Raw genomic sequence first — 144,179 nt, 5'->3', positions numbered from 1 at the left:
CCTCGATCTCCTTGAAGATTAAGCTGAAGTCTCCCTCTGTCACCACGAGAGCCACCCTGCTGGAAGCCAAGGCAACGACCACCTCGGCTCTGACGGGGGATGCAGATGACAAGGTGGTGGGGGCGGCTCTCTCTGCCGGTCATATCAGAGTCCTCAGAAGTGGCAGAGGAAGTTATGCGCCAGGTAGCTCTATGCCAGACTACCTGCATTATAAAGGAGTCTCTGCAGGGTCTGGAGGCGGAAGCTGTGGACCTGGCTGTGGAGGCAGCACAGGCCCTGCCCCCCTTCCTCGAGGGGGAGACTCAGGATTCCTGGAGAGACCCAGTGCAATCCTGGCCACAAGAACTCCAGAACTGTCTTCTGGAGGTAAGCCAGGAACCTCGGGGTGTGACCAGGGTATTGAGCCAGTGCCAGAGCATGGACAGGACAAACTGGTTGAGCACCCATGTCCTCCACTGAAGGGAAAGGCACCAGAGCAGTCCTGTCCACTTCCGCAGCCACTCAGACACACTGCCCTCTAAATCATGTCAGTTCTCCGGTGAGGAGGGATGAGTGGCGGAAAGGTAAACGCCCAGATAGAGCAAAAAAAAATAACAAATGAGAGTTCTGTAGCACTTTAAAGACTAACAAATTTAATTTCTGCAGGCATAAGCTTTCATGGGCTGCAACCCACTTCATCAGATGCAAGAAATAGAAATCAGATAGGGGGTATATATACATCCATGCATAAGGAACAACAATGGGGAGCGTAGGTGTTAGCAAAGTCCATTCAGTTAGAGTAGATGAGGCCTATTCACAACCATTGATTAAAAGGTGAGAATGTGTGAACAGTAACAATGACTTTTTGTAATGAGAGAACATTCCAAGTCCCTATTCAGACCCAGTTTGATTGTGTCAAGTTTGCATACGAGTTCCAGCTCTGCAGTTTCTCGCTGAAGTCTGTTTTTGAAGGTTTTTTGTAGAAGTATGGCAACTTTCAAGTCAGCTACAGAGTGTCCTGGGAGATTGACATGCTCTCCGACTGGTTTATGGATGTTACCATTTTTTATGTCTGATTTGTGTCCATTTATTCTTTTGCATAGTGACAGCCTGGTTTGGCCAATGTACATGGCAGAGGGGCATTGCTGGCACATGATGGCATATATTACATTAGTAGATGGGCAGGTGAATGAGCTCCTTAGGGTGTGGCTGATGTGGTTGGGACTTGTGATAGTGTCACTAGAGTCAATGTGCAGGCAGAGCTGGCAATGGGGTTTGTTGCAGGGATAGGTTCCTGGGTTAGTGCTCTCATTGTATGGTGTACAGTTGCTGGTGAGTATTTCCTTCAGGTGGGGGGCTATATGTAAGCAAGGATAGGTCTTCCTCCCACGGCTTGAGCAAGGGAGAGATCATCTGCTGGATAGGTTGTAGATCCTTAATGATGTGTTGGAGAGATTTTAGCTGGGGGCTGTAGGTGATGGCCAGTGGTGTTCTTTTGTTTTCTTTGTTGGGTCTGTCCTGTAGTAGGTGACTTCTGGGTACCCGTCTGACTCTGTCAATTTGTTTCTTCAAAAAACTACAGAATTACCTGATCAGCGTTCTGTACAGCAAACAGGAGAAGATCAAGAAAGAACTTTCAGTGCTGGATAATCTCATGAACAGCCAAACTTCCACAGAAACTTCCACGTGGTTGATCTCTATAAAAAGAAGATGGGCCATTTACACCACTCACTTTGCCTCTCTACAGAGGAAAAAGGACTCTAAACTATCTAAACTCCTACATGCCACAAAAGACCACACCTGAGATACCCTTGACTCATCCAACAATATTGTAAATCTATCCAGCTATACACTTAACCCAGCAGAAGAGTCAGTCTTATCTCAGGGACTCTCTTTCTGCCCCACCACCCTCACACACGACCTGGGAATCCTACTTTCGCTGTCTCCGACTCAAGGAATATTTCCACCACACCACTGAACAACACATTATCCCACGGACACCGTCCTACCAACACTACAAGAAGAAGAATTCTGCATGGACTCCTCCTGACGGTCAAAACAACAGACTAGATTTTTACATAGAGCATTTCCGCTGACATGCATAAGCTGAGATTGTAGACAAGCAACATCGCTTGCCCCATCTGGACCATCAGCACGATGGGGGGGCTGCCTCCATGTCCCGAGTGGAGATGGAGACGGGCACAGGAGGAGGAGGGGCGGCCACAGGTGCCAGGCGGCTAGGGCTGCTGGCGGTGGCAGGGCCGACGCCCACCGGGACCTCGGGCGGCTCAGGCGCTCCTCCATGCCAGGCCAGGGGGCAGTCCCTCTAGATGTGTCCCGTTGCCCGGCAGAGGAAGCACCAGGCCTCCCCTGAGGAATAATGGATTCGGTACTGGGCCCCTTGATGGGGCACCAGTAAGGACCCCTCGTGGGCCTCCCCATCATGCGCCACCGCTGGTGGCAGCTGAAGCTGGACCTGCCACTGGAAAGACAAAATGTGACAGAGAACAGGGTCCTTGCAGCCCTTGGGAGAGGGCTGAGAACTGAAATAGGTTTCCCCAGGATGGAGAGGAAGGGAAGCAGGGCAGCATTAGGGAGGAAGGGTGGGATGGAGGTGAGCACCACCTGTATGCCCAGGTCCTCCAGGGGCTCTAGAGGGACGTAGATGCCCCCAACCGCTAGGCTCTTCTCTACCACTTCCTGGGCAGCAGCATCCGATTCTAGAAAGAAGATGACCTTGCTGTACATCTTGGAGGCCACTGTGATGGCCAAGGGCCCCACCACGCACACCAACCCCCACACATAGGTCTCCACGTGGAGCAAGGCGGCTGCCAGGAGGCAACAGATGCCATGCCTCCTGGTCAGGGGGGGGAAGGGGCTCCGGCCACTAGAGATGTTATTCGAGGAGGCAGTGGGGGCAGATGACAGGGGTAGTGGCTACCTGGGCGTACGCTCTGGGGGTTGAGGCAGGAGCACCCCCAGAGCTAGTGGAGGGGGCAGCACGGGAAGGGGGGGGCTGTGGCCAATGGCGGGGCCACAGCACAGACAGCGGCCCCCGCCCTGGGAGGCTTTGCCTTCCGGGCGGGGTTCTTGTCCTTTTTCCCCTAGCCCTTTCTGCCGGCCAAGGAAGTCATAGTAGCAGAGGTGGAGGTCCCTCCCATGTCTGCCACTGCCCCGGTGGAGACAGTGGTGGCATTAGATCCGGCAGCTGTGTCAGTCATAGTGGTAGCCACGGGAATGGGTGGAGGAACAGGCTGAGGGTGGGAGACGGGTCGATTGGCGGAGGAGCTCCCCCCCCCCCAGTCTCCCCATCCATTTGAGAAAGGGGACAGAAGCAAGCACTGCAGGGGGTGGGCAAAGGGGTGGGGAAGGGCTGACCGTTCCTCCCCACTGGGACGCAGGGAGGAGAGGAGGGTACTTACAGGGAGGGGTCAAAGGGGCAAGCACTGGGGGAAAAAAGGATGGGGGACAGGGAGGGAGGGGGACAAGAATGGCTGCCCTCTCCTCTCCGCTAGGCTGCAGGCAGGGGAGATAGGCACCGATGAGGAAGGGTCACAAGGGCCTTGTTTGGGGTGAGGGGGGTGCTGGCTCCTCCGGCTGCACTGAGTGGGAGGGGTTACAAAGGCATCAGGGGGTGTAGTGAGCAAGGGCACAACAAAAAAAAACCAAGGGGCTGCGGGGGCTCACGGGCACTTGGGGAGCATGGGTGCACAGAACAGGTAGGGTGGGACGGGGCAGGGATGAGCAGCAAAGTGGGGGTGGAGGGACGGGTTCACCACAAGCTGGGGATGGGATAGGAAAGGATAAGGGAATCACAAGGGCTAGGATGGGGCAGGGAAACAACAAAAGCTGAAGGGCTGGGAAGGGGCAGGGAAACCAAATAAACTCCAAGGGAAAAACAGTAGCAGGGAGAGGGGGACAAAGTGGGCAGCAAGGGGTGGGTGGGGCAGACTGCAAGAGGAAAGTGGGGCTAAACTGCCTCAGAGAGGCCAGAGGGCAAAGTGGAGGGTGGGGGAGGGCCCTCCAGCCCAACTTAGATGGGGAAGGGAAGGGGAGGGCAAGTCCAAGGGGAGGGAGGGGAAAGGAAGCAAGTGCACCCAGGTGCACCTGGGTAGTGGGGAAAAAAGCCCTTGCTGCGGCAACAGTGCCACATGGTCAAGAGGCAAACAGCTGAGTTGAGGGGGCGATACAGCTGGTGGAGGGGGCAACAGTGATGGTGGTGGGGTGGGGAGTAGATGGATTGGTGGGAGGGCTCCACACCACTCCCCCCTTTCCCCACAGCGACAACAGGAACTGTCCCCACCACCACAAAAGCAGAGATGGTAAAGTCACTCAGTCCAGGAACAAACAAACTCCCTCCAAGACATCTTCACCGTTCAGTGTTCTCCCCCAACGGGAGCGACAGTCTTCCTCCCTGCAGTAACAGCAGCAGCAGGTTCTAGCTGGCCAGGAAGGGCCCCCCACAAATGATACTAGCAGCAGTGGTGGGGCCACTCACTCCCCACAGGCCAGCAGAGCCCCTAAATGGCAGTGGCAGCAAGGGGTGCACAGGGGGCTGGCCCCCACAAGAGAGTGCTTGCTTGGGGCTAAGGGCTCAGCCCTAGCAGGCACAGCAAGTCCCTTTTCCTCTGGTAGTTGAGTAGGGGTTATGCCAGATTAATTAACACACATGCAGCCAATCAAGGCCTGCCTAGCACTTTTTAAAAGCTTCCCCTCCAGAGAAAAGGGGTGGCTGGAGTTGTGGGAGTGAGATGAACTACTGGAATGTGTGAGTAGGGAAGATGCTGTGAAAAGCCAGGAGGGTTTTGGAAAAGGAGCAGAATGCTGGCAGGTAAGAACCCTGTGGTACAATGACTGGGGAAGGGAAAACCATGCCTAAAGAGGGCAAAGGACCTTTCCCAGGCCTGGAGGGAAGAGACCCTAGCAGAAGGGAAGACTGAACTGGACATTTTGTTTGGACACTACCGCACCCAGTGGGGCTGTCAGAGGTCAAGAGCCTTCCCTGGCAAGGAGGCCAGGAAGGGCTCCTGTCTGAGCAGAGTATGGACATTAAGTCAAGGGGCACAGGGACGTAACCCAGGGAAGCTGGTAGCTTTCCTGAAATCACAGCATGAGGCTGATACTTGTAGGGTCCCTGAGTTGGGGCCTGGAGTCGAGGGTGGGATTGGGCCTCCTTCCCACTCCTTACCAGCCATTCACTGGAGGGGCAAGAGCCCCAGCAAAGAGGCAAGGGCCTTGGAGAACCAGAACCAGAGACAGGACTGGGACCCAGCAGGGAGCAGCCATCTTAGAGATGCTGTATTACCCTCCCCCACAACTAGAGGGTGGAAGAATGCTAAGGGGTGAAGCAATTCCCTGACTACTGCTGGAAGGAAGTGCTGGACCCACTGAGGTAGAGGAAGAGCTTTGTCACAGGCACCAAGAACTGGATACAACACTCCAATAGAGCAGAGCTGAGTAGAGCAGAAAAATTACTTATGTCTTGCTTACAATACTTCTGCTGATACATCCAAGAATGCTGTTAGCTTTTTTTGCAATGGTGTTACACTGTTGACTCACATTTAGCTTGTGATCCTCTATAACCCCTAGCTCCATTTCCGCAGTACTCCTTCCTAGGCAATCATTTCCCATTTTGTATGTGTGCAGTTAATTGTTCCTTCCTAAGTGGAGTACTTTGCATTTGTCCTTATTGAATTTCATCCTATTTACTTCAGACCATTTCTCTAGTTTGTCTAGTCATTTTGAATTTTAATCCTATTCTCCAAAGCCCTTACAATCCCGCCCAGCTTGGTATCGTCCACACACTTTATAAGTGTACTCTATGCCATTATCTAAATAACTGATGAAGATGCTGAACAGAACCGGACCCAGGACTAATCCTTGTGTGACCCCCCTCGCTGGGATGATTTAGTTGTGGCCTCCTGAAGTCCCTTCCAACCTTAATCTTCTATGATTCTATGACCCCATTCAATATGCCTTTTCAGCTTGACTGTGAACCACTGACAACTACTCTCTAAAAATGGTTTTCCAACCAGTTATGCACCCACCTTATAGTAGCTCTATCTAGGCTACTATAAGGTGGGTGCATAACTGGTTGGAAATGCCTGGGTGCACATAAGTATGGCTGTGGATCAGAAGTAGAAATCAAGGCCAGAGTGACAGGATGTTAGGATATGGTAGATGGGCCCTCAGATAGTGTGAAACTTGGGAACTCCACGTGGTTATCACCATTATTGCTAACATCACTGGAGACTTCCAATATTAATGGCATGATTATGCATTGTAATGCTCCACCCTAAACATAAAGAAAGTGCTTCTGTTATTGCTTTCACATCCATGTTCCCTAATACTTTCAATGAAGCTGTTCTGAAGAAATGTATGTTTTTCAGTATGTTACCAAGATAAAAAACAGAAGTCTTAATTCTCCCTTTCCTTGATGTGAGTGAAGCAAACTGGCATGGAAATAAGGCACGTAACACAAAAGTCAATAGAATAATTCTGTTACATGGTGTCCTGTACCTCCAGAATTCCTTTCGTGTCAACTCTGTGTTATTCAGATGATGGCAAGCTGGGATAGATGAGGGATGATACACAGTAAGTCAGGGTAGGGGGGGTCCTAAGTAATTTACACTGCTGTGAGAAGAGGCACTAGGAAGTAGTGCAGAACAGAAGGCCACCCCTGAGGATGCTTTGCCCTCCCCACACATTCTTTGTCAGTTGATTTCAATGGGGCTTCTCAGGTGAGCAAGGATTGCTCAGAGTGAATAAGGAGAGACAAAGCCTCTTGTTATCAGAAATGCATGATGGAAACAGCTCTTCAGAAGCAGACTTATAAAGTTAGGATCTCACAAAATCAATTGCCTACATTACTCTCATTTCTTCATTTAAGTAATTTCAATATTAGTTAATAAATCAAATAAATAAGGTTTTATAAGAAGTTGCATATTTATCAATATCACAATGGCGCACTTAAAGTATTGTTCTTCATCACCAGATCAGTTGTCATATTACCTCATTCATCATACTATAGGGACCCGAGCAGGGAAGCACTAGAGAATAATGACATTTAGTAAATGTTTTTTACCATATGTGCCTTTCCCTCTTCCATATCTTCTCCTAGCCTGTTTTCTTTACTCCTTTTTTTCAGATCTTTTGTAGTCAGGTGAATATAAATGCTGAAAAAATTGTAAAATATAGAACTATATTTACTTCAGACAGTATTGTATTAAACCTTTAAAATACATTAAGGAACACATCCATTACCTTTATAGTTTTATTTATTTTATTTTATTTTATTTGCTTTTTCTTGCTGCTGTTTGTCATGGCCTCCTCTGTCACTCCTCTTCCTCCCACCCAGATGTCCTGAGCAGGAGATCAGGCCCACTGAAATTAATTTGCATCATGCAGGTTTCCTTCTAGGAATTCCTTCTAATAGAAATTAATGATGAATACCAGCAGCAAGATACAATTAAATACATACCTGTAATTTGGGGGCTACATATTTACATAGAATAAAAGCAGTAGTCTGTCTAATATACCTGGATTGTTTTCTAACATCAGCCTCTGTGTACTGGTGTATTCAAAAGTGAATTTTATTCTTTTTCTTTACTTATCTAAATTCAATTTGCAACAAACTGCAGAATTCAGGTACAGCCATCAAATACATCCTACACTGCTATTAGTTTTGCAACAAAGAAATGCTTCTGTCAAGTGGTTCTTATCAACAAAATTAAACAGGAATGATAAATGGCTTGCTAATATTCTCCTGCGAGAGAGTTTTTAAATGGGTCACATTGTTCTTCTCTTTACTGGTAACCTAAAATAGAAGTTATTATATCAACAGTGGTTTGAGGTAATGGAACGTTATCTGGAATTGAGTTTGGGTTATGTGTTTCATTGAAAATTAAGGCTACACAGGTGCGGCAATTGAAAATTATTTAATTTTTGATTTTTCTATTTCTAGTCCACGTCCCCAATAGTAAAAATGCAGCCAGAACTTTGATTAAAGAAAAATGCTCCTAATCTTTAGAAAATGAATAAAATAAGTGTTCATTGTGAAGATACAGTATTACAGAGCTTTCTTCTCCCCTTTGTAGACCTATGGGCCAAATCCTTTGCTCCTCCTTTGCTGGTGTAAACTGGTGCAGCTCTGCTGATTTCAATGGTGACACAAATTTGCATCAGCAAAGAATGTGTCTTCATTAATTTGCAGCGAAAGTTGCCTCAAGCTCCAAGAAAAGGAGTGTAATATGAGTAAAAACACTATTTTCTGACAAATCTTAAATGAAATAAGAGATTGTGTTAAATTTGTATTAATAATCTCATTTTACACTGTACTACCTAGCAGATGCACAGCTGCATCTTAGCAGCAGCAAGGCAAACAGAAGCTGCCCACAAGCACCAAAAAATTATCATGAACATGTAGGCCATTCAGTAATTGCCAGCACCTCAGGGAGGGTTATTGACCTTCATCTTAGCATGCTTAGGAGAAATGGAAATGAAAGCTCTCTTACACATGAAATTCACTCCTTTGTTTAATTTTTCCCCTTTTCAGTGGGACTAAAAAGTCCCATTTAAGATTGTACTCAGGCAGTGCAAAGTGTCATGATTCTGGTCATAAGGGGTCAGCAGAAAATTGCCCTGGCCGAGGGGATCTGCCTTTTGGCATAGAACTGGATCCTGCTCCAGATGTGCCCCTATCTCCAGCATAGATGGCACGTCAGTGGAGGGAAAGTGTGTGTCAGGGGTGGAAAAAGCCTAGGAACCCTACGCCATTGGTAAGTTACAGTAGGTACTAGGTTGCTCAGAATCATACTGCAGCCAGCCAGTGAGAATCAAGGAGCCATAACCATCTCTTAGATTAGAAGGCCCCACCACCCACTGCTCTGAGCAGAGCTTGGCACAGGAGAGAACAAAATCATGTCCAAGGCTTTAATATAAGATTTAAGTGGAATTTAAGTAGCACACTAGCCTTATTTGGGACCTCTGCATAGAGTTGAGTGTGTGTGGTGTGTGTGTGTGTGTCCCCAATGTGTGCAACTGAGAAGTGTTTGAAAGTCACAGGAAAATGAATTGCTGAAAGACTAAGTATTTAAGGCTTCTTTTTCTTTTTATATGCATTTTATTCCCACAGATCTCAGCAGTCTGCAGCACAGGGACAGCCAGAGATTTTGGGCTCTACAAAATTAGTAGTTAGTGTAAGTCTCAAGGTAGATTAGCAGAGCTAAATTAATACAGGGCTCCTCAGGTGAGACCTAGAGAACATGAGTAGCAGAGATATTTAGAGATGATCTAATTGTGGTTGGAAATAAATGATGAAATGGACAGAGGTAAGATCCAGGAGTTAAAGGAGATTGTGCTGTAGAGAGAGCAACACAGGACTCGGTGTGATGAGGAACCAGCCCAGGGGGCAAAGCCCAGTAATACAACCAGTAGGCCAGGAGTAAAAAGTGTCTAGACAGCTTCAGGAACTAGTTATGGGAATGATAATGAGCAGGATTTCAATTGCTGTGTTGGAGGGGGTGATATTTAAAGAAAAATAGGGTATTTGGAGGATGGGAGAAGAGGAAAGGACTGTGCTGCTGATTACTCAGAATTCTATATGATGGGGTTGCTGTTTCTCTCTGATTTCTTGTATTCTTAAGTATGAGTCATAGGCACCTTGTTAATGTTGTTTTCTAAATCTAACACAGGTGCTATATTTAGTGATTCTTATCACCATAGTATGTGCAAGAATGTGTGTTGTTTCTTTAAAATTATATTCAGAAACCAGGCAGAAGGGGCCTGGACAAGGTTTTTTAAGCAGATGCTCTACAGTGAAGCAGAGAGAGAGAGAGAGTGAATAGTTTTATCAATATTGTTTTCTATATTCTAATAGTTCCTTGTTCAGTGTTAAAATAAAGCTACCCTTTATGATTCTCTACCATTATAAGTGCTTATATGGCTGTAATGGATATCTCTATTCTCATTCCTAAAGCTGAAACCACCAGATTGGATGCTAATTGTCATGGTGACTTGTGTAATATGGATATCTTTACACTAGGAGCTGGTCTCAGACTGAAACTATTAAATCCTGTTTGCAGACTCTCATAGAAAGTTCTAAAAGTTTTGAGAGAGCAATAGTGTGGAAGCTGGTCAAAAAATTAATAAAACACAGGAAAAAAAACAAATACCTTACTTGATGATTGATGGAAAATGAGTCAGAAATATTATTTGTTGCATACTATTTGATCATTTTATAACAGCAGGTCAAAAATGAAAAAAAATGTAATTTTGTGTTTAATTTACTTGTGGAAAAGCACCAAACATCCTCATATAAATTTTTCACAATGAATAATTCAAACAGCTCTGCTTCATACACAAACAAGGATGGCAGCTGAAAAAGCTATTTTAAATGAGCTGTTGGCAAATGTCAGATTTATTTTGTGTTAGCATAGTTTTAGTTTAGTGAATTCTGTTTATGCATTAAAATAGATTTTGTAATAAATCTTCTGGGATTATAGTTTGTTTTGAAATCGCCTCAGAAAGGGAAGACAAGAGCTTAAAAAAACCATGTTTAAGAACAAGAGTGAAATTAATAATCCTTTCACATGTTGTGGCCCCTTCCTGATGTGAGTGATAATCGTCCTACTGCAGTGGATCAATCTCTGCTATAGAAATGCTTCAGATAATCTTCAGTGGCATTTCCTAAGCCATTCATAACAATGTCTAAATCGAGATTTGGAGGGAATGGACAAGGCTTAGACAACAATATACTATTTCTTTTCCAAAAGCAGCTGACAGAAGGAAATTGATATAAAATGAATTAACTCATTAGAACAGTAGTTCACATTAGGAAATTCAAAACCAACTGCCTGGAATGGGTTAGGTCTAGCATGAGGCTAATGTCAATTCTTTGTTTAGGTGTGTCAGTGTTGTAATCTATTGCTCCAATTATAGTAACAATATAACGAGTATAATATACTGGGGTGTTCATGTTCAGGTGACCTTATAGTTTACTATCTACATGGGTAAAATACTATGTGCAGTTCACACACACACACACACACTCTCTTTGCAGTTTGGCATGATATATATGAAGGCTACTGTAATTGGTTTCATTAAGAGACTGGTTGGCAGAGGACGATGTGGTAAATATATTCTGTTTAGGAAGCTGTACTACAATCTAGTCCAGAAACTTAGTAATCACTTTAGTGAATCAAGGATTTTTCTCATGGCTGATTTATAGTCAATGGGGGATTTCTTAAAATTGGGCTTATATATACTCACCATCTGTCAACTTCTGGCAGTCAAACTAGGCTCCTTAATCTGCTTGTAAATTTGATCTCTGCTTCTCCAAAAATTACGGCATATGTATCCTTATAAAGTTGTGACTTCTTTTAAACTCAACATTCTAGAATCCGTTACAGTGCCTCCCAATGTAATATACATTTCTTTATCAACATACCCCTTTATTTAATAAGGCATTATTTTAATGCCTATGGAGAACATAAGGGTAATCAGCCATACTAAAAGGAGTTGGAGGCATTTTGGCAGATGCATTTTCCTCTACACCAAGTGTATCACAAAATGTATTCTTTATTTTGAGAAATGACAGGTGTCAGCCAAACTACTTGATGGAATTTCCTAGTTTATGATAAGGCTACTGTAGTATAATTTTGTAAAAAGAATTCTTACTAATATGAGACACGAGACTGTAATGAGGTTTCATATTTACTGACAAGTGCCTTTGTGTGCTAATGATAGAGGGCCAGGTTGTACCTTCAGAGACTTGCCCAAATTGACTTACCAGTGAAGAGTGTGTTTCATACACTCCACTCTGTCTGTCCAGTAGGCAAGAGTGGGAGCTGGTTCATTGCCATCCCTTTTGAGATGGTGAGTGGCCCTAGGGTGACAGCGGTCATTGCACACAGAAAAGCCCATTTGTTGCAGTTAGCCTCTTCCCTGTATTGGGGGGAATGAGGAAGGCTCTTTGCATCCTCTCCTCACCGCCAGGTGTCTTTAGCCAATGGCCAGCCACAGTTCATTCCAAATCATGCTGTTTATCAAGGATTATGGTGTGTGTGTGGGGGGGTTATATATGTTATGCGTTTCTATGTTGATGCTATGTTCTAATTGTGATAGCATACAAAATGGAGTTCAGTTAAAAATCATTTCGGGCAATCCCCCTTTTTGATCATGAAATTACATGATTAATACAAATGGTGAGCAGTAAAATCAAATTCCATGAAATGTAGGGGGGTTGTAATGTATCTAAAAAGGGTGTGCTATATGGACAGTGCTCTTCTTCCACGTATGGTATATTAAAAATGCTGAAAAGCTTTTTCTTACATTTGAATGGCTTCCCATTCAGAAATCATTTTTCCTACCTACTTAATTATGGTATGATATGCACCAAAATGTTTTTGGGGAGAGCTACCTCACTGGGTTCCCTAAACTAAATGTTTGTATTTGTGTTTCAAGAAGATATTGCATATATTCCAATTCTTACACAATAGGGGCATAATTTCAGCTTGAGGCAAGCTTCTTGCAAACTGCCAGACCAGTCCTCCTTATAAACTGAAAACCACGATCAGACACCATCATTTTTTAAAAAAGATTTGTTGACCTAAAGCAGCACACTAGGATCAAATTCAATCCCATACAACCCCTCTAAAGATGCTGAAGGCTAGATTTGGCATTTGGATATCAGATTTAGCTGATGGATATCATTATAGAACTCCCTAGTGACTACTGAGCAGCAGCTGCTGAAGAATGCAAATTTGCAGCTGAGTCCAGTATTCATTTGGGCTCCAAATTCCCTCCACCAGAGCTGCCGCTTTTTGTTTTCTGCTTCTGCCAACTTTAGGCCAAATTTTTCAAAACTGGGAGGCAGACTATGGCAATCGGTGAATGCACATATCAGTATGCATCTGCATTTTCTTGTGCAAATATCCATTTAAGTCAACTAATATTCTATATATGAGTAAAAACAAGAGTTCTGTAGCACCTTAAAGACTAACAAATTTCTGTGGGCATAAGTTTTCATGGGTGCAACCCACTTCATCAGATGCAGCCCACGAAAGCTTATGCCCTCAGAAATTTGTTAGTCTTTAAGGTGCTACAGGACTCTCGTTGTTTTTGCTGTATACAGACTAACACGGCTACCCCTCTGGAACTATGTATGAGTGTATATGAGAGTACAGGTCAGCTGCCAATGTTGAAATAGTGATGCTTTAATCTACTTCCCTCTTTGAGACTTTTTCAGGAAACTCTTTGAGGCAGAAACCATCTTTTTGTTCTATGTTTATACAGCACCTAGCTCAGTGGAGTTTTGGTCCATGACTGGGGCCTGCTAGCTGCTACAGTAACACAAATAATAATGAATACAAAAGACATGTAATCATGGAGGACTCTACAGCAACAGTTCCTCAATTAACTATGGGTTCTACTGCCAGCCATTCTACAGGCTCCTCATGGTTCTCATGTTCGGCTTTGAGATATGATCTTTACACACTGGTAAACTTTTGCCCAGCCCCATTCATAGGTCATCAGCTCCATGGCCTCTTAAACACAGTCAATGAGCGCCATTAAAAAGTATAAATTTACTATCTATAGTAGCTGAATTTACCACAGTGTTTGGAGCATTTTCCATTCTTAGTATAGGGAATACCTCAAATAGCAAGTAAAGGCAAATGCCACACTGAGCATCTATTTTAACGGCACTGAGCGTAAATGAAGCCAGATTTGACATGCACCTGTTGTGGGCCAAAATATGGAAATTAGATATTTTTTCTCATGCTAATAAGATTCATGTATGGCGCTCCATACATCTCATCTTCCCCCATATAAGTAATAATCTTAATCTTGAATTCACTAAGAGCTCTACCTTGTAAGTATTAATCAGAATCTTCCCAGAGAGCTGTACACCACCCCAGATTTTCAGCCATGTCTTTGATTTGTACTTTGATTTGTACTTTGTCCCAAGTCTACTGCTCTTCTGTACAAGTAATTCTCATTAGGGCACCAGGAGTTTGCAGGCATCAGAGTTACAGGTCCAGGCCCCCTATCTGAATCAGTAGTATCTTTCCTTAAAAAACAAACAACCCCAAAACAACCAACCAACAACAAAAAATCCTGGAAATTTGGCAACCAAAAGGAAATATCAGATTTTAAAGCAACTGCAGAATCTTTTTTGAGTGATAGGGAGGGTTCAGAAATTATTTCGGTATACAGGATTTTCAACCCTTCTAAGGGTGGTATTTTTCCAGCTTGGTGTGATTTTTCTGTTAATCTTGCTTGTAATGTTGTTTCTAAATGTTACAGTACCTGGACCAAATTCAATTGACCATAGTCAAGTGTGTAGCCAATAAATTTCAACCAAATTGCTCCTGTGGCTAAGACAAGCAGGATCTAGCTGCATATAAGAAACTTGAGTGGAATATTTGTATCAGCTAAACCAAATAGTTGATAGTTGTTGTGGCATGACAAAAATATGAATGATGTTGGATTAATATGATATTGGAGAGAGAAGCTGAATCCCTCAAATAGAACTTAAGAAATTTATAACCAAGATCTGCTCTTATATAATATTATTACATAACCTGATCTATAGGTATTCAAAATGTGCAAGGTACACAGAATGAAGGCCCATTTCTCTGCTTTCTCATATTTATCATGGGCCAGTCAACAAGAAAGGAGTTACTTGCAACAAAACATAAAATGTTTTGTCTTTTGTGAGGAGCTGAGGTGACTTTTGGGCATTGTAAAAATGACAATTAATAATATGCCAATTTAAATAGGTGGTCATTTAAGGTAAAATGCAAATGGCAAGGCCTGTTTTTATAGTAAGCACTAGCAGGGACTCTCCATCTATCAACTAGAAAGGAAGGAAAACATTTTAAACACCTTGTAAGGAATAATGCAACCTGACACAAATACTCTGTGACATTTTAAGATCAAATAGTTCAAGCAACAAGTACATGTACTTTATGGAAACATATATCTCAGGCAAAAGTGACAAGTTCTGCTTGATCTCTAAACAAACTGGCCAGCTCAACATGTGCTAGAGATTTACTCAGTTCCTGGCTCCAGAAATTCGTATCTGGGGATTTAACATATAGCCAAGGGCTGTATGTACTTGTATATCCGACCCCAAATCAGCTGACTGCTCTGTGATTGATTTCCTAATGCTGCAAAAACGAGAGTCCTGTAGCACTTTAAAGACTAACAAATTTAATTTCTGCAGACATAAGCTTTCGTGGGCTGTAACCCACTTTGTTAGTCTTTAAAGTGCTACAGGACTCTCGTTGTTTTTGCTGTATACAGACTAACACAGCTACCTCTCTGGAACATTTCCTAATGCTGTTTCTTAATACCATAATTAGAACTGCTTTTATAAGGTTCTTTTTTTCCCAATCAATCCCTGCTTACCCAGTGTCAGGGTAAGTTAATTATTTGCCAAGAAAAAATTAAATGTTTCTGCTTTTGAATACAAAAAAAAGACATGTCCAGAGATATAAAAGACCATTCTGATATGATATTTAAGAGAGATATCCCAAAGAACAAGAGAAATGTAAGATATTCAGCAAATGCTAACAAAAGAGGAAGCAGTGAGAAAGTCAGGGTAGATAGGGGGATTTTTAAATGCTCAAAACTGTCAAGAAATGCACTAAACCTCAGGCACAGCCTACAGTAACAGTGTGCTCAAGGTAAGGTCATAAGAGGTCAGCAAAGAACAAAATGAGAATTGTGCCCTGAAAGTAAAACAAAAGAGATGCATATGGAGGGAATTTCAAAAAGTGTTCACTGAAAGGAAGTCATGTGGGAAAGTTCAGAAGGCTATGGAAGGGCCTCAATTCCACAAAATGACTTTAACAATTTTCCTGCAAGGGGAAAAAAATGGTGTCACCTGAACAAATCATTGAAAGGCTATATTAAAAGTTCCTGTCTTTCAGAAGACATCCTTTCAGATGAAAGGTATAATGCAGTGTTCTTCACTGCAAGGCCCAGGAGCCATTGGTGGCTCCCATCGACCCCGAAGTGTGGCTCCCTGACTAATTGTTTATATTCCAATTTACTTTTAACATTAGAGTATGTACCAAGCCTATCAAAATCCTCCTTCTTTACACATTGACCACCTGGTACGATGTGTGCCAATAAGTACATCTAAGTATATCCGCTGTATAATAAGTGTAATATTACCATTGCAACCAACATAGAACTCGGAGTGTTCAACTGTTTGTGTCGTATATTATTTTTTGGCCCCACTGAGTTACTGGAAAGACTGGATAGATTCTTAATTCCATTGAAGAGAAAAATCAGAAAGTGAAACAGGCAAAAATGCAGATAAGAATGTAACAGTGGATATTAATTAAATGAACAAACAAAAGTTTTAGTTACATGAGTCACTCTGTAACATTACATCTATAGCTACACTATATGCCAGCAATAAATTCATTGATAGAACTTTATTCCAGGATCGATATTTCTTGCTTGGAAAATAGATTGCTCTACATTATTTCAACATATAATAGCCACAGGAGTCCATTCTGTAAAAACATTCCCTTCTAGTTACATTATCTCATGTATTTTATGAACATTTTCTTTTCTATCTTTGTGCAGTAAATCAAACAAATAGATGATAGTCGCTAGATGTAAAGTAGGCAACAATGTATATCATTTCTTCCATGATTTGGATCTTATTCTGAAGGTTTCATTTTAACTTTGTATAAATTTTACTATGCTGACACTATAACGATACCAACAATTATGTACATTCATATTTAATTGAAAAATGTTAGATCAGACCATTTCTCAATCTGCATATTACAAGTTTTTTGTGACAGGAAACATATCTTTTGGAAATCCTTATCTCCGAGATTTGTCCTTCCTAGTGCTTGTAAAGCCATTTAAAAATAATTTCCCCCCTCAGGCTGAAGTTATGATATTCTATCATATTCCCTCTGCCTCTAATGCCACATTTCAGCTACTTTAGAATTAGGTGCTGTTTTTAACTTACCTGAAAAAGATGGCAGAAGATTGTTTTAAGGGTTAAATGTAATTGTGTTTTGTCATGCCCTCCATCACTGATTTCATATGAGTATCTCCTTCAGCTCTTGGCCTTTCTTCTGTAAAATGTTGTTTATGTCCTAAAAGTAATTCTTTAAAAGTGATTGCTGTGTGGATCCATGTTTATTGTCATTCAATAACTTCTCCATCAAGAATGCTTAGTTAGCAAGTATAAAGATGGGACTGCTGGCAAAAAGTACTACTCATCATTAGTAAGTTGATCACAATCTGCTCCTCATCTTGGGCTCTGAAAGTCAAACTGGATTATCTTGTGCATAATCAGTAATGAAGGTTCTCTTGGCCAAGTCATGTTCTTATTTAAAAGTGCAATGCTACTGTCTTCACATGATACCTTCAATGACACCTGTGCAAATACATTGAAAATACTGGGTTTGCATAGTGTAACTCTGGTCCTAAAATTGAAACTGATAAAACATATGCAGATAATGCACAAAGATGAATGCAGCTCACTCTCCATCTGGCTTGGTTCTCTGGGCCTAATGAGCAGAACATCATTTATTTTATTGGTAAAAGCAGTATGAATAAATACATACAAGGAGCAAGTCTTTTGAGTAGGAAAATGCCAGATTTATTTAGTCATGTTTTCAAAGCAGAACAATACTTTAAGGACCTGATCATTCTCACATTGAAGTCAGGTCATATATAGGCCATTGCCACCCAGAGCCTACACTGGCATCTGGCAATGAAAAGAATGTCAGGAGCAGGTTAAATCAGCACTAAGAGGACACTACTTCCCTCTAAGTAGATGACATTCACATCTTGTTCCATACAGAGTACACCAAATGAATCCATGTTAAACTATACAGGATTTTTCTGTGCCTGACCATAGTTCCCCACTGCCTCAAAGAGGCACTTAAATCTTTTTATACTCCTGGCTTGGAACTAATAGGATCTGATATTAAAGTGACAGAGAATAAATAATTATTTGATGTCACTGTATCTCTAAACAGGATCCTAGACATGGCTATGGTGTTCTACCGAGAGAGGTGGGGCCAATACCACCCCACAAAAGTAGGCAGTATCTGCTGAATATCAGAGGAGGCAATGGCCCCAGGACACCTAGAGGATGCACTTTCTGATTGGCAGTGGCTTTTCAGGAGATGTACTCAATGTACTTCTTTTGAAGCATCCTGTCTCTGCATGCAGAAAATCAGTGGAGGGATGGATTGTGGTAACATCGCCTGCCTTCTTGTGGTGGGAATCCCAGCTAGGTGAGAGTCCAGACTGGTACAAGGAGGTATAACTTGAATTTTGGACCAGCCCAGTAACTTAAATAGCAGCAGGAGTAGGTCCTGAAATTTGTGTTGGAACAATTCAAACTAGATTATAAACTCTCTGGGGCATGGATCATCTTACTCTTCATATGTAAAGTACCATATACATGTAGGGTGCTAGATAAGTAAGAAATAACAATTAGTGTCCATATAATGTATTAGGGAAAACCAAAAAAAGAAACAAATAAAAACTTGTGATGGTCTGAAATGTCATGTAAGAAACCGATAAGTTTCTGCTTTATATTTTCTCAAAGGTTATTAGTAGTGAGATCTAGAACAAAATTATCAAGTAATCAGATCAGACATGCAAAATTATTCCTTCCTGATTATCTCTTAGTATTCAATAACCATGTCTCTTGAACCTGAGCTGCAGCTTATCAGAATGCCTTTGCAAGTATAGCGTCTTAAATGACCCTTTCATCTTGCTGAATATTTACTCCTTTGGGGACTATATTTTCCAAAGCGGGTAGTGATTTTGGGTGCCTCAGTTTTTGTGTGCCAAGTCTGACACTCCTTAAAGGAGATGCTCAATATCTTTTGAAACGAGAATTGGGCCCCTCTTAATGCAATGGGCACCCAAATTAAGGCATCCTAAATCACTAATCACTTTGAAAAATGTAGGCCAATGTCATTAAACCTTGCTGTTCACCTGTGTAGAGATCAATATCATCTTATTGCTTACAATTACGAGGGCATATATTAGTATCAAAAAATATTGCAGGAACTCCTTGAATCCGTCTCCAAACCAAGTCTAATTAGTATACATAAAACTTTGCTGTGAAACAGTAAAAGTAGCTACACTCAAAACATACTTGACACAAAACTTTAAAAGCAAGCAAATGAAAAGTTAAGCCATAATAGTATATGCCCTCTATTCTTTTCCATAGTCACCACCTTATCAAAACTGCCATAACATCACAGACCAGGTATCACAATCTGGACCCTTCCCTCTCAATCCATCCTCCCACATCCACCTCTTTATCAAACTATGTCCTCCCAACACCGTCCATTATGGAGGTTTGGCAACTTTACAAGAGCTAGTTTGGTAAAAGGGGTGATATAAGGCTGGCATTCTAGGGAGGCAGAGTTAAGATTTTGGTGTATGGTAATCTGGCAAAGTCTGGCCCATTAGCTAGAACTGTTGAAGTGGTAACTTCATGGTCTACATGTATAATTATTCCTAATATATATTTCTGGGAAAGATAAGTAATATCCAACAGTGTATTCTGCATTTGCACACTGAGAACATTTTAGCACTGTGATTGAGTCTGAGGCAGCTTCTCTGCAAGTGTAAATTGTCTTGTCACTAATTGAAAATTGTCACTGAAGTTCACTGAAGGCACCAGCTGGGGAATCTGCCCCTATTTCTCTCCATTTATAAATACGCATCTATTCCATCATGCTAAATGACCTTGTCAACTTTCAAATAAACAAATACTGTATATGCCTTCTTACATTCCCTTCATGACCCATCTAACCACTAGTGATTGAGCAAAAAACAAATGACCATCAAGGCCTACCTCACCTCCACATTTATAACTCTATTTCCTTCCCCTCAATTCCTTAGAAGCTTTGCAACATATTCTGACGGTCAAAGGATTTCAGCTTTTTTGGACCAAAGTGAGGTGCAAGTTCCAAAACTTAGAACCCTCACCGAGAAAATCCTGCCAGCAGCCCCCTCTTTTAAATCAGAGGGGTTCAAGTGCCTCCACAGACCAATGCTGTGGTACAATGGCAAAGAGAGAGAGGCTCATGGGGAAATACACATCAGCTTCTAACTCCCCTGGCCAAAGTCCTGACACTCAGGCAACTGAGATGGACAGGGATAGATGCACCCTTCACAAATACAGTGCATATATGTATAATGCAAATACTTACTGTTATTATGACAAGAAAAATGTTAATGTAAAATCCTATTACTAGCCAATAAGTGTGACTTTCCCTCTCATTCAGGAAGGAAACAAGGGATTTTTAAATCTGGATTTCCAATACACAGCCAAATGTACTGTTCTTTCTTGTGAAGAAAAGGATAGGAAAAGAATGTAAATATCCTTAAATTTCCAAGGCCTGCTTATATTATCTCCCTCTCACTCTCCTTACTGTATTCCTTCCCACACCACCTTCTCCCTGAGAGAATCAAAGCTCCAATCAATGATTTCTACAAGAACTCTACTTGTTTTGATAAAGGTTGGGTCATCCAGAAGAAGCACTCTGTGTGATTTAGGTGATAAAACACACAGGTTGAAAATAGGGAATTCTGATCACTGACTAATCTAATGAATGATTGCAGCAAATCCGAAACACCAGAGCATCAACTTTTTTCTTTGGCATTTCATTTCTGTTTCCACTTCTCACCAAACTAGGACATGCAGTATGTAGAAAAGGAGGGCTGGGGGTGGAATTTTTTAATGTTGTTGTTGTTATATGTAATGTATTGTTATATTTATTAATCTTATCTTCACTTAACACAAAAAGCCTGTTCCTGTTGGATCCCATGCAAGGCAAAATTTCTTTTGATTCCAATTAGTTTTGCTAGAGTAAAGAGTTGCAGCAGCAAACCCTGATACACTACACTGGAACTGCTCCATTTTTCTCACTGCTCCATGGCCCCCCTACATGCCAAAACAGAGAGAACTATAAAAGAGGAGAACAATTACTTGACTGCAGTAACTAGGTGGGGATATAAAGTGTTTTGTTGAGGTTGTTTAGATTTGATCCTTCCCCACAAAAGCAAAGTCATGTTTTTGTCACCTCAGCTGAACCATTGGGCAAGGCTACACTTCTAGTTCCTCACCCATAGAGTACCACAAAGAACTGCCAGTTAGCTTTGTAGGGAGCACAGTGACTGTCTTATGATTCTGAAACAAAAATTGTTGAAGATTATTCTGTGACTCCTTTTAGATATAAAGTTTAATAATCCTATAACCTTGGCAATAAATTTCTACTGCGTATTGGATAGCTTTGCAGCCAGGAGTGCACTAAACTCTGTTTAATGAGGCTACGTCTATACTACCCACCACTTTTGGCAGTGTGTTGGGTATGTATAACTTCACTCTGCACTGAAAAGCAGGCTGCGTCCACACTGTGGTGCATAGCTACACGTCAGTGAAACACTCTGACAGTGGGGAAAGGCTTCAGCAGTTCCCCTCTGCTAGAGCCTTTGACTGTGGTGAGGAAAGGCTCTGGTAGAGGCAAGACAGCAAGAGCCTTTCCAAACTGATGGAGTCTTACCTGTGGCAGGGAAGGACTTCTGCAGCAGGGAGTTGGTGGAGACTTTCCCTACTGCCAGAGTCTTTCCCTATTGCTAGAGTCCTTACGTGCAGGCAGAAGAGGTTCGAGTAACAGGGAGCTGCCAAAGTCTTTCGCTCCAGCTGGGAAAGGTTCTAGCAGCAGGAAGTTGGAAGAGTCTTTGCTTCTTGCAGGAGCTTTGCCAGCTGCCGGTGTCTTTTCCTGTGGTGAGGAAAGGCTCAAGCAGCTGGCAGGTAGTAGGATACTACATGGCTAAAAATAGCAATGTAGATGGGGAGGCATGGCTTGAGCAAGTAGAGAGCATGTCTCTATTCACCAAAACCATACATCACCATCTATAGTGCTACTTAACCCCATGCTAGGAGGACTGCCCAAGTTCATACTCTATGTGCACAGAAAAAGCATGCAGTGTAGACATAGCCTAACAGTAGGTCAGGCATCTCAAAACCAGGCTTAGACAAGAGAAAAGCATGACATTCAGAAGAGAATGAGTCTATGCAGTTCATTTTCTTCTGGGCTTTACTGCTGAATCCAAGCCACACCCCAGATTTTGAGAAAACAGAAGTAAGTGTTTTCATTGCATTTCATCACATTGTGACCCAACAGGCATCCAGTCTTAAATTAATGATCATTTAGACTCTATTTTTTAAGAATATACATGAATTTCATGGCGATACTATTAAAGATGGGTACACACATAACTGTGCACACCAAAGTTATGTGTGCAAACAGCCAGTGTGCACAAAGCAGAAGTGTTTATGTATCGATACATATGTCTATGGGACTTCTCACTGTAAGGAAAAAAAAGTAGCTCTATAGTCACAAAAGGGAAAAAAAAGGGGTTTCTCCAAAAATCCAGAATAGATGTGGCCTTGGCTCAGTATCCCTGACTGCTAGGACTTTTGAAGCCTTGTCTAATATAGTACTAACTGTGATAAAGTCAGACTAGAGGACTGCAAAAAGGCATACTAGGGCCAGAGTGTGAGCCCAAGAATGCCTAAAGTCCTGGTTCCTGCAAGCAAGGGAGAGATGATTGCAGGACAATTAGGGACACCTGGACCCAATGAAGGGCTAGTCCAGGTGTACTTAAACCCTGTCTTCGCTAGAGGGAGGAGGAGAAGCACAGGAGGAGGAAGCTGCCACAAGGCTGGTAGCAGGTGGAGCACATGCCCCTGCTGGCCAGGGGACAGTGCTTCTCTGCAGCTACAGAAGGAGAACCCCTGGCCCCAGTCAGCAGAAGGAAGCTGGAGCAAGGTATCTCCAAGGGGAGACAGGGTTACTGGGGACTCCCTGGCCCGCTACAAGGGGTTGAAGTGTGAGACCCACTAGGGAGGAGCTGGCTCTTTGCCACATAACCCATCAAACTTAATGAATTTTGGAATGACATTTAGAGCCCCTAAATTAGTGTAGTCCTAGCTCCCCAACCTTCCTGTAATCTGAATGAATGTGGGGTGATTTAAAGTATTCATTTACTTTGTGGCATAATGGCCCACTTCCTGGAGTATTCTGATTTTCTTTATAAAAATAAACTTCTTAGAGAATAAGGAGGCAGTTTTGTATTAATTAACAGCAAGGTTCCAGATGAGGATCAAAATAGGGTTCACTGTGCTGACTCTCTAAGCTATTAAAACAGAAAAACAAAATCTGCATTCATATCTTTCAAGCATGCCTGTGCCAAAACAACTGTAAATCACTGTTGCTATACATTATGCATGGAGTATGTAATGTTGCTCAAATTTGATTGATTGATGACAAATATGTACATATGGACAAAATTGCACATGAGATGCAATTTTAAATTCTGTCCTGATATTCTGTGCTAAATTTAGGGGGAGGGAGGGGTGTGTGTGAGTGAAAATCTTCCTTTACTATAGCTCTTTTCCTATTGGGTGCTGTAAGATGTTATGCAAAAAAGCATTACCCAAATATGTTCCAAACATGTATGAAAAATGTTTAAGGGACATTATGGAATACATATTGGTTATGAAAATGACAGCAGTAAACTATCAAAATAATCGTAGCTTCACAGCCAGGACTGGGTCATTTATCTGTCAAGCAGACGTTAACAGATAACAGAAAAGTAATAATTCAACATAGTTGGATGAAATATGCTTGAACAAGTCCAAACTATGATACAAAATAAACCTTGAGATTTGATGAATGGAAACGTTTAGCAACATAAGCAGGATGCCAGAATTTCTGTGCAACATCCTTAATTACAAAATTAACACTTCACTGCAAAAGATTTTAACAGTTCCTCGAGCCCATTTATGAAAATTGGGAGCACACATGTACATATAAATGTTGGGTCAAATTCTGCCCCTAGGCATAGAACACAAGATTCCAATCTGTGCATATCTGAGTAGAATTTGGCACTTAATACCTTGTAAATAAAGAGAAAAGAACTCCGTGCAGCCAATATCATTCTTAGACCTTCATGTTTTCGTCTTAGAGCTGTCCTGTATAACAACTGCAGGATATGACCTTCACAGAAATTCAGAGATACTCTGACACACCCTTTTCTTACCTCTGACCTCGGGAAAGTTCTGCTCAATGGTGCAGAGAGAATGAAATAACTACTGCTGAGGGAAAAAAAATCTCAGTTAAGATCCTCATGGTAATGGTTTCAAGAGAGCTTGGATCAGAGGTAAGAGAAGGTATTTTGCAATGGAAGAGGAATTTACTGTGTTTAATCATATTATAAGAAATAATTCCAAATAAATTAAACATTTTTAATAAATAGAATAATAGTAAGTGTGCATTAATGCATGGTTATACAATGGTTGGGGAAACACTCTATAATAAAACTAGAGCTGGTTGAAAACAGTTTTAAAAAAAAAAAAAGTGTGACAATTTCAAAAATTGCTAGTGATTTTTTTCAAAATTTCAGAAAAAGTTGATATTTCAAAATTTTGATGGAAATATTTTGATCATCAACAAAAGTTGACTAATTTTGCAGTTGGCCAAAAATATATTTTGTTGGGGCTATTTGTCAAAAAATTTTTAAACAGAATGCAGGTTTTCCACAATGAATGTAAACAAAATAAGCCATGTATATATTTGACTTCTGGTGCTGGACTTGATGCAGATATAAATGAATGGACCAAGTGCAGATACAGTTGGGTAGAAGTTTCTAAAGAATGTATTCTCCAACTTGAAAGGGGAAGAGGAACAAAACATATTCATGGATATGGTCACAGTGGGCACTCACTAGCAACGCCAGGCAACTGTAATAAAGGGCTAGAATTAGAGAATCATAAGGCTGGAATGGACCTTGCGAGATCGTCTGGTCCCCTGCACTTATGGTAGGCCCAAGAATTATCTAGACCACCCCTGACAGGTGTTTGTCTAACCTGCTCTTAAAAATCTCCAGTGATAAACATTTCACAATTTATTCCAGTGTTTAATTACCCTAACAGGAAGTTTTTCCTAATGTCCAACCTAAACCTCCCTTGCTGCAATTTAAGACCATTGCTGCTTAAACTAGTGCTATTCTGTCTGATCAGATGCAAATTTCAACTCATTACAGTTTTTTCAGTTAATTGATTGCCAATTGCCATCTTTGTAAAGACTAGTTTGGATGATGCCCAAACATTTGCTTTAGGCTACAAACATTTGCAGTTTACCCTAAGCTGATCCTAGGGTAACACAAACACAGATGTTTGTAGTTTGGAGTAAACATTTAGGCAGTATACAGACCAATTTTACAAAACCATACATTATATTTAGGTGTTATCATTTTTACTTGAATTTGAAATAAATGATTACATACACTCAGTTCTGACTTGCAGATCCAGTCTGGGGATGATGATAAACAAGGAGAAAACTAAACATAAAATACACACTAAGAACAACAACAATATATAAATGACAAACTCTTACACAATAGTGCACAAAAAGAATAAGCAGAATGCAGAGAATGTTAGACAATCGCAGTAGCAACAATACTTTATTTTAATTTACCTGAAGGAATGAGACCAAAAACCAAATATTGGCATAACCAATTTCACGTGAGGCAGCCAAATCTGAAGTCTTCGCTGTTTGTGGACAAAAGGAGGGAAATAATTGCCCACCCTGATTTTGTGTAAGCAAATAATATTCTTAGCCTGTAAAGAAGAGTCTGAAGTAAGCTTTTATTTGGAAAATGTTATCCTAAATAAATATTGATCTTGCCACCTAGCAATCTCTGGTAACAAGCGAGCAGTTAATTCATCAAAAACAGTAACCAACTGAGTTAATTCATTTGGAATTGGAGTTTAATTATTTCTGTATGGTTGTAATGAAACATTTTATATTGCTTGACTTGAGACATAACCATTTTTTACTGTATGCTGATTGTCTAGTGCTCTGCATATTTCCTAGCAGTTTGCTCGCAGTCAACTATCGTTATATATATTAGACAGCTTTCTTTTTACCATTGTCAAGGAAAGTCCTGTAGTCCAGTATATAAGGGAGAGAATCAACATTTTATTTATTTATTACCTTGTATGTTGTGACTCAGTGGGATTTTTGGCAATTCTTGCTTTCAACTTTCCTTGCTCCAGCAGCATCCTGGCACCCAAAGCATTGAGTGCAAGTATTGTGGGGGCAGCCCCGAGGTACTACTACTATTATTACCACACAGACCCTGCCCAAGAGCTGCACAAACAAACAGAGGCCAGGCCCACTCTCTGCCACAGGCAGCCCCCCATACAAAGGGGTGGAAGACACGAACATAGAAACATGGCTACTACACAAGGGTGTATCAGCTTCGCCTATCCCACGCCCTCACTACCTCCAGCCATCTCTTGACCCCCTGGGCAGGGGAAGCCAGGACAGTGCACACCCCTCCTCCTCCTGCCTAGGTCAGACACCCCCTATCAGGCCTGGGGGGTGGGGGGGAACGCTTTCCCCTGGAATCCTCTTTGCAAGACACAGCTGGGATGGGGGAGGGGAATGGGAATTTCCTGTTTCCCCAGCGGGGGCCTCACAGATGAAAGTTAAAGTCCGTGGGGGGGGGGGGAGGGGGACGGATTGCACCATAGGGTGCTGGGCTCCCCTGCCCCAGCAGTGCCCGGGAAGGGGCTGCTCAGTCACGGCCAGCCCCGAGGCTGGCCGGGGACCCGCTGCCTGCGCCAGGCCCACCTGCGCTCACCCGATCACGTAGGCCAGGATGGCCAGCCCCACTTTGCAGCTCCGGATCAGCACGATGCAGGGGGTGTCGTACTCGAAGAGGAAGCTGCGCAGGGCCCCGGAGGCTATGGCGGTGGCTGAGGCTGCAGCATCAGCGCGGCAGCAGCTGGGCTCAGCTGGGAGCAGCTCCGAGATGGGCAGCTGCTGCACGTGCCACCAGGGACAGGAACTCCCTCCATCTTCCACATAAGAGCCACATTTGTATAAGCAAAGAGCTGCATGAGGCTCGAGAGCCACGGGTTGACCACCCCGATCTAAATGATAAGCTCTAGCGCAATTTGAAGTTACAGGCTTGACCTGGCAAGGTGAAAATCTATTTCTTGTGTACTGCAGGTCAGACTAGATTGTCACAATGGTCCCTTCTAGTCTTAAAATATATGAATCAGTCAATGAGAGTTTTACTTTGAACTTCAATGGGGACAGGCTTTCATTCCAAACACAGAAAATCTTCAAAAAGGATGTTCTCTCTCCCTGAGCCTTTTTCCATAGATCACTGGTAAGAGATATGGCTGGTGGAGTTAGGTGCATAGAGGATAAAACTGTTTCATTTACTAGTATTTTAGCCCTAAACCACTAGCTTTACTGGTGAAGTAGTCCAAAGTAATTCTAATGTGAGAATACCAGATTTATTTTGCAGTGGTGACCCTGTTTATCTAGGATCACATTCTAAAGCAGTGAGCATTTAAAATATTTTCCATGGGAAATAATGTTTATGACCTCCAGAAAAGTTCTTCACTTACTGAAACAAGAAGCTGGTAAAATCTTTTTGACTAAAAATCAATATTTCCTGTACTCCAGTGTATCTTAGGTGCACACAACTGAATAGCTGATCAAGAATCTCTTAACAAAGCCTGGTATACAAAATAAGTAACTAATATCAGGGTTCTCAGGACTGTGGTTCAACTACCAAATTAAGGTAAGTCTCCTGCATTCATTGCTTTCAGCATTGTCAACAACACACTCTAAACACTCCATAATGGCTTTCATTTCTATTTCCAGCAGATACCAAAAAGGAATATGTACTTTAATTTCATCAAACTCGCATCCTAGGGCCTGGTCTACACTGGTGACGGAGGTTGATGTAACATCACTTACATCAATCTCCGAAAGCCTGCGTCTACACTGGCATGGTAGTTCCATCGACTTAAAGCACGAGAAAAGTCGACGGAATAAAACCTCCTCTGCAAGTGGCGTAGCACCTAATTTGATTTTATTGGATCGATTCTGCATCAGTGTAGATAGTGTAATGTAATTCAAAGTTAATGGCCTCCGGGAGGTATCCCACAATGCCCTGTTGTGACCGCTCTGGACATTTGTGCTCTGCTGTTATGTGGTCATGCCAACTAGACATGGCCCCTCCCCTCATGCCCTGGGAAAATTTGAATTTTCATTTCCTGTGCAGCCATCGTGGAGGGAGCTTGTAGCTGAACTCATCATGGCTACTGCAAAGCCCAAACGCGCTCCAGCATGGAGTCAACCAGAGGTCTTAGATCTCATCTGTCTTTGGGGCGAGGAGTCTGTTATGGCTCAGCTCAGAGCCAGCAAAAGAAATTTTGACATTTACAGGAAGATTTCGCAGGGCATGTTGGAGAAGGGGCACAACATGGATGTGTAGCAGTGCCGTGTGAAGATCAAGGAGCTACACCAGGCATATCAAAAAGCCAGGGAAGTTAACAGCCATTCTGGCTCCTCACCCAAAATGTGGCAATTCTATAAGGAGCTGCATGCAATTCTCGGCGGGGACCCCACCACGGTGCTGCCATGCAGCATCGATACCTCCGATGCATCCTAGTCCAGGGAGAATGATGAGGACTCCATGGATGAGGGGGAGAGCAGGGTGCAGAAGAGTGAAGTGTCCCTTCTCCCAGACAGTCAGGAGCTATTCCTGACCCCAGAGCAGTCCAGTAGTACACAGGACAGCAATAATCCCCGGGAAGGCACATCTGGTGAGCTTTATTTTTCTTCTTAGCAGTTATATCCTTTTAAAAGGGGAGGGGAAGGGGATTTCAGTGGTTTAGCAGACTTTACTGGGGGGTTACTCCCGGAACAGATTATTTTTGTGCAGAGGTATGCTCTGAGAATCATCAGTTGATATCTCAAGGAAACTTACATGTAGGTAACCGGTTATCCTTTGCACAAGGTTTCGGGGGAGGGCAGCCTTGTTCCTTCCTCCCTGGTAGGATACTTTGCCACACCACACTGCAATCAAGAGAGCTGGAATCACGGCGGAACACCACATAGCAGCATAAGGGCCAGGCCGGTACCCCGCTGCGTGCAGCAAATCTTCTTTCCTTGTGCATTACCCTCAGGAGACTGATATCGCTCATGGTCACCTAGGGAAGATGGCGCATGTTTAAAATACCCAAGATAGAAGCCGATACCCTATACCTCTCTATTCCCCATTGTATTGTTCTACGGAGTTACTTTAATTATTTTGCTTTGGTTTCTGATGAGACTCAGATCTCCTGTGGCCACCTCGGGACAAAATGGTCATCTTAATTTCACCATGGCGCCCAGGCACCCCTCTCACACAGGGCATTTGAAATTAGCTTTTTAGAGATCATTAATCCTCTTTGTAGCAGAGTAAAGTGCCCCTGGCTTACCATCTTTGTAACGGCACAGCGAGCCGACCCTTCTGAGATGTTTGGAATGGAATGAGGGTCTGGCTTAGCCTTCTGCACAGTAAGGGGAGTATTTTATACATTTTCCTGGGTCTGCTAACAATGGCAACATTGTGCATTTCTTTTCATTCTGTAGACACCTCGGCCTTGGCACCCCCTCTCGAAATGCTGCTGAAAGACTATTATAGATAGAAGGGGGGGGGGGGAAATCAAGAGATGACATGTTGGCGAGCTCATGAACGCCTCCACGGCCGCAGAGACAGACCTCCAAAGGTGGCGGCTGACCTTGTCCCAGAATATGGATGTGGACAGGGAGAGTCGAACAGCAATGCAGGAGCATGATCGCAGTACCTCGTAGGAGATGCTGCGAATCATGCACGACCAGGCAGACATGCTCCAGCGGCTTGTGGAGCTTCAAGAGGAGCGGCAGCCGGACAGAGTCCTGCTACAGCCCCTCCAGAATGCTCCTCCACCTATGGCTTTCCTGCCCCCTTCTCCCCCCACCCCAAGCGGTCTCAGAGGAGAATGTCCAGGCTGCAGCACATGGTGCACTCCACCACGGGTGGAGGCGAGCAGAAAGTAGCAGCAGCCCTGCTGACAGCTGGCCTGCAAGCAACCACACTACCCCTTGAGACTGAATGAACACTAGCCCCCTGTCCCCGCCTTCCCAACTTGAATGTTCATAAATAAAAGTTTGCATCATTTCAATACGTTTCTTTATTAAATCATATCTTGCTTGGGAGGGATTTGGAGGGTACTGGTATCGATGGTAGGGGGGATGTTAAGCAAAGGCACATAACATACAGGAACAGAAATCAACACTGCATCTCATCGCAGAACCTGGTTTTCAATACTTCCCTAATGCAAAGCACTCTACGGTTAGCTCTCAGCATATTGCTGGCATCTGGCTGCTCATAATTGGCGGCCAGTCTTTGCCTCCACAGCCCAACCCTGGGGGAACTTTTCCCCCTTCACTTCACACACATTATGAAGAACACAGCATGCAGATATAACTGATGAGATGTTTTTTCTCTCATGTCCAGCCTAATAAGGAGACTTCTCCATCTGTCCTTTAAACACCCAAACGCACATTCAACAACCATTCTTCAAGTGCTTAGCCTGTTGTTTAAAATGCTCCTTGTCGCTGTTAAGGTCCCTGGTGTATGGCTTCATTAGCCAAGGGAGCAAGGGGTAAGCAGGATCCCCCAAGATCACTATTGGCATTTCCACACCCCTGATGTGAATTTTTTGGTCTGGGAAGAAAGTGCCCACCTGCATGTTAGAGAACAGCCCCAAATTCCGAAATACGCATGCGTCATGCACCTTTCCAGACCACCCCACATAGATATCTGTAAAACAACCCCTGTGATCCACAAGGGCCTGCAGGACCATGGAAACGTACCCCATGCAGTTTATGTACTCGGTTGCTAGGTGGGCAGGTGCTAAGATAGGGATGTGCATGCCAGCGATGGCCCCCCTGCAGTTTGGGAACCCCATCGTGGCAAACCCATCCACTATGTCCTGCACGTTTCCCAAAGTCATTAGCCTTCATAGCAGAAGTCTATTGATGGCGCTACACACTTGAATCACGGCAGCTCCCACTATAGATTTACCGACTCCGAACTGATTCCCAACTGAGCAGTAACAGTGGGGGGTTGCCGTCTTCCACAGAATGATGGCCACTCTTCTCCACCATCAGAGCTTGTCTGAAGTGAGTATTCACACGCTTCAGGGATGGGGCCAGCTCTGAGCAAAGTTCAAGGAAAGTGGCCTTTCGCATATGAAAGTTTTGCAGCCACTAGTCATCATCCCACAGCTGCATAACGATGCAGTGCCACCAGTCTGTGCTTGTTTCCCAGGACCAGAACCAGTGCTTCACAGACTGCAGATGATGCATTACAGCCTGCAGCAATCAGGAATTGTTCCGCTCGATGGCTTGTAGCAGGGCAGCCTCGGTGGCACCACAGTTGCCTGTGCTTTGGTTTCTTGCTCTACTTCGAAAATAATCAATGATAAGCTGTGATGTGTTTGATGCTCACAATAATAGTGCAGAGTTGAGCTGGCTCCATGTCTCCGCAGCAATGGCAAGCACTCAGCATAAACAAACGGCGTGAAAATCTGTTTGCTGTTTGTTTGGGGAAAGAAGGGAGGGGGAAGGAGCATTGCATCAGGGAACGATGAAACTCATCCCAACAGCCACCGCGGCTAGTTGCACTGTGGGATAGCAACCCACAGTGCACTGCTTTGACTGCCAACACAAGCGTGGCGAGTGTGGACGCATGAGCCCGGCGCAAGGAGAATGGTGTGGACACGATCCAGCAACTGCTAAAAATCAGTGGGTGAAAGTCGACTTTAATTAAGTTGACTTCATTCTGCAGTGTGGCATACCCTAAGACAAAATCTTTACAGAGACCTCTTATATCAACAGATTAGCACATTCATACATTTGAGAGGGTTTTTTTTCCTTATTATTGCTGAAGTCACTTTAAGATACTGCTCTATGACAGTAAGGAGCCCCATAGTGAGTTTCTTCTTTGTCATACTTTATCAGCTCTAACACATTGGAACAAAAAAAATCTTCCCTTTCATTATAGCAAAGCTCTGTCTCTGACTTGGGCTATCTTGGCTCTTGAACTTGTGTTTCTAGCTTAACTGAATGGAAAGCAATTAGAGAGACAAGGTGGATGAGGTAATATCTTTTATTGGCCCAACTTCCACTGGTGAGAGAGACAAGCTTTTGAGCCACACAGATATTACCTCACCCACCTTGTCTCTCTAATATCTTCGGACCAACCTGCCTACAACTACACTGCATGGAAAGCAATTATTCAGAGTAGCCAGTTATCTAGACAGTTTCTATTCTTCAGCCTCGGCTTTCAGGTTTTGTTCTCACCTTGGGTTTCGCTTACTTAGTTTTAAAGGAGCAATTTACAGAACTTAGTTTCCATTCTCTGCCTGCCACATGATGCAAGAGCGTATGTCAGCTCTTTGTGATGCAATCTGTACTGGAGCACAGAAGCTAGTTCCTAGAGAGTTATACCAGCTAGCAAAGCAAAGTTCATGATACATGAATTCTCAAGAACTCTGTCATATACATGGAGGGACAGGACAGGGACAGGACAGAACAGAGAGAGAACTATTTCCAACACATTGCAGAGAAAAATTAACAGTCTGTTTACCTGAGGATCCTTAGGGATCCTTTTCCCCCTTGGCTAATTAACCTTTACCCAGATTATACCAACAGAGAAAAGCATTGCTTCAACTGTTGCCTCATCAGGCATTGAATATTGATTGAATGTGTCTTTGAAAGACTGATAGCAAGGTGGAGATGGCTTCTAAAGCGCAGTGATAATGGCACTAGGTCCTCCATTTAATTTCATCATGTCATGTTTCACACATTTGTGAAAGCAACGGAGGTTTTTTTTTTCACAAGGGGAGAAATAGAAAGGCCGGACTGCGTAAAGCCATCTATTGTACAGACTGACACATCTGATGTCAGGCTCAGGATGATGCTGTCTCAAGAATTCGGAGGAGAAGAGCATTCCATCCTCTTTCTCTGTAGAAAATTGTTCCCCTAGCAGTAGCAACTGGCCCTGGCAGTAAAAGGGTCGGTTGATGCCCTGCGATATTACTTATGGGGGCAGCCATTATGCCTAGTAACTGACCACACACCACTCTGATGACTGAACTCCATGAAAGACACAACCCACGCATCATGTGTTGGTACCTCTCACTGCAGTCATGTAGCTGCCGGGTGTCCCACTGCACGGAAATGGAAAATAAAAATGATTATTTCTTTTCATGGGATGGAGGAGACCTGGAGCAGTCCTCTGACACCACAATTCAAGGGCTGAGGGGAAGGTGGGATGATGGGGTATATGAACACCACACTGGGCCCAAAGAGGTTAAAAGGTAATACTGAACTCTGGTAGCTCCTCCCCCCCAGACCTGCTGAGCATGCTCCAACTGGAGGAGCAGGTTAAAAGAGGCTCAGAAGCCCAGGCAAAGGGTGGTGGAACAGTGCAGTGAAAAGGAATCCTTCTCCAGGAAGTCATCAGACAGAAGAGTGAGCCTAAACAGGGACCACAGAGCAGGAGAGGCCCACAGGCAGAGCCTTCTCTAACCACCACCCCCTTTGAAAACTCACAGGTCAGGCAGAGTCCTGCTCCTTTGGACTCTTTTGGCTGTAAGATGATTGACTTTTTGGACTATAGGGGCATGCCCCAACTGAAGGGATCTATTGGTAGGATGTAGCCCAGAGAAGCAACTTAGACTCATTGCAGGTTAAACCCTGCTGGTATTGCTTCTCACAGGACCTTGCGCTGGGACCAGGTGGAGATTGAGGACTGGATCCCCTACCACATCCCCTAAAGAGCCTAGACTCAGATATAGGTAGAAAGCTGAAGATGCCTAGCTTAAGGTCAGGAACAAGTTACGGTATCGCCCTCACAGAAGGACAAGGGGCTAGAAGTTGCGTGTGCTAACCACTAAGCTGCAAGCCCACTGAGCTCCCTATCCCACTTCCCTGCACTTCAGCTGCCACTAGAAAGTGATGAGCTGTTACAGTTGCAGCCAAAGGAGAGGACTCTGTGGATGCCTGACAGCAAGACAAGGTACCCCTCATGCAAGGGCTGACAGTTGAGGTCACAGAAAGAGGTCTGTGGCCCATGAAGGGGAAAGGCATTTTAGCGCTCCCTGATCCAAGGGGCAAAGGTGGTTTGCATTTGGACTTTCATTTACCTCAGAAAGTGAAAACTATTTTAGTTTGGTCAAAGGGATGTAATACTCTGTCAATAAGAGAGAAATTGAGGCACATCGACCAAATAAGCCATTATTGCATGCTAATATAAAACTTGCTGTCTCCTTTGAGTTGATTAAGGCTCATTTGTGTGTCCCTGCAAAGAGGGACTTAGAAGAAGAGCAGGCTGCCTTGATTTTCATGCTCTACCTCTGTTCCATCTCTTTCCTTTGTGAAATTTATCTTTTCCATTTCTCCTCTTCTCTTTCATCCAGTCTTGCCTTCCCTTTTGTCCTCTGAGGAAAAGGAACAAAAATTGTCCTTGGGGGGAAAAGGAACAAAAAAAGACAGAAGGGTAGCGGGAGGACTGAGGCTAGAACTTGATGCTTCTGAGAAGATAATTGAACTGGAGGAAAAGTAGACTGACTGGGGCTTATGTACAAGAATATGATCTCACCATTATTTTCTACCCTTACAGGGGGTGCCATAGTTTTAATTGATCTTACTGCCTCTTCTATAGAATGAGGAAAGTGTAATATATAATAAACAGAAGTTATGAAATAATAATACTTAGCTCTTAGATAGCACTTTTCATCAGTAGGTCTCAAACCATTTCCCAATCTTTAATGCATTTATCCTCACCTCACCTCCATGAGGAAGGGAAATATTAGTATCCCCATTTTACAGATGGGGAACTGAGGCTAAGTGATTTCTCAGCCATATTAAAGTTGCGTATTATAATGTTACTTAGAATGTACAGATTGTCTCTAACTCTGGGTTCTCTAAATTCCTTTTCTGAGGGGGGAAAAAGTGCCATGGTCATACACAATGTTCCTTTTCCTAACTGCCATTGCTTTTTAAAAGCAAATATTTCATTTTTGCCTGGCATACTTAGGAGGAAAGAACAGGGAAATGAGTACAAAACAATTATGATTAATAGTTTCTAAAAAATTCCGTATTTTCAGTTTGGACCCTTTAAAGGTTATCTTTGCTGAGTTAGCTGACCAAATAACACTGGCAAACATTGCCATGATGAATATTCTTCTGCATACTCCATGTTTCCAGTTTTGGTACAGTCAGAAGATGATCAGATAAATCTGGATTTTAACTCTTTCAAATATTTATCTTGACTTGTACTTTTGATGTGAACATGTTATTGTAATGGCTGACAGGGGATGAAAATTTACTGTGTACTCTGGTCACAAACTTGGAAGAATGGATAACTGAGAAACATACCATGCTGATAGCTGAATATTGGAGAAAGAGTAAACTTAAAGATAAGCTTTTTATGTGAGCTAAATAACCATTCTGATATCACCCTGTTAGGAGATGCTGGGCATTCTATACTTGTAATGGACTTCTAGTTATCACAGGCAGAGTTATCCCATAGGATACCTGACAGAGGGAGTGCTGGCAACACTTAAGTACGGGGCATTCACTGAAATTTGTGGCCCTGCACTGTGGGATGAAGCAAGGAGGTCTAGGTGAAAATAATTGTTCAAACTGGAATTTGACCAAGACTCTAGAGCAGTGGTTCTCAACCTATTTACCATGCTGGGCCGCATATGCAGCTCTCTAAGTATTATGTGGGCCACATCCACACACTATATATACTACCTGTATAGCCCTGAGATGTCACATGGGCTGCAGCTGTGTGCTGATCAGGCTGCAAGAGCCTGTGGGTTGAAAATCACTGCTCTGGAGTGTGATAGAACCTGCAATGACCTCAGGTACTTAGAACCTTGTTTTTATATTTCATGTGAAAAACAGCACCACCTCAGTACTGTGCCCCTTAATATCATGCTGGTGCATTAATTCTGTGCTAATTAAGACAAAAAATATTTACCTGCTGAATCACCACCACTTTCTGGAGCACCTGGGCTTTCCTCAGAAGTCTTGCATCCAAATCCTGACCAAGCCTGACCCTGCATATGATCTGACAAGATCATAGTCCAAGGTGGTATTGCTACAGGCCAAGAAAGCAATACTGAAACAAACTGAGCCAACCTTGTAAATTTTAGAGATCAGAAAATTAGTTCATATGGGAACTGGCAGACAAATTAATCTGAATCATTTAATTAAGCTACTACCTTGTCCTAATTTCCCTGTCCACTTTTGTCTATATGGAATCAACATTGTAAGTTTGTTAAAGATCGGTGTGTAACAGTAATACAGATACACACACACACACATCTAGACTGGTAGTTAGACTGCTCAAGCTATACCCTACTCAAGTGTTAGACTCCTCCCCATTTGCTGGATGCTTTATAACCTAGAAATATAAAGAATGTGGAGGCGGATTTTTAATTCGAGATATGAGCAAGCATTACACAAATGTACTGTGAAGCTGAAATTGGTTTATGAAGCTGAATTCCATGTGTGTTTAAACTAATGTCTTTCTTTACATCAGAACCTGTTGTGGGTCAGATTAACTGTGAGAAATGGGTATGTGGATATGAAAATAAGTACCAACCTGTTTTGTTGAAGGTTTCCATATCCTCCAGTACACAGGGGGAAATGAAACTTCTAATTACCAGGTTTCTGGCTGGCCACTTTTTAAAAAGTTCGTGCTGTGGGTGCCAAGCCCAGTGTCTATTGTATTCTATATAGCAGGGGTGGCTTACTGACCCCCCTGCACCCCTTGAGACCACCTTCCCCACTAGGCAGAATCCTCTAGCCTAGCACCACAGTCGGGTAGATGGAGAATGGGGGGAACATAAGGGACTCAGTGAGCTGCACTTTAATGGTAAAAGCGTCACATGTGGTTCACAAGCCACAGTTTGCCCACCTCTGCTATATAGGTTCTTATACCATGATCACTACCATAGTATCTGAGCACCTTCCAGTAGTGCATTAAGCAACATGACTAACTTCTGTCACATGTTATTTGTTCTCTCATCCACTTGCCAAGGGAAGAAGTAAGTGCAGTGAAGTGTCTAGTTTTTGTGTGGTTTTATTTATTTTTTGGAGGGTTTTTTCGTTTGTTTGGGGTTTTTTTAATATACTTCATGTGTTTATGTAAGGGAAGGTAATGTGAAAGGCCAAATGCATCTTGCACTTGGCATGGAAGGTGGTGGGGTTTTTAATGGTCCTTAGTTCCTGGGGAAGTTCTTTCCACGGTCTTGGACCAGCCTTCGAAGAAGTTGTCTCCTGCACAGGTGAGCTTTACTTTATTGTAGTGTCTAGTGAAGATCTTGTATATCAGGTGGCCAGATTTTCAGAGCCACGGAGAATAAACAAATATCACTATACTTGGATCTTCTGTTAACCTGAATTCAGTTATATGCCATTTTGCTGACAAATATTCCCCCTTGCCACACATTTTTCACTTACTTTGCCTTTGGACACTTTGCACTGTAAACAAGCTCATTAGAGTTAACTGGACAGCTAATAAAAATGTCTTGAGTGAACAAAATTTCACAGCAAGTTTGAAAATGATAAAAATCAACTTCTTTAACTATATATTTTTATCAGGGAATATAAGCTGACTGTTTTATTAACCTGAAAGTATTTATACATTATTTATGAATTAACATATATTTCCAAGAGCTCACTGAAATTTTATACAAGAAGTTAAAAATTGCCCTTGAGATCAGAACTGAAAAGAGACATTGACACAAAAATTATTCATTTACTAAAAATTTGATATGTGTAATGGTAACTATGATTTTCAGTAGTATTAAAATTTTAGTTATATACTTGATGCAAGTTCTCCACCTAGTGGACTAATTTTTAATTCCCTGTAATTGATTCATAATTCATTATATAGGATCACTTGTATTTTTGAGCAATGTAAGGCCCATAATAGTTATGTTCTTCATTCATATAATATTTTAAGTAGATATACAATATAGCTTTTATCGAAATGAATATGCATTTCTGTACATAATATTTATAACAGCAGAACTATATTTTTACTTCAAGAAACATAAAGCTAAGACAATTTTTAATAGACAATATACTTACTAAAAACTACAGCCTATCCACAGTACAACTTAAAGAAACACTGCTCCAAGATACTTTATCTGACCAGAGGTTAATTTTCTGGCAGGTCTTTAGTTAGGTTTTTTTTTTTTTCTTAGCATCTATTTAAAATGCCTAGGTGTTTCACAAATACTATAACCAAACATAAGTTATACAAAATTTTGGACTGTAAACATACTTGTACATTTGCTCATAACTCAATAATAAAACAAGCTCACCAGCCCATTACAGTAAGGAGTAACAAACAGAGCAATTTACCAAGGGATGTGGTGGATTCTCCATCACTTGAAGTCTTTAGATCAAAATTAGATGTGCTTTTAAAAGATATGCTCTCGTTCACCCACAAGTTATTGCACTTGATTCATGAATTCTTGGGGAAAATTCTACGGCCTCTTATGCAGAATGTCAGACTAGATAATCAGAGTGGTCCCTTCTGGCCTTCAAAGTATGGTTCATAATAATAATCCTTCCAAAAATCTGGAAAGAGAAGTGGTCTCTGGGAGAAATTATCAAATATAAGGAACCTTCATGGAGAACACCCTGCAAGCAGCCGCCGCCTCATTAAAATGGATGGGTTCCTGCTCAGATGCCTCTGTTGATCACAGTTGTGGCAGTATGGCACAGGGAGAGATGTGTTTCTTCAGGTAACTTAACCCCTCTAAATGTCTGGGGACCAAGTCAAAACCAATAACATGAAGAATTGCACCTAGATATTTATCCACATCCAACGCAGATCCCAGAACACCAGTGTAATGTGTTCTCATCCCAGCATGACACACCACTTAATAGTTGCGTGGTTGCATATTGAACTAGCTTTGGTTTTAGAGTGGTCTCTAGGTGCAGCCCTACACAAAGTTTATTACAGTCATCCAGTATTGAGGTCCCAAAGGTATGGATTACTGTGGCAAAGAGAAAAGGTCTCAATATTCTGAATAGGTTCAGACCAAAATTATACATTTGGGCTAACAGACTATCTGAGCCTCCTCATCCAGACTCTACTAATACTAAGCTGAGAACTTGTATTGCCAATGTTGGCCACACCCCCACAATTGAAGGAGGTCTCAATATAACCTTTATCAGCTGCTTCCACCAACCTACCAAGTCTTATCACAGTTTTATCTGGGTTTAGTCACACTCAGTTTGCTCCCATCCAGCACGCAGCCTCAGACAGACACTGGGCTATTTGTTCCCCTGCATCAGGCACATTGGTTATGATGAAGTTGTGGAGCTAGGTGTCAACCACACTGTATATACAGTATGGCATGTTTCTCACTAACCCTCCTGATGGCTTCATATACATATTCAACAGGAAATGTTAGACTATAGATCCGTCTGTACCCTGTCCTTGGGGCAGAGGAGCTACTGTAGCAAAGCAGAGCAAGCTAAAAACACTTTAAAGCCAATAGAAAAATAGCCAAGGAATTATTTGTAATCAATCTCACTTTTAGAATGTGATTGGAATATATTTCAAGTTCACATTTTTGTGAACAAAAATGATTCTCATCTCAGCTATAAAATTACTTTGTGTGTGGGGGGGGGGGGAGGACTCAAATAATACTTAGCACTTCTATAGAGCTTCATATATTTAAAGCATTATACAAATATTAGCTAATCTTCCACATATGCATGTAAGTCACTATCATTGTCCCTATTGCTCAAAAATGGAAATTGAGATTCTAGGAGGTTGAGATTTACCTGGGAAACACAACAAATCAGAGCCAGAGCAGGGAATAGAATTCAGGAGTTACTGGATTCTATTCCTGTATTCTAGTCACTTGATCTCATGCCCTTTCAAAAGATCAGAATTTTATTCCAAGCAGGAAAGAGGATAGTACCTGTAGCCATTGTCCAGCACACAAGTTATTCCTTTTAGGCCAGGTCATGCCAGACAGGCACAGGCCCCGATAGGGGTTGATATTGTTGCATGCTGCACCATTGAGAGCTCTGGCAGAAACCCAAGGTATTCATGGGAAATACACATTCTGCACCATCCCTTACTAGGGCTGAGTTGATATAGTGGGAGAAACTACTGGAATTCTGTGACTTCTGAGTGCTTGGTGTCTCAACCTCAATATTAAATTAACATTAGTTTATTGCATTTAATTTCCTTGAGTGTTTTTAAAGAAAAAAAGAAAAAGGAGATATGCAGAACTATTTAGCTTGCAACGTTTTGTAGCTGCTTTCTTTCAAAGTTGTTGAGTTCCCTTATCAACTAAGTTCTGTTGCACTGAATGAGGCAGCACTCACTACAAACTCAGCATACTTTTTACTAGGAGCCTAAATTAGCTGCATGACACATGCACAGTTCACTTCTCTTTTTTTTTTAATATAGTTGGCTCAAAGCTCTGGAGCTCTAGACAGGGAAGATAAGACTTAAATAGCAGGATCAGCCTGGAAAATCTAAGCCTTCTAGAGGAAGTACAAGCCTACGGCAGGGACTTTGGAGGTTGACTAAGCAGTCTATGGTGCCTGTGTAACACCAACAGACCCCCGTCAGTAGTAGGTAAGATTGACCCTAGGATGACTGAAGCTTAGTGTATGAGCTACTACTACATCAGCTAAATGCCTGCTGGCTCTTAGCAAAGGCTGTAGCAGACTCATCAATCTTTAGCTGGGCTAGGTTCCACTAGAGGGGAACAGAGCACCACATCAAGCAGGCAGGGGTTACACCTGAAGTAAGGAAGGTCTGGGCCTCATGAAGGAAACTTCACTGTACGCCCATCTTGGTAAATACTTGTGTGTGTATATACCTACCAAACTGAAGTTTCCACTTCATGCATCCGCTGAAGTGGGTTTCTGCCCACGAAAGCTTATGCCCAAATAATTTTGTTAGTCTTTAAGGTGCCACAGGACTCTTGCTGTTTTGGTAAAGACTGTAACTGATCCCTCTACTGGGTATTCCTGTGAGTGTTGGGGGACAGCGGTCCCAAAGGTTGTCTGGTAGTGGGCTCTGAGTGGCATGAGCTTTGATGTAAGCACTGGGTTGTACAAGCTCCAGCCCTTTGTGGGTTCCAGTAAGCACTCACGCACTTGAGGTAAAAGGATTCCCTTGCTAGGACTGCCAGACACTAATAGGTGCAAATAACCTAGGCACAATGGTTACAGAAGTAAAAATCAAACCAACACTTCCTAACCCAACCCTTGAGGGCAGTCTAAGACAGAGTTATAAGAGTAAAAACATCTCATAACACCTCCACACTGTCCACCTGTCAACAGGCTGCTGCCCTGTATCCTTCTATGCTGTGGCTATTGCTGTCCTCCTGTCAGCCATAGGCTCTGCTGCTGCCTAGCCCTGCCCCTGTAGCCATCTATTAGGCAACTCCCTCCTGCTTATATGTAGTCTTTTGCTCTCTCTTGAGCAAGTCTCCTCTGTTCTCAGGATATCACTTTCTTTTCCTACTCTGTGCTGGTGGGATGTTGGACTAGGAAAGGTATAATGCTCTCCACCGGCTTGATCCTTGCCCTCTGTCTCACTCAGGCTGGAGGGAAGGTACCCAGTAATAAGTCAGCTGATGCATTGCAATACTTTTCTATCCCATTATTTCTGAAAGAGGGTCCAGAAACTCTTTTTTATGCAGACTGCTAGAAAGCTGTTCAGTTCTTTCTCAAGGAGGAAAGGATTCAGTTATAGTCTGACTTAAAAGCTGAAGTTTACTCTGCTCAGTCTGAGACTACATTTTGTCCATATTCAAGTCAGTTTATGGAAGTTACCTGGGGCCCCATTCTTAATGGTCTGACACTCCAGTTGGTCAGAGGGAGGAAGTGGCCTTGGGAAGGTGGTAGAGGATTTTGAGAGGCATCCCCTATTCTAATTACTACCTTGCTTTGTTCAGGACTCAAGATTGAGCTCCCAGGTGCAGGGTGACTGAGAGCCTCTTGGCACTGGTGGTGGACAGCTTGATTTACAGGGAGGTAATTAAAAAGTACTGTTTTAGAAATAAAGACTCCTCTACGTGTGCAAACTCTAATTTTCAAATACTCCTAGGAAATAATACCAAATTTTCAACACTAACAACTCAAATTTGTTAAATCAAAATGATTTTCAGCAACACACTAAAGAGCTACTTTCCTGTCAAATTTCAGCTTCCTTACCGCCATATGTTTTGGCACTAGGACAGTTACACATTTTTTATTATGGGAAGAAAATATTTTTCCTCTTTCCTTGTTGTCAAAAAAGACTGAATTGTCTTTCTCAAGCTGTACAAAAAGCCCTGACCCTTGAGTAGAGAGTGAGTCTGGAAAATTTCAGTGCGGTAAGTGAAAGTTTCAGAAATCAATGAGCAACTGGAAATAGTGGGTTAGAATGGAAATGCTTAGACAATTTTAACCATGGTTGTTATGAATGCTTTAGTTATAATATGCACAATTGTTTAAAATAATCACTTACCTTGGAGTAAAGCTGTAGGGTAAACAATTATTAATGCTAGTGTACTTTCCTTTGCAATCATTTAAAACTGAACTGACATTTGGCTTTGACCTAGGACTACTCTGTTATCCTGTTGATAATGGGGGATTTCCCTTTTATTTGCTGCTGTCCTTAAAACCTCCTCCTCCCCACCAAAAAAAGTGCTATAGCAGGAGTAAAACTTGCAACTCGAAAACACTTATTTGTACATTTACAGCTGAAAGCAATTTTCAGCAGATTGCTACTGTACAGCTACAGGAAGAGAGAGAGCATTGCTTCATTATATTATCATTATAATTAAGGTCATAGTGGACATAATAGGGTACCTTGGAACTGGATTGTGATTCCAAATTCAGGTTATTTTCCTAAAAATGATAGACGATGGACACACACAGCACTTTAAATAGTTGTTGTTCCTTTTTTCATGTACAGTATGTTAAAAAAAAAAAAACAAACAAACATATTGTTCCTTTATGAGCAGACCACAGTAATTACAAAATTCTGAAAGATCTTTCACTATCTGAATTTGTTTGCTGGCAAGGATTATACTCTGTTAAAATGTCATAAATTGTGGGAGGCATATAGACTTATTATTTGTGTGTTTGACTTGGTGTTTTCATCTCATATGTACTCCTATCACATTGAAGATTTCCACAATAAGTTCTAGAAAGTGACACTTTCAGCTTTCATTCTACAACACTAGGGGTTCATCATTGGCTTATTAGAACAACGCCACTAGCAGCACTAAATTTCATGTTGAATGAACAGTAGAAGGCAAGCAATTCCTTACAGAACCTTTGCCATAAAGAGGGTGCAAAGATTAATGATAAAGTGCTATAAAATATTATGCTATCACTGCATCAGTTGACAATGAAACTCATAGGAAGCAGATTCTAGAAGCTTTCTTGGGGGAAGATTGTCAGTTAGCATAGACTCAGTTGCCCCAGGAAATGAATAATAGGTCTAGCTCTGAATTTGACTGTTGGCTGACAAAGGAAAAGCACTTTCACTTCTGCAGACTGAGGCCCAGATCACCTCTCCCACTGCGAAGGTGCATGGCATGTGCGTGAATGGGGGAGGAGGGCACATGGATCTCCCAGTGGAAATTCCTTGAGGTTGTTCTGTCAGGGTTGTTCCCCATTGGAATGGCTTGTAGTTGTGCACTCAGAACCTGCCCTTCACGTAGTCCCTGGGCTTCCATGCCACTCCAATATCCCCACAAATGTGGGGTAGTGGCAAGGACACTAGCTCAGAGGGGACTGTAGAAAAGAGAAAGGTACACTACTTTTGCCTGCTCTTCTTCAGCATTTGGAAGAAGCAAGTCACTTACTTACTCCTCTGTCCTGCACTTAACTAGCCACAGACTTTCCAGCCCTGAGGAATGGAGGACAGGAGGGCAAATCTGTGCAGACAACTGACCATCTTGTCCACACAAATAAAGGGGATTCATGTAGAGAAAAACTCTGTACCCTTAATACTGGCAAGAATACTGGCCTTGAGTTTGAGGGTAGGAGAACCCTAGTTTGGGAGCATAATTAGGGAAAAGGCTCTGATGAACACATGTTTATTAATCTGGTCACAATCCCCAGAACTCTTTTGGATCTCACCACATCTATCTGAGAGGTCTTACTAAATGTCAGGTTAATCACAGGGGCCAGAAGCATGGTGTAAGTTGGCTACATAATTAATTCAATGATGCTATTCTGATTTACAAGAGCTGAGGCTTTGGCCTTTCTTTTCTTTTCTTCTCTTTTTTTTTTTCTGTAATAAATTCAGAAGCATTAAATTCTCAACTAAAAATGACTTAATTCCAATCAATCTTTCCATTTTTATAGAATTTTACCCTCTTCAGGTCTCATTCTTCCATAGTTTAACCCTAAAATATTGGAAAACACCTCTGGCACCACATCCCAGATCCTCTTCTCTGTTTTCCCAGCAAACCTTTGCTTACCAATCCAGCACTAGGTTACCAAGTTGGAAAAATAATCAGTTACATATCACTAATCATTATTTCTCATTATTATTCCTTTTCTTGTTGTTATGGCTATATTAGATACCATGACATCACATTCTGGACTGGCATGACAAGATTGCCAAGAAACATAAATGAAAGTATTGTGTTCCCTTACATCTGAAGTAGTGATCAGATCTCTTCAGTATTTTATTTATTATTTTATATGTATATCTCCTCTTGTCCTAAAGAATTCCAAAACACACCATTTAGAAAAAGAATCTATATATGTAGATATTACTTTCTATAATCTGGTAATGTTTCTTGCTTCTGTTAAATTACTGTAGCAGCCTAGTCTACAGATAACCAAAGCTAGTATCTGATTTCTCAGTTCAATAAACAGTCTTCTCTTTGACCAACAGACTTGCAATTGTAGTACAGCATTTGTCAAAAGCTCTATTCTATCCTTAGCTGAATTAAGCTCATAAATGATGGCACAAACACATTTGTGTTGCTGATAGTGACAGTGCTAGCTCTCCAGATGTCAATGTTGCTGTCCCTTTGCCCCACATAACTCAGGCAATCTTGGATATTTTTCCAGAAACTTGGACAAAGACTGATTCAGTCCTTTGCATTTATTGAAACACACTTGGCCTGTATAGTACATGGAGTTATAACAACAAGAAAGACTTAGACTGCAATATCTAATTTATTAAAATGCTTGGTCTGAATTAGAGTTGCAGCAAGAAGTTTGCCAGAGATTTGATCTCTTGTGAATAAGTCCCTCTAGCTCATTTGGAAGAGCTGACCTTTTTGTTTATTAACCTATTAAGCTCAATGAGTGAAATACACACCTGCACAGAGTGACAGCACAAAGCTTATGCCAAAGTTCTGTTCCACTTGCCCTGAACTCTGTGGGTTCAGTGGTGCATAGGTCTTAGGCTTGCCAAAGGCCAATATTGCTTTTCAATGAAAAAACTATATTAATGTAAAATTATGCCCAAGACCTTGCACAAAGTAAAGAACTATGTAGTTCCCCCAACAGCCATAACTTTTGGCCCATGTGAACATATGAGGAGTCTGGGTATTTTTGCATATGAATTTTGGCATTATTTTACAACACCCAAAAGTATACTCAGTACCCCACAGTACAGAAAAATTTCACATATCCCTTGCCCTAGAGAGCTAACAATCTAATTTCACACTTGATGTGACAACACAGAAGAATAGATATGGGGGAAGAAAAGCAGGGATCACAGCAATAATATTTACACCGATAACCAAAAAAGAGGTGCACTCAACATGGTCAAATAATTTTTATATCGTACATATATATATGTACAGATATAGAAGCTCAGCACTTTCTGAAAAAACAGGCCTCTTTAAGGTGTCTCAGGTGAGGCACCCCAGCACTGAGATATCCCAAATCACTAGTCACTTCTGAAAAATCTTGGCATTAAGTGTGTAATAGATATGTAAAGAAAACAAAACTAACTAGGAAATAGTTAATGCCAAAGTGTCTTATCAGTGTATTTAACACATTTTCTGGTTATAATTGCCACATAATAATTCTCCTATCTCAAACAATACCCAGGGTGTACATCTGTAAATGAATAGTTAAAGGAGGCAGCCACTTCACTCATCCTACATTCATTCTTCATATATTATTGCAACAGGCAAGTTACACCTCCCTACCTAAACTTGAGTTGATGCCCATTATTCAATATAACAAAAAGTTTCTCCCTCAACAGAAGTTGGCACATAAAATCTCATTCAGAAAAACTCTCAAAGCTTTGTTCTTTCTTTTAAAAAAAATGGCCACTATTTCCCATTTCTCTCAATGGAACTGAGACCACAAATTGTGCTTAGCAAACATGGTTCTGCAGTGAAGCAAATCTGTCCTCAAGGAAGATAATGGCCCTATATACTTTCAAGGGGGAGAGAAGCACTCTCAAGAGCAGGTGAATGAAGGTGGTAGCCATTTATGCTAAAAACAGTTTGTAGCCTCAATCCCATTGACAACAATGAAGGTGGTGGCCAATTGAGATCATCTTAACTTAGCTTGTGACCTTAGTTCTATTAGGTTAGCTTAGTTCTATTGGGAGTCATGAGAGATGGTAACTATTTTGAAAGAATGAAATTCTCTGAGTTTCTCTGAAAAAGAATATTAGTCTTCTGCCATTGCTGAAGGAGAAACTTTCAAGTGTGAAGAATAAAGGAAAAACAGAACAACAGATCAACCCAAGAGTCACCTCTCTGCCAATTTTTCTGTAAATAGCCTCCACTTCCTTTGTTGTGTACAGTTTTGGAGACAGACAAAAATGACTGTGACAGTAGCAAATTTCTTTCCTGTTTATATACTTTTTGAGCAAGGAGAGGTGACAGAATGGAAGAAGTGACCTTGAGACTTCTATGTCTAATACAGATAAGTTTAGTACCACAACCCTCTTAATTAACATAAAATATTGCAATAAGCACAGTTCTCAGCATACCTAGGACTGAGAGAACCTTGTTACCCCCTGCTTCTATCATGAGGTAGCCTTGCCAGTGGTGACTCACTGTTAACTCCCTAACACCACCAGCCTGTTAGCTACTCTCCTCTGGTTATGCCAGCACTGTCTTTTCCTTGCGGGTTAACAATAGGTGCATCGCAGTCTCTGAGTCCCTTTGAATCATTCCCCTGACAGTGGTTACTCTCAGAAATCCCAGACCCTCAGCCCCCAAAGGAGCAGTATGCCCCAGTTTACTAGTTTTACCTTAAATCATCACTTCTGTCATACACACAACACTTATAATGAAAAAAAAGAAGGCTTAATTAAGAAAGAACAGACATTCAACTAAAAGCAAAAGAGTGATGAAAATAAAAGTTACAATATAAAATGCCAACTAGGGCTTAGACTTAATAGTTACCTTTCCTAGCTAATAAAGTAGATTTCCCCCACAAAGTTCAGTCTGTTGCAGGATCAGCTAGCTTCACAGGAACCAGGTTCCAAACTTTCATGAAACAACCTTCCCACACACAAAATGTTTTCTCACTGAATGGACACAGAGTGCCTCTACCCATCCTGTATTATACTGAAACAGTATTTTGTCTCTATTCATAGACAGGAGAAACCTCTATCTGTTGCAATGTTCATTTTTTTACCTCCAAGTGGTTTCAATTGTTTGCAGTTGTCTCTGATGGTTTTTGACTGATCATCTTAGGATGGAGCAAAGCTAGACAATTGAGCTTTGCATTACATCACTGGCTAACCATGGCAGGGTGACTTCTCCCTTCTACTCGAATGGGCCATCACTGAGATGTATTATCTCCTGGTGACTAATTCTTACTCCAAGTCCCTAAAGCATATGTTCAATATATATATTATTCCTTAAATATAAACCATACATACATATGATAATTATGAATCTTGACAAGTTACAAGCTTTCTGTAGATACATGTTACTCTTTATGGATAGATATCCTGCAAGATATGTTTGGTGTAGTGATTTTGTCAGATCTGAGATAAGAGATTTCTTCAAAGAAAGGGGACCGTTAACTAATGAGCCTCTGTGTCACAAGCACTGGCTTCAATAATCCATGCTAGTTTAATTTAAACACTTTTATTTTGACAGTCATTCAGTTAACTAATGTTTCAGCCATGACTGGTGACCTTTCTCAAGGCTTCTTTCAAATGAGTCAAATATTTGGAACAAATGCAATGTCAAAATATTGTTCTTTTGAATAACTGTCAACATGTAAGATTAAATCAAATCAATCTGAATTGAAGACTATATGCTGCTATTATCTTGAAATGCAAACCAAACTTTATACCCATTAAGGGAATTGTGGCTAGAATTAACCTTGATAATTTCACTTGATTTTGGGGGATACAAACATGAGACATCCCATATCATTAAATAAGTAATTACTAATTGTTTTTTAACATTGTTAGTGTGCTGGAACTACTTAATGGCTATGTTGTATTTTGCCCTTATGCAGTCATATATAGTATAACTGGACTGGAGCTTGTGTTCTGGATCAAACATTTGTAGAGTATCTTGCTACAACAGGAAAGTCGTGGGTAACTAGTGTGCTTATGCACAACCCTTGACTATGGGCAGCACGCAAACTGAATGATTGAACACTCAGTGTGATACCTATTTATATAATCTATGCAGAATTTGCTAGTTTCACATGTGGTGATGAGTGCTACTCAATACCTATTATCAAGGACCATAACTTCTCATGACTTACTGGACTAGAATCAGATCTGATGTAAATTGGAGCTGCTTCTGCTTATATAGGTCTGAATTTAGCCTGCCATCTGTGCTGCTATTTATAATATTGAAACTGGAAATAAACCAAAATAATGGATCCAAAGAGCAACCTAGGATGAATACATTTGAATGAGTCAAAATAATTTTTAAATGCTGGGTCTGAGGGTATCCAGAGTTTCTCCCTTTCTGGAAGCTTGACAAAGCATATTAGGGCTGCTTCCACCACAGATAGCTAATGGACATTTCCTTTAGCTTTAGTTGTTTAACACTATCATTCAATATCCAAAGGTTTCCTATGCAAATTTCATTGGGGAAGGATTTCTCACAGGTGTGGAAGTAATATAGATCAGATTCTAAGCACTTGATGCCTCTTTCACTCCAAGTTGTGCCACTGAGTAATTCCATTAAAATCAATTGAATTCTGTACAGAGCAAAACTCTTACTTCTTGGGAATAGGGTATCAGAATCTGGTCCTAATAATTCAAAATAATCCCTCATCCGACCTTTCCTAAATTGGGACCATACCATGCAGTCTTTATTCATGCTGGTGAACATGGATTTTCACAAGTAATCTCACTGAAGTGAGTAAGAATTGCACAATCTAGCCCTGGGTTAGTTTCCTAAATCTTGAACCACAACATCTCATCTATTTTAATGTAACCACTTTTATTCTTGGCACGATGCACTGGCGCATCTGGTATATTTTTAGTAATGATATATATAGTTAACTTGAATATTTCATGTATAAATATGCAGACACACTTGCAAGTGAAAAGATGAATAGCTAAAACAGATTGCTATTGCATGCAAAGAGTGATTAGTGCTTTTCACCATCAGCCCAACTAAGAAAAATATTTGTGGACTTCCAGGGCAGATCTGCTTGAACCATGGATGGTATCCACTGATGCTATTCTTGTCTTCTTTTATGACTTGTTCTATTACATTTCCAAACATTCTCATGATCATTTCTACTGACAGGGGCAGGGATCAGATGAACTTCCATTAATCAAAAATTATTACACCAGATTGACTTCATGATTCAGAAGAGCAGGCTGCAAATTGCCAAAAAGTGGGAGAAATCAGGCTCTGTGTTGCTTCTCCTTTTGGTCCTTTGCAGAAGTAAATATAGGCTGCTGGAGGTGTACTCAATCCACCCAACTATGGCAGGCAGACATGCTTCTCGTTAAATAAAAACATTATATTTTAACTAAAAGTTTCATTGCTGTCTAATATATTGGAGAGAGCATATGGGGCAAAATGCACCTTCAGTGATGTCCCATCAATCCATTATGAATGGGTGTCTGAACTGTACATACATAGAAGGGTCTGTGGGGCACACATCTGGATTTTAGCTAAGGAGGAATTCCATGTAACTGTGACCCTATGAAAGCAAATCAATCCAATTAAAAAAGGGGTTTCTGCTACTTCATCCCAAGTGGCTGCTCCCTCTGCTTCTCAAATCCTTCCTGGCGCCCACAAACATTCCTCTGGCTAATATAAACCTTCTTGGGATAGCTCCTAGTTCACAAAGGGTCCTTACTGGACCAGCAACTCTTAGGTATTTAAATGAGAATTAGTGAGATGCCTGTCCATACCTCAGATCTTGGCACGCCCCACACCCTTACACTCCAGGAAGATCCTACTTGAAAGGATCACCATGCTCTAGCTGCACTCCCCAGATCAAGTGGCTCCCTCTACCCATGGATGCTGCTACTCCTGACTGGATAGAAAAGGGCTTCTCTTCCCACTTGCTGCTTCTGATGGCATTAAAAGGCTCCAAAGCTCCCCTTCTCTCTGTCGCTCTTCTTGACTATGGAAAAAGCTGTTCCTGGACTACTCTTCCTCCCCACATCATTCTACTTCCGCCAGGGAAGGAAGTCAACGGCTCATGCTGGTAACTGCTCCTCCACTGGATGGTTGTTCTGTGGTGCCCATTTCTCACCCCTTCAAAGCGCCTCCTCTGGTGCAGCCCCTCCATTTGGGGTTCTCATTCTCCCCTGCTACTGGTACCCTATTCCTGACAATGGTTCCTTTAGTCAAAATAGATGTGAAGACAGTGTTTTGTGCAAATTGGAGTTTAAATTTATCATTTTCAACTTGAACCTAAAAGTGTGGTCTTGTCACTGTACTTAGGGGAATGATCCTATGGGAAGTGTCACCTATTCTTTCAGTTGCAGTTATTTATCAATATTCTGACTGTATTCATGGCAGGCTGCATCCATTCAGGCCAGTTCAACCACTGAGATTATAAAAGCATAAATTCCTGATCCAAATGCTTCTTGGCTACCTTTTCCAGATCCTTTCTAGAATTCATAAGCTGAATTTGTTCAATGCATTCTCCACCATGTTAAATTTATCTCCATTTTATCACCTGGAGCATTATGACTGCACCTACAGTGTGTGACTAATTTTAGAACAATACTGAAATATTTGTTTTCAAATATATTGAAAATCAGGAGCTGAATATACTGACATTTCAGATGTGATTTCACTGACTGTTCCTAAAGAGGAGGAATGAGGCACTGAAGAATTTATGTATTTTCTTACATAAGCAAAAATATTTTCTCATAATCCAGGATGGAAGCAACAGCACTTGACAAAAACATGTCCAAGTGCCCTTTGCTGGAATGGTGTACTGAGTATATTGTCAGAAGAGCATAGTGTTTGTGGTGTGTCATTTGAAATGGGTTGGGAAGGTGATAAAAAGACCTTGGTCATTTGTTTTTTCGATACCAGCCATGGTGAGCAATTTTATCTATTCAAAAAGCAAACTGTTTGCTTTTTCAGAGGTATTATTATGAGCCACAGAGATAAATTACTCCCAACATTTCACTCAGTTTTGTGGCAAAACTTTACTGGGAGAGATTTGCAGCATCCTTGATCACATCACAGTATGTTTCACACTTACCAGCTTATAAATCTCACATATATACAAGTGTCAAAACTTTGTTTCCCTGTTACAGCTTTTGTTTATTATATACTAATCACTGTCTCACTCTCAAAATATGGCGTTTTCTCCCAGAACTCCACTGCACTCACAGGAATTAAATTTGTACTCTCAGAGACAATCCTTCCACATACAGAAATAATTAGCCAGAACTTTGCTAGTGATCAAGTTAATTGTTCTTGCATAAGAATATGTATTCTATTTTTCCTCCACAAACTGTAGTTGGTTCCTGACTAGAAGTTTGCATTTACCTAAACCCTAGCTAGATCATAGATACTCATCAGCATAAATTAGACATTCTTTGATTCTTTTTTATGTAAAAACCAGAGACCAACTTACATGTACAAATATGTGAGGAATTTACTCACCCTAGGACATAAGGTCAAGCATCTGTTTAGTGCAAAATATGGCATTAAATCTATTTGATCCTTATCTGAGGGATAGGATAAACTGTTGCATGGAATCCTTATGTTTTCCCTTTAAAAGTCATTGATAAGTTTAATGCTCATAAAGTTGAGGAATTGGTAAGGTGCTCTGAAGAGCAGGGCAATCAGTCTCCAAAGTGACTTTTGTGGGACTGAATGAATAAACTCATTGAAATTATGATGAAAGCCTTTCTAGGAATATTTGAAGTATATGACATTTATTACATTTGTAGCAAAAATAAATGACAAAACAAGTAAACATACTAAACTGAAATGTAGAAGAGTGAGCAACAACAAAAATAAAAGAGGAGGATATTCATTAAACCCATTAACTTGGTGCCCCAAAAGATCTCAGTTACATTTTTTTCCTCCATTACAGGGCAGAAGAGAGACATGCTTAATTGTGACAAATTAAGGATGAATTCACTTGGATATGTTAACAAGCCTATGAATCTCTGTATAGCCTACTTGTTTGGGGTCATTCCATTTTTACAACTGGCATGTCACAATGAACTTATTTTGCTTTTGCTTTCTGCTTTTTTTTCCTCTCCAATTTATGCTGCAAAATGGTTGTTTTTATGGCATGCCTGACATTGTACTCCTTGTACTGAATATTATGAATTACATGCAAATACTGTATTTGCCATATGCCTATTCTTGTACTCTTCCTCTGCCTTTATGCATTTTACAAGATGCATTTCTTTCACTGCTTTCATTTGAAAGTCTTTTAAAATCTTTCTTTGAGTCATAATACCACAAATAACTAGTTTTCCAATTAGTCCAACTTTTAATTGTTCAAATTCACGACTCAGCTATTTTATGTAGGTTTCCAACATATAATGGTCATTGGTCTCACCTGACAGCTGACTTCCTATAGAAAGACTGTGCCTTTCCCAAATAACAATCTTGGGTACAAAAAAGTATTTTGGAAATTCATTAATAACTTTATTTAGTAATTTGCAGTCCCTTCTGTGCTCTGATTGGAATGCATTATAGATTTCCAGTGCTTCTGAACAAGTCACATGTACCAATGTAGGGGATTTATCTTCAATATCACTTCCTTCAAGGAAAACTTAGAAGAATTGCAATCACCTCCTCCAGTTCTGTCAGGTGTCCTTCCAGACCAAGAGAATCAGGTTATTTTCTTTGTTCTTCCCCCCCTTCCCCCCCCCCCCCCCCCAATATGTATTTTCATGTGACACAGGGGAGTTCTGGTTTTTATAAGAGACTGATTTTTATCATCTGGTCCCTGTCACTAGCAAGAAATATGGGCAGAAATAACACATAAGTGTAGCTGGTCAAAAGATGACTTTTTTTGCGAAAACCATATTTTTTCTAAATTTCTACAGAAACTCTTTTGCTGAAAGACAAACCTACCAAAATCCCATTTTTTTTTTTAAACCAAAAATGTTTACTGAAACTTTTGGTTTTCAGTTTTTCATTAAAAAAAATGGAAAACTTTGACCAAAATGAAAATTTTCTGTGGAAAAATTTTGTTTTGCCTGAAAAGTCATCTTTCACGTTCAAAAAGTTTTGCAATTCTAAAAATGAGATGCAACTTTAGAAAAGGAAAAATAATCCAAAGCAAGTACATGCAACGGAATGGAGAACCCTAAGAAGCTAAAGTGCTGAAAAGAGATTTAAGGATGAGGGTGGCCAGCAAATTAGACATGAGTTTACAATGCAATATGGTTGGAGGTGGATTGGCAGGGCAAACTTGGGCTGCAAACAAAAAGATATCCTCCTTCAGAGGACATTAGTAATGGTGCAATTGCATCTTGAATATTAAATTTAGGTCAGGGCACTACATTGCTAGAAAGATATTGACAAACTTGGAGTAATTCAGAGAGAGCAACAAATAATTGATAATATAAAAAATAGAGAGCTGGGAGGATTACTTTATAAGGAAATATTAAGCCTAGTGGTCACTCTCAATGTTTAAATAAGAACTATATATAGAACCTGATGTACTTGCTGCTTATGCAACCACAGGATGTGTCGTCATACTCATGCAGTGCTCTATAAACTTATGAGCATTTTTCCCTTTCACACTCTAAAGAAACAGTATGTGTACAGTTTGAAATGTTACAAGTTGCCACATTATAAATGCAGAGAGATGAATGAGGAAATACAGGTAATTCAAATTCTTAATATACACTAGCAAACTAAATTGTGCTTGGTGGCAGTGAAGGCTGAGGTAGGACACATTCCATCCACCCAACACTTAAAAGAATGGAAATAAGTTAGACATGTATTCCTTCCATCTTTGTATTGCCATCAATGCTATCAATAACTCAGTCGAACACTCCATATGGTTTTCACTTCCATCTCCAAGAGATATAAAAAAGTAACATACTCAGGGTCCTCAAACTTGTGCTTCATTGCAAAACCTTAATAGTGACCTTATATGCTTTGATATCAATTATTCCAACAGATCAGCATATCTTATTAAACACATTCTATGCATTTGAGAATATGTTCTGCCTTAACACTGCTAAAGTCACTGTTTGGGTATGTCTACACAGGGATTAAAGCCCCTTGGCACAGCCACAGCTGGCTCAGGTCAGTTGACTCAGGCTCAGAGAACTCGGGCAGTGGGCTAAAAATCATTGTGTAAAGGTTTGGGCTTGGGCTGCAGTCTGAGCTCTGGGACCCTCTGCCCGAACTCTGGGACTCTCCACCCTCGCAGATCCCAGAACTTGGGCTCCAGCCCAAGCCCAAATATCTACACAGCAGTTTTCAGCCCCAAAGCCCAAACCCCGCAAGCCTGAGTCAGCTGACCTGGGCTAGCCATGGGTTTTTTATTCCTGTGTAGACACAGAGTTTGCTGTAGAGTGAAAGTGCAACTCTGCAAGGAGTACCAGTACGGAAAAAAAAAAAAGGTTCCAGACTCTTACATTTCTCGCAGTAATACCAGATATATACCACTCTTTTTATCAGCAAATCTCAGTGGTTTACAAAGGAGGTCAATGTTATTATCCCCATTTTGCAGATGGGGAACTGTTTTGTACTCCTTTTGATTAATCCAGTGAAAAATTGCCATAAGTAGTAATGTTAAAACTTATTATTCTTTATCAATTTGTTTAAATTCAAATAGTGTTAAATGTAATTCTATGTTTTGGTTTTGGCCATTTCAATGAGAATTTTACAAAATAAAGGTTGAAAGCTACTGTCAAAACAGAACTCTGCAACACAATCTTAACTATGGTGCAACCATCATTTTACCATAGTTATCAGAAATATTTCCGATTTTACTTCACCATCCATCCACCAGATAGTTGCCTAATTTACCCACCTAGATCCTCTTGTAAGACTACAAAAACTTCACCTGTCACTTCCGTCCAATGTCACTTTCCCCATTCACATCCTAAAATTCTCCTGTCCCAAGTTTTCTAGCAATTCACCTGATTACCCAAATTCTAGTCTAGACAATTCCTTATTCGTTCTGCAGCAACCACATTCACTCACTCAATAGAGATGTGGAAAAATGCTGAAACTTCCGTTGTGCAAAACAGATCCATTTTGGAGGGTTTTTTCTATTTTTAAAAAAGTTTACTGTGATAAAAATAGGTGGGTTTTGTAAACAGAAAGCTTTGTTAGCTTTTTTGGTATGAGTAAAAAAATATTGAGAAAAACAAAGTTCATATCCAATTTCACAAAATATTTTTCTGAAAGCCAATTTTTAACCAAAAAGCCTTTGACCAACCTTCCACTCTCTTGCATCAAACCCTCAACCCCTTTGCTATTTTCAATTACCTTCATTCCAGTTTCTTCCCATTACTCCTACTCCCTTCTAATCCAATCAAACTCTCTCCAGACCCACAACCAATTTCCCCCTTCTCATTTAAATCTATTGCTATGAAATCTTACAGGCCTCTTGCTCCTTCCATGGCTGAATCACTAAGTTCTGTTCACTCTTTCCACTTTTTGCACAAAGTGGAAAAAGTGAACAGAACTTGTGCAAAATGTGTGTGTAACTTTTGGTTCTTTAGTTTGCCCTTCATCACCAAATTCCTTTGCATAGACTTGCCAGGACAATATTAAAAAGGAAATTAGAGATCTTGAGGTTTGAAAATAAAGTATTGAATGTCTGCCCTGACTAAATGTATAAGTAGACTCTTATATTGATCTCTGGTTCCTCTTGCATAACACTAATCCTGCATATTCTTGTAATATTTTTAAAGATGTGAGTACATATTATTTTCTTACACTATTGTGAGTAAAATATCTTAAGTTTCCAGGCCTTAGGCTATCCTTTCCTATTGGTGCTTGAGCCATCTCAAGATTATTCCAAGGACTCTCATGTTTTTCCACTGTTTGAGAGGGGAAAATATTAAAGTATATGTCTCCTTTGCTGTTTTATCACACTGTTTGTTTTTAGATCTCAAGGCAGCAAAGCACAAGGTTACTTGAAGGGATAAAGGGAATATACTGACTACATTCAAAGATCCATTAGTAAATAAGTAGGGTTAATGTTGCTCTTGACAGTTATTCTGCAGCTTCAAATGGCTAGGAAAGATAAAATTGTGTGGAAAAACTACTATCTGTACTGTGCTCTCACATTGCATTGGCTTGAGATTGTGGTCTTAAAATTATACTTTTAAATCAATGTATTTTAATAAAGTGACTTGCTTTCTAAACTATAATTTATTAACAGCAATGATTATACAAAACACAAAAGTCAGTAATTACACTGGTGCTAAAATATTTAAAGGCTATCTCAGAATGCATTACTCTTATTTTAGCAATTTAACACAAAGACAAATTATTCTGCATGGAAACTTTAAATACCAAAACTTAACTCAGGAGTATTTTTATCTCCAAAGTAAAACCAACAACATAATACAGTAGCTTGGACGTGTTCAAACAAGCTGAACCATGTATCTACTCAGGGTGCTACCAGTGCTCTTTATGAATCACCTGATCTTTCCATTCTAGTGGCAACATCAGGGATTGTCATGTCAACTACCCAATCTGCATTTCTGAATACTTTTTGACAAATACATTTTAGAAGTTGGCCTGGCACAGTATAAACTGTTAGGCTGGCAGACAGAAAAGTCAAGTTTAACTACAACTCAAACAGAGCTATTAAAAGAATTGAAGATGTCCCATAACTTAGGGCTTCAACTGAGTGAAAAGGCCCTGGAGAAGACTTGATTGAGAAGTCTATTGACTGAGCAATTTCTAGAAATAACAGGTTACTAAAAACATCTACATCATCCGTAAGTTCAAGAGAACTGAAGAGATTTTTTGTCCTATGAAATTTAGATAAATATATGCAAACAAATAATAATCTACGTTTTAATACATCTGTGGTTTTATATGTTCCCTTTTCTTTTAATGTTTGAAAGTGTTAATATAAACTAAAAGCTGCTGATAGAAGTTATACTAGGTGAAATTGAGCCTAATTTACAGACATGCTTCCAAACATTAAAGAAGCACAAGGAGGATAACCGAGGTGAGACTGCTCTGAGAGAATAATAAAACTAGGTGTTTGTAATATAACAAATTAACCCGCTACAAATCCAGTGGATAAGGACAGATCCAGTACTTGTGGGAAGACATCCATGACATGCTGTAGTTTTAAAAACAGCTGTGTGCTCTAAACATAGGCCACAGGCTATCCTGTTAAGATGCCCTCTTTCAAAAAGAACACCACGTCCCATTGTTCCAAATGGAACTGAATCCAAGCTGTTCATGTTAAAGATGGAAGCACTGTCAGGAAGTCAAAAAGAACACTACTAGGAGCAGGTGAATTGAGCCAGTGACCATTTTTCTAAAGGCAGCCTCTGGCCTCAGGCTCACTGAGACTGGAACAGGGCAGCCATTTCAAAGGAGGTCAATTCTTCATGGAATTCTCCAAATATTATTTTTCTGCCTCTGCTGGAGAAATGTTCAGTTTCTAAGAATTATGGCATAAAATGACCATGAATTCTAACCAAAACCAAAATCTTAAATGTAGATTATATCAGTGAATTGTAACTGTGGGAAGTTTGAAGAGCCAAAAAGGTCTAACACAGGGTACTAAATTTCTTTAAAATTCATTTAAAATGGTTCTTTAACATAAACTAATTAATGGGTTTACTTGTAAATTTGAAGATATTTGATAAGTACTGTAACTATGGCAAGGACACATTATTTTTACTACATAACAAAGTTGTTGAATTCCTGCTTTTAATACAGGATTCATTTCATCCTTAACTATAGAGCCACAACTGGCACCTCCATAATATGTAACAGTATCCCCCTGTTGATATCTTTGTTATCTCTCCCTTCCTCCCCTCACTCTTCCCCCATCTCCTCCCCCACCCCCGGGCTTCATACTCTGTTGCATCTTGTTCCCCTTTAGATTATGTGCAATTTGGAGCATGGACTATACAAATTTAAAATAAAGACACTACCAAGTACAGTAGGGTCCTGATTTTGACAGGGCCTATGGATGCTACTATGAAACAAATAATTATAACATACTTCTCCTTTGTGATGATCCTGTCAGGTCAGGGTATATCCTTACTAGGAGGGCAGTCTGTGGAATCTTGCAATCCTAGTGAACATCCTGCAACAGTCCTATGGATTAACAGTTATGCAATAGACCTGGGGCTTCTATTACAAGCACTTTTTAAATTGTTAGAGGAAAGTGTTATTAATTTATCATTTGGACATAGGTGAATGCCTTACCACAATGGCTCCAGTGATGCTATTACTAAATTGGAAGGGAATGGATGTTATGAATACTATACTCAGTTAAACATATCAAGTGATAGGATATTCATTCTTGAATGAACATACTTTTATTTAGAATTTTCCAAAAGGAAGAAAAAATATCATTAACTTCTCCGTAAATATGTATGACATCCTGCACTCCCATGTTCACCCTCACAGTATAATGGTGTATTGTTTAATGCAAAGTATGTCCTATAAGATGTCTTTGGAATGCTCATGATGTACTGATTATTACTGCTATAGTAATATGTTTTTTGCAATTTCATGTGTATGGTTATGAGGCTTCACTATGTAATATTCCCAAAGATGTGTCCTTATGGCTTGAAACATGTCCAGGCAAAACTCTCCAGAAGCAGAGGGGCTGTTCACATCTCATCAAGGTGTGTATAGGACAAATCCAGCTCAGCCTTCCAGGAACAAAGGACTGGCCTGGGCATCAACTGAGGATCAGTTGGACTCCTGAGTGAGTCACCTCCCTTCCCTCGGTCAGCATGGAACCCTGAGGCGGTAATGCTCACTGACTCAGGACATGGATGAGTCCAGATAAGGACATTGTTTATGATCTGACCGTGAGGGGGGGAGAGGCAAAGCCCCAGAGGGGAGAAGGAACATTATATAAAGGGGAGACATTTGTCATGCTCTCTTTCTTCCACCTTCATCTACAAACACCACCAACCTGAAAGTGTTAAGCTTAGTTTAGAATGTGTTTTGCTTTTGTTTCTCTTGGCCAAATCTGATTTGTTATGCTTTGACTTACAGTCACTTAAAATCCTTCTGTAGTTAATACATTTGTTTGTTTGTTTTACCTAAAGCAGTGCATGTGGTTTGAAGTGTGTTGGAGACTCTACTTGAAGTAACGAGGCAGGTGCATATCAATTCCTTTGTTAAATTGATTAATTTATATGAGTTTCAGAGGGCTTAATGAACATTGTAAAATGGAGGTTCCTAGGGTTGCATGTGGGACTGGGGGTAGTAGCTGGGGTCATTCTGTTGTATAATCCAAAGAGTGGCTGGCTAGAAGCACTCACTCACTTACTTGGGAGCAATTTACATGCTGGAGGTAGTGTGTGAACAGCCCAGGAGTGGGGGTTCGCACAGCAGAGCAGAGTAAAAAGACTCCAGGAGTGGGGGATTAGGGTGACACAGCAATTCACCAGTCCCAGTTGCACTAGAGGAACATCACAATATTTCAGAATTTTATATAGCTGACAGATCTGACCTAAACTAAACAAAAAGGAAATTAAGACTCTGAGGAAGGCAAGGGTAGTGAAAGAGAGAAATAACAGTATACTGAAAGCCTGCTACTTATTGATTTAACTTAACAAAACAACCACTGGACTAAGATAAAGAACACCGCACTTATCAAGACAACAGGGTCAATCCAAGTAAAACTAATTCAGAATATCTAAAAAATATATATTCTGAGCTGCCACCACACTGACCATGTTTTAGTAGTCTAAATTAAGGCAGGCCCCAGTACTGCTCTCACTGCAGTCAGTGGGAGTTTTACTAGAGACTTCAATGGGAGCAGGAGCAAGCTAATAAATTGTAGCAGGAATAATGGAATTTAAGTAGTTAAGGGATTTCTCAACCACAAAGAACTTGAATGAACCTATATTGATCTGAGTACATGTGAACTCACTGAAGACCTTGCAAGAGATCTAAGGTAGGATTAGACTATATGTGAACGGTATAAAATACTTCCTTCTGATTTCTTTGGTGTAAAGTCAATGATTATGTGCAGCAAATAAACTTTAAGAATAAACTACTGCCTTAGATATCCTTCTTTTTTTAATTTTATTTTTTAACATTACAATTGCAGGGTCAGCAGAAAAAAGTTCAGACACAAACTGAACTCCTTTTTATTGTTTAGCAACTTTCTGACTGTAGGAAGCCAACTTTCTAATGTACTTTTTTGACCAGTATCAAGCTGCTAAATTGACCTTTGGAAACGCTACCTATCACAAGGCAATGCTTCCTCGAGTATGTGATTATGGTCCTACCCTTTTCTACAGTTGTCTCCCTTCCCTCAGTGGCTACTGTATACTTTCCACCTGGGGCATAGTCTTACTCATTCAGTATTAAATTTCATGAAAAAGTCAGATTGCTGCCTTATTGCTCAGGCAGAACATGAACCTATTCTCATACATCTTTGTAAAATTTGTTTAATTATCATTACATGAACACATTATTAAAATGTAGAAATAGCTCATAGATGAATTAATCACTGCACAATAACACTTTGCAGTCAATCCCTGGTAAAACAGACTAATAGCATAAAGGGAATTATTTTGAAATGTTTAAACTAATTTGTAAAGCAGGTTTGGACTGACTTCTAACTGCTAGTGACACAGAAATTGCAGTTAATGTGGTTCAATTTTGAAGTGTCATAATCAGGTTCCACTTGTGTTTAAATTTCCATAACAAATGAGCTAAGTGTACAAATGTTTTCTTCTAAGGGCTTGCTCTACAAAATCAGCTTGAGCTTTGAAAGTTACATTAGGTTCTCTCTTGAGCATCACCACTAGCAAAGGTTCTGCAAGCCAAACTCAACCCTTACCTACACCAGTCCAGCCTCATCCTCTGAATAGGTTTTGCACACTTGTAAATGACTGGAATTTAGAAGATAATTATGTTGATACATATGGAAGAACATAATTTAGTTTTCCTCAGCAGTGTTGATTCTGCAACACTAACCCATAAAAATCTTATTTCTTCACTTAAGAAGAATATCTTCTCTTAAGAAATATAACTCTATACATACACAGGAACAGAGCACTTGAATAAGAGGGTAGCAGATTTTTTTTCCACAGTCACATTTCAGAGAACTGCACTTTCACTGGCCCACCTCTGAGTTTAGCCTGCACATGAAATCATGGTACACATGTGAAGAACTACTATCATGGACCTTACATTAAATATAGTTATGTGCACCCAGATCTGCAAGAAGACTTAAATGCCTAAATCCCACATTTAAGCACATAAGTACCAGTTTTAGACACCAATGCAATCCAAAAACACACCGTTTGGCTGCTGCTGAACCCTATATGTGCTCATACCCACTTGGTGCCTAAGTTTTTGCCTCTGGGTCTGCATGCTGCTTAACATGCTTTCTGGAGCAGACTCCATTTAAACTCTTAGCCCAGGTGTTAGAGCCTGGTTGCAGGAGCCCCAGGTTCAATCCTCTGCACTGCTTGATGAGGAGAAGGGATTTGAACAGGGGTTTCCCATCCCTCAGGAGAGTACCCAAGACATCTGGATATGGAATATTCTGTGAGGTTTCATCAATTTCTCCTGTTGTAGCTGTTCCACTTTGGATAAAATCACTGGAGCAGAAGGACTAAACCCTGAGTTTCCAACCTCTAAGGTAGGTGCCCTAACCACCAGGCTATAGCATCATTCTTGCTCTCAGACTCTCTGGTCCAATGACTGTTAAAGATTTTATTCAGAGTGAAGTCGCCTCACAAAGCTTGAAAACCAGTCTCTTTCACCAACAGAAATTGATTCAATAAAAGATATTACCTCACTCACCTTGTCTCTCTAGCAGAAATTTGAACCAGAGGTAAGAATTAAGCAAATTCAATGTGTAGTTGCAGGGCAGTCACTTACTACCCTTTAAATAGGGGTAAAGTAAATACAAAATAGAGGAGAATCAATTTTTCATTAGTTTCTAGTTGGAAGTGTTTGAAATGTATGGAGACTACTCATGGAACTGAACATCTTAGAAATACAATAGGAAAACACACACACATATAATGCATCAAATATATAATGAATTACAGAAACCTGTGATGGATGACAGAGATCCATTGGCTAAAACCATATGGGGGATTGAAGTGTAAGATCTTTTTTTAAAAGGCTAAAATAATATATTTAAACAGCATTATAGGGGAACTAGTAGAAACCTGTGTACTGGGATTCTTATAACCTTTTCTTTGAGAAAATCTCACCTCTATTGTTGTAGCAGACTTTTGATCATTCAGCAAGGGGAATGCCCTGAAGTTACAGAAATGTGTTGTTTGTTTGTGTCTTCCGACACGCTGTTCATTTTTTGCTGGTATAAAAAGTTATAAATTGCCATTGCCCATCTGACATGCATTTTGGCAGCATACCAAAATAACTAAACATATGAACGTTCTAAGATGGGGCTCAATCCCTGCTGCTTCAGCAGCAGAAGAGGATGATGATACCTTACTAGGAATGGTGTGGCATTGCTACCATTCTGTAGCCCTTCTCCCAGACTTGGTGCATGGCCCCCGTGGCCCACATGGGGACATAACTCCCTCTCTATCCCTCCACCTGTACCTAATGGCGTATCCCCCCACTGAGATAACCTTCTCCTGCCACCACCTAACGCAGCATGTCTTGTACCTCATATGGTAGACTGTTCTGCAATGATGAAGGTCTAGAGTTCAAACCCAAGTGATGATGCATCATAGGGGACCATTACAGTTGTACAGAATATGACCCTCAAATGCAAAACAGGAAAGTTTACCTCTTTCCTTAAAACAAAAAACCACACAACTACATGTCCCTCACAACTTCACACATTTAAGAATTACATGTTAAAACCCTATTTTAAAAAATATATATTTAGATTGCGAAGTCAACATACTTAAATGTTAGCAAATGCCATATTTACAGTTGCCCATGCAATATTAATTCTGCCCCCTTGTATGTATTCAATTCAATTACATATTCACATTTATGGTTCCATAGAGAGATGTACCTTTGACTCCCTTAGTCAGTGTCTCTCTGGGCATCCTTTCCAAATGACAGGCCCACACATGGATTTCTCTCACGGCAGAGTCCTGCAGTTCATCCCATTTTTAGATGGGGCCCTAGGGTCACAAAACACCTGTTTACCACCCATATCCTCAGCAAGTCCAAATTTTTTTTGACCCATACTATCGACTTTTCTTCAGCATTTGATCTGTAAGTGATAGAACACCTTGTTCCTAGTATTTATTTATTCCTAGGAACATAATAAACAGAGAGGAAAAGGGTTAAAACAACAGAAAGCCTACATGCTTATTATCCTACCTCAGTCTTTTTAGCTTTTCTTTGATAGCTGAAGTAGGCCCAACCTGTCCCAAGTACCCCCAACATTGGAGGCTGGGTAAGATAAGCTGCATTCCTCCTTGCAGATTCTGACAGTCTCAAAAGCTTGTCTTTCTCATCCACAGAAGTTGGTCCACTAAAAGTTATACTTCACTCATCTTGTCTCTCTAATATCCTGGGACCAACATGGCTACAACAACACTGCATATTATAGTCTGATCATCGGTCAGAGTCTTCCCTCTGAGATCACAGGCAGCATTTTATACATTTCAAAGTGCCTTTTATTTGTCCTGGGATCCTGGTTGATCCAGTTAATGCATCTCACCAGCTGGATAAGAGGTGGGCTTCCAACTGTGTATTCAAGGTATTGTCCATTTGAGCACCACCAATTAAATTAGTGACATTACCTGGTGCCTCAGTACAGGTAGAGAGCTCCAGCTGGAATTAATCCTTAGTGTTCCATAGAGCCAGCCTCCCACAATACACCAGCAAACTCACAGAAACATATATAGATTTCATAAAAATTAATAGATATTTCTCATATTCTTCATACCCATATTATTTTCCCCAAAGATAGATGCCTTATTCAGTTCAGAGGTTGGACACACAATTGGGATGAATAGAGTTTTGCAAGGGAAATTGTAAATCTGGCATTTTCAAAATCTGAATACTTGACTATGAAACCTTAATAAGGTGTTTTTAAGATTGGGGGTAGGGAATTGTATGCAATACATATAACTACATTTCATTACTTCATATAGGATCTTCCTTAATCAACACTGCATCAATTTAAAACAAAAACAGAATGGTATCCTAGGTTAAAGAGCAAGCAAGCACTCTTAAGCATTAGGTATGAGAAGAATTGAAGCAGGATGCTTCTATGAAAAAAACAATTTTTGCTAGGAGGAAAAACATTCAAAAACTCTTCTTTGGGCATTGTCCAGAGATCTCCACTGAGCATTTGATTTAGAACCTTCTGACTGGCTAGCTGTTTCTCTGGTCACTCTCTCTGAATGTGCCCCTCTCAGATATCAAGTCTTGGGCCTTCATCTATGCCATGGTGGAATTCTGCAATTCTCATGCTCTTCGACGGGGCCATGGGCTGCAAAACTCTGTATCAACTGTGCTTAACTGGCAGGTCCAACTGAGTTCTTGCACCTACAGTTCTTGCCTCTGGGAGCCTGTGACCAATGGCATTCGGAGGCAAGACAGACTTTTAAAGACAAAGTTATTTGACAGTAGGAATAAGCATTTAGAGGGAGGATTTTAAAATAAAATAATTGACACACGTCTATCTTACCTGATGGTCACCTAACAAGCCTAACTTCTTAAGACACCTCAGCAGTTGTCTGTCTCACTCTTGTTCCATTGGAACAACTCTCTCTCTCAAAAGAGAGCAGTAGGGAACACAGAGAGAGACTTTTTAAACTGCTATAGTCCTTTTGTTCTTATATGATCCCTTTGATCCTTCTGGACAAAAGTAATTTGTAAGTTGCTTGGGGAGAAGGTTAAAAATATTCAGAGCTAATAGCTCAGGCATCCTCCCTTAAAAACCTTCAAGTATTTACTAAGAGATGACTCATCTTGAGCAATTCTTCTACCTTTCCTGTTTTCCTGGCAGACTCCTATCATATCAACATATTCAAACAGTAAACATCCCAATAACCAGGCCAACATACAGTATTCATAAGTTAAAGAGCAGCTCCAGATCTGTCAGTGTGTCTATCAGCCACACTGTGCCTGTGTGTCCCCATGTCTCCAGTTCAGGATATATTAGGATTCACAGCTCCAGCGGCCACATAACTCCTTTTTGTTGGTGGCAGCAAGCAGGAAGTCAGTGAGGCCTGTCACTTTTTCCCCATCCCTACTGGCTCCTAGTTTTGTGTTCCCCACCTCATGAAATTTGCTCTTTTTTGGTTTTAGTTAGTGTTTAAGTAGTTATACAGTTCAGAATAAAGCAGTTTGGAAATTTTCCAAAAATATTGATTCGACAGAATTGAAATGTTTCACAGGGATGTGTTGATACTGATGAAGCTTTTGGCAGAAATCAGACAGGCCAGCCCACCTGCTTGCCAAGATGGTCAGCTCCCCATCTGCCTGTCTGGCAGGTGGGCTGCTTGGCTTGCTGCCTGGCTTGACGGCAGATGAGCCAGTTAGCTGGTCAGTTCTTCACTTGGTTCCCTAGCTGGCCAAATGCCCAGCTCCCTGGCAGCTGGCTAGGCAGATTTCCTGACTCCTCAGCCAGCTCGCTGGCCACTTGGCTGGCACATGAGCTGCCTGGCTACCTTGCTGGGGAGCCAGTCAGCAGGCAAGCTGGTCAGCTTCCCAGCTGGCAGACAGACATATGCCAAAATGGATCCTTCCATTTTGTGGGAAATTCTGCTATGCTGATGTTTTGTTCCAATATAAAACAAAATGTTGACAACCCAGAATTTCCAGTGAAATAAAAATTCCCTTTTCCAGCCAGGTCTAGTTCACAAACTTTGCCCCTATTTTGCCAAGTTTTTGTCCTAATGGGCTTTCCTTTTTTGTTGTTTGTGGCCCTGCTGAACCTCAGTCTCTCCATTGTGAACTTACTCTTGGGATGGCTGATACTAAGTCTGCCATGCCTCTCCGGTGAGGAACCTGTGTCCAAAATGGACCAGCAAACTTTTATTGTTCTTCCCCAGGGAGGGGCATATTGGCAATTGATGCTTCATGTCAGGCCTTCTCTAACCACACAAAGACCTTAAGAAATCTGCCTCAAACTTCACCTGTTAGATATCACTATGAAGGTTTATTTCAATGTTCAGATACCCATTCTGGTCTACTGGTCTTCTTGTGATGGTAATGGGCAACTTTGTTGCTCTAAAATGAGCTGATGCCTAAAGCACTTCCCAAAATCAACCCAGAAAGCAAGCTCTGTTATGAACGGTTGATCTAAGCATCCCTTAAATAAATCTTTGACTGCAAGTTTTCACTCCCCAAAATCTGTCAATAGGAATGAGAATGGATTAGCTTCAGTTTATCCTCATGCATCACTAGCTCTCTTGCCCTACTGGCCAAAGCTGGCTCAGCAGCCTGATGTGTGGAGGCTGTTCCCCAGGAAAGGCAACTAGGAGACTACTTCCATGTCATTTCATCTTGAAAACAAGCTCCCTTGCGAAGTGTCTCCTCGTGACTATTTGGAGAATTAGGATATTGATTTAATAGGCAGTAGGGTTAAAACAAACAAAGGAAGTAATTCTTCACACAACACACAGTCAACCTGTGCAATTCGTTTCCAGGGGATGTTGTGAAGGCTGAAAGTATAACTGGGTTCAAAAAAGAATTAGATAACTTCATGGAGAATAGGTTCATCCAGGGCTATTAGCCAAGATGATCAGGGATGCAACCCTATGCTCTGGGTGTCCCTAGACCTCTGACTGGCAGAAGCTGGGACTGGACCACTCGATAATTGCCCTGTTCTGTTCAGTCCCTCTGAAGTTTCTGGGACGGACCGCTGTTGGATACTGGTCTAGATGGACCATTGGTTTAACCCAGTAAATCCATTCTTATGTTCTTATGATGTGGTGGAAGAGGCCACAGCACACAGGTCAGTGCTACACCTTCCTCCCCAAATGGCTGTTACACAGTCTGAAATCTGTCTTGGAATATTCTTTTTTTTAAACATCCAAGAAGTCCAGGATCTTCTGAGGAAGTACATTCTGGGCTTGGAATTGTCAGTAATGACTGAAAAATTGGAAAGTGGAAACTGGAAAGCAATTGGAAAGTGGACCTTCCTATCAATTAAGGCATTTTGGAAACAGAAAAGGACTTTTAGCAGACTCTGGCACCCATTCTTCCCATTTCCAGTGAGGCAGACTATTTCTACAAGCTCTCACAGGAGTTTTTGTATTTTGTCACACCATTTGTTGTCTGGTATCTCATGAGAGGTCAAGACAAGCTACTCAACTTAGCTTACCTCATTTGACAAGGCAAAGTGCCTGGATCTCCTGGGTAGGAAGCTGTACTTTGAAACCTTCAGATTCACACAGCCAATTACCAACCTGTCCTGGTCAAGTATGACTTCATGACTTGGAAAAAGCTGGCCTCTTTATATGATTATCTGCTTTAGGAGGCCAAAGTCATTATGACCGAAGGTGAACAGGTCAAGAAATATATACTCTGAGCCATTTATGGTGCAGCAGAAATAGCAGCAACATCCATAGCAACAACTGTGAGCAAATACAAGACTTTCTTGACCCAAGGCTTCCAGCTTGCTGATGGAGGAACAGAAATTGATTGAAAATCTACCATTTGTAGTCTTTTACAAAGTTTAACATTCTTTTTTAAAATTAGGTTATAAATGTTAAAGATAAATTAGTAAATGAAAATAGGGACTAAAAGGATGGCCAGAATCAGGATAGTGGGGAGAGACTCTAAATCCCTTTTTCAGTAATAAAACAACAGCTAAAAGAGCTGCAAAAGAAAAAATAAATATTAATAACATATAATGTATAATTAAATTCATATGGCTAATGTAATGTTATCGCAAATAAAAAGTGGAAGTTAAATCATGAGTATGCATTCCTATGAACCATGCAATGTATACAATAGAAGGGGTAAAAGAATGGTAAACAAAACATGCTATTTAATTAAAATCCTAAAAGGTTTCCAAAGAGAAGCCATGATAGATTGTGCTTTCTGTTTCAGATGCCTGTGTGCTTTAAAAGCAGAAACCAACCCAGCACCAAGGAAAATCATTAAATTTAAGGAGTGAAGCCCAACCACTGAAATCCTATTCAAAAGTGCCATCAAATTCTATTTTCTTTTAACAAGTTATTAATTATGAATGAAGCTACTCTGAATGGTGTAGTGGCCATTCAAAATGTGTCAAAACCTCCAATGATTGAAATTCTATCCAAAAGTTCTGTTTAACTGTGGTGCAAAATAAATGTTACTAAGGGAGTAAAAACAAATACTATATGATGGAGTTCTATTTAATATAGTAATAATGGTGGTTCAAATTATTACAACTATTATGGTCCTGGAAATGTGTTGCTGGGTAATGAACTTTTAAAAGAAAGCATAGAAAGATAGGAATATGATGCAAATGAAACAAATGTTAATATAAAAAATACCAAATTAGCAGTGGAATGTAGGCCTGAATTCATGAGAGTAATAGGACATGCACGAGGCCCCATTTCTTGGGAGACAGGATTAGACAGGTAAATGAATGAACCACCTCGAAACAGAATGTTTGTACTAGCTAAAATAACGAGGAACACCCAGGGAACCATTTACAGTATAACCTCAACGATACGAACACCTTGGGAATGGAGGTTGTTCGTAACTTTGAACAAAACATTAGTACAGTACCCTGCAATCAGTATCTTCCAGCTGAGGCCTGGGAAAGATCTCTTCAAAGGTGGCACCTGGCACTACTGCCTGGTTTGCAAGCAGCTCCCTATCCTATTATTGTTTCTTGCTTTTAGGCTGAACTGGGGGGGGAGCCTGCCCCACACCCTTGGCAGTATAAGCCCCAGCCCTCAGCTGCCTCTCTCCAAGGCTCACCCTGCTCTGTGCACTGCTTGCTGTGCTCCAGAGGCAGCATGTGGCAGAGATTTGGTGCCAGCCCGCTGCCAGCGCCCTTCCCTCCACTGCCCCTTGCACTTCCAGAGGTGCTAGCAGGATCCAGGAGTGCAACCATGGGCAAAGGTTGGGCCACATCAGTGCACAGGCTGTGGCCCTTTAAAACTCCTCCAGCGTGCAGGCAGCAGCTCGGACTCTGACTCCCACTTCAGCTCGAGACCAGGCTTTGGCTGCAACCTTCAGTTCCTTGCAGCATCAGCAGCTCCCTGCAGCAGCTTTCTTTCCCAGGCTGGGGAGGGGTGGGAGGTTGAAAACAGCTTCTCCTTTCCAGTAGGGTAGGATAAGAGGGGATGAAACAGAGCCCTTGGCTTACAGGAAACAGTGCAGACCCCGGGCTGTTTCTACTCTGCATGCTGAGCTTTAAGATGCAATAGAGACACACTATAGTATTTATTTCTTTTTTTTTTCCCCCCTCCGCTGCTGCCTGATTACTTACTTCTGGTTTCACGTGGTGTTCGTTGACTGGTCAGTTCATAACTCTGGTGTTCATATCTTTCAGGTTCTACTGTACAATGGACAAGATAACAATGGACAACATAAGTTGGGAATGTAAAGATGAAGTAAAGAGTAAGTAATGCTTGGACAGCGCATGGACAGAGCATTGCTGTGCAGGAATTAGTTCCTACAAAGTAACCAAGCCAATCCCAAAGCATGTGATGCAATGAATAGTAAATATAATGCAATGTGTAAAATTGGATATAGGAAGAGATTTGCTGTGTAACTTTGAATGTGTGGTATGCCCTGTATCTATCCTCTACACTTGAGCCTGATCAACTCAAATGTTTAATTGTATGCCAATAAAGGAACCTGAGTGATGAGAGTGAAGTCTAACTGAGTTCTTGGGGACCGAGTGGAAGCGGTCTCAAGGGAACCTCAACACAATTCAAGTAGTCAGATCTGTTCACTGGGAAAAACAAGTGAATTTATGCAAAAGCTGAAGGACTCAAAAGTCATTTCTATTTTCTCAGGCTAACAGATGGCCTAGTATCATTAGAACGCAGATACCAGACCCCTTCTGAAATCTCCCAAGCCAGAAACACACCGCAAAGCAAGCTACCTTCCTGAAGCAGAAATACAAATTCTTCCATAAACTACTAGAATCTATTCAACATCTTCTACAGTTGATACAAGGCATATGATTTATCAAACTGCTTGAGAGCCCTCGTGTTATTAATCAGTGTAGAAAAGTGCCATTTGCTCTCTGTGATAAACTCAAGGCTGAGTTTGCAAGGATGGAAGCAATGCACGTAATACAAAGAAGAGGAGCCAACAGAATGGGTGAGCTCCCTAGTCATCGTGGAAAAAAGCACCAACCAGCTATGCATATACTTAGATCCTAGAGCCTCAACAAGGCTGTACAAAGAGAACATTTCAAACTACCAACCAGAGAAGAGATTATGGCTCAGTTTGCAAATGCTCAATATTTCAGTAAATTGGATGCATCCTCAGGGTTTTGGCAGCTAAAATTAATGGAGGAAGGCTCAAAATTATGCACATTCAATACTCAATTCAAAGATACATATTTTTACGCTTACCCTTTGGTATAGCTTCAGCACCAGAGGTGTACCACAAAACCATACACAGGATCTATGAACATATTAGCTGTGTGGACATCTCCATGGATGACATCATTATCTGGGACTCAGTAAAAGAGGAGCATGATTGTTGACTTTGGCAAGTCCTGGATTGAACTAGAGCTGCAACCTCAAACTAAATAGAGACAAATGTGTCTTAGGAGTTAGAGAACTGACTTTCGTAAGGGACATTATTCCCCATGAAGGTGTAGAACCTGATAAGAGGAAGATTTCAGCCATTGAAATGATGCCACTTTCCCAGTCATAGAAAGATGTCCAATGGTTCTTACAAATGGTTAATTATCTTGGAAAATTCATACCCAATCTTTCTGCAAAGGAGCAGCATTGAGACAACTCCTAGAGAACAAAAATGATTGGTGTTGGGGTGCTGAAGAGGAGGAATCATGGGAAGGTTTAAAACAACACCTGATACAAGAACCAGCATTGAAGTTCTATGCACCAAGATGGCCTATTAAGATTTCAGCAGATATATCACAGTCTGCATTGGATGCAGTGATTTTACAGAAACATGAGGATTGCTGGCAACCAGTAGCATATGTATCCAAATCACTGATGGATGCAGAAACTAGATATGCCCAGATTGAGAAGCAGCTTTTAGGAATCTTGATTGCCTGTGAGAGATTCAATCAGTATATTTATGGACAGACAGTGGAAGTTGAAATGTACCACAAGTCCCTGATTGCTGTATTTAGCAAATCGCTAAATCACTGTACCTTAAGGATTCAAAGAATGATGATAATGTTGCAAAAGTATAATTTGCTGGTGATCTACATGCCTGGTTAAATGTATGTTCACAGCAGATGCACTTTCCAGAGTAGTGATGCCCACAGCACCTGAGAAGACAGTAGAGATAGAGGTGCAAGCCTACGTAGATATGATTGTGAGATGGATTCCCATAGTTGACAGGAGATTGAAATAAATAAGAGAGGAGACAGAGGAAGGTTAATCATTGGGAATTCTTTAAAAAGTAATAATTAAAGGGTGGCCGGAAGAAATAAGCAAGTGCTGTCTAAGGGTGTCTACACTGCGTAGTGAAGTCGATCTAATTTCAGTCGACATTCACCCACCGAACTAATGAAGTCGAATGAGCGTGATCACACAAAGTCATTGAGTTGGGGGATTGCCTTCCCACCAGCCGCAGTTGCACTGATAAGCAAAGCATTGCACTGTGGGTAGCTATCTCACAGTGCAACTAGCTGCAGGGGATTTGGGAAGGTCTTCATCCTCCTATGATGCAATGTCCTCTCTCTCCCACTCCCTTTTTGTCGTAAATAGACAAACAGTTTTTCACGTCATTTTTCGAAACCCTGTCTCTGCCGTGCATATGCCATTGCTGGAGAGGCATGGAGCCCGCTCAGCTCCACACTATCATTGTGAGCATCACAAATACCTCATAACTTATCCTGCACTATTTCCATGGCTGAGACAGGAGCCACAGAGTAGAAAATTGCAGTTACTCAAGCTGTCCTACCACAAGACATAGAACAAAACAATTCCTGGCTGCTGCTGGCTGTCACGCAGCAGCTGCATTTCGTGGAGCACTGCTTCTGGTACTGGGAAACAAGCACTGATCGCATCGTTATGAAGATCTGGGATGATGAGTAGTGGCTGCAGAACTTTTGGATGTGTAAGGCCACTTTCCTGGAACCTTGCGCAGAGCTGTCCCCAGCCCTGAAGTGCATGAATACTCGCTTGAGACCTGCTATGATAATGGAGAAGTGAGTGGCCATCACGCTGTGGCAGATAGCAATGCCAGACTGCTACCGGTCAGTTGAGAATGAATTCGGAGTCAGTAAATCCACCGTGGGAGCTGCTGTGATGCAACTGTGCACAGCTATTAATAGACTTCTGCTAAGAAGGGTAGTGACTTTGGGAAACATGCAGGACATAGTGGATGGGTTTGCCACAATGGGGTTCCCAAACTGTGGTGGGGCAATAGATGGCATGCATATCCCTATCTTAGCACTGGACCACCTTGCCACAGAGCACATAAACTGAAAGGGATACTTTTCCATGGTGTTGCAGGCCCTTGTGAATCACAGAGGATGATTCACCAACATCAATGTGGGAAGGTCTGGAATGGTGCATTATGCGCATTCTCATGGGGCTGGGAAGGGATACAAAACCATGGTTGTCTATGCAAACAGCAAAGACCCCACATTTCCAGTTCTTACAGAGGCTGCCAACCCAGAAATGTGATTTACAGTACATACTCACCAGATGTGCCTTCCCTGGCATCTCAGTCAGTCACGCTTTCCTGCATCTGGCTGGGCTGCTCCAGGGTAACTGGCTTTCAGGGAGAATGGATACCGCACTTGCCTACCCCGTGTTCTCCTCCTCATCCTGTACCTTGTCCACAGACTCATCGTCATTCATCCTGGACTCAGATTTCCCCAAGATATCTACGCTGTGTCAGGGGGCAGTGGTGGGGTTACCATTGAGAATTGCATGCAGCTCCTCATAAAAGTGGCATGTCTTTGGTGATGAGCCAGAACGATTATTTGCCTCCCTTGTTTTCTGATATGCCTGCCTCAGCTCTTTAACGCGGCACTGCTGCGCGTCCCTGTTGTGCCCCTTCTCCAACATGCTGTGTGATATCTTTTCGTAGAGCCAGAACAGACTCTTCTCCCACAGGCCAATGAGATCTAACACCTCAGGTCTACTCCAGGCTGGACCGTGTTTGTGGCGTGTAGTCGCCATGATTAGTTCTGCTGGCAAACTCTCTCCACGCTGACCAAACAGGAAATGCAGCAGAGTGCAAATGTCCAGAGCAGTCACAGCAGAGCATTGTGGGATACCTCCCAGAGGCCAATTATGTTGATTTACACAAGGCTCCTCCTACATTACCGCTCATTTGACCTATCCAATTTGATTTCAGCGCTACACCTCTTGTAGACGTGGTTTTATTAAGTTGAAGTTTCCAGAGACTTAGGTTGGCGGAACAGACCTGCCTGTGGAGATACATACATTATGTGGTCTAACTTCGCAATGTAGACTAGGCCTAAGTATAAGAGACAAGTGGAACTGCAGATGCCAACTGACCGTGACAGATGGGGTGATTTTCAAGGGTGATAAGTTTGTAATTCCACTGAGCCTCCAAAAAGAAATGCTACAGAAGATCAACAAGGTTAATTTAGGAATTGAGAAGTGCAAAGAACGTGCACGAGAGGTGTTATATTGGCCGTGGATCAATCACCCCCCCAGCCGGGGTGGGAGGGGGACTCTGGGTCGGCTCTTCATAACGGGCAGAGAGTGGGGGTTGCAGGAGGCTGAGGGGCGGCTGCTCCCGCTTCTGCTCCTGCACGCCCTCCCCACACATCATGAAGGGCATGCCCGGACCCCGCCCCCCACGCCGGGTGGGGTGAGACCACCCCATCTGAGCCGGCACTGGGCTGTGGGGCTGGAGCAGTGGGTAAGTATGCTCCGGGCCAGCCCTTCACGACAGGCGGGGGCACAGGAGACTCTGCGCTCCTCAGAGCCTCCTGTGCCCCACGCCTCCTGTGCGGCATGAAGGGCTGGCTCAGCGCCTCCCCTCCCTGCAGGCCAGCACGCTGCCCGCCCTTCTCGGTATGCTACTGAGGATCAGACACTGAACACTGAAGCTGGAGCTCCTCAGGAGCTGCTTCCCGGACCTGTGCTGAAAGATGCTTTGAATAGACAGATCACTATAACTCTGTCACTCTTAGGATTTAGAGGGTAACTCATTTGTGTGTATATGTTTACTTGCTTCAACCTGTAAATAACTCTCATTCCTTTTTCCTAGTTAATGAACCTTTAGATAGTTTATTACAGGAATGCTACAGGCATTATCTTTGGTGTAGGATCTAGAGTACCAAGTGACATGGGGTGACTGGTCTCTTGGGACTGGAAGCAACCTCAATGTGGTGTGATTTTTGGTGTAAACGACCATTTATCATTAAGTCCAGTTTTTTCTGGATTGCAAGATAGATGGGAGTGTTTAGGGACTGTCTGTGACTCCATGGTAAGATTGTTACAGTGATCCAGGAGTTCACATTTGTCTTGGTGAAATCCAATTATAGAACACACTGCCAATTTGGGGTGTCTGCATGACACCCTTCATCACATCAAAGCCATAGAAAAAAATCCCACTGCAAGACCAGGGCAAGGGGACCTATTCTTTACTTCCAGATAGCAAATTTTAAAAGGACGGCTACTTAGGGTATGTCTACACCACAAGCGCTCTAGCAGCACAGCTGCAGTTACGCAACTGTCGTGCAGACCCTTGCTACAGTGATGGAAGGAGTTTTTCCATCACTGTAATAAACCCATCCGCTCAAGGGGAAGAATTTGTCCATTGACCTAGCTGCGTCTACAGTGCGGGTTCGATTGCCCAACTACATCACACAGGGCATGGAAGTTTTACAGCCCTGAGTGCTGGAGCTAGGTTGACCTACATTTTAGGTGTAGACGAGGCTATAGCGTGTACGCACACCGGCCCAAGCCCCATCGTCTCGGTCTGGGTTTGCCCAGTGCCTAGCATGTTGGGGTCCTGGCCCCCACACAGTGTCTAGGCACCGCTGCGATAGGCACACACACCCCCTCCATAACGGATCAAAGGGTGAGGTTCCCGCGAGGGAGGGACACTGGCCTCCACCGCCCTTTTCCTCCACTCACGGGGCTGGGGGGCTACCACGCTTGCCCCGTACACAGCGAATGGCCGCGCTGGGGTTAGGTGTGTCCCAGTCTGGCGTGTAGAGCATCACAGCCCTAGTTCCCGCCCCCCCCAATCACCATGAGGGTGGCAGTGGGGGAGGGGCAGCCGGCAGGGCACCTGCCTCAGTCACCCGGGCCCGCCCGAAGGATTCTCTCTCCCTCAGTCCCTGGGGGCTCTGCCACATCCTCTCCTAGCCTGGGCCGGGCGCAGGCACCATAACGCTGCCTCTCGGGTGGGGGGAGGGGCAGACCCGCGGCCTGTCACAGAGGAGGACCTCCCCGCCACGCCTACGCACCAGACCGGCTGCCTTAGCACTTCCGGGTCGGCGGGGGCGGGGCGGAGGTTGCATTGCGTGACGTTGCTGAAGGGTTCGGGATCGGGCTGCTCCGCCGCTGCCTGTTATTGTTTCTGTTCTGCCCTGCCCTGCCTCGGGGGTTGCCGCCTCTGGACGCTGAGCAGCTCGAGAGGAGGGAAAGCGCACGGGGCGCGCGAGAGGAAGTTGGGGGAGGAGGGGTCAGGTGGCCGTTAACGGTTTCGAACTCTCCGCAGCGCGAGCCCTGACCGCGGGGGCGGGGGAAGAGTGCGCGTCACTGAGGAGCGAGAGAGAGAGAGACCGAGAGGCGGCGAGGGCGGGGATTGGGCGGCCATGGCCTACGCGTATCTCTTCAAATATATCATCATTGGGGACACAGGTAAGAGGGCAGGGGAGCAGAGACCCTCACTGCGGAAATGGGGGAGGGCTGCGATGGTTGGGGGGAGACCGCCCGCGCGAAGCCCGACCACCGCTCCCCCATTTCCGCAGTGGTGGCTTCGCCGACGTGGTGACTCTGGGTGGGAGGAGGCTTCCCCCGCCCCTGCGCTCTGCTGCGCGACCCGCCCGTGGCTTCTTTGGCCCGTGCTGATGCTGATCAGCCCCAGCACCCGACTGTCCCAGGCCCGCACCAGTCTGCGGTGCCAGGCGCTGGGGCCTGCTGCCTGCCGTAGGTTTGTGCAGGGCCTCACTCCACCCCCGGCCTGGCCCGGCCCTGTTGGGCCCGGCGTCCTGGTGGGGAGGTGGCTGGGCTGGGGTTAGGCCTGGGGACACGAGTGCTTGGGGGGGGCGAGAGGAGAGGAGAGGAGGGTGTCATGCAGCAAACGTATGGTAGGGGAGCTGCCTTCCCCGGGGATGTGAGGTGGCAGCTGCTGCTGTTTGGCTGCCATTGGTGCAGTGCGCCAGGGGCCTTGCAGAAGCCTGTGGCAAAACCCCTGCCCCAAGGAGCCTCCATGTACAAGAGCCATGGCACTTCAGGCTGAAACCGACCAGCCCCCCCTACATGTAGTAAAACATCAGTGCCAGGCTGCCATGGAAACCAGCCTAACCAAACACCTGGCACCAACATGCACCTAACTCAGTTACTTCAGAGCAGCTAAAAAGCATTTCTGCTTCTATTAGCAACTGCCCCTGTTTATAGACTTCAAATGTTGCCTTCAGCCAGGTCTGACTTGGTTCCTTTCTCTTTGCCAGGCACACTGGCTCCTTCCTGTAGTCAGTGGAACTGGGGTGGCTAGTGTGGTTTCATCTAGCTTAGAGAGACCTTAATATTTGAGGCACCTCTCCATGCTACAGCTGAAAATTGCTAGCTACAGGTGTTAAAGTTAAGCTTCCCAAGTGATCTAATGTGGATGTGATGGCTGATGTGTTTTCTTCCCCAGTGTGGGCAGGGCCTACAGCTAATCAAAATTCCACAAAACTGTTTGGATACTGTAAGATATCCTATTTTGATTTAAAGTTTGAATGTTTTCACTATAGTCGGCTAATTTTTAAATAAAATCTATGGTGCCTCTATCTGACAATTTTTCTGTAAGGTTTTTTAACAAATATATAACTGCCCTAAATATAAAAAGGCATTTAGATTAATATGGTGTCACAGCTGCATCACTCTATGTGCTGATTAGAAGAACCTGTTCAATTACTGTTGGTATAAATGAACCTGATCTACTGCTGGAGTTGTTGCTCGTGTTGTGAATATGGTAGGACTAGTTACATTACAACTGTGGTTGTTGAAGGACCTCACAATGTATGTTTTTACATGATCATACACACACAGAGTAAAATCTAAAGGTCAACATGTATGCATTAGTCCAAAGCTGAAAACAAAAGTCTTAAATATACTATGATTCATACTGCACTCAGGAGCTACCAACCTGTGTACCCCAGTCCAAGGCATACAAAGGAGAATCTACCTCATACAGTATGAAACTCAAAGGTGAAATGAAAGATGTTTTGATTCATCAGAAGGATGCCACACGTGTACTGTGAGAGGGTAGGGTGGTAGGCCCTATGTTTTGGAGATAATTCTTTGAATCTTAATCTCTGAAAGGAGACATAGGGTAATAAATGGTTTCTTGGATACTGATTCTATACTGTATAAAGCTTGACCTAAATCCTCGAATTATACTCTGCAAGGCAGTTGATGGTGCTATTCTGTGTCTTTCATAGTCAGAAATCCTGAGTATTAATACCATACTTATATTGGTGTAATATTTCTGAGTCTATTTTAACTTTAAAGGCTGAATGTGGCACAATATATTAGATATAAAAGGTCTAAGATGGAGGAAAAGACCTGTAAAGGAAACAATTTATTAGTTAAAACAAACTATTTCTTATAATTTCAGTTTCAGGACTCAGAATTTCTGATAGCAGCCTATAAGGGGGATAAAAAGAGGGCTAAAATAAGTTTGCTTTTAAAGTGAAAGGTTCCCCTTGTAAAGGAAGGAAAGCCATATTTTTGTAACTGGCTAAAATAGGTTTATGGTAGAAGCATTTTTGAGAGTTTGATGTTTAGATCTCTTGTGAACACTTGAAGAATTCTAGTATGGCATCAAGGGGCTGGTTTACCTGCACTAGTGTTTACATCCTGACCCAAAGATTATTTCTAGGATCTCCATGTAGAGTCTTCTGAGTTGGATCAGTTGGGTGGGGATTCAGCAATTATTTTTAAATGTGTAGTAGAAAGAAAAATTAAAGGTGAACATTATTGTTATCAAAAGGTCAAAATTAAGTTGATCTCCATTGCTCATTACTTCATAACAGAAAGCAGGTTATGCAAGTAGTAACAGAAAAGGTATGCTGTTATACCAAAACTGCATGTCTCTCATCTGAATCATGATGCCAAGTGCTTTTGTTCACTTAAGTACAGGTATCATAAGTGCATTTTTTTTTAAATTGCAGCTACAGAAAATTGACTGTAAAACTGGCATTTCTTACTCAACCAATCTTGTCCATTTATGTGTTCTGAGTATCTAGTGACTTCTTACTTCTTTTGGCACTTCAGACAATAATAGCTTTGGTAGAGTGATATAGATTCTGTTCTAGATCATATCTCAGACAGAATTGTTAATTAAGGTCCAGTTGCAGAATTTTCTGTTGTCATTGTTTCTAAACAGCAATCACTAGAGGAAATAGGCCTCTATTTTACAGCATTCTAGAAATACTTGGATACAGTTTTCAAATACATTGAATTAGCTAGCAGTAGACCACAAACTGTGAAGCAGGTAGTAAAAGTTTAAGGTAAAATAAAAACATTGTGTTTCTATATTAATGGATAACTAAACGCTCTGTAAAGGTCACTTCAGTCCAACTTTTAAACTGTGCAGGTGGCTATTAAATAGTGTTTTGTTTCAGTTGTGTTACACTTGAATTTGTGATACAAGACACATGAAACATAACTAGTTTCTCTGCAGCTCCTTGACAATGCATGAGAGGCCTGATGCAATAAAAAACCCCGAACTATTAAACAAGTCCTTTTGTAGTGCATATATTAAATCAGACCTGACTAAGCTGAAGAAACTCCTTTTAAGTTTACGTGTAACAAAAGCATCAAGTTCCTCCTATAGAAAGGTTATTTCTATCGTGGCAGTGACTTCAGCTTACGGTGAATAAATATAGTGCTGTAGTGATTGGTCATCTTATACTAACCTTTTCAAGGTTCTGTGGATATTTTGTGAATTCCTTCCAAAGATGGTGATGGAGTTCCACCTTACAGAGTCCTTCACCCTGCCGACGTTTTCCCCAAACCTGTATAGCCATCATGGAGAAGTACTTCTTTCATCTCCCCACCATAAGATTGAAGGTCCTTTTGCTTTTTTCAGTAGTTAAGGTTAAAATTCTGTCACGGCTATTTTTAATAAAAGACAGGGACAGGTCACAGTCAATAAACAAAAATTCACAGAAACCTGGACCTGTCTCTAGCTTTTACTAAAAATACTGGGGGGGGGAAACAAACGACTGCAAAGGACGTGCAGCTGCTACAGCCCCACCGCTTACAGATGTAGCTCTGCCGACACAACTTTTTTGTATAGACCAGGCCTCAGCAATTGGACTTAGAAGTCTGCTTTTCATGAAGATAACACTAAAGTCAGTATCAATTTTTTTTAAAAACTATTTTGTTTGGTAGTCTTTGAAAGCCTTGTTTTCTCTCTTTCTAGAAGAGGAAATACAAAGATCATTTGCTGCCTGATTAAATACTTTTTCCTTGTTCTGAAAAGGAAAAGAAATGTTTCAGCACATTTGAAGTTATACACACTGTGGGACAGAGAAAGAAACCAAGAAAAGCAGAGACTGAGGATGAAGTAGTTGTAGGCAGGCAGTGGAGTTTGGGGAACAAACCAAGACTTACCTTGAATTCAGGGCCTGACATGAGAACTGCAAATTATAAGTTTAGTTGGAATTTCCCTCTGCCCTCAGTACTGAGGGACTACCCAAGAATATGATAGAATATACATCAGCTGCCAGCCTCAATTCTGTTGCTCAAGAAATTTCAAAGAAGCCACATTAGTGTGTAACCAAGCATTATTGTTTAGATTTGGCTTCTAAACAAGAATTCAAGTTTACTTTCTTTCTTGGCTAGGTGTGTCCAAACTGTTGCTCTCTGTCTTGAATTAAGCAGGAACTCAAGAGACCTCAAATGTTGCTGCCTTTGGGATTTTTCTTAACCTAATACGTATAACAACATTAAAAGAATGTTATGGCAACAAAGTGAAGACCGCATCAGTTAGAAATAACAAAGTTAAGGTGCATGTGCCCCTTTGTGTTTATGCATCATGATAGTAATTAATACAAGATCACAAACTATTTTTTCCCAGGACGTCTGCCTCATTTCACATACAACGTAACAGTACTAAATGAATGAGACAGCTGTCGAATATTTTTTTTGTCCTCGGTGTTCAGTGTGGCCCCAGGCCTTATTACAGCATATCATCCAAAAACCACAGTGCCATATAGTTTGCTGCCGTACAAATACTAATGAATCTATCCTCACCACACCTCTGTGAGGTCATGAAGTGCAGTCGTCATTTTACAGATGCTTACCTGAGGTTCAGAAAAATTGACTTTCCCAAGATGCATGGGGAGTCTGTTGCAGAGGCAGGAATAGAACATAGTTTTTCTGAGTTCCAGTCCAGTATCTTAACCAGGGATTAAGTTCTCAACCTCTTGTATCCGCCATACAACTGCTACAAATGTGGCAGCCATGCTGTGTACCTTGGAACAATTCACTATGTAGCCTTGCCTAATTCTTGGTCCAATGTGATTAAGTAGTTAAAGATTGTGTCATTGTGTGTATACAGGACAGAGTTAAGTTTGGGTAGGCCACCTTACCTTTGTTATGTTCTGACTTCTGACTGCTTCATTTTGCAAACTTAATGTTCTGTTGAGGTCTCTTGGTATAAAATTTCCTGTGGTTTCCCATAACTAGCTGTTCAGTTAATAAGGCAGAGGTCTTTATCTTGTTCCATGCATACCTTTCTGCATCAATTCTCATTTGGAGATCTGCCTTCCTCCCAGCATATCTTCATTCAAATTTGCTTAAGCATTATTTGCACAGAACATTGACAAACCACTAGGAGATGCAATTACAAAATTTAGCGAGCATGTGCAACATCCTTCTTAAAACCCTTACTGTTTTCAAACACCACAGTTAACTTTTCCCAGACTACAGAAAGGCATATCTGCCCCACGGAGAGTCTTCCTCTACAACTTCAAGTTTCTATCTCAAATTGTCAGGTCTCTGTAGCTATCCCAAAAGTTAAAAAAAAAAAAAAAAGTAGCAAAATATATTTTATAATTTGGGATGATATATTTTTATTCCATTTTTGTTCAAAATTTAAAAAAAATCAAAATTATAAGCAGTTGAAAATGTAAGTGATCCCTCAGAGTAGAAATGCTAGTGCAACTTTAATTATATGTGTCACTCTAACTAATATAAATGATGATAATGAGAGGAAGGACTGTCTTGTAGTTAAGATTCAGGAATGGAACTCAGGAGATCTGTGTTCAGTTCCTGGCTCTGCTACAGATTCAGTGTGTGGCCTTAGGTAAGTCACTCACTTCTGTGTCTTTTTCCCATCTATAAAATGAAGGTACTTTTTTCTCCCGTCCTTTGTGTGTCTTGTCCATTTAGATTGTAAGCTCTGTGGGGCAGCAACTGCTTTTATTTTGCATCTGAATAGTGCCTAGCATAATGGAGCCTGATCTAGGCTGGGGCATCTAGGCATTAGTATAGCAAAATAATTTATAATATAGCATAGAGTCACATAGACTTTAATCTTGAAGATTAGGAAACCATTGAGATTCATTTCTTTTGAGAGGAGAGAATTACTTGTATATCTTTAGAAAATAAATTCTTCATCTCATTGTATTTCCATTTGTTCAGTGTCCTTCCCACAGAGTTGATGGTATTATAATTTCTGTTTTTAACTTCCGTTTAACTGGCATTTGATAGTACTTTGCCTTTCTTCCTTGTAAGGAACTGACCCTGGAACACTAGGAGGCAAGCTAAACTCAAATGTCTGTCAAGAGATGGCTTGAAATTTCCTTTACTGTTACTTAAACCGCAGCTCCATATGGTTTCATGTTAGGAGCAAAAACCCAAGAGTACTAACCCATTAGGACTTGTCTTCGCTGCTGAAAGAGGCATGCTTTTACATCAAGATAGCTATCTCGGTGTAAAATCCTAGTATAGACAAGGTAGAGGTAGTTTTTAACTTGATGTAGCTAGTCAACGTCAGCACTACAGCCCAACACACAAATGGGTTTATTTTGACGAGCAGATCAAGGTTAAAACTAGTTTCTTGTCTCCACTAGGCATTTACATTAAGGTAGCTACAGTAGAACCTCAGAGTTAACACCCTGGGAATGGAGGTTGTTCATAACTCTGAACAAAACATTGTGGTTGTTTCAAAACTTTACAACTGAACAGTGACTTAATACAGCTTTGAAACTTTATTCTCCACTGCCCCACCCCTCATCTTTCCTTTCCCCATTGTCCCCTGGCCCATCCCCTTCCCTCTACTTCCACATCCTTCTTCCCCTGCCTCATTCCTCTATCCCCTTTTCTTCTCCTTCCCTTCCCCACTGCCTCTTCCCCCTACTCCACCCTGCCCCCCCTTGCACTACCCCATCATGGGCACTCACCGTTGTACAGGAAATAGGATGATGGCCATGCAGGGCGCCCAGCACACATAGAAGAGGAAGATGACTGGCACTAGGACCCAGGAGGTGGCATCCAGCTGCAGAGGCAGTGAGTGAGAACCCTCCCTCGCCCCACAGAAGAAGCAATGTGCCAGGGGTGAGGTGCAGCATGGGAAAGACAGAGCCCTCTCCCCCCTCAGGCTGACCAGAGCAAGCCCTGAGCAGCTCAGTGCTCACATAAATTGGGGGCAGGGGACAGTGGCACATGACCACTGATGCCCCCCCTCGCCTCTGTTGGGGGGTCATGCCCCCTCCAAAACTGCCCCTGTGTGTGCAGTTGACCAGTCTGGTGTTCATATCTCTGAGGTTCTACTGTATCTTAATGTGAAAATGCATTTCTTAGCAGTGCATAGTGTAGGATATAAATCTTCAAAGAACAAGAATTAAATGTAAAATAGAGCCATTAAAAAATCAACGTTTACCAGTTAACACACAGTTATGACATGTTTCCTATTCAAACTACTGGGAGAAACTGATACCGCTGTATGTGAAAACGGTTGACAAATGATGAGTTAATGGTACCCACTATAAATTTCTTGTATTGTTTATAATAGTTTTCTTTATGGTGGTTTGAATACACATAAGTCTCTCCTTCAGAGATTACCAGTTTAATTGCAGAAATAGATGATAATACAATACAGTAATATGCATATTTGACATTGAAATTACCTCTGGGCCTAACCTTATGCTTAATTTAGTATGTGTTCTGCTTTTTATTTATTCAGAATTACATGAGTAGCTTACATACTATCCAGAATAAAAACCGTTTCTCTTAAAAACAAATGTCTTTACCGGTATTAATATTAAAACATGCAATGGGAAAATCGTAACTTGGACCATATACATCATAAACAAAAAAGGGTTGACACCTGAAAGTCTGGGGTTTTTTAGGTGTCTTGTACTTGCTTTACATTGTAAATTTAGATATTGTGTAGTCTAAAATACTCTCTGACTGGAGAGCTAGTCAGATGTCTCTACAAGAACCAAGAGTGGAAACTGAGCAGTTGAGGGAAAGAGATTTTTAGTCAGATTTTTAACATTTTGTTTTTTGTTTTTTAACACCTACTTCATGCATCTGAAGAAGTGGGTTGCAGCCCACAAAAGCTTATGCCCGCAGAAATTTGTTAGTCTTTAAGGTGCTACAGGACTCATTTTTATTTGATTTCAGTGACTAATATGGTAAAAAATATCTTCCTTTTTTTTTTTTCTTCAGCACACTTGCCCTTTTAGTTGAGGTGGCAAAACAAACAATATCTGAGATCTCCATGTCTTCCATCAAAACAAGCAGGACCTCCTCCCCTCCACCAACCTTTCATGTTGTCTTTATACTTGAAAGAAACACACGGAGTGGGGGGAGGATGCGTCACCTCTAAAATTTCTTGCTCTTAAAATGGAATGACTACGTGAAAACTCATTTACTTTTCACTATTTATGCTGTTGGTCTGTTGCCTTTCTATCAGGTTGACAATAAAAACACATTGGTTAGTTTCACCTTCTTGTCTTCATGCAATAGATTAAAGCTACCATATTTAAGCTGCATTCAAGGTATGGCCTTATGTTTTCTGTTTTAGGTTTTTATCTCCTGTCTAATGGTTCCTAACATTCTGTTAGCTTTTCTGACTGCCTCTGCACACTGAGTGGATGTTTTCAGATAACTATCCATCATGTTTTCAGAGAATTATCCAAGATCTTTTTTGAGTGGTAGCAGCTAATTTAGAACCCATCATTTTGTACGTATAGCTGGGATTGTTTTCCATTGTGCACTACTTTGCACTTATCAATACCAAATTTCATCTGTCATTTGTTTTCTGGTCACTTTGTTTTGTGAGATTCCTTTGTAACTCTTTGGGGTCAGCTTTGGATTTAACAATCTTGAATAAGTTAGTATCATCTGCAAACTTTGCCACTTTGTTGTTTACCCTTTTTCTAAATCATTTATTAATATGTTGAACAGCATTAGATCCAGTACACATCCTTGTGAGACTCCACTATTGACCACTTTCTAGTCTGAAAACTGACCATTTGTTCCTACCCTCTGTTTCCTATCTTTTAACCAGTTACTGATCCATGAGAAGACCTTCCATCTTGTCCCATGACTGCTTACTTTGCTTACGAGCCTTTGATGTAGGACCTTGTTAAAGGCTTTCTGAAAGTCCAGGTACTCTATATAAACTGAGTCACCCTTGTCCACATGCTTGTTGACGCTCTCAAAGAATTCTAATAAATCTATGAGGCATGATTCCCTTTACAAGAGCCATCTTGACTCTTCCCCAACTTTTCATGTTCATCTATGGCTATATCTCTACACCACAGCCTGTGTCCGCAAAATTTGTCACGCAGGAGTATGAATGTTCTACCTCCCTGAACAATATAAGTTACACCTCGACATAAGTGCTCATGTACGCAGTACTACATTGGCGAGAAAACTCTCTCCTGTTGGCATAGAGCATCTTCACCAGATGCCCTGCACTAGCACAGCTGTATCGGTAGAGTTTTGTTAACCCGAGTTTTGTTAATTTCATTCTCCTGCTCTTAGTAAGTTTGAGCAGTAGCAGAGTGACTAGAGCTGTCTGCAGATTTAGGAAGACAAAACTATATTGTTTTATATTAGATTCAATTTGAAAGGCTATCTTAACCATAAAAATTTAATTAATTTAAAATGAAATCCCAAATTCAGCAGAAATTGACAGTTTGAGCTCCCTATGTTCTCCAGGAAAAAATGTCTCGTACTGTAAATTAATTTTTCAAGCCTTGGCTTAAACTACCTATAGCATCCCTTTGTTTAACTAAGTCTGAATTAATTTTCAATCTGAATACATTGTTACAAAGGAGCAAGGACAAGACTTGGGTGAAAGCGTGGTCAGCGACATAGTCGTTGACACAGAGGGCTTGGTCAGCGACTCAAACAGTTGGACTCTTGCATCTTAGGCTAGCATTAACATCACAAAGGGGTAATAGTTCCAACAAGGATAATCTACCAAAAGACTTCCTGTGGCTTTAATTAGACAAGATACTTTTCTTCACATACGGTTTCTAGCCTGATGTGTAGTTTTGCTTTTATCAGTGAGATTGCCATTTTGTTCTGTTCCAGATGTGATTGTGTTTCAGTGGTGGGTAACAGGAAGTGATTCCTATATGCAAAGTGCTTGGAGGCTTCAGATGACTGTATACATCTATTACTAAAATATTTATCCCTAGCCAGCTGGAAAAATTAACAACTAATTTAATGAAAAACTGCAATAAAATGTTAACTAGGGAATCTTGCCTCTTAACTGTCCCCTTCTGTCCCTTTCTGAAAGACTTCATTCCTCTTCCGCCTAAATTTGCCTTAGTTTTACACAAACTATTTTTTATTTATAACTAGCTGATCATTCTGAATTATGAAACTAAAGCAAAATACCACATTTCCTAGAAGTGCGTAAAACTTAAAGAAAAGGAAGCTGAAAGGTTAGTGTCCTACACCGTTGCCAGGCAGCAACTGTGTCTGCTGATGAAATTGTCTTGAAATAACTTAAGTGCATTTTTCTGGACCTTCTCTTTTGTGTACTTTGTGGTGGTGTTTTTCTGGCCTTGTTCTGCCATGTTGTCTAAAAATCTTGTAAGAGTGCTAGTGATTTTGCCATCACATCCATGTAGGCTGTACAATTGTATTCTCTTTGTTCCACCCTCAACACCAAGATCACTACCCCAGACATACACAGAAAATCACTGTAGGATCAGAATTCCTGGTGTGCTCTGTTTTTTCTCTGTTTCGCAAGGTGATAATCAGATTATTCTAGCCACATTTTAAAGGTAGCAGGCACTATTGGCAGCCTGGGAGCAGTATGAAGGAAGGGATATGGAAGAGAGAAGGGTAAAAGTGCAACTGGAAGTAATAGAAAAACTAGTGAGAGGGGAAAAGTGCTGTACCACACTACAGTATGAGAGTGAAAAATAAAGGAAATAAGAGCCACTTCATAATCATGCTGGCATTTGAGAAATCTGAAAGTAGTTTAGTACTAAAATATTTTCCCAAAAGTATTATTTTAACTGTTAATCTTATAATTTTGATAGTCACTTTCCAGATAATACTTACTTCTGAATTTTTTAAAAATATGTAAGATCTAGTATTTTAATATGACAAGGATAAACAAATATCATGGTCTTTATATCAAAATTGGTTCTAATGATAAATTGTTTTAAATTAGGTTTTAATTGTTGCTGCTTGAGTAATGTTTTTGAATTTGCTTGAAGAAAATATTCTCTCTTTCAGGTGTTGGGAAATCATGTTTATTGTTACAGTTTACAGACAAGAGATTTCAACCAGTGCATGACCTTACTATTGGTAAGTTTTTTCTATTAAATATGCAATTCAAAGGTATTTTAAAAATAAGGTTAATTTTAATATATATAATAAAAATAATATATTTTTAACAGTGATGGGCAAGAAGTCCCTCAGCATGTTGGTTATAGGTTGTATATCCTTTCTCTTAATTACCATTTGTTTTATTGTGGCACACATCATAAGTCTTTGCTGTCTGCTAGCTATTTGATAACTGATGTGAAATAAGATGCTGATCCAGTTCCTAGTGGGTAAATAGTCACATCACAAAAATGCTCTGCAATCCTAATTTGTAACCTCGTTGGTTACCTCTGCAGGAAGGCCAAAGATTGAGTGAAACTGAAATTGATTAGGCTTGAAGCACATTAATAGAATAATCTGGAGAATCTGCATTTGCTCAGTGGGTAAGACTTCAGTCTCCAGCACTATCTGCCACTTGCCATGAGCATAAAATTAAAATTAAGATTAAAAGCAAAGCAGACTTCAAAAAATAAATAAAAACCTTTGCGTTTTTTAGATGGGAAATTGTATAGAGTTTCCTGATGGGAGAAGGTTGGATTGTGGATATGATTATTGCTCCAAAGGGCAAGTTCTGTGGCCTGGTTGAGCAGCTGGAAAGGCATGATGGGAAGGTTGCGTGTGTGGGGGAGGTATGTCTGATGGTGGAGAGAGAGGAGAAATGAGTGAATAGAGAGGGAATGTATGACTTGAATTTTATTTTTCTGTGTGAAACAAATTTGTAATCTTTTACCATCCACTGTGAAGCAGATGGATACTTCTGATTCATGGTAAGGGAAGACATTATTCTCTGTGTGGACAAGGTTGGTCTTAAGATGAATTTTATTTAGGCTAAGCTTGAACAAGCACCAGCAAATATAAGAAAATTGTAGAATCTTTTAACTACAGTTTGGGTTATTTCAAGGCCCCTGTTAAGGTAGTCTCTCTAATTATGCTCAGCCTTGCACAGGATAGACGACATGAGTCTGTAGCTACTTTTGCTTCCCACTCTCTCTAGCATAGTTTATCTTGGATTAGTGAAGCTACTTTCCTATGGGAGTACTTAAAATGGACAATTGCAAAATAAAGAACTATTCCTCTTTTAGCAGGACAGTGCAAGGTGGCCTGTCAAGAGACAGACCTCCCAGCCATAGTAAGCAGCTGTCTCTGAAGTAATTCAACCTGTCAGCCTTAACAGCAGCTTTGTTTCCCCCTAGTTTTGGAATCAGGTAGGCTGGGTGAATAAAGAGCCAGGACTTTTCTTTGGAAGCAGACTTCTTGTAATCTTTCCTTCAAAACCACATTTTACATGAGATTCATGCATTTGCCAGCTCTGTCACATATTTCAGCAGCTAGCTGGATTCTTCTGCATCTGTCTGAGCTATGGTAAAAAGCTGTAGGTCCCCATTATGATTTCAGTGCCTGCTCTGCCTGACTCGCCAGCATTGAAGACCTGGGAGAAGGCAGCCAGTGGCAGGATAAGTGGGAGGGTGAGATCTGGAGTTGTTGAAAGGTCTGGGCCTACAGAGGGACAAAATGGAGGATAGAAACAGAACTTAGGAGCTGCTAAGGGAGGAGAAGAATGGGGGGAGTTTGCCCCAGGTGCCTTACTCACCCAGCACAAGCCTCTCAGGCTGTGCCACCCATGTGTACTTTCTCCCAGTTACTACTTTAGTTCATGTGGGAAAGGTATGTACTGTGACTGCGAAGAACCTAGGTTCGAAGCCTTCTGAACTACCATGCAAAAAAAAAAAAAAAAGATATCATAAAATTGAAGACTTTGTAATCATAATGCATTATTCAGTTCATCAGTGGTGCTGAATTAAAGTTGCCTAGATAATTCTGATATTTAGTAACTGTTGGGAGCTTGCTTTGGCAAACGCAACATTCTTCTAACATAGTGGTTTTTGTATGTAATACATAAGAGTAGAATTTTGAATAACGCCAGTGGAGTTAGCTGCCACAACTCCCATCAACTTTCAGTGGGAGTTGGCAGCTAGCTCATTAAACAATGTGAATAAAATGTCACATGGAACTACACAAAACTTAGCAGTTACGCAAGACTTCTGTCTTTGTGGTGACCAAAGCACATACCTCCCCTGTTCCGACTAAACCAGTTAGGCTTAAAGGGGAGCTGGAAGACAAAAAATCTTCAGCCTTCCAAAGCAGCAAAAACAAAAAACACAAACCCAGTTTTGTGTTGATTTAGGAAAAAAATTAATAAAACTGGGTTTGTGCCTTTAGTTTTTGCTGCTTTGGAAGGCCTGAAAGGTTTTTCCAAATACTGTTGGGGTTTTTTTGCTGTGTGGGTTCCCCCCCTTCTTTAAATGCTGCTATTGTTTACATATATTACCGTAGCACCTAGGAACTGTAGTGTTTGGAATGTTAACTCTGGACTTGTCTGGTTTTGTTGGAGGGTCTGGGCAACGTGTGATGTGAGCTCTTGCACCTTACATGGCAGGAGTGTTGACTCTTTAAAAGATTAGTCTTTGAAGTTAAGTATGTGTTAATAAAGAATTTTTAAATGATTTGACTAAAAATTATTTTCTTTTACTCAGTGTTCAGTCTCCTGACTGTAGTTAGAATTTCAGTAGCTGTCCAGTCACTAAAGAGACTTGCAGTTTACATGCATAAAGTCTGAATTTGTAATATAAAAAACAAGTAGTTTTTTTTTAATTTTTGAAATTTAGGCTTAATGCAGCATAAAGAAACTAAAAATGTTGTCTCTATTTGAGCTTCTCTTATTTTAGAGGCAACATAGCATTCAGCCTCTCTGTTGTGTGTGTATTTTCCAAAGTTACAATACCGTTTGTCTGAGAATTTACAAGTAACTGTGTTAGTTTGTTAATTTTTAATTAATTTTAATCTTTTAGGAAATTAAACACTTAGTGTCAGACCTCCACACCCCTTCCTCCCTTCTCCTCCCCACCCTCCCAAATAAAAAATTTCTGTAATGCAATTTAAGATGGATTCTTCAAAAATCCCATAGAGTAAAAACTTTACTGGAATCTCTTGCATAGATTACATTTGAATAATTTTTTAAGATCAACGGGACTTTTTTGTCCTTAGTTTTCATAACTGAAGTTTCTTCTGAGGCTGAAGAATAATAATCTTCAGAGAATTCCACAAAGAATTGTTCTGTTTCAAAAAGGCTGCTATGTCCTATTGTTCTCAATTGGACTGAAGCTACATGCTGTAGTTAGCATTCCATTGCAATGGCTACTGCCTCCATTCACCAGTTACTCAACACTCCTCTCCATCTTCTGATAATATAGGGGACTATGTTTTAACTGAGAGGAGTTTGTGTGAACAATGTTCTGAATAATGGAATTGTGGGAGGAAGCATTTTGAATGAGAGCATCATAACTGAAACCATACATATTTCAGGGTAAAATCCTAAAATCACATATTGCCAACCCAGGAAATTAGACTTAAAGAAAAACTTAAAAGAAATCTGGACATGTTAAGATGTAGAAACATATACTTGAGTACCCAAATAACTTTAATTCTGCCCTTAATGATGATGTAAGCAAAAATCACTGTTTTTTGAAAATCATCTTACCTATCTAATTTGGGCTTATAAACACTGTTATGCATTAATCATCATCATGGTTATAGGACTGCATACTCTGTACCTTCACTCCATCTTAATGTAGTTTTCATCTGGGAATTAGAGTAGTTTTGGCCTCAAAATTTCGGATGGAAGACTGACAAGGGACTGGGTGAGAAGGCAATTTCCAAGTAAGGATAAAGTGTCTCTGCTTCCAGAGGTCAGAAGTTGTATTTCTTTAAGACTGTTGCATGACCATACACTTTCACAAGACACTATGGAACAGTGATACTCAGACCGAGGCTTGGTAGCCACAAGTGGCTCTGTAGTATGTCACCTGTGGCTATTTGTAGCATATATTAAAACACTGTGTGATTTAATTATTAACCAATCAGGATGCTTTTATTATGTTATTAACCAGTTGTAGTTGATTAAAATAATAATACTTGGTCAGTCATTTTGCTGTGAGAATGATATGCATATAAAAACTAAATATTTCCCCTGCTATACTGTTTAAATATGAATATATAGTACTATAGTAAATGGAATGATGAATTCACACTACTGTGGTTCTTTTTGGTAATGTTGATCGCTAATTTGGCTCCTGAACCACTAAGGTCTGAGTATCACTGCTATAGGAAGATACTTAGACTAGGATTTTTAAATGTACCAATGGGTATTAAAGTTCCATCTTTCAATAGGATTTGGATGTCTGACTCCCATAAGCTTCTTTGAAAATCCAACCTTTGCACGTCTGCAGACACTAGCCAAAATTTTCAAACTGGGTGCCTAAAGTGAGGCTACTAAATCCTTATTTTCCAGTAGTAGTGAGTGCCTGCAGCACCCATTGACTTTGTTATGACAGTGAGAGCTCAGCTACTTGAAAAATAAAGTCACTTCTATTTAGGTGCCTAACTCTGAGTTGAGGAATAAAATCTGACCCTCAAGTTTGAAAACTGCCCACAGTATTTACCAGAACTGTTGAAGCATCTATTCTTAAGAAAAAGTCCTGTGCTTGTGTACTGTAGAAATGCCCCAGATACCATCTTATTGGAGATTGGCCAGCTCCACTCAACAAGTCTCTTTTACATGTAAATAGTGCTTCTCTGTTGGGCAGCATCAGTCTTTTACACTCATCTCTGTTATAACGTGTTTATAAACTTTACCAATAGCATTATGTTTAACTGTCCTGTTAGTGTAATATATCTCTGACTATGGTCACTTTCATTGTTTTACTGAAGTTCACACTCACCAGTAAACATTGCCAACTTAATCTGACCTTGAGTAGAACTCTTTTCTTTCTCAAACTAATCTCATTTTTACTACTGTCTCATCTAGGTTGTTTTTGTTTTTATTTTGGGTTCTTAGCTTCCTCAGCTGTAAGTGCTAATGGGAGCCTTGAGATACTTTGATTACTGCTAAAAAATTCTACAATTTCACTTTGACTCCTCAAGCTGTTCACTTGTAATGTAAGCAAAAACTTCTGTAGTTAGAAATGGACTCTGTCCATTAAAGAAAAATACTATTTACAGGTAAGAAATGGTCAACTCGTTTACAGATATCAGTAATAGGATAGGAATATTTATTTTATGCAGCCATCAATCATGCTCTTATTGCTGTACTAACTACAGATGGTCAGAATTTTCACTTTCAGTCTTTGTTACTGTTTTGAATTTCTGTAGTTTATGCTTGCTTATGTAAAACATGTATGAACCTATATTTTGAAAAAGTAATGAAAATCAATATTAATTATAGTATTCCTGTAACAACAGTAGGTGTTGAGAACAAAAATGAGTGGGATTGTATGTGTGTTTAATTTCCTGAGTAAGTCTAAACATACTCATGTTTTTCCCCCACTTGAACTAAGGAAACAAGTACCTTTTTATTAAGCCTTTTGGAAGACTTAGAAAAAACAATGTTCATTTTAAGCAGTAGAAAGCAATATAGGAAAGCAACTAGAGTATAATATAAAGTAAAAGTGCATGGTAAAGTTGCTTCCTGTGGTTACAAAGTTGAGTTAAATTCTAACTCACCTGCTTTAATTTTACATTGGATAGATTTTTTTCCAGCTTCTGTAATAACACTGTAACTCTTTTAAAATCTGTTCAGGTGTAGAATTTGGTGCTCGGATGATAACAATTGATGGAAAACAGATAAAACTTCAGATATGGGATACGGTGAGTATAATAATGTGTTCTTTGCATATACATTTAAATGAACTTAGTTTCTGTAAAGATTAAATATTCACTAGGGTTCCTCAAATTTTTTTATATCCAAAGTACTTTTAAAAATTGTGCAGTTTCTGTTGTTAAATGAATTTAGCACAGTAACTTAAGTTTTCCTGAACAAATGTTTTATTTTTGAAGGCCTTTATGGAAGAAACATACATTATGATAGCCTATACAATTTTCATTTTGTGCAAAAATACATGGTGTAGTTGAGTTTTATTAATTTCCTTGATACTTCCAGGAGTTTAGCTTTTGCGAGATCCTCTAACTTTCCATTCACAAATGTGTGATTATAACCGGCATCTGCAGTATTGGCAGATAAAGACAACTCCTTTGATTATTAGCAACGTTTTCCTGAGAACTGATCCTATCCCATTGATTAGATAAGTGGTTCCCAATCTGTGGCCCGCGGGGTCTTTCAAAGTGGCCTGCCACTGCCCTCCCGCTGGCTGGAGAAGGGAACTGCTGCCTAAGGACCAGGTGGAGTGTGTTGTCACAGGGTTACAAGACCGGTGCAGGTCCTTGCTGAAGCCAAGTGGACAATAGATCAGCGCTCCCCTCCCTCTGGCTGTAGCAGGGAGCACAGCAAAGTGCTCTGTCTGGGTCCCTATGTGCTGGGGTCCCTGCTGTAGCCAGAGGGAGGGAGCACTGATTTCTCCATGACTGCAGAAGGGAGCCACTGGCTAGGGACCCAGCTGGCGCGCACAGGGCTAAAAGACACATACGGTTTCCTTGCTGCCACCGGGGGACAGGAAATCAGTGAGGAATGAAGCAGCCTCCTTGCTGAACTCCTTCTGTCTGGCTGCAATGGGGGTGGGGGCTGCTGATGGAGAATGGTGGCCCTCCAGGGTTGTAAAAATATTTGTGGCTCTTGAGCCAAAAAGGTTGGGAACCACTGGACTAGATTGTTGTTAGAATTTGGTTATTAGCAATTGTCATACTGCTTATTGACAACTCTTTGGAAGAAAGATTCTGCTTGTAATGAATTTGTTGGATCTAAGTCTGCAGTCTGGAGATTGTGAGAGGAGGAACTGTGCTGCCTTGTGGGCTCGCCCTCCCTTCCCCCAGTGTTTCCGCTTCCCATGGAAAGCCCCAGCTGCAGGCTGGTTTGCAGCCAGTGAACAAAGCGCTGGGACATGCCAAGCCTGGCCCCTCAGTGCCAGGACAGGGTGCATCCCAGAGAGCACAGGGAGAGATACAATGGAAAGCCCTGGGGGCACTTTCTGGCAGTTTTCCCTTCCAGCCTGCAGCACTGGCACTCTGTCAGGGCTCCCTTGGCAACTAGGCTGCAGCCACCTTCTCTGCTGTTGCCCTGCCCACAACCTTTCGCTTATTGACAATTTTCAGAGAATGGCAATTTTTTGCTGGGAACCGAGACGTTGCTAATAACTGGCATCTACTGTAGTTGTAATATAGGTTCACTATTTGAGGTGCACATGTTCCTGTTTCAGAAACTGACTAAACACCTCCACAGTGAAAGAAGATTCTTTCCACTTACTTCAGTGGGTCTATATCTTTTTGTGTTCATCAGGAATTCCCCTGTGTCTGTCAGCAACAGAAGTAAACCAGGTCCTTGCTTAAGATGTGGCTTTAGGTGAGAGAATAGAGGAAAATGTTTCCTGTTGCCCTTAGCAGGAATTCATGACTTTAAGAAAGTTGATATTTGCTTCTGAAGATAAATGTAGGCTTTATTTAAAACCTGAAGACCTCAACAGTGTTCATGCTTTCACATAGTGATCTCAGTGTATTTTACCAGTAATCAAGAGTTGAAGCTTTTGCTTTCTGTGACTTAAAAGGAGGTCTCTTTAATATGTTCCAAAGGATGGATACACACAGATGTATCTAATTTAGGATGGGAATCATAAACACTGAATTTCACGCTTGGGTATCTTGATCCCTCTAGAAATCCAAGTTGTTTTTTAAGATGCTAAAAATTAGGGTTATTCTGAAATAAAATCTTACTTTCCTCATACTAAAATGTGTCCTAAAAAGATAACTTCCTCTGGACAATTCAGCAACGATTCATTTCACAGATCTTTATGAAAAAGCTTACTCTTATGATAGATGTGTGTCTTGCTAGTATTAAACAAGGTTTTTCTAATGCAATATTTCTTCCAGGAAAACAACTTTAATGGTAAGTTACATTGGTTTTCTGAGAATGCCTTGAATTAGGTGGGAGTGAACCAGATTTTTCTGGAATAAGTTATTGCAAGATGGATCTGTCATTGCATGAAAGAGAGACTCGTGCGTGTAGTTGAATTCTCAAATTTATTTACACATCTCAGATGAGCAAATATTTCAGAACTACAGTTTAAGGGCTGATATCTGTCTCCCCTTTCACTCCATCTAGAATATTTTATTCCACAGACCGGGCTTTAAGAACTGTCCCAGACTGGCAGCCAATCTGGACATCCTTTTGCCCAAATTATGTGAGCTGGTGCTTATCTTTAGATTTACACACATAAGTGAATTGAATAATAATAAAATATAAATATAAAAAATGTGTGTAAATTATAAAATCTCAGTTATGAATAGATAATAGTTCCTGACATTTAGTTGCAAATATCACTGTCTGCTACAGTTTGTATAACGTAGCATAAAAGGACCCCAGTACTGAATGGGGCCACTGCACTATGATAGAACAAACAAGATACTTGCTTATGTCCAATATAAACTTTTTTAATGCATTATATGCCATAAATTAGAAGATGAAGCTTTCTACATACACACACACAAAATACAGCAGTGCCACAATTTAAATTTACTAAGGAAACTAGTAATTTGAGTATGTCCCAGCATCATGTATTTCTAGTGTCCAGAAACTTGATTACTGAGAAGAGAAGGCTCTGTGATCCTTACTAGCAGAGAGAAACCCAGTATTTTCTGATAAGACTTGCCATTGCTGATCCTGTCCAATTATGAAACTATTGAGCCATACTTGACTCGTACTAGATCACTGCTCTCTCTTCTAACTTGTAGTTTCTTGAAGGACCCCTTTATGAGCCTCTGACTGCAAGTAGCATAGGTTTGCTTGCAAATATAAGGCCAAACAATAAGATCCATTCATATGTCTCAGGTGAAAACTGCAAGTGTGTATTGTACACCTTACAGTATGGTTGTCATCAAGCATTCTTCTGGGAGTAGGAGTGTAGGGTTAAGGTTCACCATTGTGCAGAGATGTTGATAAATTGGAAAGGGTTCAGAGAAGAAGCCATGACAATGATTAAAGAATTAGAAAACATGCTATATAGTGATAGACTCAAGGAGCTCAATCTATTTAACACTTAACAAAGAGAGAAGGCTAAGGGGTGACTTGATTATAGTCTATAAATACCTACATGGGGAACAAATATTTAATAGAGTTCTTCATCAGTCTAGCAGATAAAGGTATAACACGTTCCAATGGCTAGGAGTTAGTTGAAGCTAGATAAATTCAATCTGGAATAAGGCCTAATTTTTTGTAACAGAGAATAATTAACTATTGGAACAATTTACTAAGGTTCATGGTCGATTCTCCATCACTGACCATTTTTAAATCAAGATTGGATTTTTTTTAAATATATGCTCTAGGAATTAAGTTGGGGAAGTTCTGTGGCCTGTGCTATACAGGAGGTCAGACTGGATGATCACAACAATCTCTTCTGAGCCTGGAATCTATTAATAGATGTGCTGACCTTCTGCACAGTGGTGAATTTAACCCTAAAAGTGTAGCTGTACTTTTGACATATAATTTATGTACTACAAGTTTATTATATTTATTTAGTTTGAGGTAAAGTGTAGAGCTTAATTGCTCTTGAAACCTTTACTAAAGGCCTATGGTATTTGAATGACCTTGGATTGGTAGTCTATGGAGCATCTTGCCTCAAGCATTATTTTGACATTAAGATCCTATTTTGATCAGAAATTACCATCTGACAGATATCCATGGGTCTTGTGAAGCAGACTTTGATGGTCTATCTAGTTCATAATGAATGGATGGTCTGACAGTGTTGCCAACACCAACAGTTCTATTTGAGTCTTATAAGGTTTTGTATTTTTCTTAAAGACCCAGCTCCTGGAGTATTTGAATAAATACAAATCTTATCTCTCATTTTAAAAAGTTTCTAGTCTTCATGGTAGCCTAGTAACACATGAACCCTAAAAGCTTACCATCCAGAAGTCAAATAAAAAGAATTAAACATTTTTTTTTTAAATCATGATTTTTTTTTTTGATTAATGCTTTGGGTTTGGTAATACTTTCTACATCAGAACTGGTACATCTTTTGCTCTAAGAGAAGCTAATGATTGAACACTGGGACTGATGTACTCATGTGTTCTTAGAGGCTGGTCTGGTGAAGCCAGAGTTTCAGCGTATGTGAATAGAGGACATCCACTTCCAGTGCGATATGAGGGTATTCAGTAGCTTGTCTTGATTTAGTTAAGTCCAAATGTCATGCCTTAGTGACTGACACTAATAAATTGGTTTAAAAATTGATCTTGCTTTTTGTACTTTTTAAGTATACTGTTTGAATTCAATTTTAAGTCTTTGGTTGAAAATGTGCACCAGTTTAACTCAGACGCAAAATGTAGATGCACTTGAATTGATTTAACCTACACTTAAATTGATTTATTTTACATTGGTAAATGATTAAACTAAACATGTTTAAGGGCATATTCTAGGGTTTGCATCAATTTGATTAAATTGATGTAAATCAGTGCAACTTTTCTGGTCAAGACAAGACTTTAATGAGTTGTTCATTCCATTAGTGTTTTCTCTCAGTCTTGAGCATATATTTGTGATACCTTACTGTAAACTAATTGGATCAAAAAATCCTTACTATGAAAAATTAAATAAAGTATAGTCCCAATTATCCAAATGGCCTGAGGTCACAGATATTATTCAGATCATTGGTGGCTTGGATATTTGAGAGGGTAGGACAGCTGCAGGGGAGCCTCCCTGTGGCTGGTTGCTTGTGGCCCCTCACCACCTTGGCCGTGGGTGTCTGTTTTGCCTCTCCAGGACCACACCCTTCCTTCTGCACCTTGAATCTTCTGAGATCAGCTGCCAATGGCCATGTGGCAGCGCAGGAAGCCTTCTGCAGCCCCACTGACATGGGAATGAGTCAGAGGGGCTGCGACAACAGGGCTGCAGAGGGCTCCCTGTGCTGATACAGGCACCTTTCAGCAGCAGGATGGCTTCCCCCATAGCCATAGGCTCTTCTCCTCCTCACAGTCCTAACGGGATTCTGCTCTATTATCCAAATCTCCATATTATTTGAATCCCTTCCTTGTCCTCCATCATTAGAATGGGAATTTACAAGAAGCGTGATGAATGCTTTTTCCTTATACCTGTTCCATATGAGAGCATAATATAGTATCAAACCTGTTTTTAATTTTATATTCAGCTCCCAGTCAGCTATTTTCATAAATGTCATTCTTGGAATTATAAGTAGCTAAACTCAAACTGGTCCCACTATACCAGACTTGCAAAGTAGTAACATGAAGAGAGAGAGAGAGAGAGAGAGAGAGAGAGTGTGTGTGTGTGTGTGTGTGTGTGTGTGTGTGTGTGTGTGTGTAACAGTGTATTTAATATAAGGTTACTGGAATAACATAAAGCTTATTTTATGGCTGCTTACTGAATGTTGCTTTTCTCTAGTTTTTTTTTTGCTGGTGTAAGGAAGCCTTAACATATATATGTTTCAGATTAGCGAGTCTTAAAATTATACATATTTAAAAATAAAGTGTAGACCATATTATTTGGTATTTCTATATGTATCTATCTGCTATTTTGGGCTCCTTTTGAAATGTGTTCTTGCCATATGGCATTTATGATCCATATTTTTTTTTAGAATAAAAGACATTACCCATTAAAGAGCAGGATAAATGCATATAAACCTAAATTTATGGTCTCTATAGAAACTTATTTATCCACCCTCTTATTCTAGTTAGGGTGAAAAGACACTACTACTGTACATTTAGGTAGAATGTTGAGAATGTGTATATACATCTGAGGGCATGCTTGTTGTAATACTGATCGTTGTGCCCTCAAACAAGTGCTAAGTACTGAACTGTAAATTCATTTAGCACCTCTCCTAGGCTGTTGTTGGTAATAACTAAAGCTGATTATTTGTGGCAAAAAAATGGAGAAAGTGATGACTTTTATGGCAATAAAATAAAATTATAGATTTTTGTGCCTTTTTTCTAAGAGGAAGTCATGGCGTACAATATTTTTCATGAAGGGAAATTATGAGATGACTTCAGATATTTGACAATAAAAATGTTTACAATAACTTCAAAACCTATACACTGTATGTACATGGAGCCAAATTTGTAAAGCTTCATAGAGTCTCTTGCTCAGTAGCAGGTTAGACAGAAGTGACAAAGACTATGATTTTCTGAGTGGACGGGGAGGGGCGAACCTATAATATATTTTTGTGATGGCATTTATGATCCTGACAAACAGGCAATCTTACTGTAGTAGTATTTGTGGCAAATGCCTAACCATATTCAAACTAGCATAAATCTGGCCTTATGTGATCTCAGGAGATCATGTACAGTAGTTTGATAACACTAATATTTCTGTTTGGGAGAAAAATACCTTCTTCAGGTAGATGCAGACATGAATTTCAATTAGGGGTGTGTGTGTGCCCAGCGTGCAGAAGCTGGGAGATTTTTGCGTAGCACTACCTGTAGAAAGGCGGCACTCATGCCTCATACCTGTGGTCCCTCCCCTGGTTATATGAGGCAGCACCTCCTCAAACCCCCTCAGTTCCTTCTCACAACCTGTGGCTGGAGTTGGAGCTCCATGTGATTGTAGTCTCACAACCTCACATTTAGTCTTAGCCTAGTTTATTGTATATAGTTAGTGTTAGGTAATAGTATTGCCCAGTGATGTCCTCACCAGAGTTTAAACACTGTCCTTCGTGTGGAGGAGCGATCCCCAGTAGCTCCCTCACACACAGTGCTGGCTTTGTCTCAGCAAGGCCCACCTTTAAAGAGCACTGTTCGATTTGTAAATCCATTTAAAAAGCAGACTCACATGGTGCGGGACCTTTGCCTGAAGGAACATCTGCTTCAATGAGCCATGCAGCCTGATCCAGTACTGAGGCCCTCCTCGGGCTGAAGATCATCCTCCGGCTCTGAAATGCCGCCTCTTTTTCCGGAGCAGGTGCCTTGCTGAGGAGGCAGAGGAGTCAATCTCCATCGTTTTCACCAAGGAAGAGGTCTCATAAGAACAATTGGGACTGTTCCAGGTTGCGCGTGACTCCTCTGTCTCCCCCAGGAAAAGCACACACTGGCACAGAGCCAGTTCCGGGGTGTGAGGTGGCATGGTATCTCTGACCCTTCCCCGGTATGAAGTGGGAAGGGCAGAAACTTGTACCGTTGACTCCAGTTCCAGCCTTCGGGCATCCGTTGAATCTGGTACTGTGTCCATGTCATCGGTGTACCAGGCAGCTGCAAACCTCCTCTGCCTTTCGGTCCCAACCACACTGTTGATCCAGGACTTTCCCAGGGCTTTGCCACCTGTAGTCCCTCTAATGGAGTGAGCCACTGAACCTTCATGTCTTTTGGGAGACTGTCTTCAATCCCAGCATGTTCACCGCCACAAGTGCTCCCATTGTAACCCAGGGTTCCTTAACTCAGTAACTTTTAGTCTCTGTGAATCGGTGTCAGGCCATGCACCAAGGAAACACAGCCCATCCATCTGTTATATACTACCAAAAAGACAAATCCAAACCAAATGCTTTAACTTCAAAGCTTCTTTTCCTGGCCTCAAGCAATTCCCATTGGAATTAGTTTAAGTACATACACATACAGTAGACCAGCGGTTCTCGACCTTTTTTTTCCAGAGTACCACTCGGGTCAGGTACAGTCAGGTCGAGTACCACTTGAACTGACTGTACCTGACCCGAGTACCACTCGGGGAAAAAAAGTGGGGGAGGCGGGGCTTTCGCAGCGGCGGCGGGCCGGGACTTTCGGTGGCGGCGGGGTTTCGCAGTGGCCTCCATGGTGGGAACAATGCCCTCCGCCGAAACCCTTCCGCCGTTTCCCCTTTTCGGCGGCACACTTTCGCAAGCGTGGGTGGGAGGGCCCTTCCGGCAGCGGTGGATTCGGCTCACGTACCACCCAGCCTTCTTCGGCATACCATCGATAGTTACCCCCACAAGTCTGAGACAGTCTTTGGGTGATTGAATCACAGATTTCCGGATGGCTGGTCTTCTATCTGTGCCTGGAGATCTTTCAGTGTGTCCACGAAGTGATCCCCTGACTGACTCAGTACCTCCCTCTTATACCCCAAAAGTTACAGAAACAGAAAAGATTACATAACTAACCAAGCAAAATCAATCACTGGACAGAAGCAAAAGTTAGACATGTCACTAAAAGAAATTGTTAAGCAAGCAATCCTGACTTTAGTCTAGTTGCTAGATTTCCCCATAGCTGCAGTTCTAAAATATATCCAGACTTCCTGTTTTTCACAATCAGCCCCAGAATATTCAGAGAGAGAACGCACAAAGTCAAGCTCACTTCACATGTCCACTGACTACTACCCCTCTCCTAGTTTGCCTAGTTGTGCTAAGTTCCTGCAAAGGCCTGATAATGGCTAAAAGCAGTAAGCAGGATAATTGGTAGTCCATCCCAATAATTGGCAGTGGCTTGGACACTTGGCTGATTGCTAAAATGCCCCTGTACACCATGGTGGCTCTCACCAGCGTCAACGTTGACGCATTTGGGCTCTTAGGTATTGCTGTTTCTGCAGGGACCGACACTGCCTGTGGCACAGGCATGCTCGGTACTGACGATACCGCTTTCATTGGGGGCACCAATTCCTGCCTGGTTCTGGGCAACGGATGAATCAGGCCACCTATTGGCTCTCTCAGGCATCGCTGTGCCCATGTTGCTGAAATCCTGGGGCTCTGATTGCTAGTTGGAGTCGTCATTCTTCCACTCCACATCATCCAATGAACTCCAGGGGCTATCAATGGACCAGTATGGCTCCCAAGGTTGGTGTGTAGTCCGTGTCCGGGGATGGAGGTCCCTGGCCTGGCCCCCTGCTGACCACCAATGTCCTACCTTTATTAGTCATGGACTCAGTGGAACGATTCTCATTTACGGAGATCCCATGGTTCATCCTGTTTGAAGCCAAACTTACCCCCAGATTGATAGTGATGTCTTCAGATGAACTGCAGGCCCAGGCATCAGTCTTCCTCAGTGTAGAACCAATGGAGTCCTACCTCCTAGGTACGTCTTCCCTGAAGTCAGAGCGGGTTTTGGCTCAATAAAGACCTTCCTCCTTGTCAACTATCTCCTTCTATTCCAGAAGACTTTTAAGGCACAGCAGGACCTTTTATGCTATATAGCCACATTCCTGGCATCCAGGTTGAGTTCCTCCAAGAGAACATGTACAAATTGGTGGACATTTTACAACTGGTGAGAGCCCTACAAAGTACAACAGCCTCGGTACCACCAGTGGCAAAATGCATGGAAAAGTGCTACTTTGCAGGGATTTGAGGGGTTCTTTTCCCACCTGGACCTGAATTCCCTGGTCATAACAACAGGGTAGGTTCAAGTCTACTCCCAAGGACAAAGACTCCAAGCGGTTGGATCTTCTGGGCAAGAAGATCTATACCTCACAGTCCTTACAGGTGAGGATCACAAGTCAGCAAGCTTTGTTGGTCAAGTATGATTTCCTCAATTGATCAGCCATGGCTAAATTTGAGGACCAGAAGGCTGTTTGGTGGCTAAAATGTCCCTGCAGTCCACCCTTGACATTGCAGATGTCTCGGCCAGTGTGAAAGCCTTGGTGGTAACTCTGAGGAGGGCTTCCTAAACTTTGGGATCGCTGTGGATGTCCAGCAAGCCATGGAGGACTTGGCCTTTGACAGCCAAGTCTTGTTCTTGGACAAGACTTGACACTTTGACCCCCTTCAGGGATTCCAGGGCTACCTTGAGGTCCTTGGGAGTGTACACACTATCCATTCAAAGACGCATGGGACGCATCAACAATATTGTCCACACCATTCCTTTGCATAATCTTTCCCCACAAAAAACAACAAGACTTCCCTAGAAAGAGAGAGAGAGATCCCATAAGAGAATGCAGTTGGGCTCAGCCTTCAGACAATCCACATGCCCTCTCTTGGCAGAGGCCAAGCGCCCATTTTGACTCCTTTGTCCAGAGAAGTAGTCTAGTTGTCACTCCTCCTCCTCTATTTTCCCATCTCTTTGGGGACCGACTGGCCCACTTCTACAATGCTTGGGACTGATTATCTTCAACAACTGGGTCCTAAACTGTCAGATCATGCTACACAGTCCAGTTCCTCTCAACTCCCACTTCCCATCTTCGTTCCCTGTACCTGTCGGAGGTCAGCTTTCTGTTGAAGTTGGGAGTGGTGGAGGAATTTCCACAGGAACACCGGGGCCATGGCTTTTACTCCAGGTACTTCCTGATACCGAAATCAAAGGGCGGGATCTACCTTTGCGGCCTCAACAAATTCATCAAGTACATGAGATTCCGCATGGTCAGTCTATCAGCTATCCTCCCACATAAAGTAGCTTGCGTATCTCCCGTCAACTTCCTAACTTCTACTTATTGCAGTGTCTTCAGTTCACTGCACCGATGGGAAATGCCCTCCCGTTGACACACCGTTATTCTTTTTGGCAGAGGTGGATTAATAGCATTGATTCCGGGTTGATTGAGCAGGTCTCCACTTCCACTCAATCGATCAGGATAAATTGATCTGACAGTGGTGAATTTGCTGCCATCAGTGTAGACGTAGCCTCAGAATGCCTGGTTCGCTGCTCTGGACCTTCAGGACACTTATTTTCATGTGGCGATTTTACTGAGTCACAGGAAGTTTCTGCATTTTGCAGTAGGAGAACGTTACTTTCAGTATATGCTTCTCCCATTCGGCTGCTCTTCTGCTCCCTCAGTCTTCACCAAATGCATGGCGGTGGTCATGGCTTATCTTAGGAGGAAGGGAATCCACATCTTCTTCTACTCGACAATTGGTTGCTGAAGGGTGGCTCCAGAGAGGAGGTTCTTCCCCACGTGAACACCTTGTTGCATTTGCTTGATCATCTGGGACTCATTTTAAACACGCAAAGTTAACCTTGGCTCTCACTAAAACAGTCAAATTCAGTGGGGCCCTGTTATAGTTCACGAAATTGAGGTCATCCCTGCTGACTGCTTCCGGGTAATTAAACAGCTGTGCCTCAAGTCTGCAGTCTCAGCCATCAACAACAGTCTGTGTGTGTCGAAGGCTGTTGGGCCACATGTCCACTTGCACGCAGGTGGTCCAGTTTGCCAGGTTGTGTCTTTTGCCCTCTTCAGATGTGCTCAGGACTGTTTACCGCCCTGCCCTGCATTCTCTGGACAGGTTGGTTCACCTTCGTCTACTGGTCCTGGATTCCTTGCACTAGTGAGAATCCCCACGCAATGTGCACTAAGGAGCCTCCTTCGCTCAGCCCTCTCCGACCAAGCCGCTTCCGACACTTCTTTCCTGAGTTGAGGATGCATCTGGACTAATTGAGGGCATGGGGTCTGTTCGTTATAGGAAGCCTCTCTCCATATCAATATGTTGGAACTTGGGGCCATCCATAATGCATATCAACCTATGGCAGTTTTTTGCATCAAAGAAGACGCCGCTCCAATAACAGTCCATTTGCCACAGGTGTAAAATCGTCTTATAGGCTGTCTCAGCAGGGTTTTCTCCTTGAGCCACAAATGGTCCCTGAAGGAGAGTGTTTTCTGAGTCATCTTCACAATTGGGGCATCCCCATGATCGACCTGTTTGCAACAAGGGAAAACAGCAAGTGTCGCCTATTTTGCTCCCTGTGGGGCCTCAGTCCGGGCTCCCTCTCTAATGCCTTCCACTGCAGCTGGTAATGGGCTTTTCTATATGCCTTTCCCCCAATTCTGGTCATTCCGCAGGTCATCCCTCAAGTTCAAGGCAGATCAGGCCAAGCTCATCCTTGTTGCTCAAGCATGGCTGAGACAGTACTGGTTCTCAGACCTTGCTGTGCCAGATCAGCCTCCTATACCATTTCCTCTCTATCCTAACCTGCTCACTCAAGACCACGAGTGCACCCTCCATCCTATAATCAGCTCCCTTCACTTTACGGCATGGATGCTACATGGCTGAATGATGAAGAGGACCAACAAGTCCTACTCAACAATAGGAAGTCCTTCATTAGGACAGCCTACTTAGCGAAGTGGAAGAGGTTCTGGGTGTGGTCCTTGACCTGGGGCCCCAACCAACAGGGCTTCCATCCAGGACATCTTGTAGCACCTGCTTCATCTTCAGAAATCGGGCCTTGTGCTCAGTTCACTGAGAGCCCATTTGGCAGCGATATCAGTGTTCAGTCCTCTGACTCAAAGGAAGTCATTTTTTTTCCAATGCATGGTGACAAGATTTCTGAAGGGGTTCTCCCTTCATCCTCTGGTCTGAGACCCAGTTCCCTTATGGGACCTAACGATGGTTCTGGCAGCTCTGTTGGGCCCTCCATTCAAGCCCCTTGCAGCCTGGCCGTTGCCCCTCCAGTCTCAGAAAACTGCATTCCTGATAGCCATCACTTTGGCTGAGCCGCCATACACTCAGTTCTCCAAGGACAATGTAAAGCTGCGACCATACCCAAAGTTTTTTCCAAGGTGGTCTCTCAATTGCATCTGAATCAGGTATTGTATTTACCTGTGTTTTTTCCCTGAGTTGCATTCTTCTCTGGAAGAACAGCACCTCCATACTCTGGATGTCAGGCCATGTCTAGCCTTTTACCTAGACAGGACCAAACCATTTTGTGTTTCACCTTGCTAGTTCATGTCCTGTGCAATCGCACGAAGGGGCAAACGGTCTCCGCACAGGCCATCTCTCGAAGGATACCATCCTGTATCAAGCTTGCATATGAGATAACTTCAGCTATACTTCCTCAGTGGATACAGGCTTACTCTATGAGAGCGCAAGCGGTATCGATAGCATTTCTCAGTGACATTTCCATGTTGGACATTTGCAGGTCGGCCACATGGTCATCCATCCATACTTTTACAGACCATTATGCCATTACTGCATCTTCCAGGGTGGATGCAGGCCTCAGAAGGATGGTTCTGCAATACCTATTACAGTAGACACTGACCCCCACCTCTGGATTGTGGTACTGCTTGCAAGTCACCTAAGTGGAATGCATGCCTACATCTACTTGAAGAAGAAGAAACCGTTACTTTAACTGTGGTTCTTTGAAATGTGATGCAGACGTGTATTTCATGATCTACCCTCTATCCCCTCTGCACTGGAATATCCTTTCGGGCTTTTGGGTGAAGAAACTGATGGGGGTCAGAGCTGCACCACCTCATCTAGCCAGGGAAGGAGCCATAACCATGAGGCGCAAGTGCCACCCCTTTAAGGGTACTGCTGGGCAAAAGTCTCCAACTCCAGCGCATTGGGCATACACACACCTAAGTGGAATACACGTCTGCATCACATCTTGAAGAATCATAGTTACAGTAAGTAACCATTTCTTACTACCATTTTATTTTATGTGAGTTTGCGAACTATTCACTCACTATGGAAAACAAAATTATATTTGTAGTGTTTATAGTGCTTCTGGGTTTAGAAATAAGGACACAGTTTTGTAAGACCTTATATGCATCCTATCTATGGGGTAGATAAGCTTTAATAGCATATTGAGTAGCAGTTTTAAACTTCGTAAAGATGTATGTGTGGGCGTAGCACCTGAAAAATGCCTAGAGCCCTCTTTGCTACAATTGTTCTAAAAAAGCATTTTTAAAAAAATATAGTTTTTAAACTTCTTCATATTGTGGGTGAGTGGTTTGTTTGTTTGTTTTTGTTTTTTTGTTTTTTCTCCAGTGTTGCTAGGGCATAAGTTTTCAAGAAATAATTTCTTAAGTTACTGGTTAGCCTTGAAGGTCATAACGCTATTTGAAAAACCTATATACATCACAGCAAAACAGTGCTAAGAAAGTATTTTTCTTCGAGTGCTTGCTCATGTCAATTCCAAGTAGGTGTTTGCATGCCGCGTGCACAGTCATCAGAAGGTTTTTTCCCCTAGCAGTATCCATCGGGTCTGTGTAGGCATCCCTGGAGTGGCTCCTTCATGGCATTGTATATAGGGCTCTGCTGAGCCACTGCCTCTTCAGTCCCTCCTTACTGTCCGTGACAGTCGTGGGGCTATCTCTTGCTTTGGCAAGCCATTCCCCTAGTGTCCAGCAAGCAGATACTCGTAAATAGTTTAGTTTAGTAAGCAGCTGTTAGTAGTTAAAGTTTCAATTTGGAGGTTCCCCCCTCTTTTAATTGCTCTCCCTCCCCAGGGAGTTGGGGGATGCCTTGATCCCAGGGGTTTAAGGAGTGTGGTAGTTGCCATAAGTCTATGCCTAACAGTGACCCCCATGACTCCTGTTTGAAGTGTCTTGGAGAATCCCACCAGATAGACTGGTGCAGAATTTGTAAGAATTTTAACCCAGGACTAAGGAGGAGAGGAGGGTCAGACTGAAAAACCTCATGGAGGTGGCTTTTCGCCCCCAACCAGCAAGCCAGTCAGACCCCAGAACCTCCGTGCAGAGTGCACCATCCTCAATAAGGGAGCTGGCAGCACCAAAGAAATCCTCAGCACCCAGGGACTCATCATCTCTCACTGGCATCAGAGTCGACCAGGCACTGCTGTCACTCACTGGTGCCTCGCAAGAAGCACAAGAAAACAGATAGAGGGCGCTTGCCTACAGTAAGGTCATCAGCGAAAGACATTAGGGGTGTGCGTGCCGAACAAGGTCCCACTGCACCCATCCCTTTCGAAGCACTCTTGAGTCTGGGTCCACAGAAGGGTACGTCGAGTCCAGTGCCTGAAACTCCCTGGTAAGGGGAAGTCAGGTGGAAGAGTTGGATTTCTTTGACACCTTTTGAGGTGTCGTGAACCTGATAGCCATGACAGCACAGCAGTCTCCCTCCAGTTCAGAGAGAGGCATGTTGGTGAGACCTCTGGCATCACAGAAGAGTGTGGTGCCGTTTAGAGGCAAACCAGCCATGATGCGGCATCTGTCGCTGTCTCTGCAGCACCTTTCTCCGGCACTGTCTTGATTGACATTGCCTTAATCCTTGCACTCAAACTCTGGGTCTTGCAACTCGAAGGCTGAGTCATACACCTCCTGTCACAGTAGGCACTGGTCAAAGAAACACTGGCATGCACAGGAGACGGGACAAGTTTCTTTCATGGGACCCTTGCCAGCATAGTGTCAGATGCCAGCACAATGGCCCTTCTGGACACCGTGAGCATAACATTAGGCCCAGGGGTCCTTCTCCAGAGATCCCGCTCCCTTACCTCAGAAGGATGACCCCCCCACCACTGAGGAGCCATAGGTTGCCGCATGGCACTGAGGTCCGCACTAAGGGAATTGGAATTTGGCAACATACGCAACATCCCAGCACAAAGAGCGTCCTGCGAGACCGATGGGCTGGAGGAGCAGACTCTTCCCAAGGCTTACTCGTCTTTGTCACCAGATGAGGCAATGGCAGGGACATTAGCCGGCCCACTCCCCATTGGACAACAGGGCCCATCAGGAGTTGCAGAGGAGGATGGACCAGAACATGGGGCTTCAGCAGAGAAGGTGATGGAGTCAGTGGATCCCATGGTGGATATTTTAATGCCAGAAGGCCCCTCAAGAGTGGCACTGTTCCTGATCAAGATCATACAAATATCTGCTTCTATCCCCCCTACAGGAAAAAGGATAGAGAGAAAATACTTTGACCCATCCAGAGGTCACGAGTACCTTTTCACCCATTTGCAGCCAAGGTTGTTGGTTGTTTTGACTGCGAATGAGAAGGAAAGGCGGGGACAGAAGGGTCCTTCCCCTAAATCCAAGAACTCAAAGAAGCTGGACCTCTTCAGTGGGGAGGTCTATTCTACTGGGGGCTCTAGCTTCAGATCGTGAACCAACAAGTGATCCTGAGCCGTTAAAACTTCAATTCATGGGACACCATGTTGAAGTTCAAGGATCTGCTCCCAGCTGACTCTAGGATGGTGTTCACAGCTGTTGTGCAGAAGGGCAAGGCGGTAGCGAGGACCACACTATGCTTTTTTTTTAGATGTGGCAGATTCGGCTGCAAGGACAACGTCCTCAGCAATCACCATGTGGAGGAGTTCATGGCTGCAGATGTCGGGCCTCCCCAACCTGGAGGTCCAACAGACAATCCAGGACTTGCCCTTCAAAGGCTCAGGACTTTTCTTGGAGCAAACAGACTCCATGCTCCACAAGCTTAAAGATTTCAGGGCAATGTTAAAATCATTGGGCCTACATACTCCTGCCTTGCAGAGAAGGCCTAACCACCTCCACGGTTCTATTCCTCTTAGGCCAGGAAGGCTATTCAAGGAAGAGAGACAGAAACAACAGAACGCCTTGGCCTCCTTCCAACCAAGACCGGAGCTCAGCAAGGCAGGCCTCAGTGTCGAAACAACCGTTTTGAGAGCATGCACAAGGACAGCTTACCAGGCAAGATCCCATATCCTCACCCCATGTTTTTTTTAATCGTCTGTCCCAGCTCTATCAGGTGAGGGCCCAAATAATCTCAGACAGATGGGTGCTATGCACGATAGACTGGGATATTCTCTCTAGTTCTGCTCCTCCACCCCTCCCATTCCCCAACCTCATCCCTGTTCAGGGACCCCTCTCATGTGCAACTTCTTATACAGGAGGTTAAAGCACTCCTGCTTGCAGGAGCGGTGGAGGAGGTTCCTCAGGAGCTAAGGGGAAAGGAATTCTTCTCCCGTTATTTTCTATTACCAAAGGCCAAGGGGGGCCTCAGACCCTTCTCAACCTACAAAACCTCAACAGATTTATGAGGAAGTTGAAATTTCGCATGGTTTCCTTGGCCACCCTCATTCACTCTTTGGATTTGGGGCACTGGTACGCTGCCCTCAATTTGAAGGACGCATATTTTCATATCTCAAAAATCCCTCCCCACAGAAGGCTCCTCAGATTTGTAATAAACCACACCTATTGCCAGTTTATAGTCCTCCCCTTTAGGTTGTCAGCGGCCCTCCGAGTCTTCATGAAGTGCATGGCAGTCTTCTCTGTGGTGTTCCCATACCTGGACAACTGGTTGATCAAGGGCCACTCCAAGATCCAGGGAGAGGCCCACGTGTCCCTGATCCAATCAGTGTTCAGCAAGCTGGGGCTACTGCTGAGCGTCCCCAAGTCCACCCTCTCCCGCACTCAAAGGGTAGAATTTATAGGAGCCAACCTGGACTCCACCCAGGCCAGGGCGCTCTTATCAGAGTCTTGCTTCCACAACATGGGCTCCATCATAGAGGACCTGAAGCAAGTAGGGCTCAGTGTCATCCATAAAAGTACACCTGGCGATGCTCTCTGCATTTCATTCAGGTACTAATTGACAATCAGTCTTCGCTGATCCAGTGGTGACCTGTTTTCTCAAGGGTCTGGACAGCTCTACCCTCAGGTTTGCCATCTGATACCAGCATGGGACTTTAACCTGGTACTCACCAGACTAATGGGACCACCTCCCTTTTGAGCCCGTGGTGACATGTTCCCTCCTTTTATGTCTTGTGGAATGTGTCATTCCTGGTCGCAATTACCTCAAGGCTCAAGGCTTTGACATCTCAAAACATGGTGTTTTATGAGGAAAAAGTTCAGTTGTGACCCCACCCGGCTTTCCTCTCTAAGGTGGTATCCCAGTTTATACGAATCTGGATATGTTCCTTCCGGTGTTCTTCCCAAAGCTGTATGCCAATATCAGGGAACGAAGCCTCTGTTCCCTAGATGTTAGGAGGGCAGTAGCTTTCTATATAGAGAGGATTAGGCCCTTTCGTAAACCAAACCAACTGTTCATCTTCGTAGCAGATAGGAATAAGGGTCTCCCAGTATCGTCCCAGAGGATCTCATCATGGATCATCTCCTGTATCAGGATCTGCTATGACCTGGCTAAGGTGCCAGCCCCAGCAATAACGGTGTGGGCTTCCTCAGCAGCTTTCTTGGTGCAGATCCCTACACAGGAAATCTGCAGGGCCGCAGCCTGGTCATCGATACACATGTTCACCTCGCATTATGCTATCACTGAGAAGGCCAGGGTTGACGCAGCATATATTGGAGCTGTGCTTCAGTCAGAGATTCCATGAGCTCTGACTCCTCCTCCTTTGGTCAGCTTGGGAGTCACATACTTGGAATTGATGTGAGCAAGCACTCGAAGAAGAAAAATAAATGGTTGTCTACCTTTTATAACTGTTGTTCTTCAAGATGTGTTGCTCATGTCCATTCCAAGAACCGCCCTCCTTCCGCTCTATTGGAGTCTTCCGACACAGTGTGTGTGGTGTGGGGTTGGTTTTTTGTTGTTGTTTTTAAAGAATGTAACTCTTTTGTAGAGTAGATATGGTCTATGTCACTCATGGTCGTGAATTCTCCCTGATTCAGTAGGGCCTTTCTTGTAAGATAAGCTAATTGAATGGGAGTAAATTCCCTAAAGACCCAGTATGCGTATCTGGCCTCTCTCTTGATAGAAACCTATCTCTTGATAAAAAATAACATGTATGCTTAATCTTTGTTTTCATTTTTCAGAAATCATTATTGTCTTAATTTCAGCAGAGTAACAATATTTTACTACCTGTAGGGCCTTCTCCACATAAATGTTAGTATTTCCTAATCCTACTCAGTGGCATTTTCTGACAACACTAGAAGACATATATGTATTATATGGCTTAGAATTGGAGGTGAACATTATAACATGATTGTCAGATGCTGGTGAGCATTTATCTTGGGAAGAGGGGAAAAGGAGTTCAGGTTCTGCTGGTGTGCATTTCTGCATTTTTCAGGAGCTGAATCTTTTTTAGGCCTCCACTTCTGTCCACTGAGCCTGTTGAACTTTTTGTAAATTGTTTTCTAATCACTATACAGTTGACTAAATACATTTGTCATTAGTTCCCTTGCCCTAAAGAACTTAATACTATCATATATGCAGAAATGGATCTTTCCAAATAGAAGTAGTACCAGGGAAACTTCTCTGAAAGCTCATGGTGACACTTCCAAGGGGTTAGGGATATTTTGGACTGCACAAAGAGAGGGATAAAAACAAACTAGAGAATCATTCAATATGACCATAAATATGAATCAGTGGGCCACATCCCTTGTTCTGAGACCTTTGTAATAGAAATTCTTATCTACAAAAAAGAAAAACTTCCTAATTTATACAGGATCTCTGGTGTTTGATTCACCAGTGGGTATGAAAATGACTCTTACATCCTGTTGCCTTTTGACAAGCATTATATATCAAATACAAAGGAAACTGATTAAGTGTAGAACAGAATATGAAATTAAATTTTAAGCCATTTTCTGTTTTTCATAATAAAATGATTACTGAAAGAATTCCATCTGAAGACTGTTGAAAGCTGGCTGCAGTTTATGATATAACGGATAAAATCTGCATCCTTGGCCTTCCAACAACCTTTACACCAGCAGATGGTGGGCGTAAAGATGTCATTCATCATTTATTTACAATGGGCTTTATTTATTCTAGTGTCAACAGCTGCCCCAGGGAGCGGGTTATTGAATTCAAATGTGAAGCTCTGGGTTATTTGCTTCCTTTCAAATTTGTCTTCAGAGCTTAGTTGCTAGGAGTCCATTCTGTGCTCTAATAATGATTCATGTATTGTGAAGCCATTCAGTAAATTGGGTTGTCAGGGATTGCCAAAAAAGGTTTAGAGGTCTTGTTCCTGATTTTTTTTTCTTTCTTTTTAATGGCACACTGCTGTAGTCCTCTTCTTATATGTGACTTTTCTTTCCAGAACTAGTGAGGTTTTGTTCCCCAACTCCTTCCCTCCTCCCTTCCCCCTCCAACCCCCCTCCCCCCAAAAAATACCCTCAAAGTAAGTAATAAGTTTGTAGCTTTCATCACAGATGGTAATTTAATAAATGAAGTAACTGAACTTTGTTTTCCTACAGGCAGGGCAGGAGTCCTTTCGTTCCATCACAAGGTCATACTACAGAGGGGCAGCAGGGGCTTTACTAGTGTATGACATTACAAGGTAAGAAACTTAATGAAGGACATCAGAAATATTTTAGAATGTACAATTAGACTTTTTTGTCTGTAGAAATTTTATAGATAAATTTAGATGTCAGTGAGTAAAATAAACTGAAATACAATCCATTCAAAAACTGTAGTATATGGTGTATCGATGTCACCTGATTTCAATGTTCAAAAGTCAAGAAATGCCAAGTGGAGGTTGAACCTTACCCTCTGTACCATATGGTCTTTAATTTCATGGTGTACTTTTTTTCTCAAATACAATATGTAAACACCTGGAATCATAGATGGGCTTTATTTACGTCGGTGGCTAACTCTTGTTGCCAACTGTGCTGCCACAACTTCACTCCTATTTTAGTGAGCTAGCTTGGTCAAAACTAGCTCAAGTTTAGATATACCCCTAGAAGCCCTGCTGGATGTATAATCAAATAATTCCCAGTTATGGAATTTACATATGCAATTCACTCATTTATTGCAAACCAACAGAGCTTCCAAGTTAGGGAGAGTAAAGTACTTGTCAGTAGCTCTCCCCCCTCCCCTTTTATTTTTCTTTAAAAAAAAAAAAAACAAAAACAAAAAAAAAACAGAAAAGTAGGAAATTCTATACAAAATCTTTTAAAAGTTGTTACAGTTGCATGGGTAAGCACAAAGGAAATACCAGAGTTCATGCTGAATGAAAGCAGAACTTGACCTCTGCTCTGTGTGTGTGTGTGTGTGTGTGTGTGTGTGTGTATCCATTATAAAATCAGCCTATACATGTTACAATCACACCTCCCAATTGCAGTATAGATATACCCCAAGATACATCAGAGACTTCTGAAGTGCTTACACCAATAGCCCCTACTCTTGGCTTGAAAACTGTGTAGGTGGATATGAGGTTCTGAATTCAGGATTAGAGTGTAAGTGTTTACAAAGTGTTCGCAAACCTTACAAAGTGTACAGCAGACCTCCCTTTGCACCTTACAACCTTTACAGAATCCTTGCTGTGGTTCATGCATTTTTTCATTACACTTTTTCATTACACATCTAACTTATTCACATTTACAGGCTAACAAAAAGGTGAAAAGTACAGTATGTAATTTTTTCCAAAGGATCATAACGCCTGAGTTAAAACAAATTTCATCAGAACATGTGGCAGCTTTCTAAATAAGGGGCTATTTCCATGCTAAGTTTCATCTCTGCATCCCCAGTTGTACTGCTGTTCAAAAAGTTAAGTTTATTTTATAATGGAACAAGCAAGAATTGTCTTTGTGCAATAATTTGTTTGGGGGTTTTGTTTTTTTTGTTTTTTTTACAAGGAGAGTGAAGACTCTATGTAAAAAATTATTTGTCTTAAAAGAAAAACACTTCTTTACTTAAACTTCCTGAAATAATTTTCCTTTAGGCAGAGACCAAACCTTGAACACCTGAAAATGAGGGGTAGAATGGAAATCTTCTGTCTTGACTGTAGCAGTTGCTATTGTATCCACTGCATTAGGGTTTGTTTTTTTTTTTTTAATGTTCAAATTAGTTAGGTCATTTAGAAGAATTCTTTACAATATGTGAGACCTCTTATTAATTACTCTTAGTGAAAGTTATAGTAATGAAATCTACAGTTTACTGTTGAAAGAATCCTGTTTGAATTTCCTTGGTAGCAAACTTGCTGATTTTTAGGTGAAGTCAACCACCATTTTGTCCTCCTTACTCCCCTGTTTCCTACTACTTGTCTGCCTGTTCCTTTCCCCCAGGGGGAATTGTGGCTATTGTCAGCAGGCAAGCTTCAGCGCTAAGTGAGTTTACTTCTTGAGTCATGAGATGCAGCTTCTCAGGCAGCTAGTATTCTAACTGGCACTCTGAACCTTGCATGCTGACTCTCTCTGCCAATAACAGCAAAACAACAAAAACCCTTGACAGCTGAATTTGATGTGTCTTTGAATTTGATGAGCTTTCCTGCCCATCATCCACCTCCTTTAATCCCTCCTTTACCCCCTGCTCCCTTAAACTGGCAGAAGAGAAGATGGGGTTAAAACCTCCCATACCCCTAGTGGCCAAGAAAAGGAAGAGTTGTGTGGCACATAATGGATTTATAACAGCCTGAAATATGTGGCATAATTCAAACTGGAAATCTTCATTAAAATTACATAAACAAATAACAAAATCTATACATATATATTAGTTCAACAAACCTACATTTTCAGTGTCCTTTTCAATGCATTTCATACAACTATAAAACTCCTCCCCCCTCCACCCCTGAAAGCACGGATACTTGCTACAGATTTGGCAATTGACTTCATTGGGGCCAGGATTTCACCCTTTATCTTATGTATCACACAGTATATTGAGTTCTGATTATACTTACAATATATTGGCTTGTGTGTGAACCTAATGTAAGAAATCTTATCACTGAAATAAATGACTAAAGAAAAATGTGTGATACCATTTGGGCAATACTTTTCTTTTCTGAAGCACCACTCTTAATTTTAATTCTTGTTCAAATTCAGGAGAGACACTTTCAATCACTTGACAACCTGGTTAGAAGATGCTCGCCAGCATTCCAATTCCAACATGGTCATTATGCTTATTGGAAATAAAAGGTAAAAATAAACCTTAATGAAATAGAAGCTCAGAAGTTTGCAGGTAATAAAGCTTTATGACCTGCTTGTTTAGGTAATAATTTCCCTCTGATATTTGTAATTCTTTGTAATCAGTGTGCTAATTTTAGATAATTTTTAATCTTTAATGAATATCAAGATTTTCAGTACACTAAAAAATCCTCTTTTCTAAATATTCTGGATGTAATAAACCTCATACATTGGCGAGCTATATGTACTTATGCTCTGGCTAGATGATTCAGAAGTAATTTTAATTTAAAAATGACTAAGTCCATTAATTTGTTTAGTTTTAGTATTTGATGCTGTGTATTAATCTTCTAATCTTATTTGCATTTCTTTAAAAGTGTTGTCTTTTTCTTTCTGTTTCTAATACTTGAAATGTAAATTCTTGCATGCTTATGTCAGAGTGGTTACAATTTTTCCTTAAATTTGACAAAAATCTGTGCCTTTTTCTGAAAGAAGGGTTGGGGGGGGAAGCATTTTTTATATAAAAACTCAAAACTCATACTGTGTGATTCACTTCATAAGCGCATTTATTCTGCAAAAAGTAAAAAGGCATGTATGTACACTGTCCAAAATGAAAATTTGTTCAGTAAATGAAACAAAAGTAGACCTGGTTGAATTGTTGAAAAACTTCTACCTCTCTATAAGCCAGTTGAAAAACAAAATATTTGCAATGAACTGTGACACAGTAACTGATTTTCTAGACCTATGTCTGTCTTGTATTTGACCTTAGATACTAGTATGCTTTTTAATCCTACTTACTTGCGTTTTGAACACCTAGCCTATTAATTTTTAGCCAAATCAATCCAAATGTGCTAAAAATGCTCTCTTAATTCTGAAATAGTTGAACTGGAGGGTAGGTCTTTTTAAAAAAACAATTATTAAATCAACTAACTCATCTTGAGTTTTCTACCATTTTGATTCAGTGAACTGTAACAACATATTAGAAAGAGACTTTTGGGTAAAAATCTGGAACTTCAATTTCAAATACTAAAGGAGAAGGAAGACGTTGAAGATTTTAATGATCCATCAGCTGTGTTACAGCTGCCTTTTTCTGGTCCCCCTCAACCTATCTCCATGCCAGAGTGATTTTAGAAAGGTGTCAGTTGCAATGGTGATTTTTGTAATGTGGGATACCTGTCCACTCTGTTGAACTACCAGCTCATTTCACAATCTGGCTCATTAATCTGATATTTTTCCATAAAATCTTATTTCCCTGTAAAGTTAACTTTTAATATACTCTGAAGTTAAGTAATTGTGAAATCTGCATAAAAGTTTCATTGCATATAATCTGGAAAAAGGACTGTGTGGGCTAAATGACAGTTTTCTGGTAGTGAGTGAAATGGATTGAGTAGTCAAACTGGCAAAAGTTAACATTTCTGAATAAAATATACAAACTAAACCTGTTTTACTTAAATGAGTGGTTACACACTCTTCTGGTCATGTGAGCTAAAATATGGCAGTGAGAGAAACAGCATATCTTTGTGGCAAATTAAATATACATTGTGTGTACTTGGGATATAAATACCACATTGTTTTGCATAATATAATTTATCTTTGTCCAGCTGTGTTGGAAGAAAGATAGGAGATGATGGATATGGTTTAATTAGGCTGCAGCTTCATTCACTTAAAATATCTGGGAGTACCTGTCAATAAATTGTACAGTGCAGGACATCATCATTTTCTTAATCATTTCCACATAATCCCCAACTTTGTTCCATTGCTGGAACCCTGCTGCCCTCACCTCATATAAGATGAAATGGAGGCTATACAAGATCATTTCCCTGCTATTCCAGTCCTAGGATCCCTAAAACCCCCTTCTCCACTCCCTTAAGGGATGCTTTCCTTCAAAACCTTTTTTCCAGTCCATTTTATCTGATAACCATATCCCTTCCATATCAAAGACCTGCACTAGATATCTGCCATAAATTTTACGTACTATGTTGCAATGTTATAACCTAATCCCCCTGCTCCACCTCCCCGGTCCCAGACCTGCTGATAGGTTGGAGTTTTTTCTCTTTCCCTATCCCAACCAATCTGGCAATGAGGAAAAAATTCCTTCCCAGCCCCCAAAGAAAAGGGTGAATAGCATAATCTCCACAGTGGGTCATGAGGAAACACCTGTTCCTTTTGCATAGTTTGTGGGTGGATGCTACTTGCTCGATCCTGGTAAAAAGGGCTTCTCTGGGGCTGCCTGGGGTATGAATAACCTCCATATATGTTTATCTAGTCAGCAGGAAGAGCAGTAACCCTCCTCTGACCTGGCCCCAGCTGTTTCCTGCCCATCCTTGTAAACTTTCTGCCTTCTTCCCACCCATTGTTGGGGGAGACCTTAAAGAGGCAATACCCCTTTTCCACCAACTAGCAAGATAAAGACCTCCTGCATGAAGGCTGCGGTGAGCACTTTTTCCCAAGCAGCTAGGGAACTTACCTATTTCTGTTTTTCTCCTGCTAAGTAATACTGCAAATTCTGAATGTGTTCTTTTACATTTCTGCTAATATGTAAACTATAACACATAATTCAGTGTGTGATGATCCATTAGTTTAAATGCCACTATCATTAATATCACACTTAGAATTCATATTGCTTATACATAATCTGTTAATGTACAGAAATCTCCTAACTTTGTTACTTTACAATGTGGTGAGATTTTTGTAATACCTTTAGAAAGCTATAATCCTAAAGCACAAGAAGCAGGAATCTTCAAGAAACAACCTTTCTAGTTTTTGGGGTTTTTTTAAATTTCACTAGGCTTTAAAGGAAAAAATACACCCAGTTGAAATGTATGTACTATAACAGTGGTTTTATCTCTTGAATTCTGGTAATAGGGAAAATTACTTAAGATTGAGGGAAGGAAAAGGCAAGTATTTATACTACCATAACTTTGATTTAAAAAAAAAAAAGTTGACGAGTTGTCATCCTACTGGTATAAACAGCACATTCCAAAAAGTTCAATTGTTATATCTCTGTAGCAAGCAAACATTATACAGTACTTTTAATTTTATTTTATATTACTGTATTATAATTAATTTTAAGAAAATGTTTTGAAAACTCCTGTAAGTACCCCTAACATCATAGTCCAAGATATTGCTTACATTGGTGTTCCACTGTAAATATTTGATAAAGTGTATGCAAAGAATATAGCCAGAATGAGACTATACAGTGTAAATAGCATTGTTACATCTGTACAGTAACAAAATAATATAAAACAATCCTATCACTTAATCCTCTAAAAAGAACAACTACTTGCAAACCATTTTAGCTGTACCATTTTAACAAGACCAAATACTTTAAATCATTGGAATGGATGGGTAGGGAGAGGACTGCAACCTTGGGGTACCAAAAGGTACAGACAAGACTTTACATCAAAAAACGTTGAGAAATAGTGGGTTTAGACTGGATTTACCACTGCCTTACTCCAGTTTTAAACTGTTGCAATTGCATTGAAATCAATGGAATTGTTGTGCTAGTTTAAAACTGGTGTAATGCTGTTTTGGGTCAGTCTTTTTTCAAGGTTATTATGGGAAGGAAATCATAGTGGCTGAGAGTTAATATACAGCATTTCTTCTCTTCTCCCTTCCTCCTCCCCATTCCTCAAGTTTTAGGAAATGTTCCTTTACTTTAGTCTTTCAAAGTAGAATTTTGGGGAGTAACCCGACATCTCCTTAGGAAGATTAAGTTGGAAACAAAGAAGCCAACTCATTGAGTTAAGAAGAGAGTACAGGAGAATTTTCATACATGCATTATAATGTACTTAGGTTTTTATCATTCTTTTTATAATGATGCACATGCACATGTGTGCGTGTGAGAGAGAGAGAGAGAAATACCAAGTCAGCAATCTGTTCTATCAGATATTTACATGAATATTTGAAATGGTTACTTTAATTTAGAGCTTTGCCCTGCGTTTGTGTTTTAACACATTAATTGTAAGGGCATTTTAAAATATCCTACAAATTCTAGATCACTTTTGAAACTTGCAGATCTCAATTGACAGACAGATATACTGCATGTGCAAATTAGCTCAAGCCTCAAAGTCATTATCAGGACAGGTATTCCAGGACTTCCAGAACAAACACTTTGCTAACCTGCCCCAAACTTTGAGTCAGGTGTTTAATATGCTGAAATAATTTTTTTTTCCTTAACAATCATATTAATAATACAATATCTCATAGTATCTTTATAAATGCAGCTACAGTTTTAGTATATATACTTATTCAAATTATACAGTCAAAACTGTTACAGTCACACAAGACAATCAAAATATCAGATACCTGTCTTGTGATGCGAAATAGAAATGCAATGGGCATGATTAAAAAGTAAACACTTAAATAAAATATTATATAAATACCTCACTCTGGTATACATTTTGTTCATTAGAATTATCGTGATAAAGCCAATATGGCACTAATAGCATCTGTGGCTGACCACAATATCTTATCTTTTAAAATACGTAATTTTAGCTATTTTCTTGGAACTATGTTAGCAAATACATATTTTGCATGCACAGTTTAGGAACAGTTTTTTAAAAATGTAACCCCTCCTGTTCAAGATAAAGGTAAGCAGAATGGACAGGAAATAGATACAGCACTGTGCACATCTAACAAAATCTGAGTTCTTAAGAATGAAATGGTCATAGCTATTACAATCACCGTATGTAACTCTCAAGTCCTGATCTCGCTCTTTTAGTTGTCCAATCCAAGTACACTATTTCCTAACCTAGACTTCTTAGGAAGTAGAAAATGAGTAGTTTTATGTATCGGTCACTCAAGTTCACCTGCCTGTTGTAAAGGAGTCTTGATGGGTATGCAACTTCTAGAACAAAATTATGTTTTGTAAAAAACAAGGTTTAATGCAACCTAGAATCATTTTTAAATATTTATCTTTATAATTTGTAATATCAAGTTTTTTGTTTGAATGTAAGCTTTTTCTTGCAGCATTTGCAATCCCCAGATGGCAGTGTTGTGTTACTACATATGAACCAGAAAATGAAACTGGCTGGTCCCTTTTTATTTCACGAAAAGTCTCTTATTTGTATAAATACATGCAGTGATCAATTGATAATGCTACATTTGAGAGGAGATATGCGTGCCTCTAACAATAGTTCTCTAAAGTTAGTGTCTGTGCATTCATGCTCCCCTATATTTTGCTTCTGGAAGCTGGTTCATTAAAGTTCATACTATGGTTAAGGTGTCAGTCAGAAATAACTTATTACTACAAACAGATGTGGTATGACTATCCCTTATGGTATCACTGCTGCATATCTGACTTGAGGTAAAGATTCTAAGTAATAGATATGAATAGTTCCCTAGATGGGAAGCACATGAAAGCCATGTGACCAGAAGGCATGTCTCTAAAGAATACTGCTTTTAGAGTCTTTTTACTTGTCCAGATAAGTAACTCTGTCTCTTGTATGGTCATCCTAGTGACTTAGAATCTAGAAGAGAGGTGAAAAAAGAAGAAGGTGAAGCATTTGCACGAGAGCATGGACTTATTTTTATGGAGACATCTGCCAAAACTGCTTCTAATGTTGAGGAGGTAACTGCTTACAGTTGTTTTTGATAACCTTTTAATTAAACAGTTGGTTCTAAGCTACAATCCTTTAACATACTTTCCCACTCCTTTATATTAAATGTTTTTGAATCTCATTACTCACTCTTAGAAATATGAGTTGAACCCTACTCTTCATTTTTTTTTTTAAATTCTGAGACAATGTATAGTAAATTGTAGTGGACACATCAAAGTGAATAAGTTGTTGAGATTGAAGTGTTTAACTTCCCTGCTATACTACCTTTCTACAAGAATTTACTAATATTTCTCAGTTTAAGAAAGCTAAGATGTACATAGATTTCATATAATTTCAAAAATAGTCAAAATATTGAGTGTCGTGTAACTTAGTTCGCCATGGGCTTCTTACTCAAATATTTGTTAGCAAAAACCACAGGTCACCTGATGAAATTAATAGGCAGCAGGTTTAATACAAACCAGAGGAAGTTCTTTTTCACACAACTCACAGCTAATCTGTGGAACTCAGTGCCATGAGATGTAGTGATGGCCAAAAATGTAATTGGGTTCAAGATGATCGATTCATTAGTGGCTAGTAGCTAAGATGATCAGGGTCAACCATGCTTGGGGTGACCTAAACCTCTGACTACCAGAAGCTGGGAGTGGAAGACAGGGATGGATCACTCTATACTTGCCTTGATCAGTACACTCTCCCTGAAGCTCTGGTACAGGCCATTGTTGGAGACAAGATACTGGGCAAGATGAACATAAGTCTGACTCTTATGTTCTAGTATGTATTACTGACTGTTTAGTCTGATTTTTGGCACCTTTCATATAGTGTTCACTTTTGAAAGTGGATTTGTTGCCCGTTAACTCTATCTAATATTGAAAGGAAAGACCAGGTAAAATTACTTCTCTTAGCGGGAAGCTGGAAATAGAACCCGCAACCTCCTTGCTCCCAGTTGAGGCATAGGGCTTTCATGTGGTGCAATCAGAAGGAGTACAGTTCTGTCTGTGGAAGTTGAATGCAAACTTCCAGAGCTGCATAAGGTATGAATTCTCTTTCTGTTTACTAAACTCAAGAATGGAACTTCCATGAGAAGTAAAAGCCCTTAGTACATAGGCAGTGTTTGGGAAACCTGAACAGAGAGATCCATATACCTTATATGAGTCAAGAAGCTCACATCTGGAGTCACTAAACAGGATTCTACCTATATTTTCCCAGACTGGTCAATGTTTCCTATGGTCTCAGGCACAAGTATTCACTAAGGTAAACTTTAAATTTACTGAAACTTTATCACTGGCGCAAATTCAGTGCCTGTGAAATTTCAGGTGAATATAACGAGAGTCCTGTAGCATTTTGAATGTTAGTTTTAAGAATATGGTTTCACAGTGGCAAAGTTGGGCTGGAAGTGGGAGGTTGGGTGTTAAATCTGGTTTATAATTAAGTTAACAATTAACAGTCATGCTGTTTTACAGGTGTATAGGATGTGCATCCCAGGTGATGAGGACATTTTTTAAATGTATTTACCTAATCCGTGGCAAGAGTTTCTGAAAAGCCAAGGAAAAATGGGGAGGCACTAAAAGAATGAGGGGGAAGTTGCGTGACACTGATTCTTTCCCACCTCCACATAATCCCTGAAAAGAATTTTGGGGTCGTGAGCCTGATAATAACCATCCAGAAAAATCCAATTTCAGTTTCTATTAATATAATGGAAGAAATATTAATAAGCCTCTAGGGGATAATGGTACCATGAACAATAAACAGCATGTGTTCATTAAATAGACATCATGTCACACTTTTTTAATATAGAATTAGGATATTAATGGTTCCTAGTGAATTTAGTAAATAGTGTCTCAGAAATTGTACCTGAAATACCTGCATTGTGATTTGGATATGAGCAAGAATATAGAATGAAAACTGTAATTGTGAGCTGTAATGTATCAAATTGAAAGAAGGAATTTAGTGGGGCATCAGGGTGGGACCCAATCTTTATTAATGATCTAGGACTCAATCAACCCATATGTGGCCAGGAAAAAATCTGCATGGGGACCAAGAAACTCAGCGAGCTGCCACTCATCCTTTTGTGGGTCAAAAATAGAAAAGGAAAGATGCCAAGAAGTGAGCACAACTTTCCGACATTCCAGTCCCTTACCCCAACCAGATCTGCTTGATTATGGTCCCCTCCACTTGTAGAACGTCTTTTATTTTAAAAAAAAAAAAAAAAAAAAAAAGGTGAGTATCTTAATGTTTTGCACTGTTGCCCCTCACTATAGGGTCTGATTACCTGCCATATAAAATAGATTGTCAATAGCAAAGTCTCTAGAGAACTTTGTGGACTCTCTGGCAATTCCCTTCTAAGATTTAAATTATTTGTGGGCAAGGATGTCTCTCATTGGGGATCAGGAGGATGAAGAGGGTTATAATAGGAAAGCTTTATCAAATAGGAAGGTTTTACAGCATTTCCTAGAAGAAGTAAAGAGCACTTTTTAATTACCTTTTGCAGGCGATACTAAATTAAGAGATGAAATGAGCAGGAAATAAAGAGATCGAAAGAAGTTAAAACTATAAGCAGGAAATAACATAATGAGCTTTGGCTTATAAAACAACACAAGATTAATGGATATGGGAAAAATGAGGGAAATACTTAGGAAAGCATGATGCTAAAAGAAGCCTAGTTGAGACGGTGAACACAAGTCAAATTTGATTTTACATTGAAGGATGGGCAGGCAGTGGTGTTTTGAGTTGCATAGGCTAAAAGTGTCACGTTGTGAAGACGTGAGGTGTGTAATGCCTTTCCATAAAACGTTGAGGCTGCACTTATCTGCATTCAATTCTGGGTACTCAGTCAGTGACAAAAAAGATGTCAAGAAATTGGAGGGTGTCCAAAAAGAGGTTATTTCTGGCATGGAGGGATTAATTTATGAGGAAAGAATTATAAAGAACTAGAGGACAGTTCCTGCAAGCCTTCTGTACTCAGATCTCCCATTGTCTTCAGTTGACTTCACAACTAAAACGTGATGATATGGTAGTTTATAATTATTTGAAGATGGTCCAACTAGTATTAATGAGATGAAATTAAGCAAAAGAAATGTGGGCCAGGTATCAGGACTGTTTATCTTAATGGTGACTTCTAGATTAATTTTCCAAAGGGAGTGGTGGCAACATCATTGCTTGAAAAATAAATTTGAACTAGAAAATATGTACTGTTTGGAACAATTCTCCATTGACAAGGAGATGGACATGATGACCTAATAGATTTTCCATGTTTAACTACTTTGAGTGTCACAGTAATGTTTAATATTTCCTAATTACCTCACATCAAATAAGGCATCAAAACAGGTTTACACTTCCCTTTCCTTTTTTTATGTCTATCCGATCATTGTCAAAGGGAGTAGTGAACCAAGATTTGTATTTACCTAATTAACCATAACCATGCCAAGAGCCATTATAGCTTCTACAGAAGTGGGTCACAGTCTTTTCCACATAGGTGGTTGCTTGCCTTCTATCCCTTCCATTTAGCAATATAGGAAGAACAGAGTGGTTGCAATACCCGGGTTGGGAACCTTGATGTTAGTGCTATAAGTATCCAAAAACCCCACAAACCATGCATTTATGTAGTCAATGTTTATGTGAATTATACAATTTAAGAAATAATTAAAATAACCTGAGCACCTGCCAGCCCACCAGACCCCTTTTTCTGTATCCCAGTTTATGGAAGCTTTTTGCATTTTAAACTTCCATCGTACTTATACAGATGGTAACTCAATTTAAAATGCAAAAAGCATTTTAAAAAATTGAGGGAGGAGGGTACAAACAGTATCCTAGGAGGTTGGCAAGAGGGATTGGGAGATGCTTATGCTATTTTATAATAGCAGGTACTTACACAGGAATGGAAATGCACACTTAGCCTACTATATTAATACACTAATTGTCCTTTGTCTAGTTATAGAAACAGGGAGTTTTCTGTTTTCCTCTCTCTCAAAAAAATGTACACTAATGCCACATTAATGTGATACAGTTAAGTGTTAAGATGTAATGTGAAACCTTAACTTTTCCCTCCTCACATGCATTACAACTGAACCTTTAAATTCTTGGTCACATTAGCTTAGATATATATTGTGGTCTTTCAGGGTGTGAGAACATGTTAAAAGCTATTTATATAATGCACATGTACAAAGGGATAAAATTTAACCTCAGCTTGTATATTTCTTGAATGTGCGCTATACAGCCGTAATCTTGAATTAGCATGGCATTATGCATTTAATCAACAGGTGACATAAAAAATTATGGATACAAGGAGCACCAGATTGAGTTTTTGGGGTTGGCTGTAAGCAGTAATAGTCTCATTTTAATGGGAAGCAACATGGTCCATTGGGCTGGGAATCAGGGGTTCTTCTTCGAGTGCTTGCTCATGTCGATTTCAAGGAGGTGTTTGAATGCCCCGTGCACAGTTGTTGGAATGCTTTTCTCCTAGCAGTATCCATCGGGTTGGTCTGGGCACCCTCTAGAGTCATGCCACTATGGTGCCGTATATAGGGCCCCGTCGACCCACCGCCTCTTCAGTTCTTTCTTACTACCCATGATGGTCGTTGGAGCTACTTTTCTCTCTTGCTTCAGCAAGCATTCCTATAGCATCTTGCAATGCAGATACCTGTAAATAGTTAGATCTTATTTCTCTCCCTCCCAAGGAGTCGGGGCATGGCTCAATCCCAGGAGTTTAAGCTGTGTGCCTAAGGGCAGCGCCTCACAACTCCTTTTTGAAGTGTCAAGGTGAATCACACCAGACAGACTGCTGTAGAATTTGTAGAGATTTCTGATCCAGGATTAAGAAATTAAAGATCAGACTGAAATACCTCCTCCTGGAGACAGCTCTTCACCCCCAACCAGTAGGCCAGTCAGACCCCCCAGCACCTTGATGCGGAGCACACCTTCCTCAATAAGGAAGCCGTTGGCAACAAAGACAGCCTCGGAACCCAGAGACTCCCCTCACTGGCACTGGAGTTGTCCTGGCACCGCTCCCACTCTCCTGGTGCCTCACAAGAAGCCCAAGAAAACTGACAGAGAGCCTTCGCCCACAGTGAGGTCGACAGTGAAATACATTAGCTGTGCGCATCCTGGACAAGGACTCATGGTACCCATCCTATCTGAAGCAGCACCATCAAATCCGGGCCCACAGAAGGGCGCGTTGAGTCCGGTGCCTGTGAACTCCCCTGTAAGGGAAAGTCAGGTGGAGGAGTTGGATCTCCCATCCATCCTGGACACCTTTTAGATGGTTAGAGACCTGATAGCCATGACAGCACAGCAGTCTCCTGCCAAGTCAGAGAGAGCCTTGGTGGTAAGACCTCTGGCACTGCAGAGGTGCATGGTCCCATCTAAAGGCAAGCCAGTCATGATGCATCTCCGTGGCACAACTCTCCAGCACCAGCCCAATCAGCACCACCGTGGTCCCCGCACTTGGACTCAGGATCTTTCGATTCAGAGGCTGAGTCATACGCCTCCTATTATGGCAGGCGCTGGTCAAAGAGACACTGCCGCAGGCAGGAGTTGGGACAAGTCCCCCTCCTGGGGCCCTGGCCAGCGCAGTGGCAGCTGCCAGCGCAGTGGCCCTTCTGGACACCGTGGGCATACCATCAGGCCCAAGGGTCTTTCTCCAGAGACCCCCAGTGCCTCGCCTTGGAAGGATGACTCCCCCCACTGCCAGGGGGCTATTGGTCGGAACTGAGAGCGAAGTGGAAATCGGCATCGGGACTAACCCAGGCACTGTACATTACATCCCCAAGCAGGGAGAGTCTCACAAACCTGAGGAACAGACTCTGCCCAAGGCATACTTGTCTTCATTGCCAGACAAGGCAGTGGCAGGAACATCAGCTGGCCTATCCCCCATAGACAACAAGGTCCATCAGGAGTTGCTGCGGAGGGTGGCCCAGAACATGGGGCTCCAGGCGGAGGAGGTGATGAGTCAATGGACCCAATGGGGGACATTCTAATACCAGAAGTCCTTCAAGAGTGGCACTACCTCTTACCAAAACCATTCAGACCCCCCCAAAAATTCTGTGGCAAACACCTGCCTGCTACTGACATTCTGTGTCACCTTGGGCAAGTTGCTTCATCTCTCTGTGCCTTGGTTTCCCCATATGTAAAATGGAGATGATGATCCTGCTTTGAAACTCTTTGAGAGCTATAGGTGAAAAGTGTTTTATAAGAGCTAAATATCCTCTCTTTTTAAAAGGCAAAGTAACAAATTCCTTCTACCATCTAATGTAGAGAGAAATGTTGGGGTAAATTAGTCCTCAACAGACTGAGTCTCTCACACTAGTTGGACCTTGACCTCTCAAGAGACTGGGTCTCTGCTCCCAAGACAAACATTAGCTAGTGCACTGGGCTCTCCCAAGTTATGGTGGATAGCACATTCTGTCTCGTGTTATTGTCTCTTCACATTACCCTAATCCTGGATCTCAAATATTTTTCAGGATAAAGCAGGTGGTGAGGAAGAAGGGGGACAAAGTTAGCCAAAAGCCCAAGAAGGGTAGAGTTTTACAGTAGTTATTGACATATTGAATGGTGGGATAGTGTCTGCAGATGATTCATTGACAGACAAATAGCAGGAACGTGAGGGAGGAATGGATGGTTCATTGGCCTAGTAACACATAGAGAATCTAGGTTGTTAGTCTGAACACAACCCAGTTTGTTAATGTCCAAATGCTGCTATTTTACTGCTGCATAGTGGCCACTGTGAAACAAATTAGTGGTCGGTTTATTTCCTGTTAGGTCAACACAAGAATTACAATCTCCACATATTGGTAGAGTACACTTGTGGACAGTGCTGGTAGAGAGACCACAGACTGAAGGGCATGGGGACTGAACGGTCACCCTGGTGAGATATACTGAGACAGAGTGGACGTACATTGATAGGGAAGTTTATTCAAGAGTTGTCCATACTGATCATATTTTATGGATAAAAGTACTAAATTCATATTTAGAAAATTATGGAAATGTTGGGATCTATGTTCCATTATTCTATGGGACAATAAAGGGACTACTCATCCTAAACTAGTACCCTTCCTTCCCTCCCTCCCCCCAAGTTAAATATGAGTGAGTTCTTGCTGATGGGTAAGATGAGAGTAAAGTTTGATATTGTTAAATGGAATATATTCCTCCTAGAATAGGTGAGGGAGTTGGAGATAAACTATGAGGAACCCAGGGTCCAGTGGGGATAGAATTTAAAGGCAAAGTGATTTGTCAATATGGATATTGAAGTCTCCTGAGGTAAAGGATTGTCTCTATTTTGGAAGTGTTAAGAAGTTAATATTAAGAAGTGGTTTAAGGGAAAGGGATGGGCTTGAGTTCCATGCTGTGGTCAGTCAAATATAACAGTAGCTTTTCAGAGTTGGTTTTATATCAATAATGTCTTATTAGTTGTCTAGGATCAAGTATCATGGTATGTCTGCACTGTAGTCTTAACCTGTGCTCCTTCATGTGTTTGCCCAAACCTTCCTACTATCCACACACCATAACTGTCAGGTATTTGCTCATTTGTGCTTTGAACCTATACTTGCTTTCATGGCTGCGGGTATGGTTTAAAGCCTAAGTTGTGCTTTAACTTTGGCTAGCACATGCCCACTTTGCAGTGAAGATGCAGGCATGTGCTGATAGTCCTCTAGTGCCCTTCCAACAGTTTCTCCTCCTCTGAAGGTACAGGTAAGTTCTCCCTCAACTGACAGAATTGACTGGAAAGAATCCTAGACTATAAATACATAAAACCATTGTAAATGCCCACAGACACACACAACTGAGTATAGAAACAGTGAGGACACAGAAACATGGATAGGGCTTTGCTGTGGGAATGTTCATATTCAGGCTGGGTTGACCCAGGTGCTCAGACGTCGGTGCCAATCACCTGGCTCAATTGGTCTGTGGAGAACTGACTGGACACATGATGCTGCTTCTCCTTGTTTCCAGCTCTTAAATTGCACTAAAAGAATCTAAAAAAATCTTACTTTTTTCTAATATTAATTTTTCATGTAAGTAATTAATGTAGCTTCTACAAAGATAATATCTGATGACAAATGGGATGAAAGGTGGCCCTAGGAACTCTCCACTAAGAAATGATGCACACTATTTAAAAAGGAGAAAAATTGACAACCCCTGAACAACCCCTGAGCCTTTCCCCAAAGTAAACTTATTTTTTTAAAAGCACACTACATTGCACTTCTGCCAGTTAAGATTGCTTGATAAGATTAGTTTTTTAAACTTTAATCAGTGAGTAACAAACAGCTATTAAACATCCTAATTTGGTAGCAAAGATTCTAGTTAATATACCTTGCAAAACCCCTCCCTGCCCCCCCCCACCCCCAATGCTAACATTTGATGTTTTAAACTGCATAGCTAGATATACTAAATTCACTTTTTAGAGAATAGGGGATACTTATGATTTGTAATGACAATGTATAAGTATGTTCACTGACAAGTTATCTCTACTTCTATTATGAAGATACATTTGGCTTCACTTCTGCTTCCAAGCACACCCTTTGGTTCGTCAGACATTAATTCCAGAGCAGTCTATGCTCTGTTGCATCTTATTATTTAATGGTGGAAAATAAGAATGAAAATTAATTTCAGGAGTTGGCTGAATGGAGATGAATACCATATGTGAGATTTATTTCTGGCTGACTAAAATTCTAACTTATTTTTAAATGTATTTATTTATTCTCATATTCTTATAATATATTACCTATACATTTTTATGGTATTTCAGATTGTTGACCCGCTCAGTTGAAAATCTGAATTAACAATAACTTTAATGTGGCCACTAGATGGCAGCATGTTACATGAACAGAAAACAGGTTGATGTATTTCAGATTTAAGCAAATTTCTTTTATTGCTGTATTTTTATTTAGTTCTTCCACTACTCTTGTGTTCATGAAGCTCCAAATCAGCAGTGATTCATTCATTTATAGGCTTTTCTGTGGCTCTTATCTTAGCATCTGAGACCCTCACAAACACTGTGCAGGATTTATCCTTGCAATCAACTTCTGTGACAGAGAGGTGATATTATCCCCACTTTACAAATGGAAAAAACAAGTTACTGTTTTAAGTGACTTTCTCAATGTCTCTCTGAGCCTGCAGCAAAGTCTGAAATAGAATCCAGATTTCCTGAGTCCCAGGCCAGGGCTTAACCTCAAGTTTTCTTGATGAATGGATCCTTCTTTATTTGTGGACTGGTAAAGTATTAAGACAGCTGCAGGCAAGCTATTCATTTAGTCCTGTTCTAGACTCCCAGTAGTAATAGGGAGAACGAGTTCATTCTTCCTGCTTGTTAGTGGTAGGGCCTGGTGAGCAAAGGCTACCTGTCTTGTGAGGTAGACAAGAGTGTAGATACTTACTGCACTTGATATCCTACATGATTATTAAGGTGGGTTGGATTGTTGGGAGTATTGAGCTCACACTGCTTATCCAGTAGGCATTTGTGTATTTTTGCTTTAAGGGAATCAGAAGATCAATGTGCTCCATACATTCATGAAATACCAGGTTTTTTTATTTTCACCCCTAGATAGTTTTCCAATACAGACTGATCTAACACCCATCAAACAATCTGACTGATGACTTTATGCTTAATTTATGAAGATGAAAAACTAGGTCTTAAATTTACACATGGAGATCTCTGGTTGTAATTTTTTTTATAGTTGTGGCATATTTTAGTCAAACATGGTCTGGAGCTCACATAAAATATATACTGAATATTCCAAATAGTACATTCAACATATAAATAATTTTTGTTAGAAGGTCAGGTATGCTGAGTTCACCCACTTTTCCTTGCTAATAAGGGCACTACAGAATAGTGAAATTGGTATAGAGTTCTTAATGTGAGTCAACCTCAATTTTCAGCTACTTTTCTTAATACTCGTATTTTAAGTCTACCTATGGTTTGAACCAAGGGTTGACTTAAGTATGAATCTCCGGGAAACTAATTGAAAATTGAAGGTTTCTTTATTTTACTTATTTTTAGTGGTAGATGTGAAGTGTTTCACTTCCATAGCTGACTAGTTCTTTCTGAATCAGTGCCAGTGAAGAAAATTTTAAAAAGTAAACTTACCAAATATTGTTATAGTAAGTGCAAAAACAAACTTTTTTTGAAATCTGGATTAAAGTTATATATTAACTTCATAGAAGTGGTTATTTCCCAATGCAGCTTGCTAATGCACAATGCATTACCACTAATAGTTGGTGCTGCAGAACCACTAGTACCAAGAAGTTAATCTATTACTTAAGTTTTTCTATAGATAACTAGTTGATTAGAATATTTTTATTAATCATACACTGTTGTAGGCCTCAGTTCAGCAAAGTAGTTCAGTATGTGCCTAACTTGAAGCACATGAGTAGTTACACTTAAGTCAAAAGCACTACTCACATTTTTATCGTTAGGCACATGCTTAAGTATCTTGCTGACTAGGGGCCTTGTTTGTGATCAGAGTGTCCCTGAACAAAAATGTTTTACATTTGATTGACTTTCATATGAGTGACAGAAGCACTCCTAAAACAGTTATCTGCTGAATGTTAAGTATGAAATACCTGTATTTTCTTTAGAGAGACTTATCACTGTATTTTATAACTTTATGCTCCTTTGTCTATGCTTTTCTTTGTCTAAAATAAACTAAGCCATTGGAACTTAATTTTGATAGATCTCCTTTTATTTTAATAGAATTAACTGTAAGGGATAGGCATGCTCAGATAATGACTTGTAGGACTAGTCGTCTTGTATGTGCCAATTGTTAAGTGCTTGTTTACATGAAGTTATCATAACACATTTTCAGGACTTCGTGGTTCTGTTTAATGTTCTAGTTTAATGGGAACAAGTGAATATCCACATAAGAGCTTCCAGCTGTGTGAATTTCTCAAGCTTTAACCATAGTTTTCAATTAGCACAGTGTATAAGGCCATTGCGATAATTGGTCCGTTATCTGAAACAAAGATAAGTTTCTTCTTTATATTGAAAACTTCAATTTCTGAGGAATGTGAATCAATTCGTAGTTGGCTGAAAGCCAGTTTCTTCTCCTCCTCAACTCTAACACACGTTTGAAAAACGTACTCACTTCCTAAGTGCCTTGTGAATCTGCAATGATTAATTCTTCTCATTATTTTGCTGCAAATTCTCATGACCCTCTGTGATGATTCGATCACCCACTTAGAGTTTATGCATATTCATATCTTTCCGCTCCTGCTGCAGTCATTCAAGTCTCCTACACTGGCTGTGGTGTGTGCTTGGTGCAGTAATTGAGCTGCAGTAGATTGATTACTCTGGGGAGCTGTAAGGCCTTTAAAGGTGAAAACATATCAGTCCTGTTAATTAGGAAACAAAGCTCTGGTGGCAAGTTCAGCAGTCAAATGCTTCCAGTGTAGAAATGAGGAAAGGTATGATTTGTTCCTCTCCATGAACCCTGTTTACTTTTTTATATTTGAATTAGATCCACATCAGCTGTGGTGGGCTTGTGCAGAAGATAGCATCTCTTTGTATGATTGTACAGAGATGGTGTTTCAGTCTGAAGAGAATTTGATTTGTAATATTGATTTTAGATATTAACTATTGTCAATCAAACCTTAAATTATACATTGTCTTTCAGGAATTACTTGCCCTATAAAGCTAAATAGGGCAAGATTACATTTTGTAGCTCAATACTGATGCTAATCTTTCCCCGTAACATCCTTATATTTAACTAATGTGTTAGTTCTGACCTTAACTGTAGTATAGGCAGGTCATTACTTTGAATTCAAAGATAAGTTTTCTGAAGACACTATAAAAAGCCCAAGTCTTTGGCTTTTTACTATTCACATGACTGCCTATAGCCTTCCAAGGACAAGATTAATTAAGAGAAAAAACTTAAAATTTGGTGATTATTAAATGATAGTATAAGGTTCTGTTCAACAGGCAGAGAGCATCCTTGCATCATATCATAAGTACCTTGTGGTTTAACATTGCTAAGCACTCTAATCTAGAGTAGAATATTACAAAGATATTAAGGGTGAGAGAACCATCTGCCACATTATCTATCCATAAGGGTCAGAAATAAATTATTTAAAAGTAATTTATATATATTTTAAAAACCACTTTTCTTAGTAAATTATTGAACAGATTTTAGGCTATATACACTACTATAAAAGCAACACTGTTTTTGTAGACTGTGTGTGTTATATGTTGTTTTGGATAGGTTAATGGACATGATCTTCATACCTGTTCTTACTGAGATCTGTGGTAAAACTCCCACTGACTTTAGTGTGAGCAGAATTTGCTTTTTCATGTGTGTATTGAGCTTTGAAGAGTATCTTGTTATGTTCCCATTTGTTTTGTCTCATGAATTTGATCTAATTTTATATTGTTTCCATTTCAGGCATTTATTAATACAGCAAAGGAAATCTATGAGAAAATCCAAGAAGGAGTCTTTGATATTAATAATGAGGTAACATTTATAGTATTCGGATAGCATGCTCTAGTGCGTTACTTGATTTTTTTTTTAAGCACAAAACTTACAAGACCTTGGATCACTCTTTGTAACATGTGTATCACAATATTCTGTCATTACAGTGAAGTAAAACATTTGAACGTCCCATTTTTACATAGATTCGCTTACTATTGTGATGAAAACAGATGAAAATTAAGTGACCCTATCCATTCATGAAGCATCACAAAATCATATAAATCCCCCAAAGAGAGAAGAAAATCCACTTTTATCCACTTCCCCATATGGTGTCATCAGCTTTCAAAGATAATCTTCCACTTTGTAAATGGGGAGACTGTGTTAATGTGCCAGATGTACTACATGAAGTGTCCAGTGTGGAAGAGGTAGTATGGAAGCACAATGTAGTAAAATCTCAGTCTGTGGGCAAGTTACTTATAGAAAGATAAGTGAGCGTTGTCATTTGATTTGTAAAAATCTTACAGAATCATAATTTCAGTGGTATTACCTTCTGCAGCATGTCATGGTGGACTCACTACCCTCCCAGCTCCAGGTCCTCTGATTGGTGAAAATTTTGATAGTACAGTGTCATCAGAAATGGGTCAAGTTGGTTATCGTTTGAAAGCTGTTTCTCCCATGAACACAATGGTACCACACATGAGAAACCTAGAACATTTATGTTGATATATAGTCAAGAAAATGTTTAAAAATCAATGCTTGCTTTAATTATAAGTTAACACAGGGATGTATTGCTTACATAAAAGATGTTGATCTTTGGCAATTCTAGAGAAGTTAGCCTTGACATGTAGGACTGAAAACATTTATTTATCAAAGTCATCATCAGTGTTGTTTCCACCTAGGATATCACTGCAAGATACAGGTCACACTGATCATCGTCTGCACTGCACTCACACATCTTCATACAAGGCAGGCTGTTGGCCAAACGCTTGCAAGGTGGTGAGCATCTGGTCTTTGCACATGAGCATTTGATTAGCTGAAGAATTGATTCAGGAGCATATGGTATTTCGCACAGAACTGGTGTGACTAGTTCATTCTCAAGGACCCATTCAAAAGTGATAGGGAAGGGTAGTTTTGAGTGCACTCGATCATCCATCAGCCATTCCATTGCTTGATAATTTGCCCTCTTCAGAGCAGGTATAATGCACCTATTGCCAGTGGCAATTTTTCTCATTGTCTACTTCCTGGAAAACATCCACCAACATAGCTCTGCAAGTGTCATAATGTTGATGGTCAAATGGTAAATTCAGTACATGAACATCTCCAGTCCATTTATGACTAAAGGGGGGACTGCCTTGGCCATTCAGTGCACCTTCAGAATGAGGAGAGAGTCTTTGAAGGCAGAATCAAATGCCTTTCAGTAGGATAATTTGCTCTTCCCAGCCAATTTTCCAGTAATGTCACATCCTGAAAGAGCATGGATACCTGGTAGTGTGGCAGGTTTTAATGGCTCAAGTGATCAGAACACATCTCTGAGGGATATACAGTGATTTTGTTCCCCAGCAGCAAGCACAAAACCAGAATCTTGAAGAAATCTTGGGTGGAGTCTCCTAGAGAGCACTAAAACATCTGTCTTGTGCAAAAATCCAGAGCTTAGTAGCATCTCTCTGTGGCAATGATGGCATGCAAGATAATTTTAGTATCAGCCTCCTTATGGCAACTATGAAGAAGCTCCACTGAACAGTACAAGGTAGCAGCTTCATTGAGCCATGTGATGACAAAATTAATTGAATAATTGTTCACATGCTCAAGCATTTTTCCTGTAAGGTGTGCAGTTAACTCATCCTTCATATGAGTCATATGAGACAGTAGCTTCTTCACTATGACATTGGAGATGTTTGTGGAGTCACAGATTTTGTACTGGGCAGTACAATACCTTGAAGTCTCTTCTTTCTAGTAATATTTTCAGTTGATTCTTCTGCAAATGTGTTAAACATGAGGTGGTCTTTGTTATAGATCCAGTATTTACTCTGTAGGCTCATAATGAAGTGTTTAGCCAAATCTCGGCGTGCATTAACAGTTTCTGGTTTATCTGTAGTTTGTACCTCAGCCATACCATCAGATTGTTGTGCTGAAAGGTCTCTGCTGGCATAAAGTGACAGTCACGTTATCAGTATGTGCTGGCTTAGGAAGACCATACAAAGATGTTCATTCATTTGCTTCTCACCTGGCACAAATGAATTGTTCTGTCACATTCGAACATCGATCATGCTACCACAGAAAACTCTTACTTTCTCAAAGTCTCTCATAGATCAGCATCATACTACAATCTGGATATGACCTGGAGATGAGCGAACAATGACCTGTCTATAGTTAATTCTGAAATAATTCCTGCCACCTTCTCTCTGACTTTCTTCTTTGCATTCAAGCACAGTTCTCCTTGATTGGAGCCCATAGATTGACAGATCCTTGGATAATTCTTTGAGGTTTGAAGGCCTCATACAAGTCATGATCCAAAGTATCCATTCAACTGACATGTTTAGCTATCTCATCACTGAAGGCTGCTTTCATCGTGATATCTATGAGCTCTGGTCCTTTGTACATGAGTGGGTTTGCCAGTGTGAGTAAGCTCATCCTGTAGCTTTAATGCCTTCTTGGCATTAACAGTGACTGAGTCTACATATTACTTGAATACATCTGTGGAAGTCATCCCAGCCATGCTTAATCTTTCGTTTGAAATTCGATGGTGTTCTGGAGTTGTTAGGAAAAACTGGGAAAGAGCATTTGGATGCTCTGTTATGCTCACCAATCCCTTGCCTCCCAATGATTTTCATTGCTCTGTTTTTGTGTTCCAGGGCTTCGTCTGAACCAAGTGCACAGAAAGGAACATGGCAACCTTTTAAAAACCCAATTTCCTTTTCAAAATTCCTCCCATACGTCAGGGTCAGACTTTTTCTACATCTCTTATTTCAGCAAAGTACCAGGACATCATCACAGAATAGTTGGCTAAAGTTAAAGCAAAAAAGTATTTCACAAAATCTTTGAGTGCTGCAAAGTACAAATTTTAAATAACCATCCTGACAGATTGAATAGAACAGCAAAAGACTCAGTCATCTTCATGTATTATCACAGCATTCCGAAAGATGTTTTTTGTCACCAATTCAATCTCATCGTATTGCTTGATCTGTTCTGTGATATTGCAGCTCTCCACTGGACTCAGTAGATCATTGTGAGCAGAGTGTACTCTGGATGTGTGGAACTTGACTTGCAAGTTCTGTACCCTTTGGGAAATGACTTCAAACACATCAGTATATTTTTCAAAGAAAGATATCTGGGTAGCATTATTGAAGGGCAATGAGCATTTAGATGTGTGCTTCTGTAGCACATCACATCTTTTTTCCTGCAGGAATTTGGTTCATAATATGGTCACTGTACAAAATCCCCCACGATCTCAAGAATACCAGTGCCACCAACAAAGCATCTGTTTGCCCATATCACTGTGAAGAATATGTACAGTTCGCCAGGACATAGACTCCACCATCCACGAAGGTCATCATAGGACATTATTAGTTGTTTAACAGGGCTGTAAAGGCCCATGACTAGTGTCATGACACATCTGATTCAGTTCTGCAGATGTATTTGTTCATGTGTTCCTGCTGCATAAAGAATGTTTTCTGAACTGAGCAATCAGTGTAACAAGTATGATTGGCAGGATGCATATATGGGTCATTTGCTCTGGCACCACCTGTAGTGTCACATTAAAGATTGACCATGTTGGAATGTACCTTTTCCTGAAATGCTGTGGTATGCTATGTCCTGGATGCCCAGTTCATTTGAGGGTATATATTCTCTCTCTTCAGCTGAAGCCATACTCAGTGATTTTTCACCTCTTAAATGCATCTGACTTTTGCACAAACTGAGTGAGGTCCAAGTTAGTGAATGCAGAACATTCTACTATAGTTGATTTAACTGCTGCTTCATTGAAAACTGTACCTTGGTAGGAAAGTGAGTGAGTTATGAAGTCAGTAAGTTCCTTCAAGGAATGTTCTTCGCTCATCCAGACAGCACTTGAGCAGGGGACTGGTCCTGATTAATGCACTCCTAAAAGCAGACCATACCAGTAGCATGAAGGGTACCTTTGCCATCCATGGAATCTTCAAGGAATTCCAAGTTCACAGCAGCACAAAATATAAAACTATTTTTGATGAGGACTGGGGGAAGGTACAACTCTTCATTCAGTTCCATGTGGCAAAGAGTATCATTTTTATTGCAGTCTCAAGGTGGAGGACTCTGTTTTGGAATGAATTGTTAAACCAACAGCTACTTATCGTGAAGTTGTCACATGTGTTGGAAACCTGCCTTTCACTCACTCAAACACACATGTACATGAGGCTTTGTGATAAAATGGCAGCTTTGTGCTATGCTTGTTTATTATACTGGTTGGTGCTGAAGTCATTGCAACTACTGATGCACCACTTACAGAAGTAGAACAGGTCACACAGTATTATTTTTTTTAGGTTTGGCATCCACTATGGATCCCTGAAACGCCCACATACTCTGGCATAGAATGTTCTCCATATAAATTTAGCAGCTGCAAACAGTCTTCGTATTGCTGTTAACATCAGTGCTTTCTTATGCTTTCAATAGCACCATGTCTTTTGCAGCTTTTAAGGATATGTGCTGTGATTCATTTCTGCAGATACGATTGCTAAAAACTAAGTCCATATCCCACAGTTCATCTTCAATAAGTTTCTTAAGAGCCTTGCTGCTGAGCATTTTTGTTCCTCTTCAGTCCTGTTCAAAGCACATATTTCTCTGTACTTAGCCTCTCCATTGGCCATCACCATCACTTTCCCATCCATTAGAGCCGCTTTGAGGCAATTTATGAACTCCAGCTGAGTCACACAATTTGCACTAGTAAAATCAGTATTGGTTTCTGTTGTTTTGACCTTTGGACGCAACACATTACATACATTCCTGGCATAGGTCTTGATGTGATACACAATATCATGTGTGGGTGTCTTTTGAGTCAATGTACCCACTTTACTTTCCCTTCAATATTCTTGCTAAGAGTGACTATTTCATACAGTTTCTCACCTGTTGAAACTGTGTTTAATGGGTGCCTTTCAGCTTTCAGCTTATTGCAGAAGCAGCTGGTGTTCTACTCAAAATGCATGTTTTGGGACCTAGTCTCACCCACAGCTGGCACTTGTCCCAGCATCTTCAACTTTTTCCTGATTCTCAACGTGCATCCTCTCCAACGTTGCCAGATTTAGTTTATGGGTGCACTTCTTATAACATATGAGGTGCCACCGAGCATTGTTTTTAACTAGGTCCTCTGCAGTGGTATTCTCCAAAGATTCAGCTACTAGTTGGTACTCTTCATTTCCACATAGATGCTTAAAATTGATCAAGACCAAAGCAAAAACAAGGATTTTGTAGTAAATTACTTTGGGATTGTAATTAATTATTATGTAATTATGTGCATACCGTTTGCAGATGGATTCCAGTAATTTCTGGCTGGATGCTGATGTCTTAACCATTCTCTCATTACAGTTCTTTTGGCCCAGTAAACCAGGCTGATAATCAGTACCACTGAACTGCTTCTTTTTTTTACCAGTGATGGCATATCAGCTTGAAGTTCTTCTTCCATTTATAGAAATCTCTAACATTAAAAAAATTAATCAGATATTGTGTTCTGAGTATTAACTGATCACACAACACTGTTGGTTGGGGGCCAGAATTTAACTTTGAGAGGGCTGCATGTTTGACATGCCTATGTTAAAGTATAATTTAAAAAATCATTGATTTTTAAACATTTTTCTCAAATGTATATCTACAAAATAGTTCTAGGTTTGTCATGTTTGGTACCATTGTGTTTATGGGAGAAAGGGCTTTTGAATGATACCCAACTTGACTCCTTTCTGATGACATCTTATCAAAGTTTCAACCAAACATGGGGGAAGAGGAAGTAAGTCCACACTACCCCTCCAGAGAGGGTGACACCATTAAAATTATGATTCTGTAAATTTTTACAAAACAAATGACACCTTTCTAACCTTTCTATAATTTGCCCAGTAAATACATATATTCCCAGACGGAGGGGGGAAGAATTAGCTTTGAGAATTAAATGAAATATAGCTAAATAGTCCAGGGTTAGGTGGCCGGATTCTGTAAGCAGTAAAATACTGCCCACTGTCAGGCATTTATGTAGGCAAAATAAAGATTATCATGGTATGTTCTTGTTCTGTAGTGAAGAAATTTAGTCAAAAAAAATTTGTTTTTGAACGATTGAAAATTTCTGCTTTGGATCAATATGTACTGTCCCAGAATTGATCTCTGTGATGTATGTCCTTAAGTTCTCTAGTACATCATATAACCTTACATTCAAAATGTGAGAGGGTTTTGGGTAGCTTAGGGAGATAGAGAACCTTTCATCTCTGGTCAGTGGTTCAAGTTCAATTCAGCTTAGAACATCAGAACAGCCATACTGGGTCAGACCAGTGGTCCATCTAGCCCAGTATCCTGTCTTCCAGCAGTGGCCAGTGCCAGGTGCTTCAGAGAGAATGAACAGAACAGGTAATCAAGTAATCCATCCTGTTAGTAATCAAAGTTATCATCTAATATAGCTCTTCATTAACCTTTTGAAGAAAGTTGGTGGGATCAGTCAAGTTCTCTGTGGACTAATATCCACATCAAAAAGCAACAACACAATCAGCACTAATTGGCACCTTTGTTGGCAGTCTAAGATGTCCTCTTCATCCTTGGCCACATAGCCTTTTCTTTCACTCTTAGAGAGAGGTCCCTTGATCAGCGCTAAGGCCAGTTGGTTGGAACCATGTTGGGGATTGTGCACTGCCACCCACCATTCTGTATCTGTTCTGTGAATTCATTTTCTATTGATATTAAATCTGACTGCTTTTAATAGGCATGAAAGTCCTGCACAGTTTTTGGGGAGGATGGGGCAAAGGAATTAACAGAGTTTCATTAAGTTGTCCCACTTCCTCTTTGCTTATTATGTCTCAGTATGTGTAAGTTTAAAACATGGGTAATCCAATCTTTTCGTGTGAGGGCCACATTGCAATTTTTTTTTTCACTCGGGGCCAGTGAACTTGAAGGGGCTGGAGGGGAGGGGCTAGTCCTCTGCCCAGCTGGCTGAGGGGGAGCTGCTGCTGCATCCTGCTGGCCTGGGGAAGGGCAGCTGCTGTTGCACCCTGTTGTCTTGGGCTGGGGGTGCTCAGGGCTGGAGGGGAAAGGCTGCTGTGGCCAGCTCAGGGGTGGGGGAGTTGCTGCTGCACCTGGCCGGCAGGAGCTGAAGGGGAGGGTCTGCTGCTGCGCCCAGCCAGTTGGGGGGGAGGCTGATGCACCCCACTGGCTCAAGGCTGGAGGGGGTGCTGCTGCACTCTGCCGACTTGGGTGGAAGAGAGGAGCTGCTCCTTTTCCCTGGCAGGTCAAATAGCAGCTTTGGTGGGCCCGACTCTGGCCCATGGGTTGCGGGTTGGACAACCCAGGTTTAAAAAGTAAAAAGTTACTTCTGGTTATGGTAATAGATATTAGTAAGGCATTAGAGAGAAGCTTCACTACCACTCCAGCTGCTTTGAACTATGTGACCTCTGGCTAAACAGGACTTCAGTCTTAAGCATAGGTTCTTAAAACTACTATCCCAACTTATTAAAAAAATGTATTTGTAAATTTTCATTAATTTCATTATGCTAATATCCTTTTCTTTTCATCCAGCTTGTACAAAGTTTTTCAAAATTCTTCAGGGTTAATATGACAGAGACTCTTGAGTTGGTTTAAAAGAGATGCCATTCAGTTAGAGACTGATGCTTTATAAATTGGACAGTAATCAGGGCCTCTGAAGAGGCATGCTCATTGTATCTGTCGAGTTTCATATAGTAGCTGGTTGCTTTACTGTGCCTTATGGAGCTTTGATTGCAATATGCTGTCAAGAGCCAACAGTCCGTGCTATTTATTTGGTTTAATGCCAAGTCTGGCTCCTTGATTCCTCAAGAAGTTGCTACCAGCCCAGAGAGGGCAAAACCAATGAGCCATAGGGCATGCTTTTTATTAAAGAGGAGTCAAAGAGCGAAAAGAAACCACATCAGCTGCTGTCAATACTGAGCTAGTGCCAGAAACCCCAAGGCTACTACTGTTGCAGAACAACTGCCAAGCACTATAAATCTGAGATTTACTGTGACACAAAGTTTCCTTAAGAGCTTAATTTCTGAAGCTACTGTATTACTTTTCTCAAAGTGCTGTATTTTTAGGTAAAATCCACTTGAGGGAGTGAGGGTTAAGATATAAGTGTGAGTTTGATGAATGAAAGAGCTACGCTGTGTGTGGGTTTTTGGCAAGTTGCCATGTCTTTGGGGATCATAGAAATTATTGATGACACAGAACACTCGTATGCCCTTAGCCTCTACAGCTGATTCAACATGGAAATAAATGCTGTCTAGAGAGGAAAAGTTTTACATTGTATTAAACCAGTAGAGGTTTTGAATCTCTTTTAAGGGTGTATTAGAAATGTGTATATGTATTTTTTAAAGTTTGCTACTTATATGGAGTAGTATTTAATACTATTCTTCCTGTGTGTTTGTTAACAGTTTGATAAAAGGCAGGGTTCTGTTTTATAGAAATGGAGAAAAACTGAAACAAGAAGGAAAGAAAGCATCTTTCCCTTAATTTTATTTCATTCTTTGCAACCAGACACAGTTTTAAATAGGAGTTTTTGCTGTGGCTTATTGCATATGAAAGTAAAAAAGAGAACTTCTTTTAGACATGTGCTTAAAACAAAAATTAATGGATTGATTTTAGTATTTTCCAGCATATTAAATGTTTAAATTAATAATTGCTGTGTGTTCAACTTCTTTATTTCAGGCAAATGGCATTAAAATTGGCCCTCAGCATGCTGCTACTAATGCAACACTTGCCGGCAATCAGGGAGGACAACAAGCTGGTGGAGGCTGCTGTTGAGCCTATTTTTACTTTCTAGCTGCCCATATGGGGCCCACTAACTTGTTCTTTCACCCTCTCCCCACTGCAGCTCGACTGAGACATGAAACTATTGTAAGTTGGTTTCATGTGGCAGAAGAAGACTTTATCCTTCAAATTCTTGTATAACTTTGAATAAATGGTTAATGTTCACTTAAAGACAGATTTTGGAGATTGTATTCATATCTATTTACATTTGATTTCTAGTTCAATTGATGTGATTATTTTTGTTAAATGTTGTCTTGTGCCCTTGACTACGAACTGAATTGTATTAAACACTACAAAGTCATCTAAGTATTTTAATCAGTTTGTGTAGTTAGGTTTCCCAGCTACTGTGGTTACCTAATGTTTAATATTGTAGAGCTGTCCAATTTTGTCAATTTTCAAGGCTATAAAGAAAAACAGGAGGACTCTTTTAATTCTGTATTTATCATTTAATTTCTGTATATATAGTTTAATAACCTGCTTGGATGTATTTGCCAAGCTAGAATTCTTCAATGCATTTGCATAAATTCTATACTATTTAGAGCTTGAAAACTACAGAAGCATTATTAGAAATTGCTTGGATGCTGAATTTTAAACCTTTTTGACATTGTTAGCATGTTCATCCTCTTCTGCCATTATCCTCAAGTCCAAGAAAAATGCTTAATGTATATTACTGGAGGCTACATATGTGTTAACTATTTTAATGCCAAATGTTTGCTGTTTGTCCACAATTTCCACAGCACCTCTTCAGAAATGGATTAGCTGTTTGCCTTAATGAATACTGTAGGTAAAAACACAGTATAATGAATGAAAAATACAGGAGGAATTGATACCTGTTAAAAATGGCACATTATGGAGACTTTGATCTTTTATTTTCTTGTTTACCACTTGATTTCCCGTTATATTTTTCATGCAGGACAGTTTTTCAACCTAGTTGTACAGTGACTGTGTAAAGTTTTCTTTCAGTGGCAACTTGTAATCCTAAATATATGGTAAGCATCTTGTCTGTTGTGAAAGGGGTGTGACAATAAATCTGCCAGATTGAAAATCTTGTTAAAAGCCAAAACTGGAAATGCTTTGGTACTTTACTCAGTGTGGTGGTTTCTTTTATTTTTTCTCATAATGAAATGGTTATAACAGTGCAAAATAAAACCCTGTGTTTAAGTATTTAAATTTGTTAAGGTGCAGAATATTAATGTCAGTCTGATTGCAAATGAGGAAACAAAAAACAGTTTCTAATTAGTTTTCATATTTATATATAAATTCAGAAATAAAGGGGTGACACTGATGCTAGTTCATGCTTCATGTACCTAGTAAACCTTTTAAGACATTACA

The 144,179-nt window shown here is 41.0% G+C and overlaps 1 protein-coding gene across 1 annotated transcript; it reads left to right on the top strand.

Moving 5' to 3' along the window:
* Positions 1 to 76,078: 76,078 nt before the first annotated feature.
* RAB2A (RAB2A, member RAS oncogene family) lies at positions 76,079 to 143,932 on the top strand. Its single transcript, XM_067553723.1, has 8 exons — positions 76,079 to 76,434; positions 87,505 to 87,576; positions 93,230 to 93,297; positions 113,276 to 113,358; positions 115,838 to 115,930; positions 121,376 to 121,487; positions 133,842 to 133,910; positions 142,746 to 143,932. The coding sequence occupies exons 1-8, from the start codon at positions 76,389 to 76,391 to the stop codon at positions 142,839 to 142,841; spliced, it is 639 nt and encodes a 212-aa protein (XP_067409824.1). The 5' UTR covers positions 76,079 to 76,388; the 3' UTR covers positions 142,842 to 143,932.
* Positions 143,933 to 144,179: the final 247 nt, after the last annotated feature.

This window comes from Emydura macquarii, unplaced genomic scaffold (assembly GCF_026122565.2).
Source record: "Emydura macquarii macquarii isolate MOO-44397 ecotype Brisbane River unplaced genomic scaffold, CSIRO-AGI_Emac_v2 contig_1477, whole genome shotgun sequence".
NCBI classification, from domain to species: domain Eukaryota; kingdom Metazoa; phylum Chordata; order Testudines; family Chelidae; genus Emydura; species Emydura macquarii.
The sequence above is the reverse complement of the archived record's forward strand: the minus strand, read 5'-3'. Positions and strand labels throughout refer to the sequence as shown.

Excerpts from the sequence above, each read along its gene's own strand:
- RAB2A (XM_067553723.1), top strand. The coding sequence starts at position 76,389 with ATGGCCTACGCGTATCTCTTCAAATATATCATCATTGGGGACACAG. Across the intron at positions 87,577-93,229 it reads AGTGCATGACCTTACTATTG|GTGTAGAATTTGGTGCTCGG; the intron begins GTAAGTTTTTTC and ends AAATCTGTTCAG. Across the intron at positions 93,298-113,275 it reads AACTTCAGATATGGGATACG|GCAGGGCAGGAGTCCTTTCG; the intron begins GTGAGTATAATA and ends GTTTTCCTACAG.